The sequence below is a fragment of the Trichechus manatus genome, unplaced genomic scaffold, assembly GCF_000243295.1.
Source record: "Trichechus manatus latirostris isolate Lorelei unplaced genomic scaffold, TriManLat1.0 scaffold00186, whole genome shotgun sequence".
NCBI classification, from domain to species: domain Eukaryota; kingdom Metazoa; phylum Chordata; class Mammalia; order Sirenia; family Trichechidae; genus Trichechus; species Trichechus manatus.
This window is the reverse complement of record NW_004444122.1, coordinates 2,271,128-2,381,008: the sequence shown is the minus strand read 5'-3', so window position 1 is coordinate 2,381,008 and position 109,881 is coordinate 2,271,128. Positions and strand designations below refer to the sequence as shown.

The following is a 109,881-nucleotide window of genomic DNA, read 5'->3' as shown; positions in this document are numbered from 1 at the left end:
CTGCCATGAACATAGGTGTGCATATGTCTATTCGAGTGACGACTCTTATTTCTCTAGGATATATTCCTAGGAGTGGGATTGCTGGATCGTATGGTATAGATGCACTTTTTCAGTCCTTTCCTACATTATTCTCCTGAACATTTCTCTTGTGGCCAAATAGGCTTCATTATTCTCATTTTCATTGGCTGAAGAAGTTGCAATGTTTTAGATTGTAAGCATGATGATGTAGTGAAGATCTTCACGGACAGAACGTTTTCCTTTCCCTGGATTATTGTCTAAGGGTAAGTTCCTGGGTCAAAGGGTGCAAATGTTTTCAGGACTGGAAGTGAGTGTCAGCACCTCCACCACTAAGGGATGGTTTGAGCTTCAAGAGCACCATATTCAAGGAGGCTTGCATGTGCAATGGGTAAGCGCTGAGCTGCTGAGGTTGGTGGTTCGAATCCACCCAGTGGCTCTGCAAGAGAAAGACCTGGTGATCTGCTCCTGTAAAGCGTACAGCCTAGAAAACCCTATGGGGCAGTTCTACTCTGTCACATGAGGTCACTATGAGTCAGAATTGACTCAACAGCATCCAACAAGAACAGCACCATATTCAGTGTCTCTCTCTGATGCTCAAATGCAGCCCACGCAGTTTTTCCAGCAGCCTCATTCACACTAGTATGCCCCTCACTCCTGTACAAGAGAGCTGGGAAGGGGCCTTCTGGATCCAGGGGCACTGATTTCTTACACTCCAAGAACCTGGGAGTTGCCACTTAGATCAGCAGGATGTGGACACTGCTTGCAGCACTGAGGGGTTCCATCCATTCCATTTCTCCCCAGCTTGTAACATTCGCTCGCATTTGAATTACTTGAGTCCTGTTCCAGTGTCCTTTATGTTCTGAGCTCCTTTGAGAAAACAAAATGTCATTCATGTTTGCACATGATATATACCCTTCTAATGCTAAACTGTTTGATATACATGGCAAACACATCATGTTCACTCCAAAATGTGTAAGCGTTACTGAATTTGGGCCTTAAGGACAGAAGAACTTACTTCATTAAAGCACTTGGCCTTTAACCTAACAAAGTTCCCTCTTTACCGTGAAGCAGAGCTAAGTGAACTAGATCAACCAGAGCTAGCTTTTTTGCAATACAAATTTTCTTCTTCCTTCTGTCTTTAAAACTTACTGCCTTCAAGTTGATTCTGACTCATAGCGACACCATGTGTTAGAGAACAGAACTGCTCCATAGGGTTTTCTTGGCTGTAATCTTTACAGAAGGAGATGACCAAGCCTTTCTTTCATGGAGCCGCTGGGTGGGTTTGAATCGCCAACTTTATTGACCCTATAGGACAGAGTAGAAGTGCCCCATAGGGTTTTCAGGGAGCAGCTAGTGTATTCGGACTGCCAACCTTTTGTTTAGCAGCCATGGCTCTTAATCACCTGCGCCACCAGGGCTCCTTTAGGTTAGTAGTTGAGTGCAAATCTATGTGCCATCCAGGAACCTCTAATTCTGTCTTTAGTCAGCTTTGTTTCAGGTACTACTGTGTCCATGTTTTTATGGGATACTGCCTCAAATCCATTTTGGATTTCAGCTAGATCTGAAAGGCCCACAAACAAGAAGCAGCATGTTAAATAAAGAGAATATCATCGACAATTTGACTTAAATTCATAATAACGTGTACCATACAATGAGTTTTCTTTTACTGTTGTCAATGCACAAGCAACTTTTCAGATTCTCCCTCCCTATTATTTCAACAAAATACTTCTAAATTTGCTTTACTTTCTTGTCAACGAACACATCTTCAAGAGTGTCTCCTGTTTCCCCATCCAAATTCTCAGTGCCTTTTCCAGCTATAGCTGTAAGTCCACCCCGTCTCCAGAAATGTAGAGAAATTCGGACACTTAAGATGTACTCTTTATTCAACCTGTTTGGCATAATGACCAAATAGTTAATAGTTAATTCTCAGTGCCTCCACCCCTAAACATTACTTTACTCTGGCCATAATGTCACACTAAAATACACACTTCTCTGATACACATCTCTGCTCCTTCTTCCTAAGATACCACCAGAATCTAGCACCAAGGTTGGGTCTGCTTGCCTCTCACCTAAAGCTTATGGGCAAAAGCTCTACTCATCTGCCATCTCTATTATTCCAAATCCCCCAACCCAACCCTTTGTGCTAGACAGATCAGGGGAGTCCTTGAAGCTTCAGTGTCTACTATGCCCACAGCTCCCTTTTGAGGAAGTGGCTCAGATCTGTTTCCTACTTGTGCTTTAAGTCAAGTCAATGCAATGACCCTGGACACAATGCTCCAGACCAGGATTGGTGCATAAGGCACAGGCAACCACTTACGTGCTGGACTCAAGGCAGATCAGTTGTCCCCAAGGCAGGAAGGACAACCTGATGGGATTCTCCCTCTACATCTGAAATTCTTCATTTTAAGGAAAGGTCTTCAGTTTTCACATATTGGCAAGAAGACTAGACAGAAATGACCGTATTGCACTGTGGTGTTGGGTGAAGCGGATAAAACTCAGCCAGTTGAGAGTCTAAGAATTAAGGCTGGCGTGAGTCCTAGAAGGATTGATTGTAAAAATCTTTCAGCATAACATACAAGCCCCTTCACAAAATGGCTGACCTGGACCACATCACTGTGATCTCTGCTGGGCAGGAGATACAAAGCATACAGAAATCCTCTAGGCCATCGCAGTCCAGCAGAATGTTCCACAACGATGAAAATGTTCTAAAGCCAGCTGTCCAATATGAAGCCACTAGTTCCGTGTGGTTACTGAGCACCTGAAATGTGGCTAGTGTGAATGAGGAATCAAAGCTTTAACTTTATTTAGTTTTGATTAAATTTAGAAAGCCACACGTGGCTAACAGCTACCCTACTGCACAGCAGACCTCTAGACTGTCCTTCTGCTTGTAGTGGTGTCTGTTGGCCCTGCAATTTAAACTGATTATTTTTTGCAAGAGTGAAAGGTTTGCTATGTTACCTAAAAGTAGACGAAACCTGAGACTCAGAATGAAGTAGACTCAGTGTGAATGAAGCAGACTCTTCTGCAGGGGTATCTGCACAGAGATGTCTGAACCCAACAATCAGAGGAGAGCCATTTTTTGCATCACAGATATGTAAGGAGCCCCTCTGGGACACCAAGAGGCTACCCCTTACATACGTTTTTGCCAAGGTCTTATGTTGGTTAGATTCTATCCATCTCTCAGCTCTACATTCCTGACTTTCCATTCTCCTGTCCCTTCTGAATTACCCTCGATACTTACGTGTTAATAAAAAAAGAAAAATAGAAGGCCAGGAAGTCTGTCCCTGAAAAGATACTATGCTACTATACACACAAGTCCTTTCCTAAATTCCCAAGAATATCGATTTAGATGTGTTAGAAACTCCATGAGAAATAGGGAGATTCTAGCCATTATTAGCATACACCACCACCTTCACATCAGGAGAAACATGGCTTCTAACACGTGTGCTAAGAGCGAAGGGAGTTATTTCAAGATTGCACTGCATAATGCTAAGTTAGCGTTCCAGGAAAATTCAGGGAAAGGATACTTTGCTAGATCTGAACACAGAAGTCACAGAGAAATTAGTATATGAAGATCAAAGTACAAGAGAATTCTGTGATTGATGGTTTCAGTATTTAGACATTCGCCAGACTTTGTGCAAATGGATTTTTGTGACAGTAAAAACAAACAAATTAAGTGAACACGGAGGTGGATTCAACAGCCATTTCATGCATAACTCTCAAACTGTAGTGATCAAAACAGCTTTATAACTAACCTTTTTAATACTTTGAACCTCAGGTAGAAAAAACTGGATTATGAGCCTTGGTTCATGACACTCAGCATTTTCTTTCCTCCATATGTTCCAGTGGTTCCTGTTTGTGCTTTTAAGTGAAGTCAGTGCAGTGACCCTGGACACGATACTCCAGATCAGCACTGGTTCATAAGGCATAGGCAACCACTTATGTGCTGGACCCAAGGCAGATCAGTTGTCCTCAGGCAGGAAGAACCACTTGCTTTTAAGCATGGAGTCCTTGGGTGGTGCAGTTACTGCATTCAGCTGCTAACTGAAAGGCCAGAGGTTCAAATCCACCCAGAGGCACTGGGAAGAAAGGCCTGGTGACCTACTTCTGAAAAATCAGCCATTGAAAACCCTATGGAACATATACTTCTACTCTGACACACATGGAGTCGCCATGAGTTGGAATCGACTTGATGGCAACTGGTTCTTATTATAATCCTCTTGAACATACTAACCCACAAAAAGCTGGGGCCTTGACCATATGGTACTACTTACCAGCCCATCCCCTGCCTTCTCTTACCTAAGGGTATCTTCCATCTAGCTAACTAAAGAACTGAAAGTCCAAACAAACTACCTGAACCTTTCCTTCATCACTACTCTGCTTTCTTTTCATATAGCTTAGTTCCATCTATATGACTTGTAAAAAATATTCTATATTTAACGTTTTATAGGGTAGCATGTTGCATATTTTGAGGTATTTTTACGCTTCATATTATACTTCTAAGGTTCATCTATCTTCTTTCGTCACCATGGTTCATTAGTTTTGATTGCCGTTTAACCTTATAAGAATCAATCATATTTTATTCATCTCCTTCAACTTGAATTGTTCTGAGTTTTTGCTTTTGTGAACAGTGTTATGAAATTCTTGTATATGTCCCCTGTTGTCTATGTGCAATTTTTCTTGGGCACTCAGGAGTGAAATTTTTGGACCAGAGGATGTGTCAAAATTCAACATTAAAAGGCATTACCAAACTTTTGGTTGGATTCAATCACTTTATGTTAATGGCAGCTATCCATAAAAGATCAGGCAGAACCCTTCCAACATTATTGTCAGACTTTTAAAATTTTTGCCAGTTGAGTGGTATAAAATGTTCTCAATGTAGTCTTGATTCACATTGTTACTTTGCCCAGTTTGTAACTTGTCTTTTCACTTTCTTTGGATACCTTAAGTGTCTTTTGGGGAATAAAAATTCCTAGTTTTAATAGACAAATTTATCTATCTAGCTATATTTTTTTAATTAATGCTTTGTTTTAGGCAGCTCTTTTCTATGCCAGGGTCTAAGTAGTCACTTTTACTCCTCCCCACCCCGCCCCCCGCCGTGGTAAAAACCACCTGCTTTTAAGCATGGAGTCCTTGGGTGGTGCAGTTATTGTATTCAGCTGCTATCTGAAAGGCTAGAGGTTCAAATCCACCCAGAGGCACTGTGAAGAAAGGCCTGGTGACCTACTTGTGCTTTACATGTCAGTCTTAATTTTTTTTAATGGCATGAGATAGGGATCAAATGTCACCTTCTCCCATACAGATAAACAACTGCTCCCGGTCTAATTATTGAACAGTTCCCTTTCCCCTGATGTGGCATGCCACCTCTCCCTTATACCAAAGTTCAATCCACGTTGGTCTGTTTATGGGAACTCTAGTACAGGCCATTGAGAAATCTGTCTCTTGGCTACTATCACAGTATTTTAATTAACATGGCTTCATTATGAGTCCTAACATCTGGCAGGGCAAGCCCTCCCCTCCCTGCTCCTTTTCTGAAGTATCCAAGCCCTTTATTCTCTACTTTTACCGTTTAGATTCATCTTACCATGTTCCATGAAAAATCTGATGGGATTTTGATTGGAATTGCTTTGAATTTATTTGAGGAGAAATAACATCTTTATGACATTGACTTCCTATCCATCAACACATCTGTCTCCCGATTTACTGAAGTCCTATTATCTCTTAATGTTTTAGATTTTTTTTTAAGATCTTCAACACATATTATTAAATTTCCTAGGTACTTGGTATTGTGATCCTCTTATAAATGTTGCCTTCTGGTTTTCTAGTTGTTACTGAAGCAAAGAAATGCAAGTGACTTCTGAAAATTAACATTGCATCTAGCTACCTATTGTTTCTAGTTAATTTCTCTCTAGATTTCTTGGGTTTTCTATAAAATTAATCACATAATTTGCAAATAATGCATGTTGTTCCTTCCTTTCTACTTCTTATTCCTTTATCTTGTCTTACTCCACTGGCTAGGACCTTCAATACAAATGTGAAGATAAGCAGCGATAATGGGCTGATAATGAGCAGCCAGCCTTTGTTTCTGACTTTAAAAGGGAATTAGTTTCCTCTTTTTGGAAGATGTTTACTTTTTTAATTATTATCATTTACATAGAAACTATCAGCTTAAGGAAATACCTTCCAGTTCTGATTTATGGAGAGTTTTTATTACAAATGGTTGTTGAATTCTATTACTTTATATGAATCTACTGAGATGGTCATATGGTTTTTTCATTTTGTTAATGTGATAAATTACATTCACAAATTTACATATGAAGTCTTCCTTACATATAATAAATTTAAAATCTAGAAATATGTATTATAAAATACTGCTTTCATCTGTTTTACATAATTTATCATGTTTAGAAGGGGCTGGCTGCCAGGTACATTTGAAAACCTCAAGACAAAATGATCTCTTAAGGGTCTTTCTAATCCATAGTTCTCCAAATGCCTGTTTGAATTATGCACTTTCAGTTGCTCTAATCATATTGGAGGGCAGCAGGGGGTGGGGGGGAGCTTCTACTAGATGCTAATTCAGTGTGGCAGAGTATAGAACAGGGAATCTGACCAGGGCTAGAAAAGATCACAGAAAACAAGTTCTTGGCTTTGACAAAATGCTGACATCTTCAATTTACAGGAATGTAAGATTACTATTTATCATCATTAGTCATAAACAGAAGTGAGAAAGACAGTGAATAGTACTCACAAAATTAAGAAGGTATAAAACTAAAAGACAAAGTCAAAACAAACTGCCAGAAAGAATCACTGGGGGAAAAAAAAAAATCATACAAGGAGCATTCTGGTTTTCCTTTTTATTTAATCAAAGACTGGTGGATAAACATAAATACAGCACAATTACTTCAGATCATTCTTCATATTGTATACACACAGACTGATGAACATATTCTGAAAGAAACCTGCAGTCAGCAATGAAATGCAAACAGCTTTTCCTTCCCTTTGCTCAAAAAAAAATTTAAACCACACAAACTTAAGAGTCTCATCAGCACACACTCTCCTGTGACAAATGATTCAGACATAAATAGTGGGTGCAAAGAAACTATATGCTAACATATGTATAACCTTTGTTAATGAAAAAACAGAAGCAGCCATAATGATTAAGATACATTCAGTTACGATAACTAGTTGCGCCCTAAGAGGCATTATCAAAAGAGAAATCGTGCTGCAGAGAAAAGCTATATATACATACACAATGAGAAAATAAACTGCAAGATTAATGCATGCATGTTTTAATACTGAAAAAATCACAGCCCTCCGAAATTTCTCCACGTTTGTTATAAAAAGCCCTCTGTACTCAACTAAAATTAAAATGATCTTAAAAGGATAATACTTGTAAAGTTTACTTAAGTCTTTTCAGCCACAGAAACTGCAATGGAAATAAATGTTCAGAGTCATTTTCAAAACAAAAACAAAAATCTATTCTTCTGATGACATGCATGATTAAAAGGTCTATGCGAGATACATTGCTCTACATTCCCAATGACTAGGAAAAAAAAGCTCAAGTCAACTTTGAGTTTGCAGATGGTCAAAGGATTTTGTATTCCAGCAGAAGTTCAAATCTTCTGGATCTTTTCACCAACAACTACTGGATTTTCTTTTCTGATTTTCTCAGCAGCATCAGCTTTGTAATTGTAAGAGCAATTGTGTACATCTGAGTAACGGTGTACACCACAGTAAACATTTCCACACCGGCATTCAAACCCTGAAAGCAGATTAATATACATACGTGAGTTGGATGGAAGGTCTTAACAGTTAAGTTCCTTAGCATAATTAAACAGAATCATATTTAGGGGAGCAATCTAAAGAATCATTCGAAAAAAGCTAACCAACAGTCTCACAACCTAATAACACTCTCAAAATTCACTAGCTGAATTAAGACCAAATAAAATCTTTGCAAGAACTGTGAACAAATAACACATTACCCATATTAGCTTTCCTTTGCCAGCCTCCAATGGAGATGGGAATTCTACTTTGGCTGAGTAATAACAGCACGGGACCTAGAGTCAGGTTGCCTAAGTTTGAATCCACTTACGAAAGAAGGCAAATTACTTAGCCTCTCTGGGCCTTAGATTCTGCAACTGTAATTGTGGAATAAGTTGCTGTAAGGATTAAACGAGGACTGTATTAAGTGCTTCACATATAGTAGGCACACAATAAATGCTACTTATTTTAGGGAAATGTCCAAAGAGTCAAAGCCAAGAGAGACACATAAGGGGTGTAGATAGTTTCTGTGTAAAACAAGTCCTGCTACTCCAAAATTAGGTTTCTGTGGAAGGATGGAAGTGTTGGAAAATGCAGCCTAGAAATCAATATTGACATCTGATGTTAACTTCCTTTACCACATTTTTTAAATGTGGTAAACATATTCAATAACTTCAAAATATATCCTATAGCTTCTTAATAATGAATTAAAAAATGAAGCCAATAACAACACTAATAAATTAGACTGACAAGTTGAACGATATGAAGAACCCATTGTTGCAGCCACTGTAACTCCTTCTCTCCTCATCTCCAATCCATTCCTAAGCCACAGTAATCTTCTTAAAGCGTAGTTTTACTCAAAATCTTATTTACTCCTCTGTGCCCACAAGTCAAATTTTTATGTATTCAGTATAATGTCTGGCAGAGTAAGCACTCAATAAAACGTAGCTATCTACAGCTATCTATGTGTTTTCAGGAGGGACCAGTCCCTGGAGAGGGGCATCATACTTGGTAAGTAGAGGGCCAGCGATAAAAGAGGAAGACCCTCAATGAGATGGACTGATAGTGGCTACAACAATGGGCTCAAGCATGATGACAATTGTGAGGATGGTGCAGGACCGGGCAGTGTTTCATTATGTTGTAGGGTCGCTGTGAGTTGGAACCGACTCAATAGCACCTAACAACACCACCAACATCTATGGCTGCAGTATCCCTAGGTGGTACAAACTTAACACACTTGGCTGCTAACCGAAAGGCTGGAGGTTTAAACTGCCAGTTTGCCTCAAAAGGTTGCCAGTATGAGTACATCCAGAGGCATCTGGGAAAAAAGGCCCAGCGATCTACTTCTGAAAAATTAGCTATTGAAAGCCCTGTGGAGCACAGTTCTACTCTGATGTACATGGGGTCACCATGAGTCAGAATCAGCTCGATGGCAATGGATTTTTTCACCTACAGCTGCAACTGCTCTTCACCAAGTAACCACAGGACTCCTCATCACCTCATCTTGTTTCTTGTCTGCAGCACACAACCACCTTCTTCACATCTTCTGTACTGGAGGTAAATGTCCCATCCGAGGTCCCTGAACATGCCCTACTTTTTCCTTTCTTTAAGCCTTATTCATATTACTTCTTCTGCCTGAATGCTCCTGTTTCCATCAGTTATTAAGTCCTACCCATCACTCAAGACGCAGCTGAAGTATTCGGCCTTCACGATACTTCCTTTTACGTAACTCCGTAATCCCTTCCTTTTAACTCCGTTCCCTCAATTCCACTAAGTACTTAATAATCTACTTTCTTTGCTAAATACTTTCCAACATTTTTTCTCTCCCGCTTCTAATAACACCACCATATGACAGCTATGTTGTAATAGCCAACATGCATTGATTACTTATTATGTGGCAGCCATGGGCGAATTCCTTTTACATGCATTAACTCACTGAACCTTCACAATCTTATAATTATATAATTATAATGTAAAATTAGCACTATTTTACATATAGTAAGTACTTTGTAGCTTGCCCTGTACTGTAAAATATTCTGTCTCATACCCAATTTCTGGCTCCTTGAAGGCAGAAGCCATACCTTTGCACCTCATAGCACGTGGTACATTGACCTTACTTATCTAATATTCTCAAACTCAGATGAAATGAGTTTTTACAAGAAAAATTATTCCTATCACTTTAAGGCATATCATTAAAGCTATTTTTATTTAAGAAAACACAGAAATTGAAGTGTCCACAATATTATCTCTCATGGGAACAAAAATTATTTTAATTGAAGTCAATCCTAGTAAAGGATGCATTACTGTAAAATATAAAATTAATTTTCAACCATTTAATTTGGGTCCTTACCAGTAAGTCCCACTTTCTTCCTACACATGAAACAGCGATTCTTTTTTTGTTTTGGTTTTTCAAGAGACTTGTTTTGCTCTTCAGGTGGCTGCTGTGCTGTATCTGGTACTGAAGCTGACAAAAACAGGAAGGTAGTAAAATTTAACTATTCAATAAGATTTTGGTATGTGGGTGATTATTATCCTCTACCTCAACCCCACTGATCCCTTTATTCAGAGGATATCTAAGGAATTATTAGCATGGAAAGATGTTTACATTAAATTACAAAGTAGTTAATATAATATGACCTCCTTTTTAAAAAATATATTTAAGTATACACATGCAGAAAACAATCTAGGAGAATATATATTGACATGTTAATAGTGGCTCTATGAGGTGGATTTTCTAGGCTAACTTCTTTTGGTTTAACTGTATTTTCTAATAATTATGTATTAAACCAACAGAAGGTACACACACACAAATACTACCTGAGTATCTAAGGGAGTGTGCAAGAAAGTGGCCATATGCATACTTCTAAATATTTTCCAGGGTCGGAACTATGTAGATTTCTCAGACAACAAGAAAAAGGTGAAATCAAGATTCCACAGAGTACTAAGTATGTTTAAAGTTCTCAGAATGTTTCACATAAAAGCTTTAAGATGTTACGTGTAAGATAAATTGATGTATTTAAGTGCTGAAACTAAGGTCAGCTGAACCAAGATTCAGGTCAAATTACTGTCCCTAAATAGCGTGTCCCCTCCTGTCACTCACTAGCCTGGCTCTCCTATTGCTGTCACCAGTCACAGTCTATAACATGACCTTGTAGGCATCGTATCTTCCACCAAAACAGTCAGTGGCTCGCCAGGAATCAAGTTCTTAACCTTTCCAAGTTAATCACCAGCTAGTCTTTCCTTAAGAATCCACTGCTGAACCACTCTGTATTGGGAACATGCCATGCACCTTTGCTCACATCTTTTATAACCTGTTCAAAAGGACTTCCCTTCTCTCCCTTATTTGATCTAGGTCCTCCTCTTCTTTAAGGCCCAGCTCAAAAACCCCTTCCTCCAGGAAGCCTTCCCCTCAGTCCTCTACAGCCTCTTTACTTTAAATACCCTTAAGACTCTTAATACCTGAAACTAAAAAACCAAACCTGTTGCCATCGGTTCGATTCTGACTCATAGTGACCCTATAGGACAGAGTAGAACTGCCCCATAGGGTTTCCAAGGAGCGGCTGATGGATTTGAACTGCTGACCTCTTGGTTAGCAGCCAAGCTCTTAACCAGTGTGCCACCAGGGCTCCAAGACTCTTAACAGTCTCTACCAATACTGAGCACTTCACGTGACCTGTTACACACTGCCTCCAGTCATCTGCCTTAAATGAAAATCTAATGTCTTCTCCACTGTCCAAAAATTTTTGATGGCTCCCTACTAGCCCCAGGATAAAGCCCAAAGGTCCTTCAAGACTTTTTTAAAAAATTTTTTCCCATACAAAAATTTATACAGACACTGTTACGTGACTCTAATTGCTCTCCCCATACTGTGACAGCACACTCCTCCTTTCCACCCGATTCTCCATGTCCATTCAACCAGTTCCTGACCCTCTGCCTTCTTATCTCACAAGAACTTATCTCACAAGATGCCCATTTAGTCTCTTGTATCTACCTGAATTAAGAGGCACACTCCTCACGAGTATCACTTTTATGTCCCACAGTCCAGTCCAATCCCTGTCTGAAGAGCTGGCCTCGGAAATTGTTTTAGTTCTTGGCTGATAAGAGAATCTAGGGGCCATGCTTTCCAGGTTTCCTCCAGTCTCAGTCAGACCATTAAGTCTGGTCTTCTTCAAGATTATCTTATCTTTCTTTCTCCAGCCTCACCTCTCACCATTCCTCAATGACACTCTATGTGAATTTTCCCTGGACATATCAAACTCTCTCTCATCTCTGGGCTTCTGTACAAGTTTTCCTTTCTACATGGAATACGCTTTCCATGTGCTTCCTGTCCCTCTCTTTATCTGGCTAACTCCAATGTAATGTGTCTTTCTTGTTTAAGCTTATTATCATCAATTCTTATGTTATTCTCCTCGCTCCCAAACCCTGGACTGGGAAATACTAACTATGTGTCCCAAGAGTCCTTTACACACTGTATACTTCCCTGTTTGACTTAATCTAACTGTGAATTCTTTGTGGGCAGGAACCTGTCCTTTTCAGCCCTGTTACCAGTGCCTCCTACCACAGAGCAGACAACAAATATCTGTTGAACTGAATTACTGAATTACTTACGCATTTTATTTACATGTCTTGTGGCCCAACTACACTGTAAGCCCACTGAGGAGAAGAGTGGTATCTAATTCCCTGTCTGAATCTCCAGTACCTGGCACAGTGAACTACACATAGCAGATGCTCAAACATTTTCTGTAACGGAGGTTAACTTGCTTACGTTAACACATGATCTCATATTTTAATAAAATATGACAAAAGGCAAAATACTACAAACTAACAAGTAAATATGCACTATCAAAAGACTCCATAGTATGACTACTCCACTTAGACATGCTGAGGCTAGAACAGAGACAGTTCTACTAATACAAACATTTTCTGAATGAGAATATGGACAAATAACACCTTTATTTTCAATAAATAAATATCCCTAGAATATAAACTCTATGAGGACAGGGGATGAATGTCTTGTTTACTGTTTTATCCTCAGCCCCTTTCCACTTTGAATGGTATCTGGAGATGGAGAAGAGGAAAAAAAAAACTTATCTGCTATGTATTCAAATCCTACTGCATACTTCAACAAAGACATTTCACAACATTAACCCTAAGGATCTGTGTAAGGCAAAATGGTCTCTTTTTAAAATGCAAACACACAACCTTTAAAGGTAAGGATCAGTAGGTAATCTAAAAGTTTATAAGCTAGGGCTCAAATGTAGAACCAGTGAACATCAGTTATATCCCCATGAGACTCAGGTAAAATAAGCTTACCTAAAATTAGTTGCTGACAGCCTGAATTTAAACATTCACCAAATGAATTATGGCAAGATGATATACAGTGCTCTGTAAAAGTCTATGATTCACAGAAATTACCCCATTCCCTCAGTTTATAGATGAAATTTCAGTCAAAGCATGCCCTATTAAATTCTAGTTATAGAAAAGAAAATTAATTTGATTTTTAAGAAAGAGCCATACCGTGGACTAAAGGCCAAAGGACCATTATCTTATTTAGCCTGAAGCCAGTAAGTCAGTTGGCTTAGAAGTAGGTAGTTTTTCATATTCTGAAGTAAGAATTGAAAACAGAGATAGGTGACTGCCTATGTTGCATCTGCTGGTCCGAAAGGACTATCTGAGAGGCCTGTGCGATAGCATAAAGGCTGTGATATAAACTGTACAGCACTTGTTAATTTTTATAGGAATCCCAACTAGATAGTCTACTGGCCATTACTGTTAAGATACTTCAAAAAGTACTGGACAGGTAAAATTAGTTTAACTACCCACATGGAGGATCACATTCAAGAGGAACAAGGCCCTCTGCTCTGGGTCCTGTAAAAAAAAAAAAAAGAAAAAAAGAAAGAAAAAAGTGCACAAATATAACAGTAAGTACATGCAACTATTTAGCACTACCTTTGTTTGGAGGCATATTCATACACATGGGAAAAAATAAAACTGAACGTAAGATTATATTCATACGTAAACCCCCCATCTTAGTATATCTGCTTGGTCTCTGCAGTAGACAGTATCTATGTAATATAACATGTATCTCTTCCCTCAAAGAGTGATGACAAGTTTCCTCATTCCAGCACTAGACTAAAAGCACTTTTTGAGGTCAGGGACTATTTCTGTTCACTGCTATACATCCAGTGTTGACAAAGAGCAGGTGCTCAACAAATAAACTTATTGAAAGAACGTATACTTTTACAGTGAAGACTGGGATAAAAGTCATTTCCCCTCTCTGGATCTTATTTTCTTATATGCAAAATGAGAATTGGACCAAATGATCTTTAAGTCACTCCTAGTTCAAAAATTCTGTACAAAATGAGAATATTTTAAATGCTCAAGAGAAAAAGAGCCCTCTATAGTAGCAGTGTCCAATAGAAACATGAGTCACATATGTAATGTGGTATTTCCTAGGAGACACATTAAAAACAGGTGAAATTAATTTTAATAATGTATTTCATTAAATAATGTAATTAATATATCAAAAATACTGTCATTTCAAAATGTAATCAATGTAAGTTCTTAATGAAATATTTTACTTTTACTGGACAGAGTAGCTCCATAGAGAAGATGTTTCTATCAGTTATCTGGGGCAAAAATTGTTACACATTCATTCCTAAAACACAACTTTGTATCATCTTAAAGAGAAAACCTTCAAACTGGTTCTCTTCCCTGTCTATCAACTAGATCCAAACACAGTAATTTTCATTATCTGGTTCTAAGCAGCCTTTCCAGCTTTAGTTCCAACATACACTTGCCTGAAGCGGGCACCTCCAACAACTGCTCTTCTATTTCCCAAACTGCATGTTTTCCTGCCTGAATGCTTTTGCTCTCACAATTTCTCCTCCAGGAAAATCCCTCTCCTCTTCACTATGCCTGTTTTCTTCTTTTCTTTTTTTAGTAATTCACATACCATAAAATTCGCCCTTCACTACTAATTCCAGAACGTTTTCATTACCCCAAAAAGAAATCCCTATTCTCCCATCCTCCTCAGCCCTGGGCAAACATCTACTTTTTATCTCTATTGGATATGCCTACTGTGGCTATTTCATATAAACAGAATCATATATGTGGCCTCTTGTGCCTTGCTTCTTTCACTTAAAATAATGTTTCCAAGATTCACTCATGTTGTGGCATGTACTAGTACTTCATTCCTTTTTATGGCTGAATATTATTCTATTATACGGACATACCACATTTTGTTTATCCATTCTTTGTTAATGGACCTTTGGGTTGTTTCCACTTTTTGGTTGTTATGAATGATGCACTATGAGCGTTTGAGTCCAAGTTTTTGTGAAGACACATGCTGTCAATTCTCTTGGACACATACCTAGAAGCAGAATTGCTAGGTCATATGGTAACTCTGTTTAGCTTTTTGAGGAACTGCCAAACTGTTTTCCATTCCCACCAGCAATGCATGAGGGTTCCACTTTGTCCATATCCTCGCCAACACTTGTTGTTATTGATTACAGCCATCCTAATGGGTATGAAGTGGTACCTGGTGGTTTTGATTTGCAGTTCCGTGATAGTTAATGATGTTGAACACCTTTTCATGTGCTTATTGCAGGAGAAATATCTATTCAAATCCTTTGCCCACTGGGTTATTTGTCTTTTTATTATTGAGTTATCTAAGAGTTCTTTATATATTCGGGATACTAGATCCTTATCAGATATATAATTTCCAAGCAGTTTCTCCGATTCTGTAGGTCATCTTTTCACTCTATTGATAGTGTCCTTTGAAGCAAAAAAGTTTTAAATTTTGATGTAGTTCCACTTACCTATTTTTCTCTGGTTGTTTATGCTTTAGGTGTCAGATAATATCTAAGAAACCACTGCCTAATTCAAGGTTGTGAAAATTTACCCGTTTTCTTCTAAGAGTACAGTTTTAACACTTACATTTAGACCTTCGATCCATTTTGAATTAATTTCTGTGTATGGTCTGAGGTAGGGATCAACTTCTTTTCCATGTGAATATGAGACGTTGTCCCAGCATCATTTGTTGAAAAGACTATTCTTTCCCCATTCAATGGTATTAGCACCATTGTTGAAAATCAACTGCCCATAAATATAAGGATTTGTTTTTGAACTCTCAATTTTCTTCCATTAATCTATATGTCTATTCTTAAGCTAGTTATCACAAAATCTTGATTACTCTAACTTGTAGATTTTGAAATCAGTAATTGCGAGTTCTCCAACTTCGTTCTTTTTTTTCCCAAGACTGTTTTGGCTAGTGTCGTTAGCCTATTTTCAAAATCAGAAGAAATCCCCGATTTTTAATCCACACAGCTTTTTTAAATTAGTCCAAGGAGATTGCTCTCCTCTGATTGCTCTGAATCACTAATTTGTCAATTCAACTTTACATGAAGTCAGGAACCCTCAGAGTTGAAAGAGCCTGAAAATTCTAGTTTAACCTGCACTCAGTACAGTGATTCCCTCTATACTGTCCCTGACAACAACTCAGCTTTGTTAGAATGCTTTGGTGATGGATAGCTTACTACCTCAGAAATTATTTCTCTCTGCTATTGGAGAGAAATAATGTTCTGAGAATAGCTTCACAATTCTTATTCTAAGCCTCCTGTAACTCCAAAATCACAGTGGCATTATAAAGAATAAGAATATCCTCTGCAGTTTACAAAACTCCTGTCACCTCCATTATCTCACTGACTTCTAATATCCTATAAACACAGACATGCTTATTAGTCTCCTTCAAAGGTAATGAAGGCTCTGGGAAGTTAAGTGGGGGTGTCAAGTACTTACACATATGACGTATGAATGCAGAACCTCTGAATCAAAATTCCACACTCTTTTTACTATGACTCAAGATCTGGGGTACTGAGAGGTTAATCAAAAGTAAGCATATTGTTCAATAAGGCAGGCAGTCAAATATGATAGAGTACACCAAAATGCTTAGAAGTTTTTTTTTTAAGCTAGCATTTGTGAACTAGAAACCTGACTTACATTCCTAAGTGACAATGTGAGGTACTGCTATCTTTTGAATTAAAAAGTGTAATTACATGAGAACCATGCAGCAGTATGTTAAATTCTCAGTTAACGAGAAAAAAATTCTTCAGAGCCATGAGGTCAAAATGAAAGCAGTACCACCCACCTGGTGGCAGCATATCCTAATTATAAACAGAATACCTGCAGAGAAAAAAGCTGCTTCAGGGACACTATCCTGAAAACTCCAATAAAAAATGTTAGGAAATTCTGGTTTAGGTACACACGTACTACTCATGTACATGCTTCCATCTGGGATGGTCTTTCTAGCTAAAAAAATGTCCTCTGAGGAATGTACATGCAGTGATAATGGAAGAAAAGAGATACCTGGCTATCTCGCCAAACCAGCTGAACACATCCTGGGATCTGAGGAGAGCTGGGTGTGGCATTAGGAACACACACATCCATGACTCAGTGGAAAGAATACTGGTCTAGAGTCAGGTAACTAGGTTCCGGATTCAGCTCAAATGACCATCTGACTTGAGTCAAAAGAGATCTTTTCTCTTTATGTGTCTTTTCATCCATCTAATTAAATAGATTAAAATAAAATTCTCCGCATTTGTTCCTATCCAACAGGGAAATCATAAGTCATAAGTGCATATATGTGTATATGAGTGAGTGAGTGAGTGAGTGTGAGTGTGAGTGTGTGTGTGTGTGGGGGGGGTATGTGTATAATAAATGAAGAAGGCATTCTTAATTCAACAGTATAAGCTAAAATGTTTTTTTAAACTAAGGCTGTTAGAAATTTTACACATTGAAAACTAAACTTACCCCTGATTTTCAAAGATTCTACTATGCTGAAATTATGAATGCTAATTTTTTTTTCAGGCATTTAGAAGTTAATACTGGTTTAATCTAAAAGTAGTTCAAATTGTACATGAAAAAAGGAGTCTATAAATTTTTAAAACCCTCTATAATTTCTCCCAATGTGGTCTCATGACCACCTTTTGCATTAATGTACTCAGGGTTAAGTGGAGAGGACTATATTGTTTTCCATACAACAGGAATGGTATAAAAGTACTTCATATCACGATAGTTCACCAACCTACATGTTCACTGTCAAAGTTGTTGCTAAGAACCTCTACTTCTTGATATTCTCTTTTGGCACTGTGACCAAAAACTAACCAGAATCTAGACAGCTAATTCCTCTGCAACTTTGCTGGCTCATTATTCTCCTTGTTGCTCCTTTTGTTTTTAACCTCTCTCTCATTTTTTAACCTATGTCAAGGGCTTCCAAACAGGCATAGTCCTGATCACTCCACACATTTAAACACCTACTATCCTACCTACAACGTCTAATTGAGCCCTTTCCCTATGAAATTTGATCACTTACAATCCACTGTATCTAACACGAAGGAGCCCCGGTGGCACAGTGGGTTAAAAGTGCTCGGCTGCTAACCAAAAGGTCGGTAGTTTGAACCCACCAACTGCTTCGCGGGAGAAAGATGTGGCAGTAGGCTTCTGTAAACATTTATAGCCTTGGAAACCCCGTGGGGCAGTTCTTCTCTGTTCTGTAGGGTCACAATTGCCTCGATGGGAATTTTTAAATTATTTTTTAGTATCTAAAATTTTGTCTAACCACATTGCCACTACAGGTAGGCCCCGACTTACAACGGGGTTCTATTCCAACGACTACTCCGTTGTGAGTCAGTTCTGATCTAAGTCAAATACCTTTTTTTTTTAGTTTTCATTATTATTGCCTTTTATTGTCAGTATCTTTATAAATCTGATCTTTACTTGTCTCTGGGAGTTGGAAACATTCCATCTGAGAATAACATCAGCAAACTATGTGCTGTAACACTGTATGTAGTATATATTACTAACAATAAGATGTACCAAAAAAAATTAAAAACAAAAACACACCAAAAGCAAACAGTCTTAAGTGTGGTGCATCATAACTCAAATATATGGTAAATCAGGGACTACCTGTATCGTAGACTTGTAAATTTTAGCACCACCCTTGTGTTATCATTTCCTGTGCCCAGTGAATATCTAAATATTGGGATATCTTCTATTTCTGCCCTTCCTTAAGCTTTTCTGTATAACTTAAAAAAAAAAAAATTACTTATAATATTCATAAATTTATAATATGCTAGGTGGACTGGAATATTTATGTTAGCCAGGTAAGTACATTTTCTTGCTGTAACAAAAGCTATACAAATAGGCAAATTATGCCAGGCATTTGTTGGATGCTGAAATCAGAGCAAGTGGAATTAGCTAGCTTGGCTAAATTAAAAATTAGGCAAATTTAAGCTAAAATTGTCAGATGTATCTACTGCTACCATGTAAACACCATGCACAATGGGAAGTTTCACTGCTCAGGGTATCTTGGCTCTTCAAACCTTGCCACAGGCAGAATGACACACTGCTTATCCTTGGGGGCTTGTTTTTCCAGAGTATTCCTCTTCTGTTAACACACTATTTCCACACATCGGCAGAATATAACTGATTAAGCACAGGTTATTTAACAGCATCCTATATGGCTCCTCTGCACTGTCTCTGCCCACTAAGAGAGCCTTCATACAAATTCTCAAGTCTTCGTACATCACTTTGATCCATATAATGGGGACATAAAAAGTATGGGCAAGAACATGAGGCACGATGCTGTGAATATAAGTAACTGAATGGGACTGTTACACTGTAAGTCACAGATGGGGGTAGGGAGTGACTGCCAGCCAAGTTACAGTGTCTCAGATAATTTAAGCCAAAAAACAGGAGAAACAGATTCCCTTCAAATCAGCAGTCCCACTTTGCCTGGAGAGAAAATAGTTTTTAGATTAAGCTGGCCAAAATAACAAAACAGAATAGTATCCTACCACTACTTGTTCATTTAATTATATTTCTCAAACTAAACACATTCTGAATTTCTATGTTTGATGCTGATGATATATACGTAAGTAGGAAATGGCTACCAACATTTCAGTAAATTAAATACTTGAGGACATAAAATATTCTCTTCATACAGAAAATAAAAAACTATGCATTTTAAGAGTGCTTTAAAAAAAAATACATGGCCTACAATACTCAAATGTTGAACATATGACAAAATACACACTAGTTCATACACAAACCTTGCAGATCTTCTGTTTCAGGTATTGCTTTGTCCAGAGATGTGCTGTCCACTTGGGAAGATGCTACAGATTCTGATAAAAGTGACTGATTTGATACAGGGCTAGAAAAGCAAAAATATTTAGATTTTAAAAGATGATCACCACACATGAATATTAACTAAAGTGATATTGTATAAGAAGTAAGAGTTCAACATAGCTAAGTAGACCATTAAGACAAGAATTAACAGAGATACGTTTTTTATAACTTAAACGTAACCACAGAGCTCTGAAACTAGAGACCAATTTGGATCAAAAGGCTACTGCTTTAAAAACAAGGCAATAGTGTGTCCTATATTTCAAGTACCACATAAATTCGTTAAATGAAAACTAGCATGATGAAGACCATGCTTAAGGAATGTCAACACAAAATTGTAAATGATATACTGGTATAGCAGAATTGAGCATTTGCTATCATGAACTGGGAAAAAACAAACAAATCCACAGAATAGAAGCTTAGTATCTGCTTACTAAAAGAATAAAAACAAAACAAATTTTTCTGCATTTTCAGGCTTTTTAAGGATACAACTTCAAAATTAGAAAGAAAAAAAAATGTACTATGATACAAACCAACAGTTATAACATCATGTTATTAAACAAATAGAAGCTGTACTAAGACTGTATTTTTTTAATACAAAGTACTAATACTTGCAGAATAAGACTAAAATTTGAAGAACTAACTTAACATGCTTGAAAAGGACTTCAGGGGCAGGTCAGGGTACATGATGAGGAAAAATGAAAGAAAAGAAGCCTGAAAAGGAAATCTGACGTAACAGACAAAATGCCCTTAATAAAAACAATAAAAAGCCTTTCTAACTAGTCAGTAATAATTAAATGGAAAAAATTTCTCCTCAAGTGGCATTACACAGCTTTCCTTAACAGAACTGATCACATATGAAAATATTCTTTATTTTTCATGAACTTTCCAATTATAGTTCAGGGACTACAGCTTACCTTGGCTGCATAGATGAACACGTAAAGTCTAACGACTGAGCTTCTGGGACACTGCCATCTGTGCACTGAACTGGTAAAGATTCAGACAGACTACTGACAGAAGTTGCTGTAAGAGTACCACACTTCATATTAGTGATTCTGTACTCTGGGCAGTCCAAGACCTTATCTAAAAAAATCAAGATCAATTTTCCAAAAATATAGTATACAGATTTTGGTTTACTATATAATACTGGTTTCATTATTTTTTAGTTAAAAATTTTTCAATAGGTTGCCAATAAAAAATGTTAATATTAACGAGGAAGGGAACCATGTACAAACTGTATATAATTTATAAACTTAACTCCTATTTCTCATTATTGATTATCACCCAAACCCAAAATGTTTATTCACAAGTATCTTCCAAGAACTAGTGTACAAGTGAGATATTTAAAATAAAAAATAATTTAGGAATAAAGTAGACATAGGTTGAGAATTAACATCTGTGCTCAGCAATTAGGTTTTACCATTTTCCCTCTACTTCATACAGCAGAAATGCAGATGACCATTTAATTGAAAAAGCAACCGTTTGTATTCATTTGAAAAAATGAATAAGAAAATTTGGAGACATTTCAATGAAACGGTTTTAGTTTTTGGCTTGAAAATGATGGAACAATGACAAGACCCAATATAAAATCTGAATGAACTAATAACAGTCTACACCTCCATTAACCCCAAAAATCTATATACTGAAGCATTAATCTACATAAGAGCTATCTTAGATGAATACTTTTGACATTTTCCTTTTGCAAATCTTAGAATCCTCATGATCTTTCTTCCACAATTACTGAAACAAAAAACCCATGCCATCGAGTCTGACTCATAGCGACCCTATAGGTCAGAGCAGAACTGCCCCATAGGGTTTCCAAGGCTGTAATCTTTATCGAAGCAGACTGCCAACTCTTTCTCCCACGGAGCAGCTGGTGGGTTTGAATCACTGACCAGTTGATTAGCAGCTGAGCGTTTAACTACTGCACCACCAGGGGCTCCTTCACTGAAACAAAAGCCCATCTCAATTCTAGGAGAATCCTTTGATTCAAAAAGGCATAAAGAACCCAGATGAACTGGGTTGAACATACTTTTGAGTCAGCCCACCTGAATCCTTCCTTCCAAATGGAATAAGGCTTTCTCTGAAGTTAGCTGTGACTATCTATAATCCATTCTTTCATTCTACAACTACTCTGGCTGCAAAAATCACCCAAATAAAAGAACCAAGGTCTTCTCATAGCCCTCAATCTCTTACCTTACTTTACAAGGTATCTATATATTCTTGAAGTTTGCCTCTATTTTAATAAGAAGAGTTCTGCAGCACAATAAAAAAAAGACTATCGAATGGATTTATAGTACACCTACTCCTTACATATCGACTGTCTCGTTATCTGACATTTCGCATTTACAACAACAGTAAAAACTCTATCCAACTATTTTGCGCATTAACGACATGTCTGGCAGTAACAAACTCTGAAGTGTGAGGCAAGAGTAACGCTGGCTGTGATGGTTAAGGTTATGTATCAATTTGGCCAGACCATAATTCTCAGTGGTGTGGCAGTTATGAAATGATGTAATTTGGTGGTTAGTAATGATGTAATTTGGCAGTTATGGAATGATGTAGTCATTCTCCATTTTGTGATCTCACGTGGTCATCCTCCATTTTCGTGTAATGCCAATTTCAATGACCTGGTCTTTGGAACCTAACCACGTCAATAAATGAGGTGTGTAGTTATTTTCAATGGGCAAAGGCACTCTCGTCCCTGTCTCCCCACCACTGATAATCACAATGTGCAACGAGAAATTTTACAGATATAAATGTGATAATATAAGTACAAAATGAGAGGAGAAAAATGTATTAAGAAGCACCAGGCTAACCAAGTGTATTTCAATACAGTGTTTTAACAGACTTACTTACCAGGTGGGCTTATTCTACCATTACTACTATTCTGTCTTTGAAGATGTTCTTTATAGCACACTGAACACATGCCATTTGTACGAGGATTTCCATAAAATCCGCAGCCAGTGGAACAAAGCATAGGCACTTGGCTGTGATTAGTTTCTTGAGCCATGTTCCTCTGTTGCACACCTGAAATTTACAAAGAATTAGCAAAGAGATCAGACACAAAACTAGTCATACATTATCCAAATCTGCTTTATATAATAAAGGAAAAATCCATATATACTTCCCCTAAACCACTCTACATAGCTGTCCCAAGAACTAAGGGTAGGGCTAAGAGAGAAAAAATTAAGACCAAAAGGACACACACTGAATTTTCATCTCACACCCACTCTAAACAAGCAGATCTGTACTGGGTCAGAAAGAATAAAGAACTCTAGAGAAAGGTATCTGTTCTGAAGACTCCGCACCACCAGAATGTTTTAGAAAGCCCTCATAAGTCTAATTAGGTTTGGATTCTGCTAATGAGAAATATACATTTCCAGTTTCACTATATATTACACTACTTAACTTCTAAGCATTTAAACTTTTGCTCCAAGTTCAAGCATTACCTTATGTAATTTATTCTTTTAAAAAAGCCTTTAACATAATATCAGTGCTGGTGAAGAAGATACAGAGAATTGGGCAGAATACTGATGAAATGAGAAACTAGTACAACTTTTTTGGAAAGCAATTTAGAAACTCACATCAAGAGCACTGTAAAAGATTGCCCTCTGAACCAGTCATTCTCCTCTAAGGGTCTTATTCTAGGGTATAATCAGAAAAACAACAAAGAATAATATACAAAAACGTGCTTCATGGCATATTTATGATGTTGACAAACTGAAAATAACCTCTATGTCCGACATTAGGAAAACTGACTTTTTAAAGTATAGCACATATTAATGACAAAAATTATGCAGTCATTAGAATTATTTTAGAATACTTTTTTATAAAGGAGTAAAATGTTAATAATGAATGAAAAGGCATGATATGAAATGTATAAAATATGTTGCTAATCAGGACAAAAGTAGCATCTATCAGTTATCACGAAGGATAGGAAAGAATGTATCAAAGGGTGGCAAAGTTAATGGTGATTTTTTTCAGATTCATGCCTTTCTGTACTTTTTAAATTTTCTTAAAGATAATGCTTATTTAATTGGAAAAAAAATACATTGTTTTTTAAAGTATTTAAAAATACAACACAAAATTAGGTGGACAGAGGAGTCCAGTCAAGTGATGCTGTGACTGAGGAACCAGTATGAAGGCAATAATCAATTTTAGGAGATGGAAGAACCCCACATGCCATTTTCCCCACAAGGCAAATAGTTTTTGGCATGAATAACATGATAGAAGGTAGTAACAAGTTCTTCTTATTTAAAAAACCAAACCCCCAAATAAAGGTTACTCCAAAATGAGCATATGTGTATTTACAGGTGAATTTATGCTCAAAGATCATGAAGAATGAGACTAACCAAAGGAGGAAAAGTTGTTTTGCCAATGAAATTTCCTTGAATTGATAAACACCGAAGGAAAGCATTCACTGTTCACTGTTACCAGATTTTACCTCACCAAAATTATTCAAAGATTATTGAGATTTAATGCAAATTTGAGAACTAGGAATAATAATGCACTTGTCTAGATTACAAAACAAAGCACCAGGGTTAGCATTTGCTTTTAAAAAGCATTTATTCTTTAGCCTAGGAATATAATTTGGCATTTTGCAAGTATCTTTCTTACTCCATAACGGTAAGCTGTTTCAGAATCTAATCTTGTTGCCCTGTTTTATATATTAAACATACATATCAAATTTAGTAAATAATAATTCATGATGAGATAGAAAAGCTAATATCAAATATTCTGTTCAGGATTTTTTTCAACCATATTCTTAAGGGATATTGGTCTGTAGTTTTATTTTTAGAGTGTCTTTTTCTGGTTTTGGTTATCAGGGTAATTGTTCAAGGTCAGCAGCTAGCTCAGATTCAACCCAGGTAGTCTGGCTCCAGAGTCTATGCTTGAAATAAGTGGCTGCCAAAGTGTGGTCCATGGATCACAAAGCTATTTTCATAATAACACTAATTATTTGCCATGTTATTTACACTGATCATGTAAAAGCAAAGGTAGGTAAAACTACTAGAGCCATATCAAGGAGCCACATCAAGATAGTGGCACCAAACGGTACTAGCTGTTACTGTATTCTTTATCACCTCACTCTCAGAGTAAAAGCCGCTCATTTGATTAAATGTTTTGTTAGTATTCTTCGTGGTAAACTGGAAGGTATACATAAAAGCATTCTTGTTTTATGATGGTTTTCTTAAATAAGTACCTGTGCAACTGTTCAAGTTGAGAGCTGGATTAGTTGCTTTCTTCATGGAACACAATTTTTACTTAAAAAAAAAAAAAAAAATTGACAAATTCTCGTTTTTCAGACTTGGGTATATGGCAGACATTTTTCTGAAAATGAATGAAGTGAGCCTATCATTTCCCAGAAAACAACCTGCATAAGGAAGAAACGTGTCAGAGAAAGAAAACTCAAAACTAAAACAAGGTAGGATTCTTAATGAAGGACGCTAGTAAGCACCTGTCAAAGGCCAAAAACTTATGAGACCCGGAAAAAGGAGGCAGTCCCAGAGAGTTCTGGCTTTCACAAGTTTCACTGTAATAGTATTTGTTGCCAAGGATAGAACTCAAGCATTCAAGTGAAAAAAAGCTGGACAAGTATCTCTAATACTTGATTAATTGATACTGTACTAACATTTGGAAGATCTGCTTAAGTCAGTGAACAAATAGTTTCCAAGTGAGCACTGTATGATGGTACAAAATCATTCATGAACAAGAGATTGATTCAAAGGAAAAGACAATGAATTTTAAAACAGAGGACAATAAGTCTTTTATATGGTTTGGGATTCCACATTGCAACTATCCTTTAAGAAACTACCAATTGTCCTGAGGGACTGAATTACTGGGCTGATGGTTGGGGACCATGGTCTTGGCAGACATGTAGCTCAACTGGCATTACACAGTTTATAAAGAAAATGTTCTACATCCTTCTTTGGTGAGTAGCGTCTGGGGTCTTAAAAGCTTGTGAGTGGCCTTCTGGAGCACCCCATCTGGAGCAAGGGAGAGTGAAGAAAACCAAAGACACAAGGGAAAGATTAGTCCAAAGGACTAATGGATCACAACTACCACAGCCTCCACCAGACTGTCCAGTACAATCAGCTGGTGCCTGACTACCACCACAGATTGCTCTGACAGGGATCACAACAGAGAGTCCTGGACAGAGCTGGAGAAAAATGCAGAACAAAATCCTAACTCACAAAAAAAAGACCAGACTTACTGGTCTGACAGAGACTAGTTAAACCCCAGGAGTACAGCTCCCGGACACCCTTTTAACTCAGTAATGAAGTCACTCTTGAGGTTCACCCTTCATTCAAAGATTAGACAGGCCCATAAAACAAAACGAGACTAAATGGGCACACCAGCCCAGGGGTAAAGACTAGAAGGCAGGAGGGGACAGGAAAGCTGGTAATGGGAAACCCAAGGTGGAGAAGGGGAGAGTGTTGACACGTCGTGGGGTTGGCAAACAATGTCACAAAACAATATTGTGTATTAATTGTTTAATGAGAAACGAATTTGCTCTGTAAACCTTCATCTAAACACAATTTAAAAAAAAAAAACAACTACCAACTGTCAAGTTTTGGTGTAGTATCAAAGGAGAACATCCTCTATTATCACAAAAGGTTGTTAAAATACTTATCCTATTTCCAACTATCTATCCGTATGACCCAGAATTTATAACACTGCAACAAATTGAATGCAAAGGCAGATATGAGAATTTCGCTGTGTTCTATTAAGCCAAACTGTAAAGAGATATGCAAAAATGATTACAATGCCACTCATTCTCACTAAACCATTTGGAGTGGTAGTGGTGATTTTTCATAAAATATTTTTAAATAAATTAATAAATGTTTAAAAAATTTTCTCAGCTTTAATTTCTAATATAATGACTATTGCTAGATATAACCCATATAAACAAAAGTTCTTCAGAGTCCTCAATAATTTCAAAGAGTGTAAAGGTCCTGAGACCAAAAAGTTTGAGAACTGACAGCTGGTAAACCATGCATTCTTCATGCAGGTGATAATTGTCTGCCAGAGGCAAACACTGATTCTTGAGTGTAAGGGGAGAAAAGAAAACTTTTTATGCATAAAGCACAGATATATATGCAATACATAAACAGATACACAGGATATTTGTGGAATTAAAATTTTAAAGAGGTAGGGGGCCAATTAGGAAAAAAAATTTACAAAGGCTTCTTCAGGGAGCAATAATGAAAAAAAGATAAACACTGATCTAAGCCACCAATTATGCTGTGCTGCTATTAATGATATTAATATAAGAATTAAAGGAAATTTCCCCACTGACATTGATACTTTTTTTAGTATATGGCTGGAATTCACAAGCACCCAGAAGAGATAGTAAATATCCTATTTCTATAAAAAACTCAAGTAAATGTCATACCTAAAAAGCAAAATATGATCACTAATCTTTTATAACACAATAATACATGCTTTAGAAGATAAAGCTAAAATTCAAAACGTGTAACACTAGCAATTTCCCAAAGTCAAAATGCCCTGCATGGCAATAAATGAACAATGATTTTCACAGTCAAGAGCTTTCTTGTGAAAAACTATCATCTCTAGCAGATAAAAAGCACAAAGGATTTCACAGGTTACTTAACAAACCAAAAAAAAAAACAAAAACCCTTTATTTATTAATCTCGAGGCCATAAAATGCACCTTCACATGAAGATTCAGAAAGACCATAAACCACAAAAGGATATCTTAGTTCATCTGTTAAGTGTAGTGGCATGGATGGAGTAGCTCTGGAGAAGCTAGAAGACCTGCCTCCCATTGCTACTGTACCTTCTGGGTAGGTACACAATTTGCAGGGTATATCAGTCTGGCATTCAAATGCTCAGGGAGGAAATGAGGTAAGCGAAGGGAATGAGAAGGCAGAACAATTCCTTAACTGCCATACTGTGAAATTTATAAAGCTACAAATCCAAGGAGGCAAAGAGTGACAATACTCATAAACAGAAAAATTGATTGTTATGGTCTATGGATTGGAGAGAATTCATGAAATGTGAATTCTGACTATTAATAACATTCATAATCAAAACCACAACTATCATCCCCTCTGAGCCTCCAAACAATACTTAACATTTATTGAGAGCTTACTATGGGCCAGGAACTGTTTTATTTATATTATCCAATTTAATTCTCTCAAGAAACCTATAATGTTGGTACCACTGGTGTCTCCATTTAAAAAAATCAGGAAACTGATATGCAGTAAGACTTAGTAACTTGCTCAAGGTCACATATCTAGTAAGTGGCTAAGTCAGTATCTTTTTCTTCACCTAAAAAAAATGAAGAGAAAGACTATCAAAGTCCATCCTATCCCCACAAATCTATAATTCTGTGGTCATTTATGAATTTTTATTCTTTTCATTTTAAGATAATTTAAAATGTCACTCATTTATTCAACTTTAAGATAGTATCCAATTTTAATTAGCTAATTAAACCAATTTCTTGAGAAAATTTGTTCTTCCTTTCAGTCTATTTACCTAAGAAATCCTCATCAGCATAAAAAAATTCAATATTAATTTTTAAGACTGCAAAGAAAATGTATTATCAATTATAAGTCAGACAAAAGAACAGCAAATAAATGAATGCAACATAGAGTCCATTATAATAACTGCAATAGATGCCAATTAAACCTACTTCCCCCTGCTTTATTCCCTAGAATTAAGTCACCAAGTTCCAATAATCTTCACTTTGAAATGTCTTGAGCTCTTTTCTTTTCCATTCCAATACAGGTTTTTCATTACTCCATACCAGTGTTATCTTAACAGTTTTTGCTTTCTGTTTTACTGATTCTCCTCCAAATCAATTTAATTAAATTCCCCTAAAACATCCAGTTCATCATATTCTGTTATTTTATAACTGTTCCAGAGAGGAATACCTGACCTAGCATTCATGCTCTACATAATTTTACCCCACAATCAACTACTGGGCTCTCTGCAATGTGATCTCTGCAAAGATTCTTGCATGCCCTCTCCACTCCTGGGACATATGTATATTGCTCATATGAGAGCTGGTAGAGTTTGATGCTCTGAACTCTATAGCAAATTACTGTATGCCACCAGGAAACACTAAACACCTATGCCAGGGTAAGAGCTTGGACGTGTTACTAAACTTCTGTCTCAACTCTCTAAGAGGGAGCTAATATCTATATAACCAGACCAAATAAGACAATGTATATAGAAAGCACCTAAATGGTGCCTTGCACATAGCAGAAGTTCAATAACTGCTTTTACTCTGCTTTTCCTACAAGTAGAGTCCTTTGTTCCCAGATGTTTGAGATCATGTTCATTCCTGGAAACAATCTTCTAGCTCAAGCTGCTCCTTTCTTAGCAAATGCTGTCCACTTCAGCACTCCGCCTATAACAATCCTATTTCAAGAAACAGCTTAAATTCTATTACTTCTAGGTACATTTCTGCCCACCTCGATACTCCTTTCTCTGTTCTGTATTCCTAAAGAAGCTGCCCCTACCACCCTTTTGAGGAATTAATCTTATCATTAATCAACTGCTTCACGGCTATATAATTCATTTACCCAACTAAACTCTTAAAAGTTCCTACTTCAAACCCTCATTATACCTAATATGAACCCCCTACAAAATATTTTGTTGAATACATTTCATTATTGTTAAAAGTATTCCTGTCAACTAAAAAATGGTTATTTTCAGTTGAAAAGGAAAGAAAACAGATTGATGAAAAATGTTTCATACTCTGGTACTTACATTTTATGTACTGAAACAGTCAACAGCAGGACTACTACTGCCTACTCAATTAGAATGACCAATAACCTAAGCCAGTTAAAGAACACATATATTTATTCACTGAGATGTTTTTCTGCCTCCTCCTGAAATAGAGGTTAATCCAGAGATGTTGCAAACTGGCAAATGTGGGTTAAATCTAGCCCACAGCCATGTCTGATTGGCTGGTACATATTAATGTTTAAAGAAATTAGTTGTCAGCATTAGAAACTTGGGAAACATCACATAAAAAATCCTATTTCTATCTTATTTTGAAAAATAGGAAGACCTGACAACAGTGGGCTCATGTTCACACAATTAAAATCATCAGCTATGGTGCCTTTTAGACAGGGCCTGTACTCTTCAGTTCAAGGTTATCTTCAACCTTCAGTTACCTGACTGATCTAATTTATTAGCATCTGAGTTTTCAATCTCTAAGCTAACACCTATGACTTTTTCAATTGGGGATCTTTACTGTTAATTTTAGGAGAATAAATACACATACCATATTTTTATGCAAATAACATGTGACTTCTACAGCGACACATAAAAAAACTGGCATAGGAGCCCTTACGAAAATACCTTGCTGGGGGAGGGCGTGGATGGCAAACAAAGAAGGCATGTGTTATTTGTGTAAAAATACAGTACATAACATGTTGAGTTAAACAAGAATGTTTAACTAAACCTCAAAGCAGTACTGCAGGCACAAAGTGGTAAGTCCAATTTTATTTATTTACAATCACTGGAAAAATAACTACTCAGAATTGGTTAATTCAGAGACTTCTCTTTTCGATTATATCACATGGAGACACCAAGAGAGAGCAAAGTAGTAAAGTAGTATACCCTACTATAATAAAAAAAAAAAAAAAAATCGATCAGAAGAATAAAGTTCTGAACATTGGAACCTACCAGGTATCATATGGGCATTACACATATGTCGGGGGGGGGGGGGGCATGCAAGAACCTCTGTAGAGATCACAAAAAATCCAGCAAAGTTCATAAAGCGACTACACATCAGAAAGTATGACTTGATATAAAATACCTGGGAAGAATGTTACTCACTCTGATAAAAGTATAGGGACTTTGGATTAAGGTTCCTACTGTACTGAGGATGCTTTGTAGTTCTCTCTCTGTATAGCAGTTCCCAGTTCCCTATGTCAGGTTGGCTTTCCTGCTGTTGCTTGCGCTGAAAGACAAAAAGGTGTGAGTCTGGCTAACATGAGGATAGTATCTTTGGAACAGCACATATTCTTTCCCAGCCAATAATTTATTCATTACTTTCAACATACTAGGTTATATAAGAAGATAAATATATATGAGACCCCAAAGTTAATTCTAGTAAATACAAACCTCATTTTCCCAATTACTTTTATAAGGCAAGTTTCCACTGACTATTATGATAAATCTCACAAAAAGAAGCCACTGTATATATTGTTTACAGCTGAAGAAGACAGGTAGAAAAACTCTTAGAAGGCTCTCATTTACTGCATTGTCTAAAAATGTTTAAAACAAGGGCTGACAAACTTTTCTGTAATGGTTCAGACAGTAAATATTTTAGGCTTCATGAGCCATATACAGTCTTTGTGGCAGCAATTCAACACTGTCACTGTAGCACAAAAGCAGCCATAGACAATATGTAAACAAATAAGTATGGATGTATTCTAACAAAATTGTATTTATGGTCACTAAGGGAGTCCTTGGGTGGTACAAACACGGCTAAGTGCTTTACTACTAGCCTAAAGGTTGGTGGTTTGAACCTACCTTGAGGTGACTCAAAAGACAGGGGTCACAGTCTTGAAAACCCTATGGAGCAGTTCTATTCTGCACACACGGGGTAGCTCGAAGGCAACTAACAAAAACATGGCCACTAAAATTTGAATTTCATATACTTTTCATGCGTCATAAAATGTTATTTTTTAAAAATTTTTTCCAGCCACTTAAAAATGTAAAAACCATTCTTAGCTCACATGCCCAACAAAAAAAGGCAGAGGACCAAAAGTTTGCCAACCCCTGGATTAATGAACAAATGACTTTAGTGTAATCATCCCTACAGATGATGTGAGGGAGGCTAGGGAGAAATGAAACTTAAGCATAGGTACTATTAACTGTGGGATTCCCCAAATCAAGGCTGAATGTAAAATTTAAGTATTATTTGCTCCTGCTAAGCCTCACGGCCTTAGTTAAGTATACAGTATCACTCAATAAGGGAAAGAACTTAGAAAAGGCATTACCTCATCTAAATCTGTGTTTTCAGATATGGCTTATATGGAGAGTTGTAGCTATGATGTGATAAACGGCAATAATGCTTTAGCATACTGTTTTCTACTTACAAAGTCTATATAAATCTGTGGTTTCTTAATAATTAAAAAGGTATTCAACAACTGAACTTGAATATCTGTATTCCTGAAACAGATAGCTTTTGTCTGCCTAGCATGTTTTTTCTCCTCACTCTTTCAGGTAACAAAACCTCTCTTTCATGTAGGAAGACCATTTCATTTGGCTTGGATAGGGCTGGCCTCTTCTCCCCAGAGCCAGACCTGCCTCAGGGGTGGAACACATGAACCAAACCTGAGCGTATGTCTGAAGCTAGACCAACCAGTCTTCCTTCGGATTTTACAGGCACAAATGAGAAAGATGCACACTATTCTCTGGGATCACCAATTGTGTAACCTGTGCCATCACTGTCACAAAAAGAGCCTGCTTGAGAATTAAAAAGACAATAAAGTAAGCAAAGTTGAAATGGGGAGGGAAAGGAGAACCAAGGGTGAGAGGGGTTGAACTCCTTATCTACCTTGCTGAAATCAGCTCCACATCTTAGACTTTCCAGTAATACAAGATAAATTCTGTGTTTGCTTCAGTTTGATTTGGTTTTCGATGATCTTCTACTTTACCTGTTGGGTGTTGGGTATATACTAGGAGTGAAACTGCTGGGTGATAGGGTATGTGTATGTTCATCTTTAGCAGATACTGCCAAATAGTTCCCCAAAGTGCTTATACAAACTTACACTTCCCTGGCAATGTATGAGTGTTGCAGTTACTTCACATCTTACCTGTATTTAGTATTGCCTGCTGTACTGGGCTGAATGATGGCCCTAAAGATATGTCCATGTCCTAATCCCTGGAATCTGTACTAACTTATATGGCAAAAGATGTGGTTAACAATAGAGAGAAAGAGCTTTTCCTGGACCATCCAGGTAGGTCCTAAATGGAATCAATGAATTCTAAGAGAGCAGTAGAGGTAGCTTTGAGACATACACACAGCGGAGACACAGAGAAGGCAAAGTGAAGTTGGAAGCACAGACTGGAGTGATGCAGCCACAAGCAAAGCAATGCCTGCAGTGACTGGAAGCTGGAAAAGGCAAAGAATGGATTCTTTCTTAGCGACTCTGGAGAGTGTGGCCCTGCTAACACCTTGATTTTCGACTTCTGGTCCCAGAACTGTGAAAGAATAAATTTCTGTTGTTTTAAGCAACTCAGTTTGGGATAATTTGTTATAGCAGCCCTAGAAAACTAATACAGCTGCCTTTCTATTTTAGCTATTCTTATTGATGTGCAGCGATTTCTCATTGTAGTCTCACAATTTTCATTTCCATGAAGACTAACGAGGCTGAGCACATCTGCGTATACTTACTGGCCATTTGACGATCCTTTGTGCATTTTTTCTATTGAATTGTTTGCCATTTGCTTAGTATGTCACCTACTCCGTGGCTTGTCTTTTCATTCTGAATGGTTTTGAGACCAAAATTCATCTTAATCTGAATTTTGTCCAAATTTTCAATTCTTCCTTATAGTTAGTACTTTTTGTATGCTATTTAAGAAATTTTTGTCTACTCCAAAGTCATGAAGACACGCTCCTATATTTTTCTGCTAAGTTTATTTTACCGTTCACATTTAGATCTGTAAAAGTGAATAGAATGAGGTAGGGGTTAAGATTTATTTTTTTTCCTCCATATGGCCATCTAACTCAAAACCATTTACTGAAAAGACTACCCTTTCCCACTGGTATTACAGTCTAACCCTTTGTCCATGAATCAAGCGGCCATATACATACGGATCTTTTTCTAGACTTACAGTCTGTTCCACTGGCGTATATGGCTATCATGTTTTAAGTTACTACAGTTTACAAACAGATTTGGATTATCTGACATCAGCTTTATTTTCATACAGATTTTAGGTTCAGTTCTCCAATTAAAAAAAAAAACCAACCTGTTAGGACTTGTAATGTTGAATCTAAGATGTATAAATAGAGTATATCCCTCAATTTATTTAGGACTTCAAGTTCCCAATTATGTTTTGTAGTACTCAGTACAGAGGTCTTACATATCTTTTGTTAGATTTATTCCTAGGTATCTGATTTGTTTATAATCTATTGTAAATGGTATCTTTAAAAAATTCTCATTCTCTATTTGTTTGTTGTTGTGATAACAGCCAGTCTCTAAGGTGGCCTCTCTGTCTTCTGGTATTCAGGGCCTTGGATAGTCACCTCCCACATTGTATCAGTGCTGGTCTGTGTGATCAACAGAATCCCAGTGATGGTATGTCATTTCCAACTCTAGGTCATAAAAGACACTGTGGTTTCTGCCTTGCTCTCTCTCTTTCTTATATCACCCACTCTAGGGAAGCCAGCTGCCATGTCGCGAGGACAAGCCCACATGGTAAGGAATTGAGGCCTCTGGCCACCACTGGAAGCAGCTCCTCCATCCCTGATCAAGCCTTTGGACAACTGCAGCCTTGGTTCACATGTGGACTGCAATCTCATGACAGATCCTGAGTCAAAACCACTGAGCTAAGCCACATCTATATTCCTGACCCAAAGAAACTGTGTGAAATAATGCTTGTTGTTAAGCCACTAGGTTTTGGGGCAATTTGTTATGCAGCCAATTGATAATACACAGTTGCTTGTATACAGAAAAATAGACTTTTTAATACTGACCTTATATCTAAAAGCCCTGGTAAAGTCACCTATTGATTATAAAAGTTTGCCTGCAGACTTGGATTTTCTCAGCATATAATTTTGTTGTCTGCGAATAATGACACTTATTTCTTCCTTCCCAATACTTATATGTCCTTTTCTTGCCTTACTGCACTGGCAGGGACCTCCAGAACAATGATGAACAGAAGCAGTGACAGCAGGCATCGTTTTCTTCTTCTTGGTCTCAGAGGGAAAGCTTTCCATATTTCACCAGTAAGTATTATGCTGACTGTAGTTTCCTCTGGTAAATACTCTATCCAATTAAAGAAATTCCTTTCTGCTCCTACTTTGCTAGTTTCTTATAAATGGGAATTGGATTTTACCACAAGTTTTTTCTGCATCTATTGAGATGATCATATGAATTTCCTCCCTTTTCTATTAATGTGGTAAATTACATTAATTGATTTTGTTGAACGTTAAATCATCCTTCTATTCCTACAACAAACCCAACTTGATCATGATGAATTATACTTCTGACGTATCACTGAATTTTACTATCATTCTCTACTGAACCCACTCCACCAGGCTTTTACTCCTACCACTCCACTAAAACTTACTTCAAAATCACCGATGACCTCCAGGTTATTAAATACAAGGTCTTTTCTCAGTCCTCGTTCAGTTTGACCTCACATCAGCATTAACTACAGCTATTCATGCCCTCCTCAAAACACTTTTATCACATGGTTCAATGAACTATTCTTTCGTGGTTTCTTCCCATCTTTCTGAATGTTTCATTTCTTTTCCTGGCTCCTTCTCATTTCCAGAACCTCTAAATACTAGAGTGTACCTGGGCTTAGTCCATGGATCTCTTCTATTCTCTGTCTATACTTACTGATAGATTATTTCATCCAGTCTTCTGAAACTTATTTCCAGGTGGACTTTTCCACTTAACTCCAGATTACCACATCTAATTTCTTACTTACAATATACTGTTAAATATCTATCAAACATTTCAAGCTTGTCCAAATCCTAACAAAACCAGCTCCCCACCTTTAGTCTTTCCCATATCACTTAATGATAACTTCATCCTTCCAGCTGTGCAGGTCAACACAGTAGTCACTGATAACCCCTTTTCAATTCATCAGCAATTTCTGTCAGTTCTGTGTTCAGAACGTATACAAAATCTGATTACTCTTCACCACCCTACTGTCACATCTTGGTCCAAGAACTTGTCCCCTGCTTTGGTCTTATCCTCCTATAGTCTATTTTCAACACAGCATCCAGTGATTCTGTTAAAACGTAAGCCAAATCACACTGCTTGCTTACTCAAAATCCTCCAATGTCTTCCCATCTCACCAAGAGTAAAAGCGAAACTCCTTACATGACCTAAAGGCTCTTCATAATCTGCCCCCTCCCATTACTTCTGACCTGCTCGCCTACTCCCCTCCCTATCACATACACTACCAGGAATGCCAGGCGAGTTTCTATCTCAAGGCCTTTGTACTTGCTGTACCATCTATCCTCCAGAGATCCTTTTGGCTAGGCTCTCGCATCTCCTTCAGGTCTGTGTTCAAATGTTACCTCCTCAGGGAGCCCTTCCCTTGCTACCCAATGTAAAATTGCCCCCAGTGTCCCCTATTACCCTTTCCAGTTTTATTTTTCTCCAATGCCCTTATCTCAATCTTAACTTACTATCAAATTATATTTTGTCTCTCTCCCCATCACTAAAATGTTACTTCCATAAGGAGAAGGATCTTGTTTGTTTTTGTTCAATGACACTTAAAATAATGCTTAGCACACAGTAGGCATCCAATATTTATTGAATGAATAAATGCTGGCAATAAATTGCCGTGAAGCCTTGCCAACCCCACCCAACTGCATATCATCACTAGCAGCCAAGTATTACCCCAAGGCAAGAAACTAGAACAGATTCTTTTTAAAGAAATTGAATTTGGTGTTCAAGGGGAGACCTAGGTCTGCTAGCAGCGTCTGCTACATATGGTTCGGCAGTTTTTGTACTGCACGATGATGCCTAGCCTCATGCTCCAAACGTCTGGGCATCTTTTCCCAATTCAGTCTACTCAGAGAGGGGCTCATTTAGCAGTTCGCCTATTTAGCATACCAAACATTGTAATTTTGAGTAAATCAAGTTGTAGTCAATTTTATGTTCTCAAACTGACCTAGGTTCCATATCACACACCTTCAAGAATTAGAATAAACTACATACAGAATTCTCTACACAGTCACTCAATGTTCTTTTTTGAAAAAAGGGTGAAAATCCACTCAAAATTTTCCCATTGGCTTCCACATTCATGGATATTTGTCCATTTCTCAAAAAGACTAACACTAAAAACAAGATCCATATACATAAGCCTTCTTTTTATTCCCTCCTTTGACCTTAAAGCTTAAAGCCTTTCTCATTCTAGTTTCCTATCCACATACCCCAAATTGTACTCCACCTTGGACAGAATCTGGGCATACAGCTCCTAATCAGTCTCCCTTTTCACGGGAAAGATCTACTGAGGAAACAGATTACCTACGCAAATTCAGAAGAAAACAACTGCCAGCTACTTATAATAATCAACATTGTCCTTCAATCAATATGACTCAAATATGAACAATGAACAAATAATATGGTCTATAAGGACAAACACTGAAACATAAAAGAGACAAAACAAACACTCAGGCTAGACAGTAAATATTGTAGGCTCTGCCCTGGTACTGTGAAAGCAGACATAGACAATATGCAAAAGAATGAGCATGACTGTGTTCCAACAAAACTTTATTTACAAAAAAAGGCTGTCAGCCAGATCAGACCCACTGGCCAGCTGGATCTGGACAGTGGACCATAGTTTGCCAACCCCTACTCTAGATCAATGACAAGCACATAGGAGGTATTCAAATATATGTTGAATGAATAAATAAATAATTTCAAAACATTTTAGCTAGACTATTCCCAGGAAAGACAGCAAAAGTCCAGGACGGTAAGTCAGTTTTACACTCTTTTGTCGTAAGTTTTTTTTGTTCAAGGATGCTTTGATACACTTATTTACCAGGTATCTGATTGTGGTGCCTATCACTCTGCTAGGTCCTGTAAGAGAAGTTTATGGTACACAGTTCTGCCCACGAGAATCAACACAAGCATAAGGATAGGAATATAAATGTCTGATTTTCACGTACTTGAACAGACATCACATCTAACTCGATAATTACAATAATTCCTATCAGTCACAAAAACACAAAATGCTAAGCAGCACCAAAAACACAAAGTTCTGGAATTTATCACTTTACCTTCATAAAAAAACCATTGCCATCGAGTCAATTCTGACTCACAGCGACCCTACAGGACAGAGTAGAACTGCCCCATAGGATTTCCAAGGAGCGGCTTGCTGACCTTTTGGTTAGTAGCCAAATGCTTAACCACTGTGCCACTAGAGTTCCTCACCTTCATAGAGGTATAGAAAAATGTATGCCTGAAATTAATGTAGATTATTCCAGACACTGATTTCTCTACTTTAGTTGAAATGTACTATCTTGAGGAGAGGAGGAACAAATACATTATGAAAAGAGGCATAAATATAAATCACTACAAAATAACTGTCATTTACACAGGTGAACTTGATGTGTAGTATGGCATAGTGGCAACATCATGATAAATGGAGACAATATTGAAGTTGTCAAGGATTTCATTTTACTTGGATCCACAATTAACAGCCATGGAAGCAGCAGTAAAGAAATCAAATGACATATTCCATCGGGCAAACCTGCTGCAAAAGACCTCTTTGAAGTGTTCAAAAGCAAAGATGTCACCTTGAGGACTAAGGTGCGCCTGACCCAAACCATGGTATTTTCAATCATCTCATATGTATGCAAAAGCTGGACAAAGAATAAGGAAGACGGAAGAAGAACTGATGCAGCTGAATAATGGTGATGGTGAAGAATACTGAATATATCATGGACTGCCAGAAGAATGAACAAATCTGTCTTGGAAGAAGTACAGCCAGAATGTTCCTTAGAAGTGAGGATGGTTTGACTTCATCTCACTTTGGACATGTTATCAGGAAAGACCAATCCCGGGCGAAGGACATTATGCTTGGTAAAGTAGAGGGTCAGCAAAAAAGACATTCAAGGAGATGAACTGACACCATGGCTGCAACAATGGGTTTAAACACAGCAGTGATTGTGAGCATGGCGCAGGACTGGGCAACGTTAAGTTCTGTTATACGTAAGGCTCCTATGAGTCAGAACAGACTCGATGGCACCTAATAACAATAACATGGCATACTGAAAAGAACAATGGATTGACTTAGTCTTAAAATTATGATTCTGCTATTTCCTGCCTGGAAAACATGGTCAGCCTCAGGTTCCTCGTATGAAGAGAAAAACGACACCGATCTGTTCTAATTCACAGGATTTGGGGAAGGATCATATGGTACAGTGAATGTGAGAATACTTCATAACCCACAAACAGCTATATATATAAATATCTCAGTTCAGAGCTAGGTGGCTTATTAGAGTCAAACATCTGCAGCTAATCATGAAAGCCAGAGTTGCAAACTCAGATATTAAATAGTAGCTGCAGTCATAAATCCCAAGACTCCTTATTTACTCACAACTCACAAAGAGCAGGCACATAAAGGGTCTTTACACGTAGATTGAGTGATCACTTGTTAGGAGATCTCTTTGCATATGCCTCACTTCCACCTGAGAAGACACTACTTTCTTGATTAAAGTGTGAGGGAATGGTTTCCAACATCCTCCTCTCAAAGTTTATAAGATGATGCATCAGTTATTCTGGATAACTGCCTACAAATATTTGCTAGGTGTTTATACTTAGTACTTACACTTGTGGTGAATGATAAAAGCAAGTATGTGGTCTACTAGGAGCAAGAGTTTCACGTGCCTGGAATATAGCATGGTGGGAAATGATCCTAGAAATAGAGTAAAGCCACATCATTTGTACTTACACTAAGAAGTCTAAATTTAATCCTATAGGCAATAGGGAATCTCATTACCCTAGAATGAGAAGAGGGTTTAACAAGTGCTGTTCACTAAACATTTCACTACCATTTTTTATATACCTCATTTTGTTCTGGAAAGGATTTAAGATGATTTTTAAAATATTCAGTATGACAACATTAAAAGTAAATGAAGAGTCAATCTAAGAGAAAATGGCAGAAAAAGAAGTCAAGAATATTGTCAATAAACATAATGCATGTCCATAAGGATCTACATAATTGCTAGGCAGAAGCTACTCATTTGACTCCGCTCTTCCTACCAGCTAATGCGAAGAAAAAATATAACTAGTTTTAAGAGGCACAATATTCAAAAGTCAAAAAAAACTGATGGCTCAGAAGTACAACTAAACCTGATCCTGATAATGTAAGAGCATTTCACCCACAGTTCATAAGTAGAACAAAATATAATCTGGTCAACAATATCTCTACAGTAAAGTAAAATACAAATTTCTGGGACTGTTTCTTTGCACACTTTGAATATAATCTTTAGTTGATAGCAAACTTCAGTTAACAGCCAGTCTATAAGAAGCCAAAGAGTCAAAAATAAAATCTTAAACATCATATCATTCATGCTTACAATGTAGGCAATTCTTCATAAAGTTTATTTCTCATTAATTGTGCTTTTGTCCTATCAAGGATTGCTGAGGCAGAAGAACAGCGGTGGGGAGAAGACTGAGAAGGCAGACGGGGCCGCAAAGTCCTACTTCAAGCAGAACAGTTCCTTTTTAGTATTTTTACAAATCAGGTCTCTGCAAAAGATTTCATTTGAACAAAGGGGTTCAAACGACTAAAACAAATTTGGAAATCTCATTCTAAGTTCCTGATTAAGAGCATACTCACAATGCTCAACCTAAGACAATCTGGAGTAGGGTACAAATTATCATGAACACTTAAAACTTACATAACTAGGTCACCAGCTCAACTAGGCAGGCACTCTACCCTCTGAATTAAAATGCTCTGAGCAGCTATTCATAGGTCATCAATTCATCCTACTAAGTTTTCCAAACTTTTTTCCTAAATTAAAAACTTGGATAAGAAAACTACCTATTTAGATATTTATTAGTGGGCACTCATTGAAAATGTCAGCTCTTGTTATTATTACTACTATTATGTACTGAGGAGCCCTGGTAGTGCCGTGGTTAAAGCGTTCGGCTGCTAACCGAAAAGTCTGCAGTTCAAACCTACCAGCAACTCCACGGGAGAAAGATGTAGCAGTCGGCTTCCGTAAAGATTTACAGCCTTAGAAATCCTATGGGGCAGTTCTACTGTGCCCTATAGGGTCACTATGAGTCAGAGTCAACTTGATGGCAGTGGTTTTTTGAGGAGTTTATTATGTACTAGGCACTGTGCTAAACACTTTATATGGGTTATCTCATTTAGTCCTCACCATATCCCTACGAGGGAGGTAACATTACCCACACACAAGCATCTTGTTAATCAGTTAAAGAAATTAAGTTCAGACATGCCAATCATTGCCTCCCTGCTCACATTCCCTTCTAATAGAAATCTGTACTACCTACAGCTCTTAGCTCTTCTGCCCTGTTAGTACCATGGGATAACCCCTCCAGACAAGTTAATTAGGCCTAGGTGAATACTTGATCCAATGAACCAATCTAAAGTCCGGGAGGGGGGTACAGTAGAGAACATCAAACCCATAAGCAGATACCCATTCAATTCCGTAAGATTTTCCATAAATCCTTTTAACAGTCCCCTTTTTCTTCAGTTACAGTGGATGTTCCCATGGGTTCTAGTCTCTCATTAGAATAGTTCCCAGTAAACAGTGTGTTCTTTCAGAACATAAGACCACGTTTATACTTCTTGGTATCCCCCCCAACACATAGGATATTTCTAACCACACTGTAAAAGTGAATACAGACTACTTTTAGCCTTTAGCAGAATAATCCCAAACAGAAAAGACTGTCTTACAATAAAACCACTAAGTGATGCCTAGTTCTTCCTGAATTAATGCACGACTCATAACACTGCCATTCTTCAAAGGTGCTTCTAGATTATTTCTAATAATAATTTAAATGTAAAAATTATTGTAAAATGTAAAAATTAGTCTGTGTCCATAAAGCAACAGACTGCTCATTTTAATCCAAGAAGCAGTCACTGCTGACAGCACTCATTACTTTCAATGTTGCTTGACTCATCTGTCCATCTCTTTATCTAAAAATAATTACATTATGAATTTTGTAAATTGCCTAAAAATCACTTTCCCTACAACTAAGAAAAAATATGCCTAACCTTCACCAAGATTCTTACAAAATATTTTTGCTTCCTTTCCCCTTATACTGTGGAGTTATAGCTGATACAAAAGCTAACCTTTCGTGTGTACACAAAACAATGCTGTATCATCGATGTCATATTTAATGTAAATACATTTCCTAGATTCAGATTCAACTATCTAGAACAGCACTGTCCAATAATAGCAGCCACATGTGGTTACTGAGCATTTAAAATGGGGCTAGTACATGTAGCGGACTGAGAACAGAAGGTAGGAGAGTAAGGATTTTTCTATTCTACCACACTGGGGATGTCTCTAATGATACCTAACTGGAAATATTTTACTTTGTGATTTCCAAGTTCTTAATCCTAAAACCTTAATATCTCCTAATTACTCTGAGGATTTATAATGTACTACCTAGCACCATGGCAAAGAACAGAGGCTTAATAATGATGGTGATGATAGTTTATGTATTGATGACTCACAACAACCCTATCAGATAGTAAATTATTACTATATTATTTTACAGACTAGAAAACTGAGGCACAGAAAGGTTTAAGTAATTTGCTTAATATCACATGTTTGCTAAGAGGGACCATCAAGGATCTGAGCCCAGGGGCACCTTGACTCTAGAGCCTGTGTACTTAACCACCATGATACAAGGCCTTACAATAGCCCAGGAATTCCATCCTAACGCATATTGCATAATACTACAGTAAAAAAAAGTTAAATACATTTTTAAATCTAACAAAATTCTATCATAGAAGTGGGTGCAAGATCAATGAGAAGCCTACACAGTAGTGGTGAAGTAAAGGATAGGGCAGGACAGAGAGGGCAGAACAGAAGCAAGAGTTTTATGTATGGTACTCACATACTCCTACTTGCACTTTCTCCCCCAGCGAAGTTAATTAGCTTCTTAACACTTTCCTCTACCCCCTTGGTAGAAGAGTAATACAAAACACAGAGAATCTTCTCAGTGAGAGAAAAGGAATTTGGAGAGCAATTTATTACCTTAAAATTCTACTTCCAAATTGTATAGCTATAAAAGGCTTCTCCCATTCCTACTGTGTCTGTTTAATCTCATTTAAAAAATCAAAGTTTCATTAGTGTGTTCCAAAGGCTTCCTTCACCTTGACTTTTCTTTACTTTTGACACTAATTACAAAAGACAGAAGGGAAGAGTGCTAGAGTACTGTAAACAAAATAGCAACACCAAATTAAACTCAGCTTTTTAAGTAGAGTTAAATCTCATATTACAGACCTTAAAACTTCATTAAAGTGAGATTTGTCATCATTAAACAAGGAGATTATAAAATTTCTGTAGAGCTACTGAAAGATTAGGAACTAGATAAGCTTTGGAGACTCACACAGTGCTGTAGATCTACTGGCCAATACAGAAAAGAATTGGGCAAACTGGAACCAGTCAACCTTTTTCACTACTTTTGAATGCAGCTACATATATCTCCTTCATTTCTGTCATGTATCCTCCAACCACTTTCATAATAATACCTATATTAAGTGTATATTTTTTACATATTTTCTAAATGTCACTCAGTGATTCTCAAGACAGTCAATTCTGGTCTTCCTTCAGCCAACACATTTGTGATGTGAAAGAGAAAGTAAATTCATCTTACTGCAAACGCACAATGCAAATAACATTCGTTCTACTCCTCACTAAACAGTTAACAAGTTTTATAAATCTTTACCTAGATGCTCATAATTTTGCTCAATGCAGTGTTTCACATTTTAATCACTGCAATGTTTTATACTTTAATCACTCCCTCAGTACAAACCATGCAGTCTTCTAAGTGGGAATGGGGGACCAACACATTCAATTAAGATTTGTGCTCCTGAATTCATAAAAGTAAAAAAAGAAAGAAAGGAAACAGGGGAAAGCAGGAAAAAACCCAGAACCCCCAAAATTGACACTTAATGTGATAAGTTTTTTAAGTACAAAGAAAAGAAAAATTTTTCTTCAACAGGATTTACATTATATAGCACTTTAAAAAAATAAACAAGTTAGCAAGTTTAAGACTTCCAACTGCATTTAAGGACAAAGAATTCTCTTTATTTTGAAGTGTATGTGCTCTCTGAGGAAATAAACTGAACTATTTTAAAATATTAACTTTTAAAATTATTATTATTTAAGCTATTACATTATTTTCAGAAGCAATTTTCTACATGAATATCAAACACCATATTCCTAGAATACATTTTTATGATTCCTTGGTCAAAAGTATCAATTTAAAAAGGCTGAAATCAACTACAAAATAAACAGCCAAGTGAAGAATCATAATCTTTTGCTTCACAATACTAAGATTAGCAATGCAAATTCCAATGCTTAGAATAACTGTAAGAAACGACACATGTTCACTATGATACTTATTTATGGGTGTTACTGTTCAAAAATATTTTATACGTAAACACCTACCACCCACTCCACCCTCAGTATCCTACCCACCAGGAAAAAAAAAAAAAGAACCTAAAAAATGTCTAATCATGCTGACTTAAATGTATCTTCAAGCACTTTAGATTAAAAAAAAAAAAATTAAGTTACTATGCCCAGTTACATATGGTTACAAGCTTAAGTCTCTACTCACACAGTTGAGGTTGATGAGCAAACAGCTGTCCTGTATCTTGAGACAGACATTAGCTTCCTGCCTTCCCTATCCTCATAAGCAGTTACTTAAAGTTTGAGTTTTATGCAAGAAAACATTTTAAAGCCTTCAGTGTTTTACTGCAGCAGACTTCAGATTCATTCCTGTAACACATTTAACATGAAACAGAGTTGAAACAGTTAAAATTTATTATGCAGCACATTTTAATCGTCTAAAATTTTAAGGAGTGCTTTCACTATTATAGCTACATAAAAAGGGCTAAGTTAAAATTAATAAAAATATCCCATTCGGTATTTGACACCAGTGTATTCTACTATAGTGATATGTGACTTTATCATATAGATCTTTCTTCACCTGGCCACAGGCTAGGTGAGCAAGAATTTCGTTTTAGAAACATTTGTGCCCGCAGAACCGGGCAGTGTTCTGTTCTGTTGTACACAGGGTCACTATGAGTCAGAACTGACTCAAAGACACCTAACACCACCACCTACCACCAGAACTGTTTTACTTAATTTCATCATTTCCTCACATTATATGTGTGGACACGTTATTTACATGGGTGCATTATGTGAGAAAAAAATGGTAATAATTTATTTGGGCAAGAATTATCAAAAGAATGTTAAAATTAGTGGATAAAAGTTTGATGAGGAATAGAATATACTGACAGTCTTAGTATCTCCCCCAAAGTTAATTACAAAAGGAAAACTCCTAATTTCTCAATGGAGGGCCCTAGTAATATCACATTAACCAAAAGATCAAAGTTAGTATCACTGATGAAGGGAGAAATGGACATGAGTCTCCCGATGTGACACACTGAGAGGCACACATCATCACATATGTAGCATTCCTGTCAAAACTACATTTCTAAATTTAATCGTTAGGAGATATCACACAAACACAAACTGAAGGTGATTCTACAAAATAAGTGGTCTGTCACTATGTGCAGAGTTGTAAGGGACACAACAATGTAAGACACAAATCCAGTAACTCCTTAGAAGTGTGAATAAATTAAGATAGTTGTAACCATCTAATTAAAAATGTTAGTACTGAGTAACTGATGTTTTAAATATTATGAACAGTTTTCTATATTCTGTTCATGAAGAATACAGTTGATAAAATATACACACAACATCACACCAATTTTTTTCTATAAATTCTCTTTGATCATCTTGGTTAACGGTGATTTGGCAGACAAATATTATCTGTTACAAATGGGATAGACACACATGGAGAAAACTAAATACAAAAACATCACCACTAGTCAAAAGACAAAGCAGAAGTCACTTTGCTGGTCAAAGTAAACCATGTAATTTTCAGCCCATTATCTTTTGTTCACACTACATTTTAGGAACCATCTGTCTTGCACACCACTGTATTTCTAGTATCTGGCACACCTACCCAGAAAAGGCATTAAATGTTTACATAATAGATTAACACATGACTTGCATTTATCCACACCATAAAAACAGAAACAAACCCTGAACCCCTATATTTCAACTATAAGAAATCCAATCATCCATGCAAAGCTCAAATTTCCTACGTGTTTTCCATCTTTTTTATTGGATCAATCAAGGGTTGCTTTAGCCGTGTAGAACATACTAATCAGGTCTAAACTAGCTACTTCTTTCTAGGCCATTAAATAAGTCATCAATCAATAGATTAATCTATGAAAATCTAAAAATAGCCTGCCAAATGACAAGTTCTTGTTTGTTAAAAACCAGTAAGCTAATTGTTGAATTGATTCTGACTCCTGTCAACCCCGTATGTCTTAGAGTAGGACTGTGCTCTATAAGGTTTTCAATAGCTTTTTTTTTTTTCCTTCCACAAGTCAATCTTCTGAGGTGCCTCTGGGTGGAAATGAATTCTTTCTACTAGCAGCCCAGTGCACCACCAGGACCACCACCCAGGACTCCCTTTGTTTGTTAAGACTTTCTGATTTTTGTAAATTCTCTTCAAGAATTTAATGGCAAACATAGGTCTTTTAAGAGAACCCTGCCAACAAAAACTGTATGCAAGTGCAATTGAGTAAGTCTCCTTTTCACACCATTAAAGCATGCTACATGTGTACTTTCACCACTTCTGATGCTGAAAAAGGGGGCCGTGGTGGTACAGTGGTTAAAGAGTTCGGCTGCTAACCAAAAGGTCAGCAGTTTGGACTCACCAGCTGCTCCGTGGGAGAAAGATGCGGCAGTCTGCTTGCATCAAGAGTCACAGCCTTGGAAACTCTATGGGGCAGTTCTACTCTGTCCTACAGGGTTGCTATGAGTCAAAATTGACTCGACAGCAACGGCTTTTTTGGTTTTTAATGTTGAAAAACACAAGCAATTTGACTAGTTTTCAAGTCTCCCTCAATTAGGGAAAAAAATAGAAGCACATTAGTTCTAAAACTACTCAGGAGTCAATCACAACCAAATCTGCATTGATCTGGTTTCAACATTAGGTAAGAATCACCCTGATAACTCTAAGTCCCTGTGTTAGTGACCTATACATTATTTGATAGGCCTTAAAAAAAAAAAGAAAAACACGTGTCATGGTTTGAATTATGACCCCCCCCAAAAATGTGTGTATCAATTTGGCTGGGCCATGATTCCCAGAATTGTGTGGTTGGCCTCCATTGAGTGATTGTAATTTTATGTTAAAGAGGATTAGGGTGGGATTGTAACACCACCCTTACCCAGGGTCACATCCCTGATCCAAAGTAAAGGGAGTTTCCCTAGGGTGTGGCCTGCACCACCTCTTTCTTTTACCTTACAAGAGATAAAAGGAGAGGGAAGCAAGCAGAGAGAACTGGGGACCATATCACCAAGAAATAAGCACCCGGAGCAGAGTGCATCCTTTGGACCTGAGGTTCCTGCGCACAGAAGCTCCTAGTTCGAGGGAAGACTGTCGATGACGAGGACCTTCCTCCAGAGCAGACAGAGAGAAAGCCTTCCCCTGGAGCTAACACCCTAAATTTGGACTTCTAGCCCATTAGACTGTGAGAAAATAAATTTCTCTTTGTGAAAGCCATCCACTTGTGGTATTTCTGTTAGAGCAGCACTAAATGACTAAGACAACACGTTAGCCAAGATAAGGCTTTTCTCGTTTCTATGTGTAGTTACAAAAGTCACAAAATAAAGTGCTAGGCAACATTCTTTGATCCCATTTAGCATCTAGATGAAAACCGCTTCCACTTCATCAAGAATGGGCCCTACAATGACTTCTCTATTTATTAATCTTAAAAATCTGCTGGATGAAGTCCAACTGGCACCGACTCAACCAAAAAGGTATCAACACACTGCTCAGAAGTTAAAGTCTCAAAAACCTAGGAGAGCGTGATTCAAAATTTTGAGATAGGCAACTTTAGAAGGCTGGAGTTTTCCTGGATTGATCACTAAACATGGATTTCCCTAAACAGTATTTAGATCAGTGTTTCTCAAATACCATGAATTAATGACATCAGAAAACTACAAATTCCTAGGCCTCAACCCCTACTTAATGCATCAATTTCTGGAAACTGGGTCGGATTGTTGTTAGGTACCTTTGAGTTGATTTTGACTCACAGAGAACCCATGTGAGAGTAGAACCACCCCATAGGGTTTTCGTGGCTGTAATCCTTACAGAAAGAGATGGCTTGTCTTTCTCAGAAGAAGCTGCTGGGTGGGTTCGAACCAGCAACCTTTCAGTTAGCAGCCAAGCACTTAAACATTTCACCACCAGGGTTCTCTATCGATGCCTTGGCCGCTAACCAAAAGGTCAGTGGTTTGAATCCACCAGCTGCTCCTTGGAAACCCTACGGGGCAGTTCTACTCTGTTCTATAGGTCGCTATGAGTCAGAATCGACTCGACGGCAACGGGTTACTGATACCTCTGAATTATGGTGTTGATGAAGAATACTGAATATACCATGGACTGCCAGAAGAATGAACAAATCTGTCTTGGAAGAAGTACAGCCAGAATGCTCCTTAGAAGTGAGGAAGGCGAGACTTTGCCTCATGTGCTTTGGACATGTTATCAGAAGGGACCAGCCCCTGGAGAAGAACATCATGCTTGGTAAAGTAGGAAGTGAAAAAGAGGAAGACCCTCAACGAGATAGACTGAGATAGTGGGTGTAACAATTGGCTCAAACATAGCAACGACTGTGAGGATGGAGCAGGATGAGACAATGTGTTGTTCTGTTATATAGCGTCACTATGAGTCAGAACCAACTCGATGGCACCTAACAACAAGAAGCAGCTCCCAAGGGATTCTAATGCATGATACATTCAAGTTTGAGAACCACCACTTTAGATACATGGAGTCACTGGGTGGTGCAAACTGTTAACATGCTTGGATTTTAACTGAAAGGCTGGAGGTTGGCGTCCACCCAGAAGCACTTCAGAAGAAAGGCCTAGTGATCTACTTCCAAAAAAATCAGCCACTGAAAACCTATGGAACACAGTTCTACTCTGACATGTATGGGGTCACCACAATTCAGAATCAACTCGACAGCAACTAGTGGTACTTTAGGTACATAATGGAAAATACTATTTTAGTAGAGAGCACACAATACATATTTACAGCTGAAAAGAAAACAGTTTCAAATTACTGTGAAGGTGGATAACTTTAGAATAATTTAGGTCAACTAAAATTAAGCCAAAGGATACATCCCCCCAACCCCTACCTCCCCTCCCCTCAAAAAAACTGTCCAAAATTAAATCCAATGATTTCCCACTATAAACTTTGGAAAATTACTATTTGAAATTTTAGCAAATGATTTTGCAGCCTAGACCTAAGAAAACATGGTTAATACTAACTATAGTAGCTGACAGGAACCAAGTGTAAGTTTTACCTTTTCACCATTTTTTAATAAAGCATGGTGTTCAAATAAGGATAGTATTAATACAGAGATATGCTACTCAGATTTGGGGGCATAAAAATTTTAAGTAAAATTTGGGGGAGGTAGAGGTTAAGCTACATAAGGAGAACTTAACAAGAAGATACACAAATAACCAAAACCAAACCCATTGCCGTTGAGTAGATTGCAACTCATAGCAACACTAAAGGACAGCAGAACTGCCCCCTAGGGTTTCCAAGGCTGTAATCTTTATGGAAGTAGACTGCCACATCTGTCTCCCAAGGAGCGGCTAGTAGGTTTGAACTGCCAACCTTTCAGTTAGCAGCCGAGCATATAACCAGTGCACCACCAGGGCTCCCAAGATGATCCATCTTGAACTAATATTGCTGGGATGATGATGGCTCATTTTACATGCTTAACTCTGAACTGCTGCAGAGGCATTATAACTGAAAAAGAACATGGGATCTTCTAATTTCAAGACTGCAGAGTGAAAACGTTTCTCTTCTCTCAAAACTCATGCTGTAACAAGGAGAACAAGAAGTAGGAACATAAACTCTGTCTTCAGTGAAACATGAGTGACTGTAATCCTGAACCACAAAATATTTATGATGATGGTAAGTGAATGAAGGAATGGCAATAAGTGAATGAAAGAATGGCGAACGACTTACCAGAGAGAAGAGCAGCCAAATGTAAGTAACTGATGGGAGGGAAAGGTACCAACGTGAGCCATCTGCCCCACAGAACCCCAGAAGTTGTCAGGAAAAGTCTGCATAAATAAAATTTATACCTCCACTCTATTCACCACATGAAAGAGATCAAACGGCCAACAGAGAAGTATCACAGAGAAAACTGTGCATGAAAATAAAACCTCCAAGAAACTGTACTTAATTACCTATCAAAGGAAATCTGCTGGAAAGAATAAGACCAAGACAACCACTATCTGAAAGAAAACAGGTTGGTATTTATTTCCATTTTACAGATGGGAGAGATATACAGAGAAAATGGAACTGCTATTTTTGAAAGTCTTTGTGGCTGGCACTGTACTAGGCACTTTACATACCTTCTCAAAATTATCGTAAATTTAAGGAGTTACGCTTTTCAGCATATCATATGTAAAGTATGCATATGATATACAGTTTTAAAAATCTTTGAAGCTACATATGTAGCTCATTCCATTTATGGAAAATGTCTCCCATATAATCTAAATGGCAAAGCCAGTCCTCACTAGCCTCCCCCTCCAGTCTGTGTACCTTAGCTATAAATGAAATAGTTATACAACGACAAATGCAGTTGTGCAACTAACGTTCTTTAAGACCTGAGGAGTAAAGTGGAAAAGCTGTGGCAGCTGAAAAGAAAAAAGAAAAACCAAAAAAACCATTCTGAAGAGAAAAAAATATCTGGTTTTAACTCTCTGCCTCAATTATTTCCAGACACTGAGGACCTCTGAGAACTGAGTTTTACAAACTTTTCACTTGTTGCTTCATTTTTTCATAAAATAGGTAATATACGCAACAGGTAAATAAAACATTTTGACTTCAGAGCCCAAACACAATGTATCTATACCAGTATGAATCCAAGATGTTCACGTTTTGCAGAGGATGAGAACTTCTATGGTTAATTCTTGTACCCTGGTGGCACACTGGTTAAGCATCTGGCTGCTAACCAGAGGTAGGCAGTTTGAACCCACCAGCCACTCCACGGAGAAAGATGTGGCAGTTTGCTTCTGTATAGATTACAGCTTTAGAAACCCTTTGGGGCAGTTCTTCTCTGTCCTGTAGGGTCACTATGAGTCAGAACAGACTCGATGGCAATGGGTTTGGTTTTTAGCTGGTATGGTTAATTCTATGTTTTAAAATGAGAACTCTTCCTACCTTTTTTCTTTCCAAACTTCTAAAATGGGTTTGGTTTTTGGTTGAGTATGGTTAATTCTATGTTTAAGAATGAGAACTTTTAGAGCCTGTTACACTGCCACGGTAGTCAAAACAGCCTGGTACTGGTACAACAACAGATACATAGAGCAAAGGAACAGAATTTGAGAACCCAGACATAAATTCATCCACCTATAAGCAGCTGATATTTGGCAAAGGCCCAAGGTCTGTCAAATGGGGAAAAGACTGTCTCTTTAACAAATGGTGCTGGCATAACTGGATATCCATCTGCAAAAAATTGAAACAAGACCCATACCTCACACCATGAACAAAAACTAACTCAAAATGGCTCAAAGACCTAAACATAACATCTAAACGATAAAAATCATGGGAGAAAAAATAGGGACAACACTAGGAGCCCTAATACACGGCATAAACAGAATACAAACCGTAAGTAACAATGCACAAACACCAGAAGAGAAACTACACAACTGGGAACTCCTAAAAATCAGACACTTATGCTCATCAAAAGACTGCACCAAAAGAATCAAAAGACAACCTACAGACTGGGAAAAAAATTTTGGCTACAATAAATCCGATCACCGTCTAATCCCTAAAATCTACAAGATACTGCAAAACTTTAACAACAAAAAGACAAACAACCCAATTAAAAAATGGGCAAAGGATATGAACCGGCACTTTGCCAAAGAAGATATTCAGGTGGCTAACAGACACATAAAGAAATGCTCATGATCATCAGTCATTAGAGCAGTGTAGATCAAAACTACAATGAGACATCATCTCACCCCAATAAGGCTAGCATTAATCCAAAAAACACAAAATAATAAACGTTGGAGAGGTTGTTCAGAGACTGGAACACTTATACACTGTTGGTGGGAATGTAAAGTACAACCACTTTGGAAATCGATTTGGCGACTCCTTAAAAAGCTAGAAGTAGAAGCACTATATGATCCAGCAATCTCACTACTTGGAATATATCCTAGAGAAATAAGAGCTATCACACGAATAGATATACGTACACCCATGTTCACTGCAGCACTGTTCACAATAGCAAAAAGATGGAAAAAATCTAGGTGCCCATCAATGGACAAATGGATAAACAAATTACAGCACATTCAAATAATGGAATACGACAAAGAATAATGATGAATCTGTGAAACATCTCATAATATGGATGAATCTGGAAGGCATTATGCTGAGTGAAATTAGTCAGTCACAGGAGAACAAATATTGTATACGATCACTATTATAAGAACTCAAGAAAAGGTTTAAACACAGAGGAAAACAGTCTTTGATGGTTACAAGGGTGGGGAGCGAGGGAGAGGGAGTATTCACTAACTAGACAGTAGACAAGAATTATCTTAGGTGAAGAGAAGGACAGCACAACTGGACTAAACCAAAAGCTAAGAACTTTCCTGAATACAACCAAACACTTGGAGGGACAGAGTAGCAGGGGGGGTTCTGGGGACCATGGTTTCAGGGGACATCTAGCTCAACTGGCATAACAAAGTTTATTAAGAAAATGTTCTGCATCACACTTTGGTGAGTGGCGTCCGGGGTCTTAAAAGCTTGTGAGTGGCGATCTAAGTTACATCAATTAGTCCCAACCCACCTGGAGCAAAGGAGAATGGAGAACACCAAAGACACAAGGAAAATACTAGCCCAAGAGACAAAAGGGCCACATAAACCAGACTCCATTAGCCTGAGATCAGAAGAACTAGATGGTGCCCAGCTACCACCAATGACCGCCCTGACAGGGAACACAACAGAGTCCCTGATGGAGCAGGAGAAAGGTTGGGGGCAGAACTCAAATTCTAGTAAAACAACCAGACAATGGTCTGACTGAGACTAGAGGGACCTCAAAAGACATGGCCCCCAGATTCTCTGTTAGCCCACACCTAAAACCATTCCCAAAGCCAACTCTTCAGACAAAGATTAGACCAGACTATAAGACATAAAATGGTACTCATGAAGAGTGTGCTTCTTAGCTCAAGTAGATACATGAGACTAAATGGGCAGCTCCTGTCTGGAGGTGAGATGAGAAGGCAGAAAAGGATAGAAACATGCTGTCACAGTATGGGGAGAGCAACTGGAGTCACATAGCAGTGTGTGTATAAGTTTTTGTATGAAGAACTAACTTGAACTGTAAAGTTTCATTTAAAGCCAATTTAAAAAAAAAAAGAATGAGAACTTTTCCTACCTTTTCTCTTTCCAAACTTCTAAAACCAACTACTCTTCAATAAATGTTGGATCATAAAGATAGAATGTGTATTCAGGATACATATTCTGATTAGGCAAATGTAAATTATGAAATAATTAGACCCCTTAGGATTATGATCTTTAAAAATGCTCAGCTGTGGCTAACACCTGACAGAAAACCTCAGGTACAATTATCCTGCTACCTACACTCTATGTACTTTGAACATACCTTAATACCTTTTCATCTCTTTTATTCTAGCTGTTTAAGATCTAACAAATGACAGACAATATACGAAATACTCTGCCAGCAGTACAATGTAATTCTACCTCTTCCTATCAATCAACACTGTTTCCTTTCCCTCTTTCTTAACATACTGCTAAAAAACCATCACTTAGATGTATTTACTGTATTTTTACGCAAATAACGTGTGCCTTCTATGTTTGTTTACCAACTGCTTCCTTCCTCCCCCCAGGAGGTATTTTCGTAAGCGCCGCTATGCCAAGAATTCTGGTTAGGATAAAATAAGTTTGTCTTCCTAAAGTCATTCATATATACAATTTTTGTTTTGTTTTAAGGTGTACCATAAACTTAAAATCAAATGACCACAATCATCAAGCCAGGATATCACTTCCCTGAATTATGTAGCACTCTAATTATGAGAATACTCATTCTAAGAGTTAAGGTACTGAAAATATAAAACGGCTTTTCTGATTTTTCAACTGAATAATCACTAACAACGATCCATTCTTAATTTGAAAAATAAGCTTTCTGAATTATCAGAGAAGATAAGTTTAAATTCAAGAATGTCATCAGTTGCTAACACTGTCACAGTGCAGTATTAAATGTATATGCTGAAACTTGGGATTTGTTTCTTACTAGAAACAATGAAGAACAAACCCAGGACACTGATGACAAATCAGCAATCTTTAGTTTTATTTTTCTCTAACATATCTCACTCTTGATTTTAATAAGAAATAAGATAGTATAAAAGAAATAAGATAATTTTATCTGAATGGAACTCTTTTGTGAAAGCAAACTGACGAGATTCTAGCAACCTATTTCCTTCAAGCTCACATCTGATTATCATGAGAAAACTATCAAAGTTATTAGAAGAGTAAAATATGGTTGGAATTTAATAATATATACAAACCATTAAGCATCAAGATCCATCAGATATTCGTCTGGTGCCCTGCCTTCTTCTTCACACTTTCTCTAGTTTCATGTGCATCCATCCCCCTCCCTCTATACGATGTAAAATCACCCAACAGGGTGATAAACCATACACATCTAACTGACTAAAAAGACAATATAATATTAATGAATCTTACTTTGAAAGTATTTCCTTTGATCACTTTTCTTCCCCCTACTTGCTAAATGGGGTCACACCTATGGTGACCACATGTTTTAAATCAAAACCTAAGATGAATGATGTAACAACGAAACAAAAAACCAAACCCACTGCCTTTGAGTTGACTGCAACTCATAGCGGCCCTACAGAGCAGAGCAGATCTGCCCCGGAGAGCTTCCAAGGAGTAGCTGGTGGATTCGACCTGCCAACCTTTTGGTTAGCTGCCGCAGCTCTTAACCACTATGCCACCAGGGCCCCATGATACTAACAACAAGATAGCATATATTACTGAAAAAACATGTACCTTTATTTGGGGTGTGGGCAGAGATATCAGGCTACCCAAAATTTCTGTGCTGCTTCTAGTGTGTGACCCTGTATTTTATGGATGCCAAAAAGATGAGATTTCTAGAATATTCCAAAAAGTCTAGGAGGCCAATAAAAAATATTAGATGTAAGGCTCCTGGAGCTATATCCCAGAATCTCACCACCTGTTCGATACTTATCTTTTTATGTACTCTAGCTCAGGTTTCAAAAAGCTCTAACTAGCAACTATGAGCAAATGTCTCCCAAATATGATTCTAGCTCAAATCATTCTCCTAGTTCTCTTTTTGCTAACTGCCCACTAGAAATTCATTTAGATGTCTCCCAGGAAAAAGATCATGGGGTGATATTAGGGCAGGGTAGACAAAGAGAAACTAGCAGTAGTTAAGTCAGAGTAGAAAGACAAGATAAACAGAACTGAGAGAGCCCATAATAAATGCTTTACCTGTACTGTCGTCTCTAATTTAAGGTAGAAATTATCATTATCCCCATTTTAGATATGAGAAATTGAGGCTTTGAGAGATTATGGAACTTGCCCAGGTCACACAGCTAGCAGGTGTTAAAGCAAGGATTCGAACCCAGATAATCTGACTCCAAAGCCCAAGCACCTATATGTGCTAAAGTCCTAAAAGAAGATGAGATGCAGATTCTGACAGGTGAGTTGTGGTCACTGGTCAATTCAAGACACATTCATTGAGCATTAACTATGCGTTGGAGTCCCTGGGTGGTATAAATGGTTAATATACTCCACAGCTAACAAAAAGGTTGGAGGTCAAATTCACCACCTAGAGGTAACTCGGAAGAAAGGCCTGCGATCTACTTACGAAAAATCAGCCACTGAAAACCAAACTATGAAGCAGAGCCCTACTCTGACACACACAGGGTCACTGTAAGTCTGAATCAACTAGATGGCAACTAGTAAGTATGTGTCAGATACTGGAGAAACAAAAAACGTCTATCTGGGTTCAAATCCTTGCTTTACCACTTAATAAGCTATGTGACCTAAATAATAAATTCCTGAGCTGTGTGACTTGAATAAGGAATGACCACTACTCTCAGAGACAAACTAACAAGTCACAATATAAAATGAAACAACACAAATAGGAACAAGGAAGAGAAATCATAGACTAGAGGAATGATTACCTTTGTCTAAGGGAAAGGAGAGCTACTTTGCTTACAGAGAGGTGCTGACTGATTAATACTTTGAATTAGGATAAGGAAAGGCCATTCCAGGCAGAATAAAATATGATACCATGATTCTACATAGTGTACTCAGGGAAGAGCAAGTAGACTGATAGTATAATATCTAGGAGGCTAGAGTTAGGCTAGATTTCAGATGAATAAAAAAAAATAATGAGCAATATACATAGTTCAAACATCCACACAGAAAGTCAAGATCCGAGGCTAAAGGAAATGGGGGGGGGGGGCAGAGCCCAGGTAGTGTTACAGAAAAGTGTATTCCATTTTCATAGACATGGGAGTTCACACAAATGATCATCGATCCAACGTAAGCAGCTAGAGTGTAGGGACTATGTCTTCATCTGAATTCACCATATATTTGAATGGAAGAACACAAAGATAAATAATGCATGGTCCCTAGCCTTTAAAGATTTCAGTTTCAGTACAGTTGGCAAATGAAATTATTACCATCCAGAATGATTAATAAAGTCAAAGAAGTTATGTGTATGGCATAATGGCAGAACAAAAGGAGTTTCTGAGTAGGTCTCTCAGGAAGACGGGAAAAAGAACACACCAGGCAGAGGCATGTAAAAGTGAACGGAGGTGTGACATGGTATATTTGTAGAAAATACAAGTAGTTTGGTAAGGATCAAACACAGGGTACAAGTGAGGAAGTGGTGAGACATACTTAAGTATATGAGTAAGGGCAAGATCATGGTGGGCCTCTATTATAAATAAAAAAGCAACAAAGGAAAATCCTCCAAGTGCTGAGAAAGAAAAGAACCTAGATATGCACTGTCCAACAGAGTAGCTACAACAATATGCGGCTTTTGAGCATTTGAAATGGATTCTAGTGGGAACAAGGAACTAAATTTTTAATTCTATTTGATTTTAATTTATTTAAATTGATATAGCCATTATTGCCTGCCATATCAGACAGAGCTGATCTAGAGCACATGTAAAGGGAATTGCCTTGTCCAGGAAGAATGCATGTCCAAAAAGACAAGGTGGAAGACAAAGATACAGGTGTTTATAAGTTAAGAAAGAGGTGGCAGGAAGTTGACATTCACATGATAATATCAATGATTTCTACAAAGTAAGAGACAAGTGTGAAGTCAGTCTTGAAGAACACAGAGGGCTTGAAATAGACAGTAAGAGGAAAGGGTGAGGGCTATGACCAAAAGGACTGCCAAGTCTAAGCTGAAGTTGTAAGCTGTTTAAAAAAGATAAAAAAAAAAAAAAGAAAAGCTATTATAAAGGACATTATTGGGACAACTGACAAAACCAAATATGGATAATGGATCAAACAGTAGTGCTGCATAAACTTCCTGATTTTGATAACTTACTCTCATTATTTAAGAGAATATTCTTGTTACAAGGAAATACACACTGAAGTGTTTAGGAGTAAAACAGTCACTAGTTTATCCTCAAATGAGTCATGTATGTATATACACATACATATATATTCAGCAACATATAAAAAAAATTGGCATAAGGGCGCCTATGAAAATACCTCGCAGGAGAGGGTGCAGCTGGCAAACAAACGTAGAGGTACATGTTATTTGCGTAAAACTACAGTATACGTGAGAGAGAGAATATATATACGACAAAACAAAAAACAAATGAGACAAAATTTAACAATTGGGAAATCTAAGGAAAGGGTATATGAGAGCTCCTTGTGCTACTCAAGCAACTTTTCTATAAAGGCTTGAAATTAAATAAAAAGTTACAGAAAAACTCATAGTGGGGTCAAAACGTAAAATTGTGTGGTTTTCTTTGGTAGCATTAAGCACCTTAGGTTTAGAAGGAGAGGATACAGATGGTAGAACTGGCCCAAGACTGGGAATTAAGAATATTGGGGGGAAAGTGACTGAAAAGGAAAACCGGAGCTACAGAAAAGGAGTAAACCAGTGGTACTGAGGCTGGAAATCCTGACAAAGCTTAAGACTTAGTGTGGTGGGAAACAGTGAGAATTAGAATGACAGGAGATTACAGCCAGGAAGTAGGATATAAACAGGAAATGCAAATTAGCCCCAGAATGAGATACCACCTCACATCCACAGACTGACCATACCAGTCTTTGGTGAGGATGAAGAGCAACCAGAACTCTCATGTACTGCTGGTGGGAATGTAAAGGAAAACAGTCTGGCCATGTCTTAGAAAGTTAAATATGCAGCTGTCTTTTGCCCCAGTAATTCCACTCTTAAGGTATCTATCCAAGAGAAATGAAAACATATGCCATACAAAGACATACACAAATGTGCATATAGCAGCATCATTCATAACAGCCAAAAGGTAGAAACAATACAAATGTCCATCAACTGATAACTGGATAAACAAAATGTGGTATTATCTACAGAATGGACTACTACTATTCAAGAACGAAGAACCAAACCGCTGATAGATGCTACAACACGGATGAACTTCAAAAACACTATGGTAGGTGAAAGAAGCCAAACACAAAAGACCACATATTTTATAAATCAATTTATATGAAATATCCAGAAAAAGCAAATCTATAGAGACAGAGAGCTGATTACTGATTACTCAAGACTGGGCATGGGAATGGGAAATGATTACAAATGAGCACAAGGGATCTTCTTTGAGTGATAGAAATGTTCTAAAACTGGATTGTGATAACTACAACTCTATAAATTTACTAAAATCATTAAATCGAACATTTAAAATGGGTGAATTTTAGAGTATGTAAAACATACTTCAATAAAGAAAAAAATTTCATCTACCAAATTGGAAATTATTAAAAATCAATAGTACTTATTGGTGTGGATGATGATGTCCTTTTCTAGTGATTGGTCTTTCCTGATGTGTCCACAGTAAGGAAGCCAAGTCTCAACAACCTTGCTTCTACGGTTGTATTCTGGTTGTATTTCTTCTAAGGCAGACTTGTTTATTCTTTTGGCACTCCTGGTGTATTCAATATTCTTCATCAACAGTACAAATTCAAATGCACCAATTCTTCTGTCTTCCTTTTTCACTGTCCAGCTTTAACATGCATGAGGTGACTAAAAAGACCATGGCTTGGGTCGGGTGCACCTTAGTCATCAAAGTGACACCTTTTTAAAACTTTAAAGTCTTTTGCAGATTTGCCCGATGCAATACATCATTTGATGTCTTGACTGCTGCTTCCATGGATGTGGATTATTGATCCAAGTAGAATGAAATCATTGACAATTTCAATTTCTTCTTAATTTACTATGACTGGTAAAGTAGTGGGTCAGTGAAAATGAGGGAAAACTTCAATGAGATGGACTGACGCAGTAGCCAACAGTGGACTCAAACGTATCAATGATCATGAAGATGGTGCAGGTCTGGGCAACGTTTCCTTGTTATACATAGGATCACCATGAGTTGGAGCTGACTCAACGGCAACAAACAACAACAACAACACTGGTGTGGGTGCAGAGAAACTAGCCTTTGTATACCTTTCTGGAGACTACAGTGTAGTACAACTTTTCTCTAAGACAACATGTAAAGGTTGAAAATGCATATAGCCTTTGGTCCAATAATACCACTTTTAGGAATTTATCCTAAGGCCATAATCATGGCAGCACTGTTTATCAATAAAAAAATAAGCCCCAAAGCAAAAATAATAGAGGGTTGGTTAAGTAAACTATGGTACTTCATAAAACAGAATACTATGTAGCCAGTGACAATGATGTGGTCACTTACTAGACTTATGTAAGCATCTTTAGGGCAAGGGCTGTTTCTTTTACTATTATATCTTCAACGACTGGTACAGTACCTGGCACACAGCAAGACATTCAAATGTTCTGAGTGAATACAAAATATTTAATTACATGGAAAGATTTTACAATATACCCTAAAGTTAAACATGCACACATACACATAACCTTGGTTCTAAAAACAGTATGTATACTCTGGTCCTCCAGTCAAAAACTGAAAACATGTACCCATGTATATAGGAAAAAGGCTAGAAAGATATATAGGCAAAACACTTTTTATCTCTAGGTGGCTAGATTTTTTTTTTCCTCCATCTATTTTCTAAATTTTCAATAATCAACACATTATAATTCTATACTCAGAAAAAAAAGTTTTTAAAATTTCTTAAGTGGAAACGTTTCAAGCAATGATAAAAAGTCTAAGGTTGGTCAGTTGCTAAAGCTCTGTGGAGACAGAGGTCATGAGAGTTGAAAAAAATTAATTTACTTTGAAGCTTGAATTCATTAATTCAACAAATATTAATTATGCACTTCTATGTGCTAGCCACTGTTCTAGGCTCTGAGGAAGTAAGAGGTAAACAAAGCCAAACAAAATCCTCGCACTTGTGGAAGTGAAAAGTCACCTGGATGGCTGAATGAAAAGGGAAGCATAAGCCAGGTGCCAAAACCCTCAATGAATGTGGGAGAATGGTAGAGAGAAGCTAATGAGATAATGAACAGAAACCAAAAAAAAAAAACCAAACCCGCTGCCATTGAGTTGATTTCAACTCATAGTGACCCTACAGGAATGAACAGGAAAGGTAGCCTTTATAGAAAGATTACAGGGGTTTTTTGCCTGGAATCCCTGAAAACAACAAATCAAACCAAACCCATTGCTGTTGAGTCAATTCTGACTCATAGTGACCCTACAGGACAGAGAAGAACTGTCCCACAGGGTTTCCAAGGTGAGACTGGTGGATTTGAACTGCCGACCTTTTGGTGAGCAGCCGAGCTCTTAACCACTATGCCATCAGGGCTCAGACCTCACTTTTCTTTTTAACTCCTTAGCGTGGAGTGTGGAAGAATGAGGAGCTGCCGCTTGAGAGGACCACAGGTAGAGTATTGTCCTTTGGGAAGAGCAAAGCTTCAATTAGGGCATGAGACAAAAGAAATATTCTGAGAAGGGTTAAGTATCTTGTTTACTACAGAAAAGAGCTCTAGAGCAAAAGAGGGAGGAGTAAACTGCATCTGGTATGGAACCAAGGAGGCATGATGGGGATTAACTGACCTCAAAGTTCTTAACCAGGTTCAGGCTGCAGTATTTTGAGGCCTGATGATGTAAGATGACACTGACCTGGTCCTCAGGTGCTGGGAAAGCATGTCTTATTTATCTCTATAACTTCAAAGTCTAATAGAGCCAGATCTGCAAGCTAGTAAAGCAAAAATCCTCAATGATTTAACAAGAAAATCTTAGACCTCAAAATTCAACATGGTTCAGTAACTCGTTCCAGAAAACAGCTTTATGTGAGTTAGTCATTTTTTTTCAAGAGAACTATCATTCTATGTCAACATGACTTAACACTTTAGTCATTTCTGACTTGTTCCTCAAACGCGAATTAGTAATCAGGTCCTTCCTTAATATTTCTCACCTGACCATTTTATGCCACTATGGCTGGTTTAGGCCCCCACCCCTCCCACTTCTTAGCCAGTTATGCCTCAGTTATCAGGTATATCTCATAAATCTCCCTGTTAAACTCTTGTCTCTGAACTGATTTCCAGTCACTGTATGTGCTGAACTCACTTCCTCTGACTATATTCCTGATCATTGGACTTGAACGCTGTGGGTATCTTAAAATGGTCAAGACGTAAAGAGAGAAGCAGAGTGCTGTAATATAAAAAGTCAAAGTCTAGTTTCAAATTTCAGGTCTATTTTCCACTAGCTGTGCAACCTTGAACCCCAAGCCACCACACCACTGCCAAAGTGATACTCGAAGCAAATAACATGATCGGACCACTGTCCAGATCAACAATCTAAGAGTTCTTCATTACTAAGAAAACAGGATCTACTCTGCCTGCCTACCCAGCCACATTTTCTTGCCACTCTTCCTCATGGGCCTTGAAGCTCTAAACTTCCAAGCTCTTACACCTCCAAGAACATGCTTTTTTCTCAAACTGCAAGGCCTACCCTATCTCACCCCTTTGACTCATTCTGGTTAACTTTTATTCATCTAAGTCTTAGTACCACCACTTCTTTCTCAATAAAGTCTTCTTTTACTCTCTCTCTACTATTAAAACCTGGTCTTTTTCTTCCTTGTATTACCTAACATTTAAATTCTCTACACATGTCTCCCTCAAAATATCACATGCTCCTTGCCTAGGCATAGCACCTAGAAATTTGTGACTATCTGTGGTTGTGGATAACACCACCAAGCTCATGGGGCTGTTGGGAGGTTTGAAATAATATATGTAAAGAAGAAAACATGTATAAGAATTAAGACCATAAAACTTTTAGAAGAAAACAGATAAAGCTTCAAAACCTAGTTTTCGACAATGGATTCTTAGATATGATACCAAAAGCACAAGCAACAAAAGACAAAGTAGATAAACTGGACTTCATCAGAATTAAAAACTTCATCAAAGTATCAAAGGACTTTTATCAGCAAAACGAAGAGACAACCTACAAAATGGGAGAAAATATATTGTAACCATGTATCTAACAAAGGTTTCATATCTGAAATACATAAAGAAATATAACTCAAAAACAAAAAAACAACTCAAATTTTACAACGGCAAAAGACCTGAATAGACATTTCTCCAACGAAAACATACAAATGGCCAATAAGCACATTTTGAAAAGATGCTCAATACCATTAGTCATTAGAGAAATGCAAATCAAAACCACAATGAGATACCATTTCACACCCACGATAGCACTGGTAGCGCAGTGGTTAAGAGATTAGCTGCTAACCAAAAGGCTGCCTGTTTGAATCCACCAGCCACTCCTTGGAAACTCTATAGGGGCAGTTCTACTCTGTCCTATAGGATCGCTATGAGTTGGAATCAACTCAATAGCAATTGGTTATGGGTTAAGATGGCTGAAGGAGCCCTGGTGGTACAATGGTTAAGCATTCTGCTGTTAACCAAAAGGTTGGTGGCTGCATGGGAGAAAGACCTGGCAATCTGCCTCCATAAAGATTACAGTCTAGGAAACCCTATGGGGCAGTTCTATTCTGTCACGTGGGGTTTCCATGAGTTGAAAATCGACAGCAGCAGAGTGGCTAATATCAGAAAAGCAGAAAATAGCAAATGTTGGCAAGGATGTAGAAAAACGAGAACCCTTACCCACTGCTAGTGGGATTGTAAAAAATGGTGCAGCCTCTGCGGAAAAGTTTTCTGGTTCCTCAAAATGTTAAACATAAAATTACCATATGACCCAGCAATTCCACTCTTAGGTACAGACCCAAAAGACTTGAAAGCAGGGATTCAAACAGATACCTGTACACCAATGTTCACTGCAGCATTATTTGTAGCAGCCAAAAGTTGGAAACAACCAAAGTCCATCAGCAAAATGTGGTATATACATACAACGGAATATTCTGCCATAAACAGAAATTTAGTTCTGGTAACATGCTAAACATAGATGAACTCTGAAAACATTATGTTAAGCTAGACACAAAAGAACAAACATTATGTTAAGTTAGACACAAAAGAACAAATGTCACACTTACATGACATTTCTAGAACAGGTAAATACAGAGACAAACTTTTATTAGTGGTTACCAGGGGATGGAGGGAGGAGAAAAGGGGAGTTATTATTTAAGGGGTACTGTTCTTCTGTCGGAAACCCTGGTGGCATAGTGGTTAAGAGTTACATTTGCTAACCAAAAGGTCAGCAGTTCAAATCCACCAGGAGCTCCTTGGAAATTCTATGGGGCAGTTCTACTCTGTCCTATAGGGTTGCTATGAGTCGGAATCAACTCAACGGCAACAGGTCTGGTTCTTCTGGTTTTGAGCTTCTGTCTGTTGTTGTTGTTAGGTGCCACTGAGTCAGTTCCGACTCACAGCAAGCCTACATATAACAGAACAAAACACTGCCCAGTCCTGCACCATCCTCCAAATCGTTGTTATGCTTGAACCCAGTGTTGCAGCCACTGTGTCAATCCATCTTGTCAAGAGTCTTCCTCTTTTTCTATGACCCTCTGACTTATGTCCATCTCCAGGGACTGGTCCCTCCTGATAACATGTCCAAAGTACGTGAGACAAAGTCTCACTACCCTTGCTTCCAAGGAGCACTCTGGCTGTAATTCTTCCAAGACAGATTTGTTCATTCTCCTGGAAGTCCATGGTATATTTAATATTCTTCACCAACACCATAATTCAAAGGCATCTAGTCTTCTTTGGTCTTCCTCATTCATTATCCAGCTTTCCCATGCATGTGAGCCAATTAAAAATATCATGGCTTGGGTCAGGTGCACCTTAGTCCTCAAAGTGACATCTTTGCTTTTCAACGCCTTAAAGGTCTTTTGCAGTAGATCTGCCCAATACAATGCGTCTTTTGATTTCTTAACTGCTCCTTCCATGGGTGCTGATTATGGATCCAAGTAAAATGAAATCCTTTACAACTTCAATCTTTTCTCCGTTTATCATGATGTTGCTTATTGGTCCAGTTGTGAGGATTTTTGTTTTCTTTATGTTGAGGTGTAATCCATACTGAAGGCTGTAGTCTTTGATCTTTATCAGTAAGTGCTTCAAGCCCTCTTCACTTCCAGCAAGCAAAGTTGTGTCATCTGTGTATCGTAGGTTATTAACGAGTCTTCCTCTAATCCTGATGCCATGTTCTTCTTCATACAGTCCAGCTTCTCGGGTTATTTACTCAGCATACAGATTGAGTAAGTATGGTGAAAGGATACAACCCTGACCAAACCTTTCCTGATTTTCTGTCTAGGGAGATGAAAACCATTTGAAATGGATAGTGGGGGTGGTTGCACAACATTGTGAATATAATTAATGTCACTGAAGTATACACTTAAAAATGGTTAAAATGGCCAAAAAAAAAAAAAAGAAAGCATGGTACATAATAGGTGTTCCATCCATCACCATTTTTATCCACACCATATCCACTTCCAAGGAACTGTTATAAAAGAAGATAATGGGAGGTGAAGATAGACCTCAAATAACTGATAAACTTCTAGAAGAAATTCTGATTCTGAGTCCACGGGAAATCAAAGAACCAGAACATGTAAACTCAGCAAAAGCAAGGAGGTGGAGAAGCATGGTCCAATTCTCATGAAATCACCAGGGACCTTGGATTCTACCAAATTCTATCATTTGATGTTCACTGAAATAAAAATAATTCTTGTTATACTCCTCTGTCAATCTTTCCTACCTTTCCCAGGGAGTCACTTGAAAGTGATCCTGAGATCACAAACCAGGGTTCAGGAACATTAGAAAAATTACTCAAGATTATCACAGAGCTTCGTAAACAAAAACAGGCAGTCTCCCTCCCTTGAATTTCTCTCCCTCTCTAAGCAAACCTACATGCAAAGTTCACACTCTGGTGTCAGACTTCTCAATTTGAATTTAGGCTCTACCACTTTACCAGTTGTTTGATTTCTGTCAAGTTGCTTAACCTCTCTATGCCTCACTATTCTCATCTGTGAAATGGAGACAATAATATCCATCACATGATATCGTTGTGAAGATTTAAAAAAATAAAGTGTCTGATCCAGGGTTCAACAGATGAGTTACAATTACTAAATTAATTGTCCTAACACTGTTTTCACTACTTCTCTGCATAGAAATGTTCAACAAACAGCTCATCACTGCTCACAGTCAAACCATTCCCTCATCCCGAGTATCCTCCAGGCCTCTCCCTCACCTCTCAAGAACCCCAGGAGGCTGGGGATTAATGGACAAGTGGAAAATTATATGGCACTCCCTGAACCAGGAAAACTCTGGTGGGAGAATTTAGAATCCCTCTCTTTATTACTCTCTCCACTTTACCATTTCAGAGTTGTCCTTTTGTACTTGACTAGAATAAAACTTCGGCTTTATATCCAAATTTTTTTTTTAAAAGATGGCTCAGTGCTACCTCGGCAGTCTCTAACATATCTAAGAAATCTTTTCAAGGTATGTTTCTGATTTCATTTTTTCTATTTCCTGATTATCCCAGTTGACAGTGATCCTTCTCCCCACTGAGCTTCTATAGTGATCATTTATAACAAGCCATCATTTGGCACTTAAGACAATACAGACTTATCCAATAGAAAACATTCTAAATTAAGAACTTGCTTCTTGAAGCAATTATTTTAGATAATAATAGACCTTTTCAGTGTAGGTTTTGATTTTAAAATAATCTGCCAAGGATAATTTTTCCAACTAAAATAAATGTTTTATAAATTTCTACAGCTACAGAGATTTGGTATTCATTTAAAGAAGAGATACACTATGTATTTTAAACAATTATCTAAAATTTTCAGAAAAATTATGTACATATTCTATTTATTAAAGCTAAGTAATAAACATTTTCAAATTACTGAATGAACTGTCATTTTCCATTTTTATTATTTAGAAAAACAAAAGATAATTTTAGATAATAAAATATGTCAAATTAAAACTTTAGAGACTAGAATGGCACTTCTACTCTCCTTTAAGTACCTTTAATACCAAAAGATCCAACAGATGGGGATGTTACTATTCAAGGGAGAAATCTTTGATTAGTAAAAAGAAAAACATTCCTGCTTTTATAATAGGTAATCATAGATTTTATTATATTAATAAGCTTACAATTACCTTTAACTCTTGGCTGTAGGTAATTCAACCCTTTCCAAGAAACAAATATTGGCAACCTTTACCTATATTTCCAAATGCTTATCCATTTTATCTTTTTTCTTTACCATCAAGTTGCTTCCATAGTCACAGACAAAAGGGCTATTGTTTTGGTCCAATGGAGAGCCTCTGGCTTTAAAACATGTTTGGCGGGGAAGCTTGCAGGGGGAGACAGAAAGGAAATTAAAATGATTCCAAAATAACTATTTCTCAGTTTACCTCAATTTTCCTTTTACTGAGGTTGGCTTCAGTATTTAACTTTTTTTATTATATAATATTTGGTGCAAAATAATATATGTAGCCTATCTACCCTACTGATAAATTACTCAGTAGATTACTCAGTAGATTATTTGATCTGTGTTCACAGATAGATGCTTTATACACCTGGCTGAAAAAAGAGCACAAGGTCCAGCTATTTATGGAGGTCATTAACATTTCAAATAGCTAAGATAAAGTGCTTTCACACTTTGCCTAATCTTCCTCTTACACAGCTTGGTCTCAAGCCTTTATTAAATGTGAGGAATTCAACAGCTTCAAAATTCAAAACTAACCACATGTATTGGAAAACTACCCTTATTTTTCCTGTGTCTCATGTCTTTTTTGGAATGTTTCAAAAAATTGCCAGAATTGCTTTTTGAAAATGTTTGTTTTCCTAAAAGCAGTTTTAAACTTAGGGAGCAAGTTTTGCGTATGCCCTAAAAGGAGGAACTGCGAACAGTTGGTTATGAAGTGGAGTAGTGTGGGGGGAGAAAGGATGAAGTAAGCAGGGGCCAGCTTAGGAAGGCTCAGTGGTTAAGAGAAGGGACTTTGGTCTGGCAAGCCTCAGCTCAAAGTGTGCTAGCCACTTATCAGCTAAGGCAACCTTGGACAAATTAGTTAGCCTTTCTAAATTGTCTCACTTGCTAAATGAGGGTTAACAATACCTAACTCATTTGGTTTGAGAGTATGTTTAGCACGGAATTAGCTGGTATTATTATTCAACCTAGGTAGTTAAGTTAAAGTTCAAAGGGCAACAAAGAACCACTATAAAGAATTTTAAGCAGAGAAAGACAGACATAACTGCAGTTTAGAATGGAGAGGTAAAACTGGAACTCAAAGATCAGTTAGCTGGCTGTTTCAGAAACTATAGTGGCCTGTGCCAAGGTGTGAAGCAAAATACAATAATGGATTCCAGAGATACTACGGATTTAAAATTGATAGTACTTTGGGGTTAACTGTGGGTGAAAGAGAAGAAAGAATCAGAACGACATCCCAGTTCTGGCTCTGATGGTCGTACCATCCTTTACTGGAACAAAAACAAAAAAGGGCTTCAAGGAATGCTGTTGGGAGGACAAAACAATCAGTTAAGTGTTAGCCTTGTTGGGTTTAATATAGGTACAGAACAAACATTTGGTGAGCTGGTAGAATATGGATCTGGAGTGCAAGAAAAATATCTGAACTCAAAATACAGATCTGCGAACCATTAACATATACAGGATGTTAACTGAAGATATGGGACTGGAGATTACTCAAGGAAAAGGGTGGGGAGGAGGAGAAAAGATGAGAATCCTATGAAACTCTAATACTTAATGACTGAAGGAGGAAAAATTTGCAAATGACACAGAGGTCACAAATAGGAGCCCAGGCAATATCATGAAACTCATGGGAAGGGTTTCAAGGAGGAAAAAGTAGTCAGTAGTGCCTGTCAACTGCTGCTGAGAGATCAAATAAGCACACAAAGATCCATAGGGGTAGGAATAGAGAGAAGTACCCAGGGTGATTATACTGGGAAAGGAGAAAAAAAAAAAAAGGTATAAAAAGAGACAGACGGATCTCTTCTCTTCTACCAAAATACTGCTAACCACAAAACTTTCAGGTTTATTTTTTCTAATATCATCCAAACACAGAAAACCAAATTCAGTCAAACAGTTTCTTAAGCATACCAGCAGTTAATGAATGAGCCTGTCCTAAGTGGACAACAAAAAAGTTACCTCCTAAAACATTTGCCTAATTTTATAGAGAAGCCATACAGGAAAAACATTACAAAACTGTTAAGTTCCCCTATTACACAGAACAAAGAGACCTTGTAATATTAAGCCACTGGTTCTAGGTTCTCTCAAGTTTTTACCAGCTTACTATCCTTTAACATTTTTCCTTATGTTATTCCTTATGCAAGAAAAAGAAAATCACTGCACTTCCCTTGAATAGCAATTAACAACAGAGACTCTGAATATATTTAATATCCCCTATGGATCATTTTTTTCCCTCCATTCTAAGAGAATAAAAGACATCTATCTATCACTGTTCATATGCTATCCCAATATTATGACATTTAGACCAATTCAAGATATTCAGAAAACTGGTTCTCACCCTTCCTTCCTATGAAATCAACCTACTAAAAGGATACATCCTAGTTCTATCAACCAGGGACCAGTACAGTTGATACTAGAACTCAAAGTTCTAGTGTTCTCCAAAGTGCAACAGTAGATTAATCTTTACCGTGGGTGCCCATTAAAATTTAATGTACAGCCTAACTTGAAATGACCTTCACTAAAATTGTTCTATTTACAATTATCTTCACCTCTACCTACCATAAAATTAAACTCTGTTAAGAAGAAAATCAGATACGGTTCTCAAATTCAGAATAAGGGAAATGTCTGTGATACAAATATTTAAGCACCAACACAAGTTTTAAATATGCAAATGAAATTCATGTTATACTATGAATAGCGATTACCTATATAAATTTCTGACACACAGCAAATTTGAATACATCAATAATGTATTTCCTAATAATGATTTCATTGATTAAAAGTGATGAAACACCTGTAAATCAGTAATAGACAATTTTAAGTTTTCTCTTCTATTACAAACGTTAAGAAAATCAAAGTGTCTGGAAAACTCAAACTCTTCAGCCATGACAAACAAAATAGATAGTAAAAAAAAAAAATTTCCCTTAGCAAGCACAATGCTCAACATATGAACTTTAGTTCTAAAAGTTAGCCATAACTAAGCTATCAATAAATTGAAATAAAATTTTACAGAAAATAAGTTTTATTTAAATTATAAAATAAGCTAGGGTATTTAATTCAAGATCACACACACTCATGGCTTATCATCTGCCTCCTATTAACAAATTAAATACTCCTGTCTTAAATTTTGCTTTAAAAAAAAATTTTTTTTTTTTACTCTATTCTGGAACATTAGGCAACTAGTTTATAAACCCAAACTGTTTCAGCCTGTTCCACTTAACAGACTAGCTATTAAGAGTATATACATAATCAGCAGCCACTGCCAAACAAAGTATGCTCTTAAAGACAAACAGAAACAAACTATGTCCAAAATCATTATGTGTATCTATGTGTTATCCTACTTTAACTGAAAACCAATGAAATACTGGAAAGGTGCTGACATACCATTTTAAAACCTAGAATGATACATGTTAATTCTCCATTTCTGTATCATATTAAAAAAAAAAATCAAGATTCAAAATGCACACGTAGCCACAAAGCCTATTCAAATCTGTTCAGAAACAGGTAAAAGTAACATTAACTGGCACTACTCTAGCCCCATCTCTAAAGACATTTCTGATAGATTTTCTTGGAAGAAAATATTTCTTCTGACATGAAGAAGCACATACTAAGGAAAGCTGGCTTGAACAACCACCAAAACCAAAACCCGGTGCCTTGGAGTCGATTCCGACTCATAGCGACCCTATAGCCAGTATAAAATATTAAGCCCCCTACTTACTGATAACAATACATATAAAAAATATGTTCAGTTTCCTTTAGCTGATTTTAATGTCCAGAATATGGATTTAGATCCATCTACATCTTGGCAAATGGAGTTTAAAATACAACCCAATCAACACTTCCGAGCACTTCACAGACACATTTTAACAGAAAATTTAAGGAGCTACCCATTAGAGAAATTCTGAAGCACATTCTGCTGGTGACTATATAAATTGGCCTAACCTTTTAAAAAGCAATTTGGCCACTAAAGTGTTCATACCCTTTGATCTAGAAAGCTCACTCCAGGGTATTTTTCCAAAAGAAATAAATCTTTAAAAAAAGGAAAATATTTTAAAGCTACATACAGAAGTCTGTTCAGTGGAATACCTTTTAAAATGGTGAAAATCAGGAACAACCTAAATGTACAAGAGGCAAAAGACAAGGTAAATTGAGGTCCATCAACTTAAAAGCTCTCAAAATTAAAACAACTGATACGTCTAAGTGAAAAAAATATATATATAACTGCACTTATTTACAATTATGGAAAATACAAATATGGTAAAGTATAGACGGAAAAAGGGAAAAATGAGACCACTACACAATGATCTTTTTGTGGATCTGTTGGTAATTTTTCTTGATTTTATTATTATAATACTGTTTAAGCAATAGATAGGGTAGGAAAGCGGTAATTTAAAAACCTCTGCGTGCTCTGGAACAAGTAGCAGAGGTTGTAGAACAACTTTTCTACCTTAATCTCTATCAGAGCAAAGAGCAATAATATAAAGAAAACAGTCTGTAAAGAAAAATTCTGGTACTGAGACACACTACAATTATTCCCTAAGTAAGAAATGTCAATACAGTCATAGATACTTTTTTTCTAAGTTTTGGTAGCCTGCCTATAGTTTTTAAAAATATAAATCCATTCATTTCCTGTATCAAAAGGCTGTTAACTACTTATCTCCAGCTCTGACAGAACGAAAAGTATGAATGAAGGAGAAAGCAGTTTTACCTTGTTCTCTAGGAAATGAATCAATGAACTTTTTAAAAACAAAGCTAAAACCATGAGGATATTAAAAATGTCAATAGATTACTAAATTTAAAATGCATTATGCCGAAGTTAAAAGGGGGCTGAAGCAAAAAAGAAAAACAGGTGGCATTTAAATTCCTTAAAAAGAGCAAATTTAAGCCTAGCACCCTTATCTCTTTTGTCTACTTAATAACAGCTTAAGTTTAAGGAAAATGACATAGCCGATAGACCTCAAGATGTCATTTATAAAAACTGACAAATGACTGCTCAAACATCCAGTCCAGGATAAAAACCTGTTACTGGAAATTACTTTGATTCCATTTTTTTAAATGACACTCAAATTCTAAACTGAAAATAATGATAGAAGAAAGTCAAGTTTGATTCTCTGAACACCTATTTCCTGTCCAAACAGCCCTTTTGTTCTGCTTCCCTGCTTAATTTTACTGTTCAGTTTGCATCAGAAAATAGAAACAATGACAAAACCTAGCAAGCACAGAAACATAAAGGAGAAAAGTGTAAAATAAAGAATCATTAAAAGATTAGAACAAAAATCCTACCAACAAAACCTCCACAATTTTCTGTTTGCTTCACCTCAGATTAACTTCACTTGAAGCTGTACTTCCAAGGCAACCAAACCTGAATACCAAGCTCCACCTTCTCCAATTCTAGTGGCTAAAGAGTAAAATCTCCTCCCTGTTAGTGAAACAGATAATTGTGATTGGATACAGCTAATATCCATTATTTTAAAGAACTTTTCCTTGGTAGCAGGTTAGGTTAAACACACTAAAACCCCCCTGGATAAGCTGGTTTCTTAAAGAAACAGTCAGTAATGTTTCAGTTTTTCCATCATATAAAATTTGCTTATTCTTTTGTCTAGGTGAAAAATATATAAGTAACACAAATCAGTCTCACAGAAGAAGCTTTATCTGCAGTTCAGTGACCAATTGTTTAAAATGTAATTCTTTTAATCTAAATCATTTCATATTTTTACAAAGCCATGAAGGTGGCTTTAAAAAGACAGATTCCTTTTTCAACAGAGCTCATATTTTGTCTGAAAAATTTAAAACAGCAGCAGAAAATTTACTGCAAAATTTTGCTGAAAAAAGGAACAAAATGTTTTTTCTCTAAGACTTAAAGAGAGTAAGACCATAACGTTAAGTCAAAATATACTGCGCTAAGATAGTGAAAGCAAAAGAGTCATTTCTAAGCTATCTTTCAAATTCTGACATGTGAGTGTTTTGTCAAGGTTAAAGCTTATCCACTGTAAATGAAGACCTAGAAGGAAAGGCAACTTATTCCAATGACATGTTCAGGTATAAAGTTTAGAAAGGCTGAAGTTTTTGTTGTTGTTTATTAAAAAAAAAAAAGGTGTTAACTATCTTGCACCCTCCTTGAGCATTACTTCAAGGTGACATGGGCACCCTAAGGTGCAGCTGAACGGTATATTCCTCTTAAAGTCCTAAAATACATTAAATGGTATTTTTTCTACAAGAGTCTACAGAGATACTATCCAGGCACTCTGCTTAAAAAAAAAAAAAAGGCAGTCACTATACATTACTAAGTTTGCTATATTTTACTATGTAAGTTTATATGTTTTCATTAGAACCATTTACCTTTTATTGGGTTGGCCCATCAAATATTACTCAAATACTAATCATTATCCGATCAATTCAATAGTATTTAATTTGTTTAGTAAAGTATAATTTTCATCTCTACCAAAAAATTTTGACTGAGTCCTTTTTAAAAATTCAAAAATAAAGCAAATTAGAGTGAATTCTTTTAAAAATATTTGTTCAATAAATATACATTAAAGGCTTTTTATTTAAATTTATGGTTTTCAAAATTCAAATTCTTAGAAGCCATTTTTCCTCAAAGAAAATTCGTATATTAGAACAACACAAAGCCAACAAACTTGTTTTGAATACAAAGAGAAGTCTGTAACAAACTGAAAATTCACATAATTGCAACCTGACATGAATATGGAGCAATACCCTGCAGAAGCCCAAACAGCTGCATAATCTATTATGCCCTTTAAGTGGACAAATTGAAAGAGCCAATTCACAGAGGTCTAGTCCCAAGATCCTTTGCAAGGATTCACTGCTTTGAATGCCCAGCACTGTGAGTCAAGTTCAGGTTTCCTTTCCTCTGTGAGGACACTCTTGCAAAAAAAAAACACTGGAAACAAGAAGAGGTACCAGAGCAATCAGCAGAAAGAATACATATTTTGAAGTAGAGCATAAAACGTGTGGAAAATATGTTGTAGATGGCTAGAAATTTTACCGGGTTACAGAAAAACAGATGGTAAACATTTTAACCTTAAAATTTGGCAACTAAAAATTGGTCAACAGTTATGGAGACCAAATAAATCTTTACTCTGACATCAATTTTTCACTTCAAGGTCAATTATCTGTATGAAACAGACACATATTATATGCACTAATATAATACCAGTCCACTCTCAATCCGTACCTAAGAGAAAATAAAAGAGGAATATGGAGCTAGCTATTCTAAATTGTTCAGAGATCTCCAGGACCTACTTGAAAGAACTGCGAGATGGTAAAAATATTCTTTCATGTGCCATAGAGGTTAAAGTTAAGGGTGTTTTATTCCATTTCTAAATCATCAGCAGCAGAAAACAACAAATAAAAGGACGGCAGTACCACAACAATAAAACTTGTAACCAAGATTATATGAAAACAATATTGCTTCACAGGAACAAGAGGACTGCAAAAGCTCTAAGACTCCTGATTGTATGTGTCAAAATCACTTTTTGAACATCAAGTATTCAAAGGATGTACTGTGTGTTCCTTGTGGGAACCCAAAGGTTTTCTCTCCAAACATATCAGCTAAAAAAGATTTAGAAGAGAACAAACTACTGAACAACTTGGTATCATGTCACTTCTGATTAAAAAAAAGACCTTATATAATCAATATCTGGACTATTAGGAACAACTTTTGGTAGAATATGTACAGAGCAGGATGAAAATTTTCTTAGAATCTTAAAGGACTGAGAATAGCTCAAGCTGTTCCTCCCACAACAGAAACGAATCCCAAGGCATTCTCCATGGGCACCATAGGTAGTTTATGCAGTAGTTGATGAAAGGACCACCGTCACATAAGCAAAACATTTATGGGATCACTAAGGATGTAAAAATAAAGTCTGAAAACCACAGTCTACTGGGGGAAAAAACATTATTTTGAAAAATATTTCCCTGATAAATACATATTGCCTACAAAGTGAGGTATATATTTGTGTTTGCTACCCCTGACATACATCTTCTAACTCATTAAGGGAAAAAAAATACAAGGTGTATATGCAGGGGTGGGGATGATAATGGCCCATTCCCCCAAAAACAATGAACACAAATGAAACATCAAGGAAACATACAGATAATAAAGAATAAAACAAGATGATAAAAGAAGTATCTTTCTATAAAACAGAGTAAATTGCTTTGTGTAAATCTAAAAGGATCATCAAGATTACCTACATATGTAGACCAAAGTATGAGTAAAGGACAAAGCATTCATAGTCCTCAACTAAGATTTAATAGTCACAAACTTTCATGTGCCAAACAACACACCCACAGATCATCTAATTAAACAAACTGCTAAACACAGAAAATTGGGCAGAAACACAACTGGTAGACTTTAAGATCCCCTTCTCTCCTTAGCAGTCTAAGCCAGCAAAAAAATAAAAAAGAAAAAGGATCCAAATTAATTATTTAATAATTTTTTATGCAGCTATCAAAAGAAATGCTTCTTTTCTCAATATTAAAAAAAAAACAATTCTGAAAAGCAAAAATTGAACAAGTAACATTATCTGATGATTATATGATTATACAATAACATTCAAAGTTAACAGAATTAGTTAACACATCCAACAAAACTTTTTAACACCTACTATGTGCCAGGTACTACAAGCTGCTGTGGATACAGTCAATGGTAAACAAAACAAACGTGGTCCCTACCACTGCAGAAACTTACAATCTACAGTCAGACCAGCACTGTCCAACAGAAATATAATGGAAGCCACATGTAATTTTAAATTTTCTAGTAGCCATGTTAAAATGTTAAAATAAGCAAGTGAAATTAATTGTAATTAACACAATACACAGTATTACTAAAATATCATTGCTTCAATATGTAACCAATATTTTAAAAATTAAAATATGTTCATTCATTTTGGTACTAGAAATCCAGTTCACATTTTATACTTGCAGCATATCTCAATTCAGACTTGCCACATTTCACCAGCCAGGTGTGGCTATTTAAATTGAAATAAAATATGATAGCCATTAGCCATGTGACTATTCAAATAAATTTAAATAAATCTCCATTACTGCAGAAGACTATATTTCTATTGTCCAACACAATAGTCACTAGCCACATGTGGCTACTGAGCACCTGAAATGTGGCTAATAAGACTGAAGAACTCAATTTTAATTTTAATTAATTTGAATGTAAATAGTCATAGTGGCTGGTGGCTACCATATTGGAAACTGCAGCTCTAGAGGAAGAAACAGACACTAAAACAAACCACACACACTTAATGAATTGCAGTTGTTAGAAGTGTTACCAAAAAAAATGCCCCGATATGAAAAGAGCACTTAAAGTCAACAGGAGAGCCGTCCCTACTTGAAGGCCACAAGGAAGGATTCCTTAAGGAAAAAACAATTAAGCAAAAGAATTGCATACGCAAAGGGCTTGAGTAGGAAAAATTGAAAATACAGTAGAAATAATTAAGGAAAAGAAAAAGGGGAAAGATAATCTATCTGTGAGAGACCGACTTAGATCACAGAATCTAAATTGGATGGGGGTGGAAGGAAGCAGCCTTACCACTTACTTGGAAATTATACCTGTTACCATCGATTCACAGAGGTCACATAGGACAGAGTAGAACTGCCCCATATGGTTTCCAAAGAGTGACTGGTAGATCTGAATTGCTGACCTTTTGGTTAGCAGGCGAACTCTTAACCACTGTGCCACCAGGGTTCCTGCAAATTACAAGTGTCTCCCAAGTTAAGTCCTGAAATAAAGCTTCTGACAGTCTCCTCACTCAGTAAACTCCAGTCATTCTGACCTCCTGTGCAATCCTGAATTAAGCCAAGTAATTTTATATCCCTTCTGTGCTAGCAGTTCCCTTCACTTGGCAACTTCCCCTAGCTCCTTCTTGACCTGGTCCTCAGAATCACAGTTCCAAATTTTCCATACAGGGCAAGCTTTGGTGCAGCAGTCTGGTTGAAACATGGGGCAAGAGGCTCAAAACTGTTTGCAAGGCACCTTCTACAGAATTTTTTAAAAACTCAGTTTGTCAAAAAAAAAAAAAAAATGTTCTGACACATTGCTGAAGCTAAAGAAACTCCCCCCATCACAACTTGGCACCGCCACTAAGCATAAATGTTACAACCTTAGAGAGACATTCTCAGAATACCCAACTAGCTCTCTCCAATCTCTATACACACCCAACCCCTAGCCGCCTAGTCGATTCCTAGCGACCCTATAAGTCAGAGCAGAGCTGCCCCACAGGGCTTCCAAGGAGTGGCTGATAGACTGGAACTGCTGACCTTTTGGTACGCAGTCAAGTTCTTAACCACTGCACCACCAGGGCTCTCCAAACTCTTTTTTTAAAAAAACCAAACCCGTTGCTGTCTGAGTCAATTCCAACTCATAGGGGCCCTATAGGACAGAGCAGAACTGCCCCATAGAGTTTCCAAGCAGTGGCTGGCTGGTGGATTCAAACTGTGACCTTTTAGTTAGCAGCTGCCAATCTCTACAGCACACCATATTTCCTTCCTTTCTAGCACTTGTCAAAATCTGAAAAGTATTTACTGGTTTGCTAATTCCCTGCCTATCCCAAAATAAGACTATAAACTCTATGAAGGCAAAGAACTTGTCTTCTTCATAGTTGTCTCTTCAGCACTTAGCACAATGTCTGGCATGAAACAGGTGCTCAAATACTTGTTGGAAGAATGAAAACTGCAGCTGCAGGTTTTTGTAAAATAAAAATCTTACATGTCAAAATTTAAGGGATACACCTAAAACTGTTCAGAGGAAAAAATTAATGGCATTAGATTTTTTTCATTATACAACATAAAACAAGAAAGTGTAAAAATAAAACATTTAATTTTTTTAATAGTTTAAAGTTTCAAAACCAAAAATTGCCTTGAAATCCCAAACCAATCAACTAAAAAACTTTAGACTACCAAAGTAGCCACTAACAATTTTGGGGGGAAAGAAGAGGAAAGGTGACTTAACAGTAACAAAAATTAAAATATATTATCATGCCCAGTTAATAAAACTGTGTTGTTGTTAGTTGCCATGGAGTTGGTTGTAATGGTGCCAAATCACTGGTATTGGATAAAAGCTAAAAGAACAAAGTACGTATGATGTAGGAGTCCCTGGGTGGCACAAATTGTTAAGCCCTTGGCTACTAACCCAATGGTTGGTGGTTCGAATTCACCCAGAAGCACCTTGGAAGAAAGGTCTGGTGTACTACTTCCGAAAGGTCACAGCCACTGAAAACCCTATGGAGCACAGTTCCACTCTAACACACATGGGGCCACCACAGGTCAAAGCTGACTCGACAGCGACTGCTTTTTTATAAAGCAGTATCTTTATTTCAAGGCAATAAAAAAAAGATGAATAATTTTCTAATGGCATTAAAATAAGTGGTTAACTAGGAATAATAAGTGAAATTATTTCACTTCACATCATACATCAAAATAAATTCCAGATAAACAGAAAGAGACAGATGTGAAAAATGAAACCATAAAAGAGCCAGAAGAAAACTTATCTGCACAAGAGAATCCCTTAAAAAAGCAAAGTAGAAGTCATGTTGTTATTGTTAGTTGCCATTGAGTGGATTCCAACTCAAGCCATGGGAAGGATGTATTAACCTACATTTTTTAAAAGGTAAAAATTCATACTAAAAAACACTGTAAGCAAATGAAGAGCCAGGAAAAATATTTGCAGCATGTGTTACTATCCTAAATATATAAAAGGAGTATCACAAATATAAAACACTCTCCAAAATGGGCAAAAGAAAAACTAGAAGATATCCAATATCCATATCTTTATTCATCATCATAGGTAATTTAAAAAATGTTTAATAAATCCTATGAAATAGATGGACGGCAGGAAGGAAGTATAATACCCAATATTGGTAAAGACAAGGAGGAAATGTATATTCTCTGATATTTTTTGTCAAATTTTATCCTATAATGTTGGTCAAACTTTTTAAGAAGGATCAACAGGCAATATTTATGCGAAGACTTTAAAAAGTTCACACATTTTGACTCAAAAATTCTACAACTAAGACTAGCAAATCCTAAAGAAATAATGAGAAATCCAAAGATTTAGCTCTTACGATGATCTTCACCGCACTATAACAGAAAAAAGGATAAAACAGCACAAGTTACACACAATAGGTGACTAGTTAAATTACAGTGCTTCCATAAGATGAAATACTAATACCCTTTAAAAATCATGTTCTTAATACATGGGAATGTAGTTGTAAACATGAGGAAATCCCTGATCTCAAGGATTTTATATTCCAACAGAGGAGAGAGAGAATAATAAACAAAGAAAAAATAATTTCAGATAATGGTAGGTTCTATGAAGAAATAAAGCAGGATCAAGCTTGGTCAGCAAAGGTGCTTAGCAAAGGTATCTCTGAGGGGGTGACTTTGGAGCAGAAATTTGACCAGAGTGTTCTAGACAGAATGAACAGCAATTTTAAGGGTTCTTGGCATGCTCAAGAACCACAAAAAGCCAGTGTGGCTAGAGGTGAATAAGTCAGGGGGAAGAGTGGTAGAAGACAGGTCTATGAAGCAGGCAAGGCTAGACAATCTAGGGCCGTACTGTCCAATACAGTTGCCACTAGTCACTTTTGGCTTTTGAGCGCTAGAGATATGATTAGTCTGAACTGAGATATACTGTAAGTGAAAAGTCGTAATCGACTCCACGGCAACGGGTTTGGTTTGATTTTCTGGAAGTGAAAAATACACACCGGATTGTGAAGATAGTATGAAAAAAGGAAAGTGAAATATCCCATTAATAATTTCTTATATTGATTACTTGCTGAAATGATAATATTTTAGGTTAAATAAAATATGCTTCACCTGTTTCTCTTTTCAGTAATGTGGCCATCAGAAAACTTTAAACTACTATGTGGCTCCCATTGGACATTTGCTGGCTAGGGTATCATAAGCCATAGTACAAAGTTTGAATTTTATTTTGTGCATTGAGACTTTTGAGCATGGCAGTAAGATAATCTAATTTACACATTTAAATGACTATGCTCCACAGGAGCAGCTAGAGTAGACTGCAGAGGAGCAAAAGTTGAAGCAGAGATACCAGTTAGATGACTACTATACCATCTTACCACCACCCGTCTGTCAGTTTGTTGTACTGTGGTAGCTTTCGTGCTGCTGTGATGCTGGAAGCTATGCGACTGGTATTCAAATACCAGCAGGGTCACCCATGGTGGATAGGTTTCAGTGGAGCTTCCAGACTAAGACTAGAAAGAAAGGCTTGATGATCTACTTCCAAAAATTAATCAATGAAAACCTTATGGATCACAACAGAACACTGTCCAACTTGCTTGCTTTGGACATGTCATCAGGAAGGATCAATCACTAAAGGAGGACATCATAGTTTGGTAAAGCAGACGGCCAGTGAAGGCAAGGGAGACCCTAGGTGAGACGGATTGGCACAACAGCCACAATGATGGAGACAGTCATGAGGATGGTGCAGGGCTGGGCAGCCTCTAGTTCTGTTGTACATAAGGTCACCATGAGTCGAGTCCACTAGACAGCAGCTATCTATCTATACCTAATATTGGTTAGAATTCAACTTTTAATTGTTTAGGATATGCAGAATACACACAGAAAGACCAGGAGTACACTTGCCAAAAATGGTAACAATGGTTATCTCTGTTATGAATGACTCTTCTTTGTAACTTCCTATTACTTTTGAAGGTTTGAAAAACAAAATGCATTACCCTTATAATTAAATAGAAAAGTGAATTTCTTAAAGCAGGGTAGTACAGCCCTAACAAAACATCCTGATTATCTGTCTGAAAGCTACATATACTACAAAAAATGAAACCATCTCTGTCACACTTTCCAATAAAAACAGGTTTTTCAAAGCTAAACATAAACTCGTACTACACACAACCTCTTATCTTTAGAAAATTAAGGAAATATTGCTACCTAATTTGTCACTGCATTGCTGTTAGCATGATGAACAAAATAGAAACTCACCTTGAGGGCATTCCTAACTGAGGCTAAGAAAATAAAAAATACTTAATGTGTGGTTGACGTTTTCTAGAATATCCACACTTTTTTCTCCAAAAATGTTCCAAAAGACACATTCACTGTAATTCCACAAAAAACCATCTTGGTCCTAATTGCTTCCCTTAAAGGCTCTGCCACTTGATATGTGCTTCCTTAACTAAAGTCTGTGCAAAACTGGTATGATAAGCGGCAGCTTTCTTTTACGTGAGTATACTAAGGCACAAAAGACTTTTTAATTAACTTGCCAGAGATTAACAGTAGGGTGTAGGAGGGGAACAGAGTGATTTATTTTACACACAATCAAGGTTTTTTCCTACTAACTTACCATTTTTGCTTTGAAAAAGGAAACAGCAAATAGTGCAAGACATTTTAAAATGTGATTTGAAACGAAGAGATTAATTATTTATTAAGAAGGATCTGATTCTTATGCAAATGTTCAACAACTATGAACCAATTACTATGGCTATGAATCTTCCATTTAAATGTAATACACAATCCCAGTGCTTTCCATTCAACGCGTTTCTAGTATTTCAATCCATTCTATGCTGGCTACCTAAAACATTCTACCCTAAGTACTACAGCTACATTAAGTATTTACCCTAGAGAAACTCTAGCACTATGTGCACCAGGAGCCAGAAACAAGGTATGTTCACAGAGCACAGTTCTTAATAACCAAAAAAGAAAAACCTGTAAACAGCTTAAATGCCCATGAGTTAAGGCAGATTAACACAGAATTATACAGCAATGAAGATGAGTGAAACATAGTTACAAACTATTTTTATAAAAGAAAAGCAAACTAAACACAGTGTTTGGGTATGCAAATACATGTGGTAAAACTTTTTTAAAAAGGAAAGAAAACGATAAACACAAAATCAACTAGACTTGGATTACTTCAATGCAAAGAGGCAGAAATAAGAAACTCCTAAGTAGATGCATGTTTTGGCAAAGTTCCAGTTCTTGGTTGGGTAGAGGGGTCAAGGATTTTTATTGTTTTATGGCTTTATGTTATATGGTGTTAAGTATATTCCTTTGCAAGTGTTTAGATGTATTTTCTGGTTACTCTTTGGGGCAGTTTACATGGCTTTAATGAGGTATGAATGACATACAATAAACTGCACGTTTAAAGTGTAAAATTTGGTAAGTTTTAATGTATGTGTACACTGAGGAAATTGTCAATACAATCAAATAATAAATCTATCACTTCCTAAATTTTCATTCTTAACTGTAATCCCTGCCTCCCTTAAATATATTTTAAAATGTAAAAGAAAAAAAATTTAAAACCTGTTCTGGAAATTTAAATATGCATATTTTCCAAAAAAGAACATTTCCCGGACACCCTGAAGACTGTATGTAACTTGGGACGTAAATGCTCTAATTGGTGATATAATTACTACACAACTAATCTTAAAAACTTAAGGTATTTTACATAGAAAAATCAGATTCTGAACTCAATACCATTTCAAAACCCTTAAGATTGCTCAGTTTTTACCGCCAGACATTGTAATATCAATTGTCTATACGTAACTCCAAGGCCCTAACTTCCTCACAGCGGTAGCCAACTTTCTAGTTGGGAAGATAAATTCTGCTTTAAATTTGAGGTTAGCACCATATTACAAAATAACGTCAAAATAACTTTAAATACAATATCCTTATGTACTTTCTTAGCTACTTGTTTACGTAGCTAGACACAAACTTGAAAATACTACTTCAAAAGAGCTGAAAAAATATTCAGAAATCCTGAGTAAGCAAAACATTAACAGAGAAGACGACGAACTCCCGTCCCCTTTGCCAGTCCGAAGGCAGTTTGACACGCTAGACTTTCCTCCCTTCGCTGGCGCTGGAAAACAGCAGGTGGAAAAACATTCCATAAAGGACCTCAGACCCTGAGAGGCGGGGCAGAGACATGACTGGTTCTGGTGACAGGGACGCGCCGGAGGGTACCCGGAGCCCCTCCGATCCCCGCCCGCCAACTGTTCGGAATGGGGTCAGGGCGGCGAGCGTCGCCGGCCCCAGCAGAGAGCGGGGGTCCTGGCCGCTCTGGCGCGACCACCCCAGCGAGAAGCCGGCGCGAGACCGCGAGCGCCCGGCGCGCGTTTCTGAGGGAGCTGAGGCCGCCCGAGCCTGCTTGCCTGGGTCCTAGCCCCTGCCCCCGGGGCCGGGAATCCCCTCGCCCCTGGCCATGTAGCGAACGCCCGGCCAGGGCCCGCGAGCTAGGGACGGGCTCACCACCTGCTGCGCCGGCCGGCCGCCCTCCGCTTCCGGCTCGCCGGCGCCGGGAGGGGCCGGGGGCGGGCCTCGTCGCCCATCGCCTCAGCCCAGTGGGGGAAGGGATGGGGGGAGGGGCAGCACCGAGCTGGCTGGACCCCGCGGGCCGCGCTCCTCACCTGGCGGCGGCTCTCTCCGCCTTACGCGCTGCCCGCCGCCGCCGGTCGCCGCCGGTGAATGGGGACAGGTGAGGCCGCCGAACCCCAGCTCGCTCCGGCCCCGCCGCCGCCGGCCCCTCCGTCCGCTGTTTATTAAACTTTTCTGTTTGGTTGTTCGTCCTGTGACGCAACCGCGGAGGAGAGCCCGGGATTGGCAGACGCCAGGCGCTGACGCCGCACCCTCCCCCCGCCCTCAGCCTAATTATTACCGGCCCGGGCGGAGCCGCAAGGCGGAGGAGGCGTGGAGCGGCGGGGCTAGGGCTCGGAGCTCGCGACGATTGGCCGGAGCCTGAGAGAAGAGGCGGGGCGGAGTGAGGAAGACGCTCCTCCACCCTCTCCGCCTCCGCTGCCGTCTTCCTTCGCCGTTCCTCAGCGGCTCCTCCTGCCACGGTCTCTGCTCGTCCTACGACGATGGGAGGGCAGTATTAGGAGTCCCGCGGAGATTTAAAGGGTCTGGAAATGTAGGTTCAGGCCCCTCTGCAACCTCACGGGGAGCGGCGTGCTCCTGGCTCGGGATTAAGGCGTCAGAAAGAGTTGGCGCTCCACCTGCCAATTGTGCAAGAAGGAATTGTGAGCTCTCCCACATGCAATCCCGTGCTCCTGTCTTTGCTAGTGCAGAGTCCGAGCTCTGGGTGCATACTGGAAGGCAGTGCTCTGCTCTGTCCTGAGCCAGGATTTCGGAAAAGAAGCAAGACTAGAAGCCGCATGCACATGTGTGCAACACACACATGCGCGGGCACACACGCCCTCACGAGCACCCCCTGCTTCCAGCCTTTTTGCGAAAGCGCGGGTCTCAGTTCCCAGCTCCGTGGTGCGGACCATGCTGAGGCGCTGGGGCAGGGAGTGATGAATAGGATGGCTCTCCCGAGGTTGCTTAGCCCTGAGGCTCACGTGTAGCATAAGCATGAAGTATGTGACACCTAGTTGGAGTTCATGCAGTCCTACCACTCATGAGTGAGGGGTTCGGATGGGAACGACAGGTAGGAGGGGGACAGAGTCCAGAGATCTCGTCTTTATTTTTAAATTTGATATTTTGTTCACCATGGATTTTCTTTTTTGCATTTGATTCTTAAAAATATAGTAATAAAATACTACTTACCGTGATTACTGAGCTTTTTGGTGCCACCTTAAATGTTGTGCCTGAGGTGAGTGCATCACTCGCCCCACCCTAGTTATAAGCCCTGATGATTCATAGCTCACTTGGGGAAGGGAGATTTTGACAAAGGTTAGGGATCTTGCAATGAGACTTTGAATAAGAAGTGGTTAATTACGGAGGGGGAGTCCCTGGGTGGTGCAAACGGTAAACGCTGGGCTACTAGCCTAAAGGTTGGAGGTTCAAAGCCACCCAGAGGCACGTTGGAAGCCATGGGATTGCCGTGAGTCAGAATCGACTGGATGGCCAGGAGGATAGAGGTGAAAAAGAAGTTTTAGAGGCGGTGGCTCTGGCTTCTGGAACTGTTCTGGAAACAGAAGGAAACGCTTTCCTCCTCTCCTAAAGAGGCAGGAAAATGCGATGCAGGTTTGAAGAACAGAGTGTGTTGTGTTGTGGGGTGTGTAGATGTAGAGGCGACAAATTCTTCAGGGGAATAGGTAAGGAATGTAATGTGTAAACTTGAGCCTAATGTAAGTAATAGGTGCAGGACAGTGGCAAGCTGCAAGGTGCTTGATCAGGCGCTGAAGACATTCAAAATGTTTTTTTAAAAAAAGCATTCAAATTCAATTAAAACACACACTGGGCCAACCCCACAAAAGAGGATTTTTTTTCCCCAAGGATATTATCTCTGGAAATGGAGACCAGTTTAGAGAGATAGCTTTAGGGTCGGTTATTACAGGTCTTGAAAGCCAAATTAAGTAGGAAACTGCTTAGCTGGGCCTCTGTTTTCACATGGTCTTTCACAGCATGGAGGTTTCCGGGATACAAGGGATGACAGCAGAAGCTCGCCCCTCTTGTAACCCCTTTAGACCTTGCTTGGAAATCACCCAGAGTCACTTCTTTCATATTCGCTGATCAAAACAGGTCACAAGGCCGACCCAGATTCAAGAAGTAGAGAGCTATACTTCACTTTTTGAAGCAGAGAGCTTACAAAGAATTTGTGGCCAATTTAATCTACCCCACCATCCTACCTTTTCAATACTATTTCCAGGGAAGGGCCCACCCACTTCTGACATAGGTGGGGACTGGCTAGGGGAAGGGCCAGAGGAGAAGTACCTTTAAAAAAACTTTTCAGGAACTTCTGTTTGTAGGGCTTCCTCTAACGACTTTTCATCTGTCTAAACCAGATTCTCAAGCTTTTTGGTCTCAGGATCTTTTATACATTTAAAAATTATTGAGGACCCCAAAGAACTGTTGTTTATGTGGGTTATAGCTGTATATTCACTGTATTAGAAATTAAAACTGAGAAATTTTAAATTTACTTATTAATTAATTTAAAAATAACCGTAACATGTTAACATAAAGAACATTTTTAAATGAAAAAATAATTGCATTTTCCAGAATATAAGTTAGTGATTAGAGTAGCATGGTGTTACATTTTCTGCAGATCTCTTTAACAGAAGTTAGCTTAATTTTCCTATTTGCTTCTGCATTCAATCTGCTGCAATATCAACATGTCATGTAGCCTCTGGAAAACTCCACTATACATCATGAGAGAGTAACAGCGAAAAAGACAAATGAAGACTTAGTATTATTATGATGGAGCCCTGGTGGCACAGTGTTAAAAGCTATGGCTGCTAACCAAAAGATCAGCAGTTCGAATCCACCAGCCGTTTCTTGGAAATCGTTTAGGGCAGTTCTACTCTATCCTATAGGGTCACTATGAGTTGGAATTGACTCCACAGCAAAGGATTTGTTTTTATTATTATGATGATGATGATGATGATACTTATGAAATAATACTAACTCATTACTTGCCTTTTTCACTGAAAGGGGGCAATGGTGGTTCAGTGGTAAAATTCCTGCCTTCCATGCTGGAGTCCCAGGTTCGATATCTGGCCAGTGCATTTCATACTCAGCCACCACCTGTCTGTCATTGGAGGCTTGCCCAAAAATCAACCAATGGTTCAATCCTGTTGTACCAGGGGTCACCATGTGTCAGGGCCCACTCAATGGCAGCTAACAACAAAAACAATTCTGTAAATAGTTTTGCTCTCACAGACCCACTGAAAAGTTCTGAGGGACCCTGGGTAACAGCTTCAGAACCGCTGGTCCAAACCACCATCATAATGACATAACCACTGCCATCGAGTTGATTCCAACTCATAGTGACCCTATAGGACAGAGTAGAACTGCCCCATAGGGTTTCCAAGGCTGCAGTCTTTATGGAAGCAGACTACCACATCTTTCTCCTGCAGAGTGGCCGGTGGGTTTGAACCACTGACCTTTTGGTTAGCAGTGGAACACTTAACCACTGCGCCACCAGGGCTCCTCATGATGACATAGTGGCTTAAAATTGTTAAAAGGGCACTACACTTGGAGAAGGTTCTCAGGTAAGTAGCTCCCTTAACTTATGAACAAGCTTCTGCCCATCTCTTACCATTCATTACATTCAGAATGCCAGTCCTATTCATGACCTCATCCTTATGCATGTATTCCCTGCTTATGCCTACCAAACTCCTATTCATCCCCTAAAACCCAGTATAAATTCCCTGGTGAAGACTTTCTTGAATTCTATAAGAAAACTGAGGCTCCTCTCTTCAGTGTTTTCACATACTTATTTCTCCTTCTGTAACAGCACTTATATTAAAGTGAAATTTATCAGTCTGTATGTTTGCCTTCTTCCTGTTATGCAAGAAACTAATATTTCTGAAGTTTGATTTCTTTTTTCATACTGGTATGAGATGAGGATGTAAATGGTCCATTTCCAAATCTCTGACCTATTAACAAAATGTATCAATCCTTCCTTTTCCTCAAGGTTTTGTGCAAGGCCTTTATCATACATTAACTTTTTCTGCATAATGGATTCTAGACTTGGGCTTTTCCCCTAGTCTTGTTATTCTCCTTCAGCAGTATGTTTGTTTTCGTTCAAGACCCCTGCTGTTTTAATCACATTGCTTTATAGTATGTTTTATATCTACTAGAGTCCGTCTTTCCACCACCCATTGCTCTTCTTCTGAATTTTATTTGAAATTCTGATCTGTTTATGCCTTCATGTTCACTGTAGAATAATTTTGTCAGTTTCCAAGAAATATCCTGCCAAGATTTTAATTGGGATTGCATATGCCTAAAACAATTTGGGGCAGCAGAGCCAGAAATTTGCATCTTCACAGTATTTGAATGGTCCATCAAGAAATCTGCTGAGGTTTTTTTCATTTACAATTTTTTTTTTTTAAATTCTCGAATACACTGTATTTCTAAAGCCTGGGGTAGATTCAGGCTCATTTAGCCTTCCAAGACGAGGTGGGAAGACAGGAATCTCCAAAGTTCCTATCTTTGTATCACCAATTGCATTTCCTTCCTGGTTGTAGTTTCCAGGACCTGCTTATGTCTTATGTAATAAGGAAAGGCTTAAACATCTGCTACCTGCCTTTGTTGTTCATTGATAGGTTTTCCCAAAGTTGTAGAGAAATTTAAGTAGCAAGAGAATATAAAGTGAAGTATTGTAAAAACAATTTGGTTTAAAATAAGACAAATAATTCTAATTTTGCTTTGTAAATTGTTTTCTTGAATAAAAGTATACTTGTTACTTAATTAAGGTATAGACCAAAGTATAAGTACCTCTTACAATTTTTATGATTATAACACATTCTGTCCATCAAAGACGATTCTACATAAGGCAAAATGCTCCTCTTGACTTAAACCATGTCCAAAATAGAATTTTGCCAAATAACACACACATATTCTACAACTTATTTTAATTTTCTAATCCAGGCCTGGCTATCTGCTTTGGAAAGGTCACAACCTTGAAATCCCTGTGGAGCAGTGCTACTCTGCACACATGGGGTCACCATGAGTCAGAATCGACTTGATGCCAAGTAACAACAACAAATTGTAATTACTAGCTAGCACCAGTCTGTCAGTGGAGGCTTGCGTGTTGCTGTGATGCTGAACAGGTTTCAGAAGAGCTTCTAGACTACAACAGACTAGGAGAAAAGGCCTGGTAATCTACTTCCAAAAATCAGCCAGTGGAAACCCTATGGATCACAGTGGTCCGATCCACAGCTGATCACGGGGATCTACAACCGATCATGGGGATTGTGTAGGACCAGGCAGTGTTTCATTCCGATGTGCATGGAGTTGTCATGAGTCAGAGCAGACTCGACAGCAGCTAACAACAACAACAAACAAAAAGATATATTCATTGACTAATAAAAGCCAATACTGATTGGTTATTCTATGTCAGGTCCTGTGCTAAGCATTTTCATTGTATTATTTGACAAAAATATCCCAATACCCACACAAATATAGTCAGCTTATTTTTGGCAAAGGCACAAAGGCAATTTCAATGGAGAAAGGATGTTTTTTTCAACAAATGGTACTAGAATAATTGGACATCCATGTGGAGAAAAAATGAACCTAGACACAAATCTTACACCTTTCACAAAAATTCACTCAGAATGGGTCATAGACCTAAGTGTAAAACACAAAACTATAAAACTTCCAGAAGAAGATATGGGAGAAAAATCTATACAACATTGGTTTTGGTGATAACTTTTTAGATGAAACATCAAAAGCACAATCCATGAAAGAGAAAATAGATAAGTTGAACTTTTTAAAAATTAAGTACATTTGCTCTGCAAAAGACACTGTTAAGAGGATGAGAAGATAAGCCACAGACTAGGAAAAAAATATTCGCAAAACATATGTTTGATTAAGGACTTGTATCCAAAATACACAAAAAAACTCTTAAAACTTGATAGTAATTCTCTAATAAAGATGTACAAGTGGCCAATAAGCACATGAAAAGTTGTTCAACATCATTAGTCATTAGGGAAATGCAAATCAAAACCACAGTTGAGGTACCACTTCACACCCATTATGCTGGCTATTTTATATACATATATATATATACATGTATTTTTTTTTCTTCAAAAAAGGGAAATATCAAATGTTGGCAAGGATGTAAGGAGCCCTGGTGGCTCAGTGGTTAAGCTCTCAGCTGTTAACCGAAAGGTCGGCAGTTCAAACCCACCAGCTGCTCCGCAGGAGAAAGATGTAGCAGTCTGCTTCCATAGAGATTTATAGCCTTGAAAACTATGGGGTGCCCTATAGGGTGCTATGAGTTGGAATTGACTCGACAGCATCGGGTGGCAAGGATGTAGAGAAATTGGAAAACTTGTGCATTGCTGGTGGGAATGTAAAATGGTGTAGCTGTAGTGGACAATAGTTTGGCAGTTCCTCAAAAAATTAAACATGGAATTACAACATGATCCAGCAATCCATTCCTAGGTATATACCCGAAAGACTTGAAAGCAGGGACTCAAACAGATACTTGCACACCAGTGTTTACCGTAGCATTATTCACAGTAGCCAAAAAGAAACAATCCCAAGTATCCATTAACAAATGGATACACAAAATATGTATATACGTACAATTAAATATTCTGCCATAAAAATGAATGGAGTTCTAACATGCGACAATGTGGATGAACCTTGAAAACATTATGCTAAGTGAAATGAGCCAGACACGAAAGGACAAATATTGTGTGATCCCATTTATATGAAACAGACAGATGCACAGACACAGAAAGTAGAATAGTGGTTACCAGGGGCCGATGGAGGGGGCAATGCGGAGTTAGTGCTTAATGATTACAGAATGGGTTTGGAAACAAATAGAGGTGGTGATTGCATAACACTGAGTGTGATTAATGTCACTGGATTGTGCACTTAAAAATAAAATGGTGAATTTTATGCTGCATATATTTTACCACAATTCAAGCAAACAAACAAAATAACTCAACAGTAAGAAAACAACTGAATTTTAAAATGAGCAAAAGATCTGATCAGACTCCTCACCATATATACATATATTTGTGTGCAAATAAGCATATGAAAAGATGCTAAATATTATTCGTCATTAGGGAAATACAAATTAAAAGAACAATGAGATATTAGAATGGCTAAAATAAAAAAAATCTGTAAATTGCTGGTGATGATATGAAGTAACAGGAGTTCTCATTCATTGCTGGTGGGAATGCAGTATAGTATAGCCACTTTGGAAGAGAGCTTGGCAGGTTCTTAAAAAACTCAACATAGTCTTACTATACAATCCCACAATCACTCTCCTGGGTATTTACCCAATTGATTGGAAAGTGTATCACACTCACAATGTTGTGCTATCATCACTGCTATTTGTTTTCAAAACATTTTTATCACCCTGATCAAAAATCTGCACACAAACATTTATAGCAGCTTTATTTATAATCCCAAAAATCTGGAAGTGACTAAAATGTCCTTCAATAGATATAGGGATAAACAAAGTGTGGTACATCCATAAAATCATATACTATTCAGCGATAAAAAGGAATGTTAAGCCATGCAGAAACATGGAAGCAACTTAAATGCATATTGTTAAATGAAAGAAGCCAGTCTGTAAGGGCTGCATACCATTTACATGATATTCTCGAAAAGGCAAAACCATAGTGTTGGTAAAGAGATCAGTGGTTCCCAAGGGTCCAGGGAGAAGAGGTTTGGAGAGGTAAAGCTCAGGGACTTTTTTCGGGTGGCGAAACTACTTTGTATGATACTGTAATGGTGAATACATGACACTGTGTCAAAGCCCACAGCACTTTACAACAAAGAATGAACTTTATGCAAATTTGAAAAAATCATTTAGGAGTTCAAAGGATCCCAGACTGTGACAAAGAATCTAACTGTAATACAAATGTATGAAAAATCTCACTGAAGATGGGGAGGAGGGTGCTGCTGACCTAAGTAACCTTTGGAAAGGAGTAGAGTTTGTAAGATTAAAGGCAAAAGGTACTGTACATATGCACTGTACACTGGTTGATAAAGTTGTTTTTCACAGTGGCACTAACTGTGACTGCTAAACTCATAGGTTGGAAGTTCAAGTCCACCCAGAGATGCCTTGGAAGAAAGGCCTGGTGATCTACTTCCAAAGAATCAGCCATTGAAAATCCTATGGAACGCAGTTCTACTCTGACACATGAGGGCTTGCCATGAGTTGGAATTGAGTCAATGGCAACTTTTTGTTTTTTACAGGTTAACAATTCCAAAAACACTATACATGTATCTAAGAATTAAACAGTTAAGTAAATAAATGGTAGATGGTGGGAGCCAGGTTTCTAATTATTGGAGTGAGCCGTTATAGACAAGCAAGTGGAGAAGATAGTAATTATCCATGTGGCACTGGATTAGAGTTGGAGACATCGGTATGAACTCATGTTTAGCTTAATATAGATACAGGTGGATACATATAGGTTTAGTATATGCACATGTATTTCCTCGTTTTGTCAGCTGAGAAGACCTAGAAGCAAGGACACCCGAGTAGCAATGAGCACACCTAGCACATGGATCGTGGTTTCTAATACCATTCTTTAATAAAAGGAACCAGGGTTCCTTGGAGAAATGGCTGCTTCTAGAACTGGGGCAGGAAATACACAAAATGAGCCTGGAGTATCTTGCAGTACCAGAAAATAAGGAAGTGCTCAAAAAAAACCATAACAATGGGGATATGTCAAAAGGACACAAAAGCCTACTGAATGAGCTCTCAATGGCCAAAACCAGAACAATTTGAGCAATAAAATAAATAATATAGTATCGGATTGTAACTCAAAGTATAAGATAAATATCCAGGCTCCATACTCATATAAATAAGTGGTTAAGTAAATAATTATATGGGGGAGAATAGAGAAATGTCCCATGCAGAAGAATTCCAAATAATTTATGTAGATACTCCACCCTCAAGGATGTGGAGCATAACACCTCACTCTTTAAGTGTGGGCTGTACATATAATCACTTCCTTAAAGAATATAGTACAAAGAGGGAGGTAGAGAGTAACTTTACAGTGGAGAAACCTGACAAATACTACCTCAGCCAGGTGATCAAGATCAGCATCAACAGTGATAAGTCCTGTTGATGGTATGTACCTTTGATATGATGTTATGACAACGGCACCTAACTTCTGTGATCTTCTTCCCCAAAACCCATAAACCTAGTGTAATCATGAGAAGAACATCAGACAAATACCAGTCGAGGGACATTCTACAAAGTGTCTGGCCTGTACGCCTCAAAACCGTCGCAGTCTTCAAAACCCAGGAAAGTCTGACAAACTCACAGACTACAGGGGCCTAAGGAGACATGACAACTAAATGTAATGTTGTATCCTACATGGGATCCTGGAACAGAAAAAGGACATTAGGTAAAAACTAAAGAAATTTAAGTCAACTATGGACTTTAGTTAATAATAATGCATCAGTATTGGCTCATTAATTATGACAAGAGGGCGGTGGTGCTTCAATGGTAAAATTCTCACCTTCCATACAGGAAACTTGGGTTTGTTTCCCAGCCAATGCACCTCATGCACAGCCACCGCCCATCTGTCAGTGGAGGGTTGTGTGTTTCTATGATTTTGAAGAGGTTTCAGCGGAACTTCCAGACTAAATGGGGACTAGGAAGAATGACATGGCAATCTCCTTTCAAAAATCAGCCAATGAAAACACTATGGATCACAACTGACCTGCAACCAATTATAGAGGGTGGCCATGAGTTGAGGGCTGACTCTATGATCGCTAATAACAATTCTGACAAGTGTACCATAAGATGTTAATAATAGGGGAAATTAGATGTGGTATATATGGCAACTCTCTTACTATCCTCACAACTTTTCCATAAATTTAAAACTATTCTAAAATAATAATTTTATTTAAAAAAAAAATCAGTAACTACTCAGACACTCCTCAGAACAGAAACCCTTTTTGTTCTCCAATGAACTCGCATGTATCAGTGACCTGCTTTGCTTTGGTCTTGGGTCAGTAGACCCCACTAGAGACCAGTGGTAGGATGTAACTGACTCAGTGAGCAAGCTGGATGGATGGGCAGCTGTTTCTTGGAACCTAACACTGAGGTGAAGAGGACGGGGTGCCAGACATTTTCCATTTACCTCACTGAGTCCACTTTTTCATGTTTTTGTCCCCGACTCTGTGCCCTGAGAGGCTGAGCAACATGGACTGCCTCAGTGAATGTTATTGCCCTTTGGCGTCTAGTTGTGCTTGGTCCCTGGGGGTCACTGGTAGGAGACGGGAGGGAGGGAGGAGTGTGAGGTTGGGGTATTTATTCTTGATTCTAGCCTTGCTGGGTCAGAGAGAGTTGGCCATGTGCTTCTACTGAAGGCCACAGCTCCTATCAGTGGCCCTTTCCATTCAGTTCCTCTTTCCAAATTCCTCCCTTCATCTTTTATCAGCCCAAACCACGGCCTTCGCCTTAGCACTATGTGTGCAGCTTATAGGTAGCAACTAGCAACCTCACCAGTGTCCTGGGTACCAGGCAGATAGATAGATATGTGTTTATCCATTGCAGACCCTCAATAAGTGTTCATTAAATGAATGAACCAGTCAATGAATCATGAGACCCTTGTGACAATGCAGCTATGTGGTTAGAGCGCTGGGCAGCCAGTGTGGAGCTCGAACCCTGGCTCCTTCACTTATCAGACAGTGATCTAGGGCAAGTTGCTTAAACTCTCTAATCCTCAACTCCTTATCTTTAAAGTGGATAATATCTTCTTCACTAGGCTGATTAAATGAAAAATAGTCTATGCGAAATGCTTAGCACAGTGTCTGGCACAAAAATAAGTGTTGAGTAAACAGTAGTTATAAATGTTATTTAATTAGTTATCTAATCCAGTCATGGCTAAAATTAGATGGTCTTTTGCAATAGACAAATGAGTAAGGACACAGACAATTAGCCAGCAACTACAAGTAATTGGCAAGCAAAGTTGTCAACGTGTTCAACCTAGCAAATAAGCAAAGAAAGGCAAAGTAAAACAACTGTGAAATACCATGTCTTGCCTCCAAGATTAGAAAATTGTTTAAAACTTAAAGCTGGCAAGAACACAATGAAACAGGGACTCTCCATCATTCCGTTTTGGGCTCAAAAATGCCAGAATGCATGAATTTTCAAAATTTAAAATGCACCTACCTATGACCCAGCAGAGCCCTGGCGGTGCAGAGCTTAAGAGCTCAACTGCTGGCTGAAAGGTCGGCAGTTCGAATCCACCAGCCGCTCCTCGGAAACCCTATGGGGAAGATCTGCTCTGTTCTATAGGGTCAGCATGAGTTGGAATCAACTAGATGGCAATGGGTTTGGTTTTGTTTTTATGAGCCAGTAATTTCACTTTTAATAATCTAGACTGCAGAAATAATTATACAAAGGAAAGTGTACAAAGATGTTCCTAACACTATTGTTTGTAATAGCAACAGATAAGTAGATAAGTAGATAGATACCTACTTCCACTGAGTCAATTCCAACTCATAGCAACCATATAGAATACAGTAGAACCGCCCCATAGGGTTTTCTAGGCTGTAATCTTTACAGAAGCAGACTGCCACATCTTTCTCCCACAGAGTGACTGGGGAGTTCGAACCACGGATCTTTTGGTTAGCAGCCGAGCACTTAACCACTACGTTGCCAGGGCTCCTTCTGATAGATACCAAAAAAAAAAAAACAAACCTCACTGCCAATGAGTCAATTCCAACTCATAGCTACCCTGTAGGACGGAGTACAGAGTAGAACTGCCCAATAGGGCATTACTACTCATAGGGACCCTATATAGATAATAGGCTTTGTAGATCATATGGTCTCTGTCACATCTACTCAACCATGTGGTTACAGCACAGAAGGAGCCATAGACAATACATAAAGATGTTCTCAACCATAGCACTAGTGAATTTTTTGGCTGGATAATTCTTTGTTGTAGTGGCTGTGCTGTGCACTGTAAGATGTTTAGCCTCTACCTGGCCTCTGCCCACTAGATGCTAGTAGTATCCCTCAGTTGTGACAACCCAAAATGTCTCCAGACATTGCCAAATGTCTCCTGTGGGGGTGGGGGAGAGTGCAAAATTGCCCCAACTTAAGAACCACTGATGTAAAGCAATGAATGTGGCTGTGTTCCAATGAAACTTTATTTACAAAAACAGGTGGTAGGTTGCATTTGGCCTGTAGGCCATGGTTTGCCAATCCCGGCTGTAGGCAATGGGGACCACTGATGCCAGCTCTGACCTATAGCTTTGTGGAAGGGACCTGTGGTTGGAGAGTGGTGAGGATCATTTCAGGAGACCCAAAATACTAAACCAGATTCCCCTTCCAAAGCCTTGTCCCTTGGACCCAGCCAAGTCCCAGGCCAAGGATCATTGTCACATCTTAGATTATCGGAGTTGTTAGAAGTTGTGGGGGCAGGTGATGATGCCCTGCCTTTGCAGTGCTGCTACTGCTGTGATGAGGGGAAGCCTTAAACAAGTGTTAATATTCTTACTGTGCATCCCAGTTAGGGTTAAAAGGTTTCAGAAGAGAGGGGTGTTAGATACCACACCATACTTCCCCTGCTTTCCTTGTGGCTTTCTCCTTTATTCCTCACCATTTCCACAATCTACAGTCTAGAAGCTGTATTCCTGAACCTTCAACCATTTCCATTTGGTAGCCAAAGTATGTTAGTCCATTTCATGTGGAAAGTGATTATGTTTCACACTTGACAGTCAATCTTCTTTGCCCTGACTTGTAGATAGACAAGGGAGAGGATGCAGGGGAGGCGTCTCCAGGCTCCCGAGGGAGGAGGGGCTATCACAGAGGTTGCCATGCAAGAGCTCATTAGTGATGACCTGACCTCCACGCTGGGCGTATTTCACTTCCTCAAAGCACCAGCTAATAGGAGCTCCGTGGTAATTTACGTCACAACAAGAGATAGTTTCCTTGTCACCCGGTGCTCAGAGGGAACACTGAGCCCTACCCCAGTTATATTTGAAGGAATGACAACATGAGTTACCCTTAGGGAAGCTAGTTTTTCTAAAAGCCCTTGGCAGGGGGTTGAGGGAGGGCCTCAAATGCAGGTGGCAACCAATGGTGCCCGCCTCCCGGCTGGCCACCTGCAACATGCAGGGATCAGTTGTGGATTACAGCAATATTTCTCAAATTTGTGTGTGTATCAGAATCACCTGGAGAACTAATAGCGACTGCGGAGTCCCAGGCTTGTTGAAGCAGAAGAGGGGCCAGGCCTTTATAGTTTTACCAAGTTCCCCAAGTGATTCTGATTCGAACCAGAGTGTGAGAACTGCTGGGTTGAAGCCTTGCTACTCAGAGTGTGGCCTGTGGACCGACAGCATCAGCATTGCCTAGAACTTGTTAGAAACGCAGCATCTCTGGGCTCACCCTAGATTTACGGAATCTGAGTGGTCATTTAACAAGATCCCCAGGGGATTTGTATGCACCTTACAGTTTAAGAAGTCCTGGCTGGGTTGGATCGTAGACTGACTAGGCAGTGAATTGGCCCCAGAACAAGGCTCCAGGCCCCAGGAAGAGAACTAAGCTGAGCAGGGCAGGCCACCAGGATTAGTTCAGAGTAATGTGACACATGTCACAGGAACTGACGGGAACAGGGAAGAGTCCAGTCAAACAGAGCCCCTCCTGCCCCCACCCCACGGGAGGGAGAGGAAGGAGTGGTCTGTTATTCAAAGAAATGGATCCTGGGTTTGGGCTACAAAGAAGTCTTGGGGAGCAATACAGGCCTCCACCCTGGCCAGAGGCCAATTCCAATAGGCCCCATGTACCCGTTTGCAGGGACTCTCACAGGCTCCCTGTGCTTTGCCCAGGCTTTCTGCTTCAGGCCAGTGACTGCAAACTTTACTATTTAGCCCTCTTCAGCCTTGTAATCTGTGGATGGAATTCAGATTCTCTGCTTTGCACACCCTGCCATCCAGCTTGCACTCAATAGTGTTCCTCCAGGCAACTCTCTGGGGACCCTGCCCCTGACCGTGGGCCCCAGCCAACATTGCTTCTAGCTCCTGGTTGTGTGTGGTGAATAGTGCGTTTGAAACACGCCTAGGTGGTCTTGAAGACAGCCTCCTCTATGTGACTCCCTGTTTCTGGGTTCTACTAACCGCCCTCTCCACTAGTCCTCAGGCCTAAGCGGTAAGATCTCTATTGCTGCTTACTGCAGGGGACTGCACTATCCCTATGGTTCCCCTAGGGCCCACCAACAACTTTCTAAATGGTCCCTTCATAAATATATTTTGTTCACATTGTTCTAATCTGACTGTGCCACCTGTTGGGACCCTGAATGATACTATTGGGAATGGTCATTCCTTTCAGGTGAGATCTCAGCCCAACCTACTCTAGTGCCAGCAGGATAAACTCACCAGAATTTAGGAGTTCAACATCGGAAAAAGAGACACACAATAAGGGGCTCATTTCCTTACAAGAAATGAGTATGTAGCGAAAACTTCCTAACAATGGGCACGATCCAACTGGTAACAAGACACCTGGAAGGGAGCGAGCATCTGTCTCATCAAGGCAGATATTTAAGCAGCACCTAGAGGCCCACGTTATCTGCAGAGTGTAGAAAAAGATTCCTTTCCCGCACAGGTGGGAGGCTGGGCTCAGTGACCCAGACAGTTCCTTCCAGCGCTGAGGTTGTGATTCTACAAATAGCTCCATGCTCCTCCCACACCCTTCTCACAGCTCTCCAGGGACTCCGCAGCTAGCTGGTGATATATGTGTTGATTGGGAAGAAGAGGGAAGATTGGCACTTCTCTTGGTGCCTCGTTTTCACCTCCTCAGCTGGCTGGCTGTAACTGACCCTTTAGGTGCGGCTCAGGGGAAAGGCAGAGCCCACAGGAGTTACCAGCTCAGAGGTTCAGAAGAGTCAGCAGATTTCCCAGAGAGGGTGTTGGGTACAACAAGCAGCAGGATCTTCATCTAGGCAGCTGCCAGACATCAGACCACGGGCAACTGGGCAGCTAGCACCCTGAAGGTAGAAATCCCAGCACTGGGCCATGTGAAGTCTGACAGGAACAAGTCCACCTAGGGTGGAAGGGCAGGATGCTGTCAGATACTGGCCAAAGAGCCTGGGCAGCCTTAAAGTGTTCCCAAGAAGTGAGAAAATGAGAGCTGGGTTTCAGGCCACATAGGTGTTCCAGGCTGGTGCCTAGGGTCTAGGGGTCCTGAGTTCAGCTGGCAATGGAAGAGGCTTGAGGGGACACATGGTCTGGGTCAGTGACTTGATATAAGCCTTACTGAATGGAGAGGCCAAGACCACTCCTAACTCATTCATTATTGAACTCCTACTCCATGGAGCGCTGTGCTAGGTGCTGATAGAGTGATTACAGACCAGCAGGATCTCTACTCTCCCTCACCGAGCTCACAGCTGACTTTCCTGCCTCCATCAGGCCTGACTCAGCAACCGAGGTGTAGCTGAGTCAACAGGCAGGTTTTAGTGGCCTGAATCGTGGGAGCTGGAGCACGTGATCAGAGAAACAGGTGCTGACCATAAGATCCTTTCCTGCAGCTGTGAAGGCCACTCCCTCTATTACCCCCAATCCAGACCAGCCTCCCTGGAATGGGTGCAGACGGGCAGGTGCAGCAAAGGGCACAGACTTTAGGATGACCACATGTCCCAGTTTACCCAGTGCTAAATGGGGACAGTTGGTCGTCTTAGCACAGAGTGATGAGGCCCAGGGACTGAGGAAGAGTTCTAGTCCTCCAGCAGCAAAGAGTAAGTAGGGGCCATGTGCAAAGTGAGGCGTAAAGTAATTGCTGGCCCCAAGGCAAAACCTGGATCCTGAGAGTGTGAATGTTGCAGGATTGGTGTTTGCTCCCAGCAGCTCTGAAGGACCACACCGCCGGTTGTTTGGGGAACAATTAGTCAGTGGCATCTCTGACCCAAATACCTCCAGTTCTGGTTCCTTAGTCACTTTTATACGTGAGGAAATGGGTTCAAGAAAAACACTTAAGGTCAAATAATACGTTTACTTTGGTTTGGGTGTCTGCTTCCCGTGTCCCATGGTGCTTTGTTCTCTTATCACCTGGGAGTGTGAGCAGTTATTATTTGACTGTCTCTCTCGTCCGATTCTCCCACAGAACGAGGAGGCTGGTGACTTAGCGTCTAGCACATAATAGGCACTCACTAAATGTTTCATGAATAAACGCATGAAGTTTCAATTTAGCTGTTGCAGAAAGTAGGGGCCCAAAGGGCAGAATGAAATGGTGAGACAGTGACAATTTTGAAAGGTGGTAAGTCAAAACAAGAGGGCCAGAATAGACACTATAGGAAGTCTGGTTTCAAGCAAGCAAATAAGAGGCTTTCAGACAAGAACCTCACAATTGTCCACAGGGCTTGTCTTGCTCGATTTCCTGGCAAAGGTTCTGTTTGTTTAGGGGCCTCCCCTCCAGCTGGTCTGACTGCCAGGCCAACTGCTCTCTCTCCTGCTGGCTGCTCATTTCTCCAAAACACATTTGCTTGCTCCGACCAAGGGTCAGGCACTGGGTTGGGCATTGGCAGTGGGCAGGAGCCAAAAGAAAAGGGACCACCCCTAGGGGTGTATGTGTCCCAGGGGAACTCAGCCCAGGGACACATACACACACAGACATACTCATACACACACACAGACACACACAGAGAGACAAACACACACATACACGCACACACACATACACATAGCCATAATGTAGTAGATAAGCATCAGGTGTGAACGTTTCGTTTTGGAGGCCAGTGGTGTGACCTGCCAGGTGCAAGCCAGGCCCTTTAGATCGGCCAGAAGGATGCCATCCCCCGGGTGACCTGGGCCTGCCCCACTGCTTGTTCCTTGTCTCCTGCACCTGCTTGCTTGCTGCCTCTGCCAGCTCTGGGCATGTCTCTAGACAGGACTCCTGCATGCCACAGGCATGTATGTGCTCCTCTTGCTCTCAGCCCCTTCCGTGCTGACTGACGCTGGCAGTTGACTTGTGTTTTACTCACTCCCAACTCCACCCTCTCCTGCCTGACTGACTTTGATGTTAGGTGTTTGCTTCTTATACCTATCAACTCATTAAATATTTATATGTAATACTTCCTCTGTGCAGGCCGTGGGCTAGGTGCTGGGGCTATACCGAAAAACAGACAAGTTCCTGTGGAGCTCGTTATGGGGGAGGAGGGAGACAATGACCAGTCAATTTATACAGTGTCATAAATGCTATGATGGGTGTAAGCACCTGTGGCCATAGGGTGGAGTAGGGACTGGAGGTGGACAAGCTTCAAGTAGGGAGACCAGCCATGGAGTAGACTGTGCCATGAATTACAGCTTCATTTCTTTATCTATCTGCCTGTTCATCACCCATCCCTTCATTTATTCATTGAGTCATTCAATGAATATTTATTGAAACACCTATTATGTGTCAGGCACTTTGAGATACAAAGATAAAAAAAAGGACTGGTTCTTCTGCCGCATTGGACTCTACAATGTACCCTGCTCCTCTCTGCTCCAGGGCCTTTATACTCACTGTTACCTCTGCTTGGAAGATCTTAGTCCCACGCTCCTTTGCCAAGTTACCTCCTTCATCCTTCAGAGCTCAGCTCAAAGGTCATTGCCACAGGGAAGGCTTCCTGGCCCCTTGACCGTTCAGGGCCCCATTATGATGCTCTCTTAATAACCTGTAATTTTCCTGCATAGTACCTGTAATTATACGTTTTTTTAGGGGACTATTTCATTAATGTTGGTACTCAATCATCACTGTCAGAGACTGATTTATTATAGTATTTATACTGCCTGGCATATGGCAATGCACTTAATAAAGACAAATTGGATGGATGGATGAATTGGAGCTGAGGCAGACTATAGGCAGATGCCAGTAAAGAGACTGACCCAATTGTCAGGGCAGGACAGAGATGAGAATGGGTGAATAGGCCAAGGCAGTAGAAGTGGGAAGTCTGAGGAATGGATTTATAGGAGAGAATCTGCAGGATTAGATCTCTGGTTGACTGTCATGGGTGAAGCAGAGGGAGGAATGCAAGGTGACAAACAGAGTTCTGACTGGGGGCTGGGGAGATTGGAAATACAGAAGAAGATGTTTGGAGGTATGGGATAAAGAAGGTGAGTTCATTTTCAGAGTGGCTGAATTTGAGATATCTGTTTTTCTTTCTTTTTATAAAAATGGTAGTTAGAATGATATTGCTCTAAAAAAAAATAAACTCCACAATTTCAATGGCTTAACACAATAAAAGTTAATTTTTTTTTGTCCACATGACAGTTGAATGCCGGTGTTTTGGCTTAGCATGGTAACATGGTGGTTTAGGGACCCAGGCTCCTTCCATTTTGTGGCTCCACCAAGAGGCCTCTACAAGGTCTCCTGGGGCCTTGAGCTGAAGGGGAGAGAGAGTGGAGAATGCATACCTGACTCTTAACCACCTTGGTCCAAAAGTGCCACCTAGCATCCTAACTTTATGGGGCAGAGTCTACCCCCCAAGCTAACAATGTCAGACTCTTCCTTTCTTAGACTTCCTTGAGAACAAGGGTACATGACCTAGGCTCAGTCATTCAGACACTTTCACCCAGGCTTTGATCTGGAAGCTAATGACTCAAAGAAGTAGTGGCCAAAGAGAATACATTCAGATGAGGGAAGCAGCAGTGGTGTCCACCCCTCCTGGTATTCAAAGCCTGTAGTGGTAGCTATCTCAGCTGCAGCATCCAATATTCAATGTCTGTGATATTACTGGCCCAAAATGCTATGTCTGTGTCCACTGGTGGCAGTTCTGTGGCATGGTTTTTGACACTATTCCTTGCTATGTTGCTTTTTCAGAGCTCCTGTGAGCCACTCGCGTTTTTTTAACAAAAATTTTTTTTCTGCTTAGATTAGCCACAGTTGTTTTCTGTTGCTTGTAACTAAAAACTTGGTCTTATACAGGCCAGGTATAAATGTGCAGAGAGCAGTTGGATATACAGGTCTAGAGCTTAGCAGATCTGGGCCACAGATATCCATGGAAGTGGGCTGAAGTCACCAGAGTGGGTAAGATTGCTCCAGGAGTCTGTGTCATGACAACGGAAGAGGGCATTGCCTGGAGACTTGTGTCAAATTCACGTTTAGCCAATTTTCTGCTTCTACTTTTTTTTTTTTAATTGAAGTGAAAGTCACATGACATAAAATCAACCATTTTAAAGTAAACAATTCGGTGCCATTTAGTACATTCACAATGTTGTGTAACCACCACCTCTATCTAGTTTCAAAATATGTTTGTCACCCCAAAAGGAAACCCCTGTACACATGAAGTACTTGTTCCCCCTTCCCCCTCTCTCTAACCCCTAGCAACCACCAATCTGCATTATGTCTCTATAAATTTACCTGTTCTGAATATTTCATATAAATGGGATCATGTGATATGTGACCTTTTAAGTCTGCCTTCTTTCACTTAGCATAAAGTTTTTGAGGTTCTTCCATGTTGTAGCGTGTGTCAGAATGTCATTTCTTTTTACGGCTGAATAAAACTTCATTGTATGGATATGCCACGATTTGCTTATCCATTCATCCTTTCATGGACATTTGGGCTGCTTCTACCTTTTAGCTATTGTAAACAGCGCTGCTATGGACATGCATGGGCATGTATTTGTTTGAGTACCTGTTATCAATTCTTTTGGGTGTATACCTAGGAGTAGAATTGCTGGGTCATATAGTAATTCTATGGTTAACTCTTTGAGGAAACACCAAACTGTTTTCCACTGCAACTGAACCATTTTACCCACCAACAATGTACAAGGGTTTCAGTTTCTCCACATCCTCGCCAATACTTGTTATTTTCCATTTTTTAAAAATTTATACTAGCCACCTAGTGTATCTGAAGTGGTATATCTTTGTAGTTTTGATTTGCGTTTTTCTAACGACTAATGATGCTGAGCATCTTTTTGTGTGTTTGTTGGCCATTTGTGTATCTTCTTTGGAAAAATTTCTATTCAGGTTTTTTGCTGATTTTTTAATTGAGTTGTTTGTCTTTTTGTTGTCGGGTTATATTCTGCTTCTGCTTTAATGACAGAGCTTTTTCTTCTTGAGGCTGACCCAGATGATTTCTGCCATTATGATGATAATTGCAACACCCACTTATCTAGGGTGGTAATAGTAAGTATATAACACATGTGGCACCCTCCTTACCAATGCCCTCCTAATGTCAACAACCTCTGGTAATCACAACAGGAATTTCTGCTCAATAATAGCATTTTTTTCCTCAAAGAGCCGAGACACAAGCCTCAGAACCCTTTTCGACATAACTCTCCAGATAGCCCTAATATATCCATGGCAGCTGGCTCCTGAGATGTAGCCTACTTGATAGCTCAGGCCTATAGCTTTACAGTTTACACGGCATGTTCATATCTATTATCTTTATTTGCTTTTCTCAACAGCCTTATGAGGTAGTAGGTACTAGGCCTTTTTTACAAATGAAAAAATTGATATCTCGAGGAGTTAAATGACCTGCTTGATTACACATATAAATCATGGGAGAGTCAAGATTTGAACTCAGGGATCCTGATTATAAATCTTAATCCTTTATCTATACCCACAAGGTACTCCTCACCTGTGCATTGTACCCTAATTCATTTTAATGTATTTCAGGGAACAGAGAAAGTCAAGAAAAGTTGCTAAGCCTCCTCAGAGGGCCCAGCGAAGAGTCATGGTTCATCTAGTTGGGAAATGTTACGTTCCAGATAAAGCAGCCTCTCAATCTCTAGTTGGAGTTTGGGCAAATCTTTGGTTCAATGTTCTAAGAAGCCACCGGTATATACTAATAGGGAGGTGGAGCACAGTAACCTCTAATTGTCCAGGCAAGTAAGCCTTGAGCATCTTGAATGTTGGACCATGGGAGCAGAGCCATAGACACTGAGATTTAGGGACAGGATTTTTTCAATAATTTGCAATTTTTTTTTAAGTAAACATGTTCTGGTCCTTTAAGGACACACACTGAAAACAGTGAAAAGACAACCTACCGACTGAGAAAAAAATCTTTGGAAATGACATATCCGATAAGGGTCTAATCTCTAAAATATATGGTTGTTGTTGTTGTTGTTAGATGCCGTTGAGTCGGTTCTGACTCACAGCGATCCTATAGGACAAAGCAGAACTGTCCCATAAGGTTTCCAAGAAGCGGTTGGTAGATTTGAACTGCCGACATTTTGGTTAGCAGCCTGAGCTCCTAACCACTTCACCACCAGGGCTCCCAAAAATGTATAGAAAACTTTAACAACTCAACAACAAAAAGACAAGCCAGTTAAAAAATGGGCAAAGGGCTTCCTTAAAAAGCTAGAAATAGAAGTACCATACGATCCAGCTATCCCACTCCTTGGAATAGCTCCTAGAGAAACAAGAGCTGTCACATGAATAGATATATGCATACCCATGTCCATTGCAGCACTCTTCACAATAGCAAAAAGATGGAAACAACCTAGGTGCCCATCAACAGATGAATGGATAAACAAATCATGGTATACCCACACAATGGAATACTACGCAACTATAAGTAACAATGATGAAGCCGTGAAACATCGTATAACATGGAGGAATCTGGAGGGCATTATGCTGAGTGAATTTAGTCAGTCACAGAAGGACAAATATTGTATAAGACCACTATTATAAGAACTCAAGATAAGGTTTAAACGCAGAAGACAACATTCTTTGATGGTTACGAGGGTGGGGAGGGAGAGTGAGGGTTATTCACTAACTAGATAGTAGACAAGTATTATCTTAGGTGAAGGGAAGGACAGCACACACTTCAGGGGAAGTCAGCACAACTGGACTAAAACAAAGCTAAGAAATTTCCTGAATACAATCAAACACTTTGAGGGACAGAGTAGCAGGAGTAGGGATCTGGGAACCCATGCTTTCACGGGACATCTAGGTCAATGGGCATAACAAGGCTTATTAAGAAAATGTTCTGCATCCTACTTTCGTGAGTGGCGTCTGGGGTCTTAAAAGCTTGCAAGCGGCCATCTAAGATGCATCAATTGGTCCCAAGCACCTGGAGTAAAGGAGAATGAAGAACACCAAAGACACAATGAAAGTATTAGCCCAAGAGACAGAAAGGGCCACATAAACCAGAGACTCCATCGTCCTCAGACCAGAAGAACTAGATGGTGCCCGGCTACCACCAATGACCGCCCTGACAGGGAACACAACAGAGAGTCCCTGATGGAGCAGGAGAAAGGTGGGGTGCAGAACTCAAGTTCTAGTAAGAAGACCAGACTTAATGGTCTGACTGAGACTGGAGGAACCCCGGAAAGCATGGCCCTTGGATTCTCTATCAGCCCAGAACTAAAACAATTTCTGAGGCCAACTCTTCAGACAGGGATTGGACTGGACAGTGGGATATAAAGTGATACTCGTGAGGAGTGTGCCTCTTATTTCAAGTAGATACAAGAGACTAAACGGGCAGCTTCTGTCCAGAGGTGAGATGGGAAAGCAGAGAAGGTCAGGAGCTGATTGAATGGACATGGGGAATCAGGGGTGGAAAGGAGGCATGTGCTGTCACAGTAGGGGAGAGCAATTAAGGTCACATAACAATGTATGTATAAATTTTTGTATGGAGACTAACTTAAAATGTAAACTTCATTTAAACTACAACAATAAAAAATTTTTTAAAAATGGGCAAAGGACATGAACAGACATTTCACGAAAGAGGACATTCAGGCAGTCAACAAACACATGAAAAGATGCTCACAATCGTTAGCCTTTGTTGTTGTATGTACAACAGAATGAAAACACTGCCCAGTCCTGCACCATCCTCACAATCATTGCTATGTTTGAGTCCATTGTTGGAGCCACTGTGTCAATCCATCTTGTTGACTGTCTTCCTCTTTTTCGTTGACCCTCTACTTTACCAAGCATGATATACTTCTCCAGGGACTAGTCCCTCTTGATAACATGCCCGAAGTCCGTGACATGAACTCTCACCAACCTTGCTTCTAAGGAGCATTCTAACTGTACTTCTTCCAAGTCAGATTTGTTCGTTCTTCTGGCCAAACCCAAACCCACTTCTGTCAAGTTGATGCTGACTTATAGTGACCCTGTAAGACTGAGTAGAATTGCCCCATAGGGTTTCCAAGGCTGTAAATCTTTACGGAAGCAGACTGCCACATCTTTCTACCGAGGGGTGGCTGGTGGGTTTGCACTGGCAACCTTTCAGTTGGCAGCTGAGCGCTTTAACCACTGCACCACCATGGCTCCTTGTTCTTTCTGGCAGTCCATGATATTGTCAATATTCTTTGCCAATACTGTAATTCAAATGCATCAAATTTTGTTTGGTCTTTCTTATTCATTGTCTAGCTTTCACATGCATATGAGGTGATTGAAAATAATATGGCTTGGGTCAGGCATACCGTAGTCTTCAAAGTGACATCTTTGCTTTTTCACACTTAAAAGAGGTCTTTTGCAGAAGATTTGCCCAATACAATATGTCATTTGATTTCTTGACTGTTGCTTCCGTGGGTGTTGATTGTGGATCCAAGCTATTAGAGAGATACAAATCAAAATTACAATGCAATACCATGTCACCCCTGCTAAAATGGCACTGATAAAAAAATAATAATAAAACAGACAACAACAAATGTTGGCCAGAATGTGCGGAGATTGGAACCCTTATCCATTGCTGATGGGACTGTAAAATGGTACAACCACTATGAAAAACAGTATGGCGCTTCCTAAAAAATCTAGAAATAAAAATACTTTATGATCCAGCAATCCTACTTCTAGGTATATACCCTAGTGATCTAATAAAAGAGACACAGACAGACATAGTACCACCAATGTTCATTGCAGCATTATTCACAATAGCAAAAAAATGGGAACAGCCTAAGTGCCCTTCAATGGATAAACGGGTAAACAAAATGTGGTACACACATAAAACAGAATACCACGCAACCACAAAGAACAATGTTGTGTCCTTGAAACATATTATAACATGAATGGATCTGGAGGACATAATGCTAAATGAAATAAGTCAATCACATAAGGACACATATTGTATGATCCCATTTTTATAAGAAGACAAGAATAGATATATATACAGAGACCAATGTTCACTGGTGGTTACCGGGCATGGGGGCAGGGGAGGGAGAATCAATTCCTAGATCATAGATATTTGTTATTTTTGGTGATGGGAAAAGTAGCATTGAATGTGGGTGTAATGAGCACAGCTTGACCAAAGTAAACGATGCCACTAAGATGCACACAAGAGAAAAAGATGTTTGTACTAGAGAACATGACATATAATTTGGCAACAACACCAACAATAACCAAAAAAAGAGTGTATGGTCACACATGTAGATGTATAGGCATATATGTGTATGGGTAGGTACAGGTATACACATGTGTGCACAGATGGAAGTATCTATGTGTACGTGTATGTACAGATGTGTGTGCATGCACATATAGAGGACACAGTTACAGATACTTCTCAGACATAACCAAACACCTTGAGAGATCAGTTTTCTGGGTTTGAAAGCTTAGGACCTTAGCCTCATGGGACAACTCAGTCAATTTACAGAATATAGTTCACAAAGTTCATGTTCTGCATCGTAGTGAGGTGAGTAGCATCTGGGGTCTTAAAAGCTTGCGAGCAGCCATCTAAGATACAACTATTGGTCTCTACTCGTCAGAAGCAGAAGAAAACCAAAGTCTTAGAGAAGAAACTAGTCTACAGGGTTAATAGCCTACACGAGCCACAGCCTCATCTACCCTGGACGAGAAGAACTAAACGGTGCCTGGCTACCACTACCGACTGTTCTGATCAGGGCCACAATAGATGGACCCTGATAGAGAGGGAGAAAAAATGCAGAACAGAACTCAAAATCTTAAAATGTCCAGACTTACTGAACTAGTTGAGACTAGAGATCTCCCTGAGACTATTGCTCTGAGATACTCTTTTTTAAACCTTGAAACAAAACTATTCCCTGAGGTCACCTTTTAGCGAAATAACAGATTGACACACAAAATAAAGGATATTACTCGTGACTACAGCGTTCCATTAAAAAACCATCTATATAAGACCAGGACGTCAACAATTACTCTAAAGCAAAGATGAAAAGATAAAGGGGCTGGCAACTACAGCACTGGAAATGAAACAACCGGAACACAATTAAAGGGAATGTGGACGCGTTGTGAAAAATTAACTAACGTCACTGAACAATTTGTATAGAAATTGTCAAATGGGAGTCTAATTTGCTGTGTAAACATTCACTGAAAACACAATAAAATATTATTTTTTTAAAAAGTACACACATCAGGCCCAGTTAAATGCACCAAGCCGCATATGGGGACACATGATTTGTATACTCACCCATTCTAATTGAGAGGCTAGAGCTAAAAGCCCTGTGGTTAAGCACAGTGGTTAAGCACTCAGCTGCTAACAGAAAAGTCTGTGGCAGTTCCAACCCACCAGCCGCTCCTCCGGAGAAAAATGTGGCAGTCTGCTGCTGTAAGATTACAGCCTTGGAAACCCTATGGGGCAGCTCTGCCCTGTCCTGTAGGGTTGCTATGAGTCGGAATCAACTCAACAGCAACAGGCTTGCCTTGGCTTGGCTTAGAGCTAAAAATGGCATTTTCCAGACTCCCTTGCACCTAGACTACAAGATGTGAATTACTTTCCACCAACCATATATACCTGCATGTGACACTAAGTTATGTGGGGAGAGAAATGTGGCAGGGATTGTGCTGGAGGCTTTATGATTCAGAACTGGTGGCTGCTGGTGGCTTCCTGATTCAGAAAGCAGCTTCCTAGAGGCGGCTGGAGTGGCAGCTTCTTTGTTCTGAAGCTTCTTGATCATGAGAAACAGAAGGTCTCTGGGCTGCCCAATTCCATGTTGTGGTTTCGGGAGTCTTTCCTGGAGCCTCATTCCACTGTCTGCCTCTTTAGTTCCCAGTGGCACCACTAGGGGAGTCCGGGGGTTCAGACCACACTGGGTGATACTTTCAGAGAGGGTGACACCAAAATGACTGTCTATAAAATTTTTGTGCAGTATTTCAGCAGAAATTTATTACTTTTTATAAAAATATCCCTGTAGTTAGTTACAACAACAAAAACATTTTTTGTAAGCCCAGCTTACATGTATCAATATACCTACAAGGCTAAAGCTCTATGCTAACTTATTTTTTAAAACTTCTAATGTGCTCTGGTTAGAGCTGTCATTATTACCTAATTACAATGACACTTCAAATCATGTAGTTTCATCCACACATGCTATAAGCATGCCCTGTTGTTTTCGCTGCTGCTGGTGTTTTTATAGTCGCTGATTTTATCAAATTTTCTGGTGTTTTAGATACAATATTGTGGTAATTAATATTTGTGAAACTATATCAATAACTTTTTGAGAATGAAGTAGTAATTAAAGGAAAAGAAGGAGTGGATTACAATTTATGAGTAACATCAGTGCAAAAAAAATTACTAAGGATTCACTATGGTCTGGTATGCGAGGAGGTCCATGGAGGGTGTTATGGATTGAATTGTGTACCCCCAAAATGCATATCAACTTGGCTAGGCCATAATTCCCCGTATTGTGTGGTTGTCCATTTTGTGATCTGATGTGATAATACTATGTGTTGTAAATCCTAACCTCTATGATGTTAATGAAGCAGGATTAGAGGCAGTTATGTTAATGAGGCAGGACCAAAACTACAGGATTAGGTTTTTCTTTTTTTTTTTATTGTACTTCAGGTGAAGGCTTACAGAACAAATAGTTTCTCATGAAACAGTAGTACACATATTGTTTTATGACATTGG

At 38.7% G+C, this 109,881-nt stretch overlaps 2 protein-coding genes across 20 annotated transcripts in view; one reads left to right on the top strand and one right to left on the bottom strand.

The window, feature by feature from the left end:
• Positions 1–6,846: 6,846 nt before the first annotated feature.
• On the bottom strand, positions 6,847–83,418 carry ZFAND6 (zinc finger AN1-type containing 6). Of its 19 annotated transcripts, none has more exons than XM_023741672.1 (11): positions 66,720–77,100; positions 44,477–44,637; positions 33,352–33,617; positions 30,783–30,906; positions 25,169–25,229; positions 22,822–22,992; positions 20,880–21,045; positions 19,890–19,990; positions 13,603–13,647; positions 10,130–10,243; positions 7,022–7,780 (listed from the first exon to the last, which is right to left on the bottom strand). In XM_023741672.1, exons 5-11 carry the CDS (start codon positions 25,212–25,214, stop codon positions 7,632–7,634), a joined length of 792 nt encoding a protein of 263 aa, XP_023597440.1. In that variant the 5' UTR covers positions 25,215–25,229; positions 30,783–30,906; positions 33,352–33,617; positions 44,477–44,637; positions 66,720–77,100; the 3' UTR covers positions 7,022–7,631. The 19 variants fall into 19 exon arrangements, with proteins under 19 accessions (XP_023597445.1, XP_023597452.1, XP_004387547.1 ...); XM_023741679.1 differs by lacking the exon at positions 33,352–33,617 and adding an exon at positions 23,550–23,609; XM_023741673.1 differs by lacking the exons at positions 33,352–33,617; positions 66,720–77,100 and adding an exon at positions 83,173–83,322.
• Positions 83,419–95,956: 12,538 nt separating this feature from the next.
• The window catches only part of BCL2A1 (BCL2 related protein A1), a 71,656-nt gene continuing 57,731 nt past the window's right edge, over positions 95,957–109,881 (top strand). The window contains 1 exon segment of the mRNA XM_012558797.2: positions 95,957–96,040. Within this exon segment, the coding sequence (XP_012414251.2) occupies positions 95,957–96,040 (84 nt within the window).

Bases quoted from the DNA above. Each gene is read 5' to 3' on its own strand.
- ZFAND6 (XM_023741673.1), bottom strand. From the start codon at position 25,214: ATGAAGAAAGCAACTAATCCAGCTCTCAACTTGAACAGTTGCACAG. The intron at 22,993-25,168 runs GTACTTATTTAA...TGTAAATTTCAG, and splicing joins CAACTTGAACAGTTGCACAG to GTGTGCAACAGAGGAACATG. The intron at 7,781-10,129 runs GTAAGGACCCAA...ATCTGCTTTCAG, and splicing joins GAAGAAAGTGGGACTTACTG to GGTTTGAATGCCGGTGTGGA.